General features: G+C 38.6%; 1 protein-coding gene and 1 pseudogene across 5 annotated transcripts; one reads left to right on the top strand and one right to left on the bottom strand.

The window, feature by feature from the left end:
- Nucleotides 1-33,912: 33,912 nt before the first annotated feature.
- On the bottom strand, nucleotides 33,913-123,022 carry KITLG (KIT ligand). 5 transcript variants are annotated; one of them, XM_061205007.1, is made up of 10 exons: nucleotides 122,834-123,022; nucleotides 86,241-86,354; nucleotides 74,338-74,400; nucleotides 58,788-58,958; nucleotides 57,354-57,513; nucleotides 56,833-56,916; nucleotides 47,960-48,069; nucleotides 47,191-47,258; nucleotides 46,062-46,138; nucleotides 38,162-38,242 (listed from the first exon to the last, which is right to left on the bottom strand). In XM_061205007.1, the coding sequence occupies exons 1-9, from the start codon at nucleotides 122,846-122,848 to the stop codon at nucleotides 46,099-46,101; spliced, it is 825 nt and encodes a 274-aa protein (XP_061060990.1). In that variant the 5' UTR covers nucleotides 122,849-123,022; the 3' UTR covers nucleotides 38,162-38,242; nucleotides 46,062-46,098. The 5 variants fall into 5 exon arrangements, with proteins under 5 accessions (XP_061060989.1, XP_061060992.1, XP_061060991.1 ...); XM_061205006.1 differs by lacking the exon at nucleotides 47,191-47,258 and having other exon boundaries at nucleotides 33,913-38,242; XM_061205010.1 differs by lacking the exon at nucleotides 56,833-56,916.
- Nucleotides 123,023-130,872: 7,850 nt separating this feature from the next.
- On the top strand, nucleotides 130,873-137,660 carry LOC133101641 (small ribosomal subunit protein uS2-like; annotated as a pseudogene).
- The last annotated feature ends 6,519 nt before the right edge of the window (nucleotides 137,661-144,179 follow it).

Below are 144,179 nucleotides of genomic sequence, written 5' to 3'. Positions count from 1 at the left end.
CACACCCTCTCCAGCATTTGTTGTTTGTAGATTTTCTGATGATTCCCATTTTAACTGGTATGAGGTGATACCTCATTGTAGTTTTGATTTACATTTCTCTAATACTTAGTGATGTTGAGCAGCTTTTTCATGTGCTTCTTGGCCATCTGTATGTCTTCTTTGGAGAAATGTCTGTTTAGGTCTTCTGCCCATTTTTGGATTGGGTTGTTTGTTTTTTTAATATTGAGCTGCATGAGCTGTTTATATATTTTGGAGATTAATCCTTTGTCCGTTGATTCGTTTGCAAATATTTTCTCCCATTCTGAGGGTTGCCTTTTTGTCTTGTTTATGGTTTCCTTTGCTGTGCAAAAACTTTGAAGTTTCATTAGGTCCCATTTGTTTATTTTTGTTCTTATTTCCATTACTCTAGGAGGTGGATCAAAAAAGATCTTGCTGTGATTTATGTCAAAGAGTGTTCTTCCTATGTTTTCCTCTAAGAGTTGTATACTGTCTGGTCTTACATTTAGGTCTGTAATCCATTTTGAGTTTATTTTTGTGTATGGTGCTAGGGAGTGTTCTAATTTCATTCTTTTACATGTAGCTGTCCAGTTTTCCCAGCACCACTTATTGAAGAGGCTGTCTTTTCTCCATTGTATATCCTTGCCTCCTTTGTCATAGATTAGTTGACCATAGGTGCGTGGGTTTATCTCTGAGCTTTCTATCTTGTTCCATTGATCTATGTTTCTGTTTCTGTGCCAGTACCATATTGTCTTGATTACTGTAGCTTTGTAGTATAGTCAGAAGTCAGAGAGTCTCATTCCTCCAGCTCCGTTTTTTTCCCTCAAGACTGCTTTGGCTATTCGGGACCTTTTGTGTCTCCATACAAATTTTAAGATGATTTGTTCTAGTTCCGTAAAAAATGCCATTGGTAGTTTGATACGGATTGCATTGAATCTGTAGATTGCTCTGGGTATTGTAGACATTTTCAGAATATTGATTCTTCCAATCCAAGAACATGGTATATCTCTCCATCTGTGGGTATCATCTTTAATTTCTTTCATCAGTGTCTTATAGTTTTCTGCATACAGGTCTTTTGTCTCCCTAGGTAGGTTTATTCCTAGGTATTTTATTCTTTTTGTTGCAATGGTAAACGGGAGTGTTTTCTTAATTTCACTTTCAGATTTTTCATCATTAGTATATAGGAATGCAAGAGATTTCTGTGCATTAATTTTGTATCCTGCAACTTTACCAAATTCATTGATTAGCTCTAGTAGCTTTCTGGTGGCATTTTTAGGATTCTCTGTGTATAGTATCATGTCATCTGCAAACAGTGACAGTTTTATTTCTTCTTTTCCAATTTGTATTCCTTTTATTTCTTTTTCTTCTCTGATTGCCATGGCTAGGACTTCCAAAACTATGCTGAATAATAGTGGCGAGAGTGGACATCCTTGTCTTGTTCCTGATCTTAGAGGAAGTGCTTTCAGTTTTTCACCATTGAGAATGATGTTTGCTGTGGGTTTGTCATATATGGCCTTTATTATGTTGAGGTAGGTTCCCTCTATGCCTACTTTCTGGAGAGTTTTTATCAAAAATGCGTGCTGAATTTTGTCCAAAGCTTTTTCTGCATCTATTGAGATGATCACATGGTTTTTATTCTTCAATTTGTTAATATGATGTATCACATTGATTGATTTGCATATACTGAAGAATCCTTGCATCCCTGGGATAAATCCCACTTGATCATGGTGTACTATCCTTTTAATGTGTTGTTGGATTCTGTTTGCTAGTATTTTGTTCAGGATTTTTGCATCTATATTCATCAGTGATATTGGTCTGTAATTTTCTTTTTTTGTAGTATCTTTGTCTGGTTTTGGTATCAAGGTGATGGTGGGCTTATAGAATGAGTTTGGGAGTTTTCTTTCCTCTGCAATTTTTTGGAAGAGTTTGAGAAGGATGGGTGTTAGCTCTTCTCTAAATGTTTGATAGAATTCACCTGTGAAGCCATCTGACCCTGGACTTTTGTTTGTTAGAAGATTTTTAATCACAGTTTCAATTTCATTACTTGTGATTGGCGTGTTCATATTTTCTGTTTCTTCCTGGTTCAGTCATGGAAGGTTATACCTTTCTAAGATTTTGTCCATTTCTTCCAGGTTGTCCATTTTATTGGCATAGAGTTGCTTGTAGTAGTTTCTTAGGATGCTTTGTACTTCTGCGGTGTCTTTTGTAACTTCTCCGTTTTCATTTCTAATTTTATTGATTTGAGTCCTCTCCCTCTTTTTCTTGATGAGTGTGGCTAATGGTTTATCAATTTTGTTTATCTTCTCAAAGAACCAGCTTTTAGTTTTATTGATCTTTGCAATTGTTTTCTTTGCTTCTATTTCATTGATTTCTGCTCTGATCTTTATGATTTCTTTCCTTCTGCTAACTTTGGGTTTTGTTTGTTCTTCTTTCTCTAGTTCCTTTAGGTGTAAGGTTAGATTGTTTATTTGAGATTTTTCTTGTTTCTTTAGGTAGGCTTGTATAGCTATAAAGTTCCCTCTTAGAACTGCTTTTGCTGCATCTCATAGGTTTTGGATCGTTGTGTTTTCATTGTCATTTTTCTCTAGGTGTTTTTTGATTTCCTCTTTGATTCTTCAGTGATCTCTTGGTTATTTAGTAACGTATTGTTTAGCCTCCATGTGTTTGTGTTTTTTACATTTTTTTTCCCTGTAATTCATTTCTAATCTCCTAGTGTTGTGGTCAGAAAAACACCTCTGTAGTCAGAGGTGAGTAGATCATGAGGGAGGTGATTAGATCACGAGGGCAGAGCCCTCAAGAATGAGATAAGTGCTCTCATAAAAAGAGACTCCACAATTTTCTTAAATTTACTGAGGCTTTATTTGTGACCCAAGATGTGATCTGTCCTGGAGAATGTTCCGTGCGCACTTGAGAAGAAAGTGTAATCTGCTGATTTTGGATGGAATGTCCTATAAATATCAATTAAATCTATCTGGTCTGTTGTGTCATTTAAAGCTTCTGTTTCCTTATTTGTTTTCATTTTGGATGATCTGTCCATTGGTGTAAGTGAGGTGTTAAAGTCCCCTGCTATTTTTGTGTTACACTCGATTTCCTCTTTTATAGCTGTTACCAGTTGCCTTATGTATTGAGGTGCTCCTATGTTGGGTGCCTATATATTTATAATTGTTATATCTTCTTCTTGGATTGATCCCCTGATCATTATGTGGTGTCCTTCCTTGTCTCTTTTAACATTCTTTATTTTAAAGTCTATTTTATCTGATATGAGTATTGCTACTCCAGCTTTCTTTTGATTTCCATTTGCATGGAATAACTTTTTCCATCCCCTCACTTTCAGTCTGAATGTGTCCCTAGGTCTGAAGTGGGTCTCTTGTAGACAGCATATAGATGGGTCTTGTTTTTGTATCCATTCAGCAAGCCTGTGTCTTTTGGTTGGAGCATTCAATCCATTCACGTTTAAGGTAATTATCGATATGTATGTTCCTATGACCATTTTCTTAATTGTTTGGGGTTTGTTTTTGTAGGTCCTTTTCTTCTCTTGTGTTTCCCATTTAGAGAAGTTCCTTTAGCGTTTGTTGTAGAGCTGGTTTGGTGGTGCTGAATTCTCTTAGCTTATGCTTGTCTGTAGAGCTTTTGATTTCTCCATCGAATCTGAATGAGATCCTTGCTGGGTAGAGTAATCTTGGTTGTAGGTTCTTCCCTTTCATCACTTTAAGTATATCTTGCCACTCCCTTCTGGCTTGTAGAGTTTCTGCTGTTAACCTTATGGGAGTTCCCTTGTATGTTATTTGTTGTTTTTCCATTGCTGCTTTCAATAATTTTTCTTTGTCTTTAATTTTTGCCAATTTGATTACTATGTTTCTCAGCGTGTTTCTACTTGGGTTTATCGTGTATGGGACTCTGCGCTTCCTGGACTTGGATGGCTATTTCCTTTCCCATGTTAGGGAAGTTTTTGACTATAATTTCTTCAGATATTTTCTCTGGTCCTTTCTCTCTCTCTTCTCCTTCTGGGACCCCTATAATGCGAATGTTGTTGCATTTAATGTTGTCCCAGAGGTCTCTCAGGCTGTCTTCATTTCTTTTCATTCTTTTTTCTTTACTGTGTTCTGCAGCAGTGAATTCCACCATTCTGTCTTCCAGGTCACTTATCCATTCTTCTGCCTCAGTTATTCTGCTATTGATTCATTCTAGTGCAGTTTCCATTTCAGTTATTGTATTGTTCATCTCTGTTTGTTTGTTCTTTAATTCTTCTAGGTCTTTGTTAAACACTTCTTGCATCTTCTTGATCTTTGCCTCCATTGTTTTTCCGAGGCCCTGGATCATCTTCACTGTCATTATTCTAAATTCTTTTTCTGGAAGGTTGCCTATCTCCACTTCATTTAGTTGTTTTTCTGGGGTTTTATCTTGTTCCTTCATCTGATATATAGCCCTCTGCCTTTTCATCTTGTCTATCTTTCTGTGAATGTGGTTTTTGTTTCACAGGCTGCAGGATTGCAGTTCTTCTTGCTTCTGCTGTCTGCCCTCTGGTGGATGAGGCTATCTAAGAGGGTTGATGGGAGGGACTGGTGGTGGGTAGAGCTGACTGTTGCTATGGTGGGCAGAGCTCAGTAAAATTTTTATCCACTTGACTGTTGATGGGTAGGGCTGAGTTCCCTCCCTGTTGGTTGTTTGGCCTGAGGCAACCCAACACTGGAGCCTACGTGGGCTCTTTGGTGGGGCTAATGACAGACTCTGGGAGGGCTCTTGCCAAGGAGTACTTCCCACATCTTCTGCTGCCAGTGTCCTTGTCCCCACGGTGAAACAGAGCCACCCCCACCTCTGCAGGGGACCCTCCAATACTAGCAGGAAGGTCTGGTTCAGTCTTCCCTGGGGTCACTGCTCCTTCCCCTGGATCCCGATGAGCACACTACTTTGTGTGTGCCCTCCAAGAGTGGAGTCTCTGTTTCCCCCAGTCCTGTCGAAGTCCTGCAATCAATTCCCACTAGGCTTCAAAATTTGATTCTCTAGGAATTCCTCCTCCCGTTGCCGGACCCCCAGGTTGGGAAGCCTGACGTGGGGCTCAGAACCTTCAGTCCTGTGGGTGGACTTCTGTGGTATAAGTGTTTGCCAGTCTGTGAGTCACCCACCCACCAGTTATGGGATTTGATTTTACTGTGATTGCACCCCTCCTACCGTCTCATTGTGGCCTCTCCTTTGTCTTTGGATGTGGGGTATCTTTTTTGGTGAGTTCCAGTGTCTTCCTGTCGATGATTGTCCAGCAGCTAGTTGTGATTCTGGTGTTCTCACAAGAGGGAGTGAGAGCACATCCTTCTACTCCGCCATCTTGGTTCCTCCTCCCTATAGTTTTGCATTTTAATTTAGCTCTGTGATCAATTTTGAGTTAATTTTTTGTGAAGAGTATAAGATCTGTGTCTAGATTCATTGTTTTTGCATGTGGATGTCCAGTTTTTCCAGCAGCATTTGTTATAAAAACTACCTTTGATCCATTGTATTGACTTTGCTTCTTTGTCAAAAATCACCTGACTCTATTTATGTGGGTCTATTTCTGAGCTGCCTATTCTATTCCATTGATCTATTTGCCTGTTCTTTCACCGATATCACATTGCTTCTATTACTGTAGCTTTATAGCAAGTCTTGAAGCTGGGTATTATCAGTCTTCCAACTTTGTTCTTCACCTTCAGTATCGAGTTGGCTATACTGGGTCTTTTGTCTCTCTATATAAATCTTAGAATCAACTTGTTGATATCCACAAGATTATTTACTGAGATTTTGATTGGGATTATATTGAATTTATATATCAAGTTGGGAGGAAATGACATCTTGACAGTATTGCATCTTCCTATCTATAAATATGGACTGTCTCTTCATTTATTTAGTTCTTTTATTTCTTTCATCAGAGTTTTGTAGTTTTTCTTATGTAGATCTTATACATATTTTGTTAGGCGTATACCAAAGTATTTCATTTTGGGGGATGCTAATGTAAATGTTATTGTGTTTTTTATTGTCAAATTCTACTTGATCATTGTTGGTACATAGAAAAGTGACTGACTTTTGTCTATCAATCTTGTGCAATAGACTGAATGTTTGTGTCCCTCAGAATTCATTTGTTGAAATCTAACTCCCAATGTAAGGGAATTAGGAGGTGGGGCTGTGAGGAGGCAATTAGGTCATGAGGGTAGAGCCCTCGTGAATGGGATTAATGCCCTTATAAAAGAGACCCCAGAGAGCTCTTATGCCCCTTTTTAAAATGCAAGAAGACGGCCATGTACAAACCAGGAAACGGTCGTCACCAGACACCAAATCTGCTGGTGCTTTGATCTTGGACTTTCCAGCCTCCAGAACTGTGAGAAGTAAATTCCTGTTGCGTATGAACCACCGGTTTATGGCATTTTGTTATGGCAGACTTAATGGACTAAGACACTTTATATCCTGTAATTTTGCTATTAGTGATCACTTATTAGTTCCAGGAGGTTAGTTTATTTTGGATATTGATCTGATCTACCTAGGCCAAGTAAGAAAAAAATAATAAATTAGAACTAATGTTTACTGAGTGTCTACTATGTGCATGGTGTAATCTAGGCCCTTGGGAATGGATTAATAAAACTAGACCAATTCTCTACCCTCATGGTGTTTACCTTCTAGTGAAGAAGATAGATAATATATAAATAAACCTGTAGTATCTGGTAGTGATATGTGTCATGAGAAGAAAAAAGCAGGAAAGGGATTGAATGAGGAGGCAGGTGTGCTCCTTTAGACAGGTTGATCATAGAAGGTTTTATGTGAGAATATGACATTTCAAGAGAGTTACAAATGAAGTGAGGGAGGTAGCTATCCAAATATCTGGGAAAGAGCATTCCAGGAAAAGGGAAGAGCAAGATCAAATAATAGGAGAGAAGAATGTTTTTGGAATGTTCTAGAAACAGCAAGGGGCTGGAACAGAGTGAGCTAGGGCAGGGATAGGGGTAGGGTGAGATGAAGTGGACTAGAGGAAATTACATTAATGATAGTCAGGATCAGATGAAGGGTGTCTTGTAGTACATGATACTTCCACTGTCATGCTTAATATGATGGGAAATCATTGGATGATTGAGAGTGATTTTATGTTTTCCTTTTTGAATTTCTACTCAATTCATAATAACCATTGAATTTACACTGTCAAGGAAAAAACTATGACTATAGTATACTATTTATACTACGACACAGATACTACAATAAGAAACAAAATGACTGAAAATATGGCCATAGGTTGAATGGGTTAGGTTTTAAAAAAAAAAAAAAGGAAAATGGGAAGAAAGTAAATTAGAAGACATTTTGAAAAATAGGAGTTTAAGGGAGAAAAGAAGTAGAAATTGGAAACCCAAAGATATTTAGATCCACTTGGTTAGATTTTTGTTTTAAGCTACCATTTTATGGGCACTGACTATGTGCTTAACGGCCCACTCACATCCTGGACACACCTAGTGAGGAAAAATTATTGGTCTTATTTTATATACATAGTTTAATTTCTGTAATGAGAAAGTATTATTAGCTATTTTAAAGATGATGAAACAGGCTCAGAGAGGTAAGGAACTTGATCGAGTTTACACAATTAAGTGGCAGAGCCAACATTTTAATCAAGATTTGTCTGATTTCAAAGTCCATGCTCTTTATTACTATGAATCATCTTAAAAATTATGTTTTACAAAGACGCTTCCCCTATGAAGAATCTGAATTATGTTCTCAAGAGGCTATTTATCCTTGTTCCAGGCATCACACCCAAGGCTCTTTTGCCCCTCAGGCAGCTGCTATGTCCAGCACCTTTGCTGCACCCATTATAGGGGCTTTTCTACCTCCTTGATGGCCATCTCACAGGCCAGGGAACTCAACGTTCTCCCCACTATCTCCTAAGCCTGTGGGTGAAACTTTTGATGATGAAACTGAAGCTGTAGAAGGAAGATGTCTATATAAGGGAGGCCTGGTTCTCACAATAATGATATGGGTCTCATATGAGCAGGGCAATCATTTCATTTCAAGAAGGCTGAGCCAAAGGTCAAGGAAAGGAAAGGAAAGTCAGAGTGAGAATAGACACAGTTACTACAAAACCAGGCTTCTTCCTAGTACAATTCTTTTGTAGTAGTCTATACTCTCTCCAGTTTCAATCATTTCCCCCTTGACTGTCATCTCTCAATCTGTCCCTTTATCATTGACTAGCCTGTCAGAAACTGTTTTCACCAAGGATGTTAACACTTTTTTCACACTTCCTTCTAATAACTTTCCAACAACCATAAATAATTTCCATGTTTATGACTTATTTAATACTGTAGGTCCATTGCCCTGATCTGTTTTACCTTAATAACTTTACCTCTAAGCACTCACTTGGCTGTCTATACCTCTAATATCTTGAACCCTGAGATTTCTCTCTCCAGATGAACCCTCCACCTCTTCTACTTCCTCAATTTTAGTAAGTTTACTTTTGCTTTCATCATTAGCTTCCCTTTCCCCAATTTATTTATTATTATCTTTCAGTTTATTAGGGTATAAGCTTCATTTCTGCTTATTAGAAGCACTTTCAACAAGCAGGTATACCTCTGTGCCTTGCTGCTATAAACATTCTCCAAGTTTGTTGGATCACACCATACTCCCATAGATATCCAAATTTATCACTAATTTTGACATTTATGGCATTTTATTACTCTCTGGGCTTACAGCATTTAGGATTATAATTATTTTCCCTCTTGGATCATAGACTGGGTTTTCCCTTGGTCTGTGCTGCCAATAGGCATCTGGATAAATATCCTTCCTGAAATTGTTTAATCCTGAATCCTATCCTTGCCACAGCCTTATAGGTGAAGCTGTTACTGATTTTACCCACTTCCATATATATGATCTAGATAGCTTCCTACCCAGGCAGAATCCCAGGGTTCATCATGTCAAGTGTATATCAGCCACTCATTCTCTTACTCCCTTGACTGTTAACTGGAGCGTATAGTCCATTAATTTCTAAATCTGGATCACTCTACTGATTTGCATTCTTTAATTCCATTCCAGGGTTTCTAAATACTATTTTTTTAAAATTTATTTATTTATTTTTGGCTGTGTTGGGTCTTCGTTGCTGCGTGCGGGCTTTCTTTAGTTGCGGTGAGTGGGGGCCACTCTTCGTTGCGGTGCGCAGGCTTCTCATTGTCGTGGCTTCTCTTGTTGTGGAGCACGGGCTCTAGGCATGCAGGCTTCAGTAGTTGTGGCACGTGGGCTCAGTAGTTTTGGCTTGCGGGCTCTAGAGCTCAGGCTCAGTAGTTGTGGCGCACGGGCTTAGTTGCTCCGCGGCATGTGGGATCTTCCCAGGCCAGGGCTCGAACCTGTGTCCCTTGCATTGGCAGGTGGATTCTTAACCACTGCGCCACCAGGGAAGCCCTCTAAATACTATTAAATAAAACTGCATAATTATGTTAGTTTGGCTCCATTAAAATTTTATGTTTTTCAGCCTCAGTAAGATAAGCAATCCTTTTAATCATTCTTAGTCCCTTTACACATTCCTTTCAGTAACAGTTAAAAAAAAGAAAAAAGAAAAAAAAAAAAAAAACCTTTATGGTTCTTCTCAAGCCCCTAATTCACAAAAATGATAGTCTAGTTTTTGTGTGACCTAGAATTTGTACATCTTACAAGAGCATCCTCAATTTTGCTGTTTACTCTAACATTATTCTTTCAGCATCTTTCTCTCTCCCTTCCGTATCAGCTAATGTTCTTTGACTAGGGTGACACAAATGGACTCTCCTGAAGAAAAAATGAATTTATCAGAAAGATATTGTGAGATCATAGTATTAAAAAGAAGCCTGGAGATGGGGACTTGGAAATTTACAGGAACCAAGGAAACCACAGAGGGAATTATAAAACAGTCTCTTTGACAGCAAAAACAGCTTGGTGTTCCGGCCTGACCTCTGGGGTGAATCCAGTTGTTTCTAGTCTCATTTCACTCTGCCCATTACTAAGCCTTCAGGAAGAGAGCATCCAAGTGACTTAGGCTTGGTTTACAGATGTTACTTCTTGGCTAAGTGGAAGCCCTCCACTTACACCCCATCAGACTGTAATCAACAGAGAAGCAATACTTCCCCCAAAGGGAATTAGGGTGCTATGAACAAGGGAAAATGAATGCTAGTGAAGCAATCAAAACACAACAAAAATCCAGTATACTTTCTGTCGCTCGGAAATAATTGGTTCTACTCTTCCCAGTTCTCCCACAGGGTTCTTGATTCAATCTTGTGTAGAATTTCTTCATAACTTTCCTCTCCAATATACTCCTTCTAATCCTGGGTCCTCTTTTTTTTTTTTTTTCTGTTGAGAGCCATTATACATACCAGTCCTCCAAATTATAGACCTCAGAGTCAGCTCTCTTTCCTCTTATTTATCATCTATTTTTGTATTGTTATTTTGTGAAAAATATCTCTCCAATTAAGCTTCTCTCCCTTTGTCTCACCTCAACCTGTGGTGGACTATTACGATAGCATCTTAGATGACTTTCCTTTCTGTAAATTTTTCCAATCTAGTTTTTAATATTGCTTGCAGAATTATTTTTCTAAAGTAGTTAAAATACCAAAGAAATAAACAACACTCTTATCATGACACTGTCTTGCTTTAAAAAACTTCAGTGGCTTTTTAGCAGCTCCATGATAAAGTCTAATCTTTATATCCAGTTCTGCAGGGCCCTGACTCATCTCACCTCAACTTAACCTTTCTAGAATCAACTCCCTCCATTCTTTTTTTTTCTTAGATTTATTTATTATTTACTTTATTAATTTTGTTTACTTTTGGCTGTGTCAGGTCTTAGTTGCAGCACGCAGGATCTTCGCTGAGGCATGCAGGATCTTTCGTTGCGGTGCACGGGCTCTTCGTTGCAGCGTATGGCCTTCTCTCTAGTTGTGGCGTGTGGGTTTTCTCTTCTCTAGTTGTGGTGCGCAGGCTCCAGGGTGCGTGGGCTCTGTAGATGTGTCGCGGGTTCCAGAACATGTGGACTCTGCGGTTCGTGGCACGCAGACTCTCTAGTTGAGGTGTGTGGGTTCAGTAGTTGTGGTGTGCAGGCTTAGTTGCTCTGCGGCATGTTGGATCTTAGTTCCTGACCAGGGATCAAACCCACATCCCCTGCATTGTAAGGCAGATTCTTTACCACTGGACCACCAGGGAAGTCCCTCAAATCCCTCTATTCTTTAAGCGTTCTTCTAAGAACACACAGTGTTATCCCAATATATTATGTTCGTACCTATTTATTATGGATATTATGATGGTTTTCCCAACAACCCTCTCAGCCATTGGATAGTAATCATGGACTTGGAGGGAAAATGACTCCACCTCCAGATCCAAGGGTGGCCGTGATTAATTTAATCCAAACATGGGAATCCATTTCCACTTATCTTTGTGATTGATTCATATAAACCAGGTGTAAATCACTTGGTCTATGGCATATCCATAGCCAAAGTGGCTGATTTAAGAATAGGCTTGGCATAAAAAGAAACGAAATTGAGTTATTTGTAGTGAGGTGGATGGACTTAGAGTCTGTCATACAGAGTGAAGTAAGTCAGAAAGAGAAAAACAAATGCCGTATGCTAACACATATATATGGAATCTAAAAAAACAAAAAACAAAAAAAAACGTCATGAAGAACCTAGGGGCAGGACGGGAATAAAGACTCAGACCTACTAGAGAATGGACTTGAGGACACAGGGAGGGGGAAGGGTAAGCTGGGACAAAGTGAGAGAGTGGCATGGACATATATACACTACCAAATGTAAAATAGATAGGTAGTGGGAAGCAGCTGCATAGCACAGGGAGATCAGCTCTGTGCTTTGTGACCACCTAGAGGGGTGGGATAGGGAGGGTGGGAGGGAGGGAGACGCAAGAGGGAAGAGATATGGGATATATGTATATGTATAGCTGATTCACTTTCTTATAAAGCAGAAACTAACACACCATCATAAAGCAATTGTACCCCAATAAAGATGTTAAAAAAAAAAAAAGAATAGGCTTGGGATCTGAGAAAGAAGGGTACCTACTGTTCTGAGAGCTTTCTCCTTTCCTTTGGGTATTGTAATGTGAGGGTTTGAATCTTGGAACCATTATAGCTGCTTTGCTCTGATGAGGGAAGCCAGCCTAAGACAAAGCCACTCCTGAAATGAGGTATCATAGAGAAAGAGAGCCAGAGCCCCTGGATGAAGCCAATCATGATGCCTACCTGACTTCAGGACCTCCAGTTACATGAGTCAATGCATTTTGTCATTGACTAGTCCATTCTGAGTCAGGTTTTCTATTACTAGCTATTCAAAGCATCCTGATACACTGTTCTCCATGATTACGATGTCCCCCCCACCCCATTTCTATAATTGGAAAATATTAATATCTACTCTTCTTTTAAAGCCAACCTAAATTGTTACAACCTCTGTGAAGCTTTCTTTATCCCATGAGCAACAATCATTTAGGTTTTTATTCTCTGTTCCATTGTACCTTGTTCTTATTTCAAATAGACATTCATTTATTCAACATATGTATTTATTGAGCATTTTGTATGTACCAGGTTCTTTTATAGGCACTGGAAACATAGAAATTAGCAAGTTGACAAAAATCTCAGCCCTCATAGAGCCTATATTCTAGAGGGCAAGACAGAAACTAACCACCAACAAAATGGTAAGATGTAAAGGGATATAAAATATTATGGAGATAAAAGTATTTGGGGGGCTTCCCTGGTGGTGCAGTGGTTAAGAATCTGCCTGCCAATGCAAGGGACACAGGTTCGAGCCCTGGCCCGGGAAGATCCCACATGCCACGGAGCAACTAAGCCCGTGCACCACAACTACGGAGCCTGTGCTCAAGAGCCCACAAGCCACAACTACTGAGCCCACATGCCACAACTACTGAAGCCTACACGCCTAGAGCCCGTGGCTCCGCAACAAGAGAAGCCACGACGATGAGAAGCCCACGCACCGCAACGAAGAGTAGCTCCCGCTCACCTCAACTAGAGAAAGCCTGTGCACAGCAACGAAGACCCAACACAGCCAAAAATAAAAAACAAACAAATAAATAAATAAATTTATTTAAAAAATTTTTTAAAGTATTTTGGAGATAAATTATGGATAAATAAATCTTGGAAAATGAGGGTAGAGGGTGCTGGGGAGAGACTGCAATAGGGTAGTCAGGGAAGATCTCACTAAAAAGGTGAAATTTGGGCTTCCCTGGTGGCGCAGTGGTTAAGAATCCTCCTGCCAGTGCAGGGGACACGGGTTCGAGTCCTGGTCTGGGAAGATCCCACATGCCGCAGAGCAACTAAGCCCGTGCGCCACAACTACTGAGCCTGAGCTCTAGAGCTCTCGAGCCACAAGCACTGAGCCTGCGTGCCACAACTACTGAAGCCCGCACACCTACAGCCCGTGCTCTGCAACAAGAGAAGCCACTACGATGAGAAGCCTGCGCACCACAACAAAGAGTAGCCCCTGCTCGCCGCAACTAGAGAAAGCCACGCACAGCAACGAAGAACTAAAGCAGCCAAAAATAAATAAATAAATTTATTAGGAAAAAAGCGGTGAATTTGGACAAAGATAAGAAAGTAAGTGGATGTCTGGGGGAAAAGTAAGGCAAGAGTATATGTATCATGTTCGATGTCAGCGTGCCACTGAAAAGCAAGTATATCAGTGTAGTAGAACAGGAGTGAGAGAGGTAGAAGAGTGGGCCAAACTGAAAATGGGGGCCAGATCATATAGGATTTGTAAACTATTGGCTCTGAATAGAGAGCTTGAGCAGAGAACGGGCAGGATCTGACTTCTCTTTTTAAGGGCTCATTCTGGTTGCTGGATTGAGAATAGACTTTAGGAAACATTTATCACACTATATGATTATTAGCTGTTTACTAATCTCTGGCATCTCTTCCCCCTTTGATTGAAAAAGCTGCAGCTTGTTTATCTAAATATCTTTGTGACTTACAAGTGTTTGAGAGACTTAATGGGGAATCATATATTTGTTGAATTAGTTTTATTCTCTTCATCAGGCATAAGAAAAATGTATTACCAAGTGCAATCTGAAAAGATTACATTAAGCTTAATTTCAAAGAAGAGCAATGCTAAATTGATGAAAGGCAGTAGAGTGTAGAAAGAAAGAAGTTAAACTTGCACATAGGTAAATAAATATAGGTTACAGTTTTAAAATAAAGAATAGGTTGTCCCTGGATTTTTAAATGAATTAAGATCTCAGGGAGGACAGAATTCTAGCTTAATCAAATGTGTCACTTACACATCTAAAATGACACTAACTATACTATAATGCTGTATGCCTCCATTAAAATGAAAGTATTGGTGAAACGTTGGAAAGTTAGTCATTTTCCAAATGGCTGAGTGGCAGCAGCATAGACAAATCATCAGATAAGTATCCCATAGTTAAATAAACTTGTTTCCTGCATCTAAATCAAATTATATATTTGAGGCATGTGTGTGACTTCCAAATACAAATTTGCAGCTTCATTGAATTTTCAGACAATTCATAGTTTTCGCCGAACTTATTCCTTTGCACCGTCATTTGTCTGGTATTTGAAAAGCTGTATTCACAGGTTCAGCTAGAAGATATTTATAAGCCCTATGGTGCCAGGCATTGGCAAAGGTCCTCCCTGGACATGTGCTGAAGGGAACAAGCCACACAACTGCTTCCCTCCCACATAATCCCTCTGGCTCATTGAAATTGGATGACCTTCCTGGGAACTCTTTACTGTGGCCTCTGTGCGTGCCAAAAGCCCAAGAAAGCTTGCTGGGTTGTTCTCATTCAAATACTGAGCTTGCTGGGTTCTCATTCAGGAATCTTTAGACACACTTCCTTCTTGCTCAGTGAAACTGCTAATTGGCACAGGAAACATCCCAGCTTTGTCCATTTTCTGTAGAAGCCGGAAATGCTTCTACCTGACTGTACCGGCAGAATTATGTTTTCAGTGGTATGAATGCCCCAGACATTTCAATGATAACCTCAGGGATAAAATAATACACATAATGCAGTTGGTTAGACAGTCTCTTATGCCACGGAATAAGTGGTTACAAACAAAGATCTTCTGAAATTGGGGGCTAAAAAAAAAATGTGTGCTTGGGATATAGTTATTTAAATTTGATAAAAATGGTACATAGTGCCTTTCTGTTCTTATGTTCTTTACCCTAACTGGTCCATTTGTACTATTATACGTTGAATCTGTTTGTTACTAGTTACAAGGAAGAGGGACTGTTGTGGTCGGTTTCCAAGGAAAATTTTTCCTTCAGCTCAGAAAAGCATGTTACATTGCCAAGAATGAGGGATACTGTCTCTGTATTTGTTGTTGACCAATAGCCCATGTCTCCCACGTGTATGAAGGAAAAAAACCCTCTCTAATCTGTATTTTTAGGTCTTGTCTGCTTCTAATGGACTTGTGTAGAGTGACAGGCAAAAAAGAAATAGAATTACTCATGAGAGCGCCTGGGCTGGGTGTTGAAATTGTTGAAATCTTTTTTAGCCAGTCTTGACGTTTTGAATGTTTATTTACGTCAAATTACCAAAAACTACCTTACTTTTTTACATATGTATATGCAAATGTGCATAAGTATCTCTTTTGAATTTAAGTAGATGCATAAAGGTTTTGTTGAGTCTTTAGAGGGTAATTATGCTCTTTAGCTGTTAGTTTCATGGTTTAGCAGTGATGTTTCTTATCAAGTATATTGATATGAGCAAAGTCCATTCAAAAATATCATTAAAAATAAGAGATTATTAATATTTTGCTTTGTGTTTCTAACTGCATATTGTGAGGTTTTGGAGTATTCACTGAGAGCAAGATAGAATTCATGACATCACTGTCCTTGTGTTAAAAATTTCATAACAGGATAACTAGGTTGCTGGTTGTGTACAGAAAAATCCAGTCGTTACTCATCTTTACTGTACTTCATGTATAAGAAGTTCATTCATGCTGCCCTGTTTCCAGTGTTAGAAGATATTTGATTCATTGAAATTCTATGTGCCCACAATATATCCGGAACTGTGATAAATGGTTGAATGGATAAAAAAGAAGTCTCCTAGAGAACTTTTGTTTAGGTCTTCTTTGAATTGTGATTTCTAATACTTGCCAAGTTGTTTTGTTGGAATTAACTTTTAAAGGATAGTTTCCAGGGTAATATTCTATGCCTCCCAAATTAAAAATCCATTAGTTTGTGACACAAAACTAAAAACAATTTTCAAGATCATAGTAAGTCAAAGAGGTTAGTGCTGAGAAGGAACAAAATGACAGCTGAAACAGAATCGACAGTTCTAGAAATAGAGCCAAAATACACATGGGAGATTTAGTGTGTGGAAAAGCTGTTATTTCAAAGCAGTGGGGAAAGATCAATTGTTTAATAGGCAGTGTTGAGACAGCTGGCTAGCCATTTGGATGAAGATCAAGCTGGATCTCTATCCTAGAGGTTAATAAATTCTTGGTAAAATAGTGGTTGAAAATAATAATAATAATAGAAAAACAAACCCTAATAAATTAGAAAAAAAATTGGACACAGTTTTATTTTTTTTCTTTATTTGGGATCATGCAATGGGCAAAATTTGTTTAAACATAAAATATCACCTATAGGCTATAAAGAAAAGGAAATGGCAGAATTGACTACATAAAGATTTAAGGTATCTATGCAGCAAAAAATATCATAAAAATGTCAAAAGCAAAAAGACAAACTGGGAAAATATTTCCTGAACATATAATCAGAAGGCTAATTTCCTAGATATACAAAAAATATTCACAGACCAATAAAAAGATAAACCTGAAAGAAAATTTGGCAAAAATATAAACAGAGAGTTCATAGACAAACATAAATGACCAATAATTATTTATGCTACAAATGTGCACTGAAAACCTACATATGCCAGGAATATTCACAGTGCTTGAAATATATCAGAGAACAAAATGGACACAAATTCTAGTGCTTCAGCACATTCTGTCATGAGGAATGGTAGTGGAAAAGACTAAATAATACAGCTAATAAATAATTATATAATAGGTCAGCACCAAGGTTCCCAAACTGTATGCCAAAGCATCTCTGTAATCCAGCAAAATGACAGGGACAATGGAGGTTATCTAAATTTTCAAGGGGAACACAGCACCATCTATCAGACAAGGTACACATTACTACAGCTTAAAATTTCATGAGTTCATGCCAAATTTCTTTTAGTGGCATCACATCTTCTCAGAGCCAGCATTTCAGTGGTTGCTACAATAGCAAACTAACACTTATCAAAAATCAAGGTGCATCAGGAAATGAGGGTGGTGTTGTCCATTATGTTTCCAAGTGTTGACAAACCATTCAAGGCCCAACAGGCACACACATCACATTAGTAAGTAAGAATAGTTAATTAAGAACAAAATATAAATATTATTTTCTTTTAACTTATACCTATTACTTTTTCAAATGACTATTAAGTTGTTTGGACTTAACTATTTAATAAATGGAATTGTTAGCTATTTCTTTTTTTTTTTTTTAAACATCTTTATTGAAGTATAATTGCTTTACAATGGTGTGTTAGCTTCCGCTTTATAACAAAGTGAATCAGTTATACATATACATATGTTCCCATATCTCTTCCCTCTTGCATCTCCCTCCCTCCCACCCTCCCTATCCCACCCCTCTAGGTGGTCACAAAGCACCGAGCTGATCTCCCTGTGCTATGCGGCTGCTTCCCACTAGCTATCTATTTTACATTTGGTAGTGTATATATGTCCATGACACTCTCTCACCCTGTCACATCTCACCCCTCCCCCTCCCCATATCCTCAAGTCCATTCTCTAGTAGGTCTGTGTCTTTATTCCCGTCTTGCCACTAGGTTCTTCATGACCTTTTTTTTTTTTTCCTTAGATTCCATATATATGTGTTAGCATACTGTATTTCTTTTTCTCTTTCTGACTTACTTCACTCTGTATGACAGACTCTAACTCCATCCACCTCATTACAAACACCTCCATTTCATTTCTTTTTATGGCTGAGTAATATTCCATTGTATATATGTGCCACATCTTCTTTATCCATTCATCCGATGATGGACACCTAGGTTGCTTCCATGTCCTGGCTATTGTAAACAGAGCTGCAATGAATATTTTGGTACATGACTCTTTCTGAATTATGGTTTTCTCAGGGTATATGCCCAGTAGTGGGATTGCTGGGTCATATGGTAGTTCTATTTTTAGTTTTTTAAGGAACCTCCATACTGTTCTCCATAGTGGCTGTATCAATTTACATTCCCACCAACAGTGCAAGAGTGTTCCCTTTTCTCCACACCCTCTCCAGCATTTATTGTTTCTAGATTTTTTGATGATGGCCATTCTGACCGGTGTGAGATGATACCTCATTGTAGTTTTGATTTGCATTTCTCTAATGATTAATGATGTTGAGCATTCTTTCATGTGTCTGTTGGCAATCTGTATATCTTCTTTGGAGAAATGTCTATTTAGGTCTTCTGCCCATTTTTGGATTGGGTTGTTTGTTTTTTTGTTATTGAGCTGCATGAGCTGCTTGTAAATCTTGGAGATTAATCCTTTGTCAGTTGCTTCATTTGCAAATATTTTCTCCCATTCTGAGGGTTGTCTTTTGGTCTTGTTTATGGTTTCCTTTGCTGTGCAAAAGCTTTGAAGTTTCATTAGGTCCCATTTGTTTATTTGTGTTTTTATTTCCATTTCTCTAGGAGCTGGGTGAAAAAGGATCTTGCTGTGATTTATGTCATAGAGTGTTCTGCCTATGTTTTCCTCTAAGAGTTTGATAGTGTCTGGCCTTACACTTAGGTCTTTAATCCATTTTGAGTTTATTTTTCTGTATGGTGTCAGGGAGTGTTCTAATTTCATACTTTTACATGTACCTGTCCAATTTTCCCAGCACCACTTATTGAAGAGGCTGTCTTTTCTCCACTGTATATGCTTGCTTCCTTTATCAAAGATAAGGTGACCATATGTGCGTGGGCTTATCGCTGGGCTTTCGATCCTGTTCCATTGATCTATATTTCTGTTTTTGTGCCAGTACCAAACTGTCTTGATTACTGTAGCTTTGTAATATAGTCTGAAGTCAGGGAGCCTGATTCCTCCAGCTCCATTTTTCGTTCTCAAGATTGCTTTGGCTATTCGGGGTCTTTTGTGTTTCCATACAAATTGTGAAATTTTTTGTTCTAGTTCTGTGAAAAATGCCAGTGGTAGTTTGATAGGGATTGCATTTAATCTGTAGATTGCTTTGGGTAGCAGAGTCATTTTCACAATGTTGATTCTTCCAATCCAAGAACATGGTATATCTCTCCATCTATTTGTATCATCTTTAATTTCTTTCATCAGTGTCCTATAATTTTCTGCATACAGGTCTTTTGTCTCCTTAGGTAGGTTTATTCCTAGATATTTTATTCTTTTTGTTGCAATGGTCAACAGGAGTGTTTTCTTAATTTCACTTTCAGATTTTTCGTCATTAGTGTATAGAAATGCAAGAGATTTCTGTGCATTAATTTTGTATCCTGCTACTTTACCAAATTCATTGATTAGCTCTAGTAGTTTTCTGGTAGCATCTTTAGGATTCTCTATGTATAGTATCATGTCATCTGCAAACAGTGACAGCTTTACTTCTTCTTTTCCGATTTGGATTCCTTTTATTTCTTTTTCTTCTCTGATTGCTGTGGCTAACACTTCCAAAACTATGTTGAATAATAGTGGTGAGAGTGGACATCCTTGTCTTGTTCCTGATCTTAGTGGAAATGGTTTCAGTTTTTCACCATTGAGGACAATGTTGGCTGTGGGTTTGTCATATACGGCCTTTATTATGTTGAGGAAAGTTCCCTCTATGCCTACTTTCTGCAGGACTTTTATCATAAATGGGTGTTGAATTTTGTCGAAAGCTTTCTCTGCATCTATTGAGATGATCATATGGTTTTTCTCCTTCAATTTGTTAATATGTATCACGTTGATTGATTTGCATATATTGAAGAATCCTTGCATTCCTGGAATAAACCCCACTTGATCATGGTGTATAATCCTTTTAATGTGCTGTTGGATTCTGTTTGCTAGTATTTTGTTGAGGATTTTTGCATCTATGTTCATCAGTGATATTGGCCTGTAGTTTTCTTTCTTTGTGACATCTTTGTCTGGTTTTGGTATCAGGGTGATGGTGGCCTCGTAGAATGAGTTGGGGAGTGTTCCTCCCTCTGCAATATTTTGGAAGAGTTTGAGAAGGATAGGTGTTAGCTCTTCTCTAAATGTTTGATAGAATTCGCCTGTGAAGCCATCTGGTCCTGGGCTTTTGTGTGTTGGAAGATTTTTAATCACAGTTTCAATTTCAGTGCTTGTGATTGGTCTGTTCATATTTTCTATTTCTTCCTGGTTCAGTCTCGGCAGGTTGTGCATTTCTAAGAATCTGTCCATTTCTTCCAGGTTGTCCATTTTATTGGCATAGAGTTGCTTGTAGTAATCTCTCATGATTGTTTGTATTTCTGCAGTGTCAGTGGTTACTTCTCCTTTTTCATTTCTAATTCTATTAATTTGAGTCTTCTCCCTTTTTCTCTTGATGAGTCTGGCTAATGGTTTATCAATTTTGTTTATCTTCTCAAAGAACCAGCTTTTAGTTTCATTGATTTTTGCTATTGTTTCCTTCATTTCTTTTTCATTTATTTCTGATCTGATCTTTATGATTTCTTTCCTTCTGCTAGCTTTGGGGTTTTTTTGTTCTTCTTTCTCTAATTGCTTTAGGTGCAAGGTTAGGTTGTTTATTCGAGATGTTTCCTGTTTCTTGATGTAGGCTTGTATTGCTATAAACTTCCCTCTTAGAACTGCTTTTGCTGCATCCCATAGGTTTTGGATCGTCGTGTCTCCATTGTCATTTGTTTCTAGGTATTTTTTGATTTCCCCTTTGATTTCTTCAGTGATCACTTCGTTATTAAGTAGTGTATTGTGTAGCCTCCACGTGTTTGTATTTTTTACAGATCTTTTCCTGTAATTGATATCTAGTCTCATAGCATTGTGGTCGGAAAAGATACTTGATACGATTTCAATTTTTTAAAATTTACCAAGGCTTGATTTGTGACCCAAGATATGATCTATCCTGGAGAATGTTCCATGAGCACTTGAGAAAAATGTGTATTCTGTTGTTTTTGGGTGGAATGTCCTATAAATATCAATTAAGTCCATCTTGTTTAATGTATCATTTAAAGCTTGTGTTTCCTTATTTATTTTCAGTTTGGATGATCTGTCCATTGGTGAAAGTGGGGTGTTAAAGTCCCCTACTATGATTGTGTTACTGTCGATTTCCCCTTTTATGGCTGTTAGTATTTGCCTTATGTATTGAGGTGCTCCTATGTTGGGTGCATAAATATTTACAATTGTTATGCCTTCTTCTTGGATCGATCCCTTGATCATTATATAGTGTCCTTCTTTGTCTCTTGTAATAGTCTTTATTTTAAAGTCTATTTTGTCTGATATGAGAATTGCTACTCCAGCTTTCTTTTGATTTCCATTTGCATGGAATATCTTTTTCCATCCCCTCACTTTCAGTCTGTATGTGTCTCTAGGTCTGAAGTGGGTCTCTTGTAGACAGCATATATGTGGGTCTTGTTTTTGTATCCATTCAGCCAGTCTGTGTCTTTTGGTGGGAGCATTTAATCCATTTACATTTAAGGTAATTATTGATATGTATGTTCCTATTCCCATTTTCTTAAATGTTTTGGGTTTGTTATTGTAGGTGTTTTCCTTCTCTTGTGTTTCTTGCCTAGAGAAGTTCCTTTAGCATTTGTTGTAAAGCTGGTTTGGTGGTGCTGAACTCTCTCAGCTTTTGCTTGTCTGTAAAGGTTTTAATTTCTCCATCAAATCTGAATGAGATCCTTGCTGGGTAGAGTAATCTTGGTTGTAGGTTTTTCTCCTTCATCACTTTAAGTATATCCTGCCACTCCCTTCTGGCTTGCAGAGTTTCTGCTGAAAGATCAGCTGTTAACCTTATGGGGATGCCCTTGTGTGTTATCTGTTGTTTTTCCCTTGCTGCTTTTAATATGTTTTCTTTATATTTAATTTTTGATAGTTTGATTAATATGTGTCTTGGTGTGTTTCTCCTTGGATTTATCCTGTATGGGACTCTCTGTGCTTCCAGGACTTGATTAACTATTTCCTTTCCCATATTAGGGAAGTTTTCAACTATAATCTCTTCAAATATTTTCTCAGTCCCTTTCTTTTTCTCTTCTTCTACTGGGACCCCTATAATTCGAATGTTGGTGCGTTTAATGTTGTCCCAGAGGTCTCTGAGACTGTCCTCAGTTCTTTTCATTCTTTTTTCTTTATTCTGCTCTGCAGTAGTTATTTCCACCATTTTATCTTCCAGGTCACTTATCCGTTCTTCTGCCTCAGTTATTCTGCTATTGATCCCATCTAGAGTATTTTTAATTTCATTTATTGTGCTTTTCATTGTTGCTTGGTTCCTCTTTAGTTCTTCTACGTCCTTGTTAAATGTTTCTTGCATTTTGTCTATTCTATTTCCAAGATTTTGGATCATCCTTACTATGATTATTCTGAATTCTTTTTCAGGTAGACTACCTATTTCCTCTTCATTTGTTAGGTCTGGTGTGTTTTGACCCTGCTCCTTCATCTGCTGTGTGTTTTTCTGTCTTCTCATTTTGCTTATCTTACTGTGTTTGGGGTCTCCTTTTCACAGGCTGCAGGTTCGTAGTTCCCGTTGTTTTTGGTATCTGTCCCCAGTGGCTAAGGTTGGTTCAGTGGGTTGTGTAGGTTTCCTGGTGGAGGGAACTAGTGCCTGTGTTCTGGTGGATGAGGCTGGATGTTGTCTTTCTGGTGGGCTCGTCCACGTCTGGTGGTGTGTTTTGGGGTGTCTGTGGCCTTATTATGATTTTAGGCAGCCTCTCTGTTAATGGATGGGGCTGTGTTCCTGTCTTGCTAGTTGTTTGGCATAGGGTGTCCAGCACTGTAGCTTGCTGGTCGTTGAGTGAAGCTGGGTCTTGATGTTGAGATGGAGATCTCTGAGAGATTTTCGCCATTTGGTATTACGTGGAGCTGGGAGGTCTCTTGTGGACCAGTGTCCTGAAGTTGGCTCTCCCACCTCAGAGGCCCAGCCCTGATGCCTGGCTGGAGCACCAAGAGCCTTTCATCCACACGGCTCAGAATAAAAGGGAGAAAAAATGGAAAGAAAGAAAGAAAGAGGATAAAATAAAATAAAATAAAGCAATTATAATAAAAAATAAGAAGAAAAAATTATTAAGAATAAATTTATTAAGAAAAAAATTTTTTTAAATTTTTAAATATAGATTTATTAATTTTCTATACTAAAAATAAGAAAAAAATTATTAAGAAAAAATTTATTAAGAAAAAAATTTTTTAATTTTTTAAAATAAAAAATATGAAAAAACTTATTAAAGAATTTTTTTAATTTTTTAAAAATAGAAAATAAGGAAAAAATTATTAAGAAACATTTATTAGGGAAAAAAAATTTTTAAGTAAAAAAAAACAAACAAAAAAAAAACGGACAGACCTAACCCTAGGAATAACGGTGAGAGCAAAGCTATACAGACAAAATCTCACCCAGAAGCATACACATATACACTCACAAAAAAAGGAAAAGGGGAAAAGTTAATATATCCTGCTCCCAAAGTCCACCTCCTAAATTTGGGATGATTCGTTGTCTATTCGGGTATTCAACAGATGCAGGCACATCAAGTTGTTTGTGGAGCTTTAATCCGCTGCTTCTGAGGCTGCTGGGAGAGATTTCCTTTTCTCTTCTTTGTTCGTACAGCTCCCGGGTTCAGCTTTGGATTTGGACCCGCCTCTGCATGTAGGTCCCCTGAGGGCGTCTGTTCCCCGCCCAGACAGAACGGGGTTAAAGGAGCAGCTGATTCGGGGGCTCTGGCTCAGTCAGGCCGGGGGGGGGGAAGCGGTACGGAGGAGGCGGGGCGAGCCTGCGGCGGCAGAAGCCGGCGTGACGTTGCAGCAGCCTGAGGCGCGCCGTGCGCTCTCCCGGGGAAGTTGTCCCCAGATTACGGGAGCCTGGCCGTGGCGGGCTGCACAGGCTCCCGGGAGGGGCGGTGTGGAGAGTGACCTGTGCTCGCCCACAGGCTTTTTGGTGGCGGCAGCAGCAGCCTTAGCGTCTCATGCCCGTCTCTGGGGTCCGCGCTGATAGCCGCGGCTCGCGCCTGTCTCTGGAGTTCGTTTAAGTGGCGCTCTGAATCCCCTCTCCTTGCACGCCGCGAAACAAAGAGGCAAGAAAAAGTCTCTTGCCTCTTCGGCAGCTGCAGACTTTTTCTCGGGCACTCTCCCGGCTAGTTGTGGTGCGCTAGCCCCTTCAGGCTGTGTTCACACAGCCAACCCCAGTCCTCTCCCTGCGATCCGACCGAAGCCCCGTGCCTCAGCTCCCAGCCCCCGCCCGCCCCGGCGGGTGAGCAGACAAGCCTCTCGGGCTGGTGAGTGCTGGTCGGCACCGCTCCTCTGTGTGGGAATCTCTCCGCTTTACCCTCCGCACCCCTGTGGCTGCGCTCTCCTCCGTGGCTCTGAAGCTTCCCCCCTCTGCTACCCGCAGTCTCTGCCCACGAAGGGGCTTCCTAGTGTGTGGAAACCTTTCCTCCTTCACAGCTCCCTCCCACTGGTGCAGGTCCCGTCCCTACTCTTTTGTCTCTGTTATTTCTTTTTTCTTTTGCCCTACCCAAGTACGTGGGGATTTTCTTGCCTTTTGGGAGGTCTGACGTCTTCTGCCAGCGTTCAGTGGGTGTTCTGTAGGAGCAGTTCCACGTGTAGATGTATTTCTCATGTATCTCCGGGCTGCGGGCGCAGGTGCCCGGTTCCGGGCGGCTCCCGACTCCCGGCGGCGGGGAGCTGCGAAGGCGAACCAGGAGGGCTGGCGGCCGGTCTGGGAATGGGGCGGCCGCGCAGGAACGGCCCCAGACCCTCACTTGCCGCTCCAGTGCAGCCGCGACCCGGGCCCGCACCCGCCACCCTCGGGTTCCGCCAGCAGCCGCCGGACGCGCCGCCGACCCGCCCGGCTCAGCGGAGCTGGGCTCAGGCGGCAGCCCTCGCGCTCCAACTAGCTCCCGACCAGGCACCTGTTAGCTATTTCTTTTGGCTAGAGGGACTGTGAAAAAAAATTATTAAGAGACTAAGGGCACCATGAACTGATAAAGCTTGGGAACCTCTTTGTTGGAGGGTGATAAGTGCTATGAAGAAAATGCAGAACACAATAACTGGCCTGAGCGCTGGCGGTAGAAAGGGGCAAGATTGCTATTTGAAATAGGGCTGATAGTTTGGCCTTCGCTGAGACATTTGGGCAAAGCCTAGAAGAGGTGAGGGAGTGAGCCACTGGGATCGGTACCTGAAGGGAGACTGTTCCAAGCCGAGGGCACAGCCAGTGCAAAAGCCCCAAGATGGGAATGTGCTAGGAACATCGGAGGAGTTCAATATAGCTAGAGCAGAGTGGGCCAAATGCAAAGTGGTAGGAGGTAAGGTCAAGTAAAGGTCAAGGAGGAAAGTTACAGGGGCCATTAAAGAACTTTGCTCTGAGAGAAATACAGAATCACTGCATTTTAAAATAAGTTTTAAATGTACTTATATTCCAAAAGGAATGAATAGTTTAGTGAAAAAACACTTACATTTGACTCTTGATATTTTAATAAGCTCTACAGCTGTTAAAGTTGAGATATAGAAAGTTTGAACTACTATTGTATATATTTCAATATTCATTTTTTAAATTAATAAATGTATCTACTTAGCTTTGTACCTTTGAAGGGAATCATTTAATGACATCATTGTTTAAAATGTAAAGCTGTCCTTGAGAGTATTACAGGCTACAAATCCTTTCCCCACCCCATTTTCTCCTACAAAAGAAATCCTTCCAGTAAGTAGTTAAGCACAGCAGTGCCCAATTTTCTATTTAAAAACAATTGTGCATAAAGAGTAGAAGAAGATAATTTATTTTACAGTAGTTTTCACCATCAAATATCTAAAGAGAGTGAGTTATTTTTAAACAGCAGTCTTTCAGGTTACATTATGTTCTGAAAGCTTTTAGAGGGAGTGTTATGCTGACACACTTGAAAATATTTTAGATGACAAATATTTTATATTATATGAATATTACATGATTATGTTTAATTATACACATGATTTCCTTTTGCCTGAGATTAAAATCTAGAGAGTCTTTATGACCCAATGTAAGTACCACACTTGAGTGAGTTCATCTCAGAATGAGAATTATTAGGGTTACTTACAGACAAATAGGTACTAAAATCACTGTTCATATACAAAAAAGAGCGATATACCTTTAGATGTACTTAAATCACAGCCAAATTGATATTAGTATAAAATTTATCCTGTTGGATAAATAATTTTTAACTGTAGCAAACAATACTAGTCATAGAATAATTTTCAATTAATAGAAGTATAAACCTAGGGTATAATTTTAATATTTCCAAGACTTTATTTGGATAATAGAAACAAAGAACTCCTTTTAAAAACATCAAGTTAAGCAGGGGTTTTTGTGTTTTTTCTTTAGTTTTTGTTTTTGTGGTAACATCAGAAGTTCAGTTTTGGACCTTAACTTTGAGATTACACTCAGATATCCAAGAGATGGATCTGGGCTGGATACATGAATTGGGTGTATTTGCTATATCTGTGTTACTTAAAGAAAGTAGATTGAATGAGATCATCAAGAAATGAGTGTATTCTGACAGAAGAGGGCCAAGGACTGAGCCATGGAGCACTCCAGCACTGACAGGACTGGAAGAATGACGAAGGAAGAGAAGGAGAAGGAGTGAAAAGGAAAGAAGACAAAATAAGACTGAAAATACGTACCAGGGAATCTACAGCAAATGAGGATTCTGAACTGACCAATGGAATTCACTGAATAGAAATCTTGATAAGAACAGTTTCACTGGAGTAATGGAAATGAAAATCTGATTGGGTTTAACAAAGAATGGAGGATTTCTACTCTAGTAATCCTATAGGTAAATTGGATCAACCCTCCAGATAAGGCAAACAAACTAGACAAAATAGTAAAAAAAAAAACAACCAAACAAGCAACCAAACAAAAAAAACCAAAAAACTTTTCCAGGGGACTGGTGAACTAAAAAAGAAAACTCAGAGAGATATGCAAAGCATTCAGGGGTGCCTTTTTCTCAGAGCTATCTACTGATAATGGAACTGCCAGCTAAAAGATTAAGAAGCAAAGTAGAACTTACAACAAATTCTCGGGGCTGGTGGACAAACATTGGACTCAGGGTTTGCCAGGGAGTATGAGCCCTGGTTTTAAAAAAAAAATCCCAGACATTGAGTTGGGATCCTGAAGATGATGGAGTGAATAGGAATAGATGGACCCTCCCAGGAATCCAAATTTAGTTTCAGAGGATCTCAGTTTCTCATTAAATTAAGGCCATCAGTGGGGAGGGGGCTGACTTTGCCCCTCAGCGGGTATTTGGCCATATCTGAGACATCTAGTGAGTAGAGATCACAGATGCTGCTAAACATCCTAAAATACACACAAAAGTATACAGTTAATGGCAATAGTGCTGAGTCGAGAAACTCTGGATTAAGGTGATCTGGAGTTGCTAGTGCCCCTAGCTGCCTCTGGACACTAATAAAATGTTCCTGGGATGAAAATAATGCTATTCTGGGACTCAGGCTATATGTACAATTGGTTGTATACAATGTCTAGTGAGAAGTCAGAAATAATCAGGTACATGAGGAGGTAAGACAATGAGATCATAATTAAAAGGAACATGTATGCAGACACAAAATGAAATTATCTCATGAATTTTATATTTTTAACTTTTTCATTATGGACCATTTCAAACATACACAAAAATAGAAAAAGTAGACATGAAAGAAAAATGAACACATGTATTTATCATCCAGGAATAACAATAAACATTAATTCATAAATACTCTTGTCTCATCCATCTCCAGCAACACTGAATTATTCCAAGAAATTTTCATAACATTTCAATTTTATGTATTTTAGCATATATCTCTCAAAGATAAAGAGTATTTTTTTTAATATGTGTTATGGACTAAATGTTTGTGTCCCTGCCCAAATTCATGTGTTGAAGCACCAACCTTAAACGTGATGGTATTTGAAGATCTGGCCTTTGGGAGGTGTTTAGGGTTGGATGAGGCCACGAGGGCGGGGATTCATGATGGGATTATCGCCCTGAGAAGAAGAGACATCAGAGAGCTTGTTCCCACTCTTTCTTTCCCCCCATGCGCTTGCACGCACGCACACACAAAGAGGTTATGTGAACATACAGCAAGATGGCAGCTGTCTTCAAGCCAGAAAAAGAGCCTTCTCCAGAATCCAACCATTGCTGGCACCCTGATCTCAGACTTCCAGCCTCCAGAAATGTGAGAAAATAAACTTCTGTCACTTAAGCCACACAGTCTATGGAATTTTGTTATGGCAACCAAAGCTGAAGAATCCAATATATAACAATAGTACCATTATCACTCCTTAAGAAAAAAAGAAAAAAACCTTTTAGTATAATTCATTATCCAGCAAGAGTTTTAATTTCCTGAATTGCTTCATAAACTGTTTCTAGTTGGATTGTGAGAATTAGGACCCAAACGTTGTTCTCAAGACAAATCTACAAAACAAACATTCGGAGAAGTTTAGCTTCTTGTTTTTTCCTTCCAGAGGAGGCAGTTATCTCCTTCTCCCACAGGTAATTATTTAATTTGTTTTATGATTTAACATTCTATATTTTAAATATAAGCAAAGATACAATTATATTCATAATACCTTCCCATTTCTAAGATAAATAATAGTATATTTATATTTTCTTTAACTGCTTTTGATGTGATACATTTTTCTGTTACAGTTTGCTTCTTAACCTCATAGTAATTTAAATTTATTTCCTCAATCATCTTTATGGACTTCGTTTCACATCTATTTAAGTAGTTTTTCAATTGTTTAATAAATAAATACAAAAATGACAGAAAGGGATCCTTTGTATCTATTTTACATGTTTGAATCAGGAGTTTATAATTTCTCAATTGTTTTTATGAACCATTCCAAAATATCTTTCCAAGTTGGAGTTAAATGATGTGTCTGAATTTTATCAATTTTTTTCTTCTCATGTGTTTTGACTTTTTGTTTTGAATCTTTAAAAAATATATGTTAGAAGTCTTTAAAATGTCATTATGTCCCAACAGCCTTACACTGGGGAGGACATCTTGTTACACAAAAACACATTAGAAGGTCCAAGTTTTCATGTGTTTAAAATACTCTATCTAAACAAGAGGACCCTGAAAAGAAAAAATATTAATAGTTGCAAAATACCAAAGTAATCAGCAATTTTAGGTACTGTGTAAACTGCTTTTACTCTGATGAGATTAAGGGAATGAATTGAACAGGATACATACTCTATGTTCTTACATGTGCTTTTTAAAAAATCCTTGCAGCTGCTCTGTAAAAGACACTGTTAAGTGAATGATAAGACAAGCCACAGACTGGTAGAAAATATGCACAGCAACACGTATTTGACAGAGGTCTTGCATCTAAAATATGCAAAGAAGTCTTAAAATTCAACAATAAGAAAATAACCCAATTTTAAAATGGACAAAAGATTTGAACAGACATCTCACCAAAGAAGATATACAGATGGCAAATAAGCATATGAAAAGATGCTCATTTGTCATCAGGGAACCGCAAATTAAAACAACAATAATATACAATTACTACCGATTAGGATAGCTAAAAAAAAACAAAAACTGACAGTAACAATGGCTGGCAAGGCTGTGGAGCATCAGGCCCTCTCACTCACAGCTGCTGGGAATGCTGAATGGTGCAGCCACTTTAGAAGACAGTTTGCATTTTCTCACAAACCTCAACAGTCTTACCATACAGTCCAGCAATTGCACTCCTTAATATTTACCCAACTGATTTGAAAAGTGATGTCCACAAAAAATTGAATGTTTATAGCTGCTTTATTCATAATCACCAAAAACTGGAAACAACTAAGATGTCCTTAATAGGTGAATGGATAAACAAACTATAATACATTCATACAATGGAATATTATTCAGTGACAAAAAGAAATGAGCTGTCAAGCCATGAAAGACGTAGATGAATCTTCAATGCATATTGCTAATTAAAAGAAGCCAGTCTGAAAAAGCTACATATTGTAGGATTTCAATTATATGACATTCTGGAAAAAGTAAAAACTATAAAGACAATTAAAAATCAGTGGTTTCCAGAGGTACAGGGGGAGGGGAAGGAAGACTGAATATGTGAAGCACAAGGGATTTTTTAGGGCAATGAAATAATTCTGCATAATAATATAATGTTGGATATACAATGCTATGCATTTGTCAGTGTCCTCACATACAGATTTTCTGGTTCTATAAACATGGCAATTTTGTTAAATTCTATTGTGTTTCCTCACCATTAAGAGAAAAAGAAAGTATGGTTTGTTTATAAATGTATACTCTGCCTTACTGAGTATTTTCTGGTAAGGAAAGCTACTGTTTTGGTGAGGCATTAATAAATCCTGATTCTTCCATTTACAATTTACAGGTGACTGTGACGATTGTGAGAATTTTCCAAAAACTGGCTTCTGGTTCCATTCATTTTAAACCTTGTTTCTCCTCCTTCACCCACATACTTCTGGGGCCAGGTCCATAGGACACATTCGCCAGGGCATCATGACACAGCCTCTGACCACACACCTTTGGGTCATGATGCCCTAGTGAATTGGCACAGTGGTCAGTGGGACAGTTGCTGGAAGCCATTGCCACACAGAACATCTACTAATACCTAAAAGATAAATGGAATAAAGATAAATGGATATATTTCTATGCGACTATATTGCTAGGCCCCCTGCTATGACTTATAAAAGACCTATGTAAGTGAGGACCAAGCATTTAAGCTTCTCCAGCTTCACAGAAAATCAGCTTCCAGGTGCTAGGAGTCTTTGGAAGTTCTCTTTAACTTTTTTCACTTTTCAAGGTGAAATAGCAATCGGGATCGCTAACAGTGAGAATGGGGAATGAGGTGGGTGGTTTGGGAGAGAAAATAATATATGAAATAGCTATGAGAATGGAAATAGACTAGGGAAATATAATTATTGAGCAGCATTAGGACCCACCTGAAGTTCATGGGAAGGAATTTATAGAGAAACCAGTAGGCAGGATGGTATACTGTACTGCAGCCATGTTTGGCCACACAAGTATTGACAAAGAGTGGGTGGAGAACTGGATTTGAGCAGGGGCATCATTTACCAAGCAAATATTAGGAAGTGAGGGGGATCAAGGGAGAGGAAGCTGTAGGCAAGAGAATGATTCTAATGCTGGATATGAATTTTAACCTGCATAAGGAGAGGGGAGGGGATATCAGAGGTTGACAGTGGATAATGGTAGAATCAATGGATTGACAGGCCTTGTGGATCAAAGGATCGTTGGAATTGAATCCATGAGGGGGTAAACTGGAAAGATACAAAGTGGTGGCAAGAAATGGGATGCATGGAATTGAGATATGGATGAGTTGCTGTTATTGGAAGTGACAAAGCCTACAGGGTGACCATCAGACTAAGTGGCTAGGGTGGTGTTGAGGACTGGCTCACTAAGAGAGACATTTCAAGGACCAGAAAGGACAGGGTGTTGAAAGGATCATTTATATGTGTATCAAAATCCCAAGAAATAAGACAGGAGTACAGATGAGTTGAGTGACAGTGAACTAGGTGCTCATACCATCAAGAAATGAAGGAGAAGAACCTGAGAGTTAGTACATGAAAGCAACAGTGCTAGAATAGCAGTGGGTATGTAATATGATATCATGAGATTCAAATCTGGGAGGGATTAGGGAGTGATGACCCAGAAGCAGCAATGAGAACCAGAGAACCCGCTGCCAGACCCAGTGACAGTTATGGAGGAAACACAGCCACCAACTAAGAGGGCTGAAGAGGCAGATATATCCTCGAAAGAGAGCCTCATTTTCATTTTGAAGGAAAAGTTCTAAAAGTACATTGGATTTTGCTAAGTATGGACTGGAATTCCAAAAGGCACACATTATAGTACAATTTCAATGTCCATCTGTAATTTCCTGGCTATGGTACTGGATAAAGGTTTATCTGGGCTGATGCAGAGTGTTACACAGTCTTCTAATAAATGGGAAAAGTAAGGTTAGAGAATAGTACTACATAAATATGTATGTACACATAGTTTTTCTGAGGGTAACAAGAAGTACCTGTTTTCCTCTGGAGGAACGAACTTTAATGTTGGAGGGAGAATTTTACCTTTATTTTATACTCTGCTGTAGTACAATATTGCAATGCATGATGATGTGAGACAAAATATGAATACTTATTGGGTCTTTGATATTAAGGAATTATTTTTAATTTTTCTTAGGTGTGACAAAGGTATTGATTATGTTTTAAAATTTGTAATTTAGAGATACACATATAAATATTTACAGATCAAATATTTGTAGGTATTAGCCTAAAAATAATATGAAAGGGGTGGTGGGTAAGGGGTATAATAGGTGATTTAGATAAAATAAGATCATTCAGCAGTTAAGACTGAAGCTAGGTTATGGTTACATGGAAGTTCATTACACTACTCTACTTTTGCATATATTTCAAATTGTCCATGATAAAAAGTTTTAGAAAATAACTTTTAACTTATTGAACATTGCAATACGTAATATCTATTCAGATCAAATTTTGTTTCAATTCCATGCTTTATTATTGCATTAAATTTGGGGAATGCAATGATATAAGTCTTCACGGTCCTAGTCCTCATGTTGTTTATAACTTAAAGGGGAAAACAAACAATTAGCAACCCCCTGCCCCCCCCAAAAAATTGTGAGATGTGTCGAGGAGGGCCTTATAAACCATGTTGAGTTTGGGTTTGGTCCTGAAAAATAATGAGAAGCCATTTCAGTGTTTTAATCAGAGAAAAGTATTATCAGTTGTCTCCATATTATTCACTCTAACATGAGGAACTGATTGAAAAAGGGCTAAATAGTTGAGGAGTGCGATCAGTTACAAGGCTATTATCGTCTAGGCTTATATTGATGGAAGTTTGTAATATAAAGCCTGAGCAGAGGAGGAAAAATCAGCAAAGAAACTGAAAAGAAATGGTGGGTGAATAAGTGTGATGTCATAAAGCTAGAGGATGTGGTCTCAGGAGTCCAATAGCAACCAGGGGTTAGGCAGGATGATTATTTATTGCCTAAACCACATAAGCCATAATGGTGTATGATCTTGCCATTCCATCCCTCTTCTCAGAAACACGCAATGGCTTCCCATGGCGCCTAAGAATAATCTGCCCTCCTTGTGGCACTCAAGGCTCTGGTCTCATCTCACTGTGTATCTCTTTATGCACTGTGTGCTCAGGACACACTGGTTGGATTTGATGGGATAAGTTGAGAAATTGTAAAACTTCTTGCTTTGGAAAACACTGCTCAGGCTGGGCATAATTATCCTTATCAAAATTTCTCATCCTTGTAAATCTTAGCCCAAACACCAACTCCCCCATGATCATCCCTAGTCTATCCATTTCTTCTTCCTGCGTGCCCCAAGTACATTAACTAGACCGCAGTTTTGCACTTAGGTAATTACTTCACTGGGGCTTTATGCAGTTGACAGTGGTTTTCCTATCTTCTCCCCAACTAAGTTAGAAACCTCTTGAGATCCAATAATGTATTAATTCAATTTTACCTTCTTTGATTACCTTACCTATCTTCCTTGATTACTTAACCAATACATATTTATTGGAATAAAATGATTTATCTCCTTTTGTGCATATTACAACAAAATGTAGATTAATGATAATGTTTCCATAGAAAAATTTGAGTTTAGCTTAAATGCTCAACCATGTTATGAACATGTGTGATAACTTTAAGATAATGACAGGGCAAATTTGAGTGCATAAAATTCTTTATTTAGAACAATAAAGTATGTGTATATATAATGTAATTTCAAATTCAAACCTGTATAAAAAAGGGTCAGGACATAAACCTATTTTAAAAAGTACACATACAGTACATACACATACACATCACATTTTACAACCTTTTTTATTTAATTAAACTTCAGTCATAATAAAACTATAGAATAATGTTGACATACATTTACATTACAATATGCAAACTCCAATCTATGACTGAACTAGCAATATATCTGTGCATCCATCTAAATGTCTGAATACTTTTAGTCCATTGATTTAAAAAATAGTGGCAAGTGGACACTATAATCACACATTAATCCTTAGAATATAGGAGAATAGGGTATTTTGATTGGAAATTTTTATTTAGTGAGTCATAGCTCAGAAATCAAATAACTGAAAATACCATGGTTTTTAGTTTAAACAATTTTATTTTAAAAAACAACATAATTAAGATGTAATTGGAGATGGCGGTTATAAATACATATACAATGCTTAGGAAACATTTTAGGATCAAGAATATCCATTTTAATATGGATTATTTCAAAACAGTATCTTGTTAGGAAATGAAAGTACCATTATTTTATCTTTACAAACAAAGGCATTTCCAGCAACACCATAAACTGTGTGATCAAACACCACAAATAAAGTGGTTGGAATTTCAATCTGAATGTTTATATTTTAATGCCAATTTCAGAATAATACGGTTTCAAAACAAGCTGGCTTTCTTTAAAATTCTTATCCCACTTTCCAATTCAACTGAAGTATATTCCAACTGAAATATAATTTATGGTTTACCCATCTCCAAATGGATTCTAAAGTATCTTTTTGCACTTAACAACTTTATAAGCATCTTACATTTTCTGCTCTTAGCTTTTAAGAAAATGAGAGCATTTAAATGCTTAATTTGGTATACTTCCAAATGTTACACACATCTTATCTTTTCCTGGGTAAAATGTACTCTTGGTTTTCATTCTTCAGAGGTGATCCAAAAATGTTTATTTAAGCAAAGGAAAAAGCCATCTCTTGTGTAAGTGGTTATCCGACTCACCCTACAGGAGACTGATGTTCACTTTTACGAATGGACCCTATTTACATTACAAACAAGAACAGCCATAGCTTTTTATGTTCAAATTGCTTATTCACAGAGATCAGAGTTGGATATTTTATATGTGATAGTTTCAGCTCTATTTTATCATCTTTGTCAGTCACATATCAATAGGTTTCTCTCATACCTGTGGTATGACCTGACTTCACCATATAGATAAATAAAAATTGAGAGCCAAAGAAGGGCAGTGATTTACCAATACCTGTTAATAGCAGAGTGGAAGCTCCTGACAATTTTTCCTAACATCCATCCCACTATGTCAAACTGCCTTCTTGAAAAATATATTTCTTAGTTAAATTAGAATAGGTAGGGAATGGCTAAAAGCCCCATACTGGAATTACATTTTGAAACCAGAACCTAGCTTCAGAAAAACATTAAGAAATATCCATGAATTCTGAATGGATTTTTCTATTAATTTAAAACTTCATTTGTATTAGAATACCAAAATATGCCACAAAGTTTCTCCAAAGTACTTTAATTCTTACTAAAAGCAGATATTTCATTGTGAACATACTTTATCATACATTGTCATTTTTCACATAGTTAATCCTTTTCAAAGAGAACAGGGTACTTGTTCTATTAAAGTATTGAAAAAAATAACTTGTTTCTGACTCATTAGAAACTGGCTGTGTGGTAAGCACATCAGATTATAATACAAAATCCAGCAACGCTTTGATATGACAGGGCAGGCACCGTTTATCAGTGCCAGTTTCTCTATAGATTTGGGTTCTACCACAGAGGTACAAAGCTTAATTATACTTTATACTAAAGTATAATTTAGACTCTGCAAACTTCTGAAACCATTTTAAAAGACAATTTTGAAACATTACAAAAGAGAATTATCAGATACATGGCGCCAATTTAAAAGGTGATTTTACAGTTTAAGATGTCAGTTGTGAGTTTTCCATGATTTATAAAGGATGTTCAGAACACATATTGGATAAAATAAAGCAAAGACATATATGTATATATATATTTTAATCTCCAAGTAGATATGACAGTTCATTCCCAAGCAACTACCAACCAAAGTAATGTTCAGCATTTTTCTATTGTTCGTGTATTTTACTGAATTTTAGTGTTTTAAAAATTGGTAATCCACACAACTCTCAATGAACCAATACATTTAATTAGGCAGAATACATCTCCCTTTGCCTATCATGCCAGATTTCATAACTTGCTGAATTTGTTTATTTAACTCTATCGATTAGGACCATGTCCTTGTGTGTTAAAACCCAGCTACCAGCTTTGAGAACAAAAGTACATCTATTATACTCTAAAGCTCATTAAGCAGCATTTTTACATACTTACAAAAACTGAAACCATTGCTGAAACAAACTATTAGATTGAGAAGTATCAATCTTCTCAATCGACACGTGACCTACACACATACTCATGTTAATCTATGTCTATTTTCTTCAAAACAATATCACACACTGAGACAGGTCCTTTCAGCCATTAAATTGATCTCTGGTTTTATTATATATAATCAGTTGTACCATGGGATATTTGAGGGACTGAATAAATTAATGCAGCTTCCCAAAGCATCTGGGTTGTATCTTAGAGACATGACTAGTGATTGAGGAACCACAGCACTTTAGAGAAGGGATCGTAGAAATCATCTGAGCTCTTTGGTATAAAAAAGAGCAAAGGCCACTTACTAGAGTTGTATTTGAATTAGCTTTGAACATAAGCTAAAATCCAACTCTACTAGAAATTCTTGGACTTTTGAAAACAAAGGAAAGATAGCAGTTTTTCATGCCCTTCTCTATCACTGCATTGAAAACAGTCATGTGACGGTGATAGACATGGCAATGATGTTATCACAAGGATCAAGTTAGAATGGAAAGCTTTGGATTCCTTTATGTGTACGTTTGTGATATATTAAAAGAACCTTGATCAAAATAAGCCAAAAGAAATCATTCTTTGACCTTAGTCAGATGTTCCTTTGAAATAAAAAAAAATTGAAGGGAAATTCACTTAATGTCTTACAAGTTCTGGTTTAAAAATGCAATGTCCATCTTGGGAATTCCTGTCAAGTTCACTCAATATGACAAAAACGCTGTCGCATATTTTAATAGCAAACTGACATGCGTAACTACATAAAGCTTTCTTTTTATTTTTAATTCATAAACCTTAATGAATACAGAGTGCCTGATTTTAAATAATGGATCCTTTAAACAGATAATGGTGATTATACTATAAATAACTAAAGTTTCCTGATTCCCTGCATTCTTGTAAAAGCCAAGTCACCTAGTTTTCAACACCCATATTAGCATGTGAGTGTGGTTATCTAACCATAGATACTAAATATCATAATTTATATTTACTCTCTCCCACAGCAGAAATTGAAAATGCGGCCTCCATACATTCAGTGATTTCTCCTAAGTCCCTTTACATAACTCTGTAATAGTTTTAGAATAGAAACATTTTGTAAGATAATTTGCAAGCACAATTTGTACACGCCATAGTGGTCAAGGGCAAAGGCTGACTTCACCAGGGGTGCCAGATGCCCTCCTCGGCAGACTGCTCTGCTGGAGTGTCCACAGCTTCTTCGTGTGATGACTCTTTCGGAGTCTCTCCTCTGCAAAGGCATCACTGTTGTAATTCAGTACTGGCTGCCCTGCATGACTAAAGTCAGACAACCATGTCCATTGGTCTAGTGGGATACGGTTGAGCACACTCTGTGTCAGAAAGAGACCAAGCTCAGACCCATATCATTCATTGATCAGCAGCTATAAGACTGACCTGCGCCTACTCCCACCCTCTTTTCCCACTGCTTTCTAAATGAACAGTGGCTGATGCTATTGAGTTTTTGTTTTTTGAATTTTTTCTAGATCCCTTTGATAAAAATGATGACCCCCCCACTATCCAGGCTGAAATCTACTTGCAGAGACCAAGATAACTATGAACTGCAGGTTGTAACTGTAAAATAAAGCTATGTGGTTTTTCAACAATTAGACGTTTCTGGAGGCATGCAAAACGGTACGTGCAGTCTGGGACACGTGCTTTCTCTCCCAACATCAGCTGCAAGTTCTAATTGAGACCACAGATCCCCCAGGTCCTTAAAATAGAGTCCTGCTCTGTGCAAGTTCTTCTTTACAGATGATTAATTCAGTGCCAGTTTCACAGTAAAACACTTTGTTCCAATTTCTGAATCATCCACATAGTCATGGGTAGCAAGAACAGATAAAGATGCGGTCTGTCACTCCAGACAGAATAGGAATTTGTTTAAAGCTGCTTCATTTATGAAGCAAACGTGAACTGTTACCCGCCTAGAGAAGAAAAAAGAGAGATTATAGCATATCTGCTTTCTGCCTTCTTTTCATTCTCAGTAGCTGAATTCATATGACTACAGAATGAGTAATAGATTTACAATGTATGCTTCACTTACACAGCCTAAAACAACTTGACAAATGTTTCCTAGATGCAGTGATCAGTCACTCACTGATCTCCCTAGTAACATTTCACATAATCTGAAATGACCTTACTGTTTACTGAGTGTCTCTTCCCATTAGAATGTAAGCCCCATGAGGACATAGAGCTTTTGTTTATCTTTTTCACTGCTGTACTCCAACACCTAGAACAGTGCCTGGTACAAAATAGGTACGGGTGTCCCTGCTTTTTCAAAGTTCCCTTTATACCACTTTGCTTTTACAAAAGACCTACTTTAGTACCTGTTTTTTTTTTTTTTAACATCTTTATTGGAGTATAATTGCTTTACAATGGTGTGTTAGTTTCTGCTTTGTAACTAGTACCTGTTTTCGACAAACGAAAGAAATCCAAAGAGGATTTTTGCTTTTATGAAAAAAGGCAAAAAGAGACCGTCGCATTCAGGGTTTGTTCTGCAGTGAGCCTACAGAGGCAGCGTGCACCGCCAGCAGTGAGAGTGGCACCGCCAAGTTCCTTCCCCGGAACTACACTTAATATCTCAGCATAAAGCCACCATAGCTTTGAATTGTGTCTATGAGCATCTGTGCTTTACATCGATTTATTTTATGCATCCCATTAGCAAGATGTATCCTAAGGTGATTGCTTCTTTGCTTTAAGCCATTTTGGTTTAAGACAGGTTTCATTGGAATGCTCTACTTTTGCATAGCGCTGGAGGGGGCCACTTGTACTCAACAAATATTTCTTGAACATAGAGTGGATGAATGAATACTCTGTGGCTTTCATACCCCCAGGCACACCACAGATTATCTCCATTTCTGATAAGAGGGTTATCAATCTATGTAGCCTTGAATTTCTCTAACAAGGCTACGAAGAGGTTGTAAACAGGTGGTGAGGGGAGAGGGTCTGAAGAACAATGGCGGTGTTCAGAGTGGAGAAGTGGAGATTGATGGAGTGGCATGAAAGAGATATCTGGGACAGGTGGAGAGGCTGATTGGAGGCCACCCACAAATGACAGCCTCCCAGCCACAGATCAGTGCCAGTATCTTGACTGCCTAGCCAGGTTCTAGCAATCACTTCTCCCAACTGAGGAAATAGCAGCAGTAAGATCTCCTTTAGTACTGTCAGCCAAAAAAAGAAAGATAGAAATCCTGGCACCACATCCTGACAAAGCCTCTGGGGAAGTTCATTTGGCCGCAGCACAGCTTACTGTACTTGATGAAGCATGAAAGCCAGACTCTGTTTTAGCTTTTCAGTGCTTGTGTTAAACCACTGAGCTATGGACTCAGCTTTCAGATTTTTCAACTTTCAAGTGAAGTATTTGTACTTCCTTACCTTTTTTTTCTTTTTTAAATTATAGGCAGCATTTGCATGCTATCTTCAATCACAACCCCTAAATAAATATGTATTTTGCATTTAGTTTCTTCCCTACTCTTTTCCTATTTTGTCCTTATTTATCAATCCCAGAACCAGAGATCACTGGTTTTAAAATGTTTGAGATCATTACATAGGCTATATATAAAACTTTATAGTATGAGTGATAAGAAGTAGTGTTTTTTTCCAGTAATATGCTAAATGTATATTACTCTAATGTAATATACAAAACGTATGCAATCATTAAATGTAGTATATTGAAAATGTAAATATATAAAATGTAACAATATACTAAAAAGCATATTACATGACAATTTACCAAACAGAGAACTCTACAAAATAGAAAACTTGTATTTAGGAAAGCAGAATTAAATACTGAAGGAAAAATTAACAGGCATTAAGAGCAAATTTCAGAAATGCAAATTACCTAGCAGATATTTTAAAAATAAAACTTGGTTAGAAAAGCAGAAGGAAGTCACAAAAAAGCAATATATATATATATATATTTTTAAAAAACTACAAATAACTTGAAACTCTAAACTTAAGCGTAGAGAAGCAAGATTGGAAATCTATTCTGATTATGTCTTTGGATCATTTAGCAAAGAAAACAAACTTAAAAGCCAACAACTGGTTTCCCATAGAACGGAACTACCATTTTTATAATACCATGGATTCTGGCAACAACCTCATGAAATAAATAGGGTGAGTGTTATTATCCCCTCATTACATTTGAAGAATCAGGGGTTAAAGACAACTGACTCATCCAGGAACCTACAGCTAGTTAAGGTGCAGATTAGACCCAAGTCTAATCCCTTCTAATCCTCTGCATCACAATGTATCTACAGAGAGCGAGCTCCAAACCAAAGCCTTCAAAGCTCTAGAAATTCTTAGGAAATATGTGGTAAAGAGTCAAAGATCTGGCCATTGGTAACCAACCATTATTGAGTCCTGTGCAATAAATGTCCCAGCATAACTTGCCCTCATCCCTATTCCAATTCTAGGATCGACTTTCTTCTTAGATCTACTGGAAACTTGCAGGTTGTGTTTCTTTAATGAATCTCTCCACCAGCCTAATTATAATAAGAATTACTTTCTAGGGACTTCCCTGGTGGCCCAGGGGTTAAGAATCCTCCTGCCAATGCAGGGGACACGGGTTCGAGCCCTAGTCCAGGAAGACCCCACATGCCACGGAGCAACTAAGTCCGTGTGCCACAACTACTGAGCCTGTGCTCTAGAGCCCACGAGCCACAACTACTGAGCCTGCATGCCACAACTACTGAAGCCCACGCGCCTAGAGCCCGTGCTCTGCAACAAGAGAAGCCACTGCAATGAGAAGCCCGTGCACCACAACGAAGACCCAACACAGCCAAAAATAAATAAATAAAATAAATTAAAAAAAAAAAAAAAAAAAAAAGAATTACTTTCTACACTTACCATGCTGGGATAAGTCCCTAAACATCGCCATCTCAGTATCTACAAACTCATGCTATTTACCGTCAACCAAACTGGGCCTTCTCCGTGATTACACGGTCCTTCTCCCAAGGTCTCAATTAAAATTCTTTGTGGATGACTTCCCAATCCCAAATCTATTATTTCCAGCCCTTACTGTATTCTGAATTTCCAGTGAAGCATATTTGGCCACTGGTTAATAACTACTAACGGCTCCTTCTCCCATTTTTTTCTAATGGCACTGCCATCTGGTTAGTCCCATAGGCTCCAAATCATCCCTGATTACTGCCTGTGATGTCAAGCCTCACATCCCATCAGGAACTAGGACTTATTGATTCTTTTACTGCAGTGACTCCAAAATGGCCTATGCTTTCCTATTTCCATGGCTGTGACCCTAGTTCAGGTTGTCATTCTCTCATATCTGTTTTGAAGATTAGCCTCCTAAGTGGACTCCTTGACTCCAGGTCACCACTCCCATCCATCTGGCCACGCCAACGTCTGATTACTTTCCTAAACCTCTGCTTTGATTGTATTACTCACGTCTTTTCTAAACCCTCCAACAACTCCTTATATTACTCAATAGAGTGTAAGCCCTGTACTTGGAATTCAGATCCTGTTTCAAACTGATGCCCATCCTTTCTCAGCATTTCAACCCTTTATGTGTACTTCTACTGGAGTCCAGCTGTACAAACTCTTGAACACAGTCTGTACTTTTGGCTCCCTGATTTAACTTATGCCATTTGCAGTATCTGGATTTACCCCTTCCCTATTGCCAGTAAAATTTTAGCAATCATCCAAGATCCAGTTCCATACAAATGCCACCTCCATCACCCATACAATAAAGCCTTTCTCCGAGTGATTTCTCTCCCCTGTTAAATAAGACAATTGTATATGGGTGGTACAATTCTATGGGATGCCATCTGTACCATTCATTATCTAGAGCTATGTTCAGGGCACATCCTGTACAACCATATGCAGTGGCTTTGCCTTTGATTCCTTATTGCATTTCTTTGTCAGCTCCTTTGGTTGTTTTTTAACCAAAAGCTCCTTTAGTCTGTTTTAAAATAGGTTATTATGCATATGTCTTATCTCCTTTTGTAGGCCATAAGCAATTTGAGGACAGAACTAGGTTATATTAAGCTTTGCATCCAACAATGCACCTACTAGAGCTTGTTGGTGTCACATTTGTGGTTAGAATGAAGAGTAAAATTGTGCTATGATCTACTCTATTTCTTAAACTGTGCTACACGCAACCCAATAAATGAAAAATTCTTCTGGGATGCCACATACGTATACTTGTCATCAGCTAGTTGACTAAGTACATTTTTAACTTTTCGCAGAGATAATTTCACGTTTGATGTCAAATAAACACAGCTTTCGTATATTTTCTCTTAGAGGCAACTTCTTTTGTTTCTGGTTCATTATCTACATTCCTTCCTTGTATTTAAAATATCAAATCCTCCTCTTCATTTTCCAATTATAGGTTGGAGAACTATTCCATATGTTTTCTATTCTAGTGTTCCAATATTTGTCCTGGTTTAATTTGTTTTAGTTTGTGAAACGTCTATTTCAGGGAGAAATCCTTGCCACAAACCTGAGTCATTCCTTATATTTCCCCCTTTTTTTGTTAAGCAAGAAAATGACTATAATCCAAATTATATCCAATTTTTAAAATATATAATTACAACTCCACATTTCATTTCTATCTTGGTACTTTTTACTACTGTTCTTCTTATTTCTTGGCATATTTCCTCTCCTACCATGTCATAGTCTGTTCTCCCAAGCCTTTCCCTCCACCACATCCCTTTCCCCGAATTATACTCAAATTTCCTTGGCAGGTTTTACCAAACCTCTGTTGGTACAAGGAACAGGCTTTCTCTATACAATGCGTACTCAATAAATGGTTACAAATGATACATATATATTTTGACTTCGGGGGTTGCAGATTCATGATAATAAGCTGCTTCTTTTTTCTTCCTTTTATCTATCTTGCCCTCAGTATTTGAATTCTTATTTACTTCTACCTACACACGTCTATTTTTGTTTTTACTCCATAAATTTTATTCTCGCATTACTGCAATTCTCTGAGGTATTCATCCATCTCTCCATTCATTTATTCAACAGATACATTCATCACTTGCATGTGCAAAGTGTAAACTATATAGTTTAATGGGATTCCAAAATGAAATTCAGAAACCAATCCTGTCCTCTAAGAGCTTATGGTTTAGAAGAGGACACAAAACGTCTACGTAAGTGGCTGTGAGTAAGTAATGTCTATGTAAGTAACGGTAACTAATACCATATTAATAGTGTATGAAATGTAATACAAAATATAGTTAGAGGGCCATAAAAGAGAGATGACTTTCATTTGGGAAGTCAGCTTTTTGGAGGTGGTGGCTCTGAGCTGAGCCTTGAGAGAGCTTTGCAGAGATGGTGAGGAATAAGGTCATCTATTTTACACCAACTCCTCAATGATATGTGATGAGTTTATTTCTAAACAATTTGGGGCTTCTTTAACCTGTCTAATTTCATTCGTTTAATTATATGAGTAATATTTCAGATTTTAAGAAAAATAATTTAGCCATTTCCCATATGACTGTATTCCCCCTTGCTGTACATACTTTGCTGTCCTACTGACCAAAATCAGCAAATTAAACACACACATACACATACAAGATAAAAATAAACCTTACTGCACTTTTTAAAAGATTGTTTTAAAACATTTTATTGCAGTAAGAACACTTAACACAAGAGCTACCCTCTGAACACAGTTTTAAATACACAATGTAGCTTTTTTTTTAACTCTAAGCATTATGTTGTAGAGCAGGTCTCTACAACGTATTCTCTTGCAAAACAAAAAGAACCTTTAAAAAAAAGGTCACTTCAGCAGAACTATCTTCCTTACCACTTGCTGAGATTTTCATTTAGGGTTTATTTATTCACTCAGTCACTTCTTCAACAGACATTTATTGAGCGCCTACAATGCTTAGGCAACAAGTGAGGTACTTGTGAGGAGATACAGCAAGAACCAGACAGCCTCAGTTCCTGTCCTTGTATGTTCCTTGACTAGTATGTGTAAGTTGCTTGACTACAGCTGCTTTAAAATGCCATCTTTCTTTCTCCTAGACAAGTGCCCTGGGCTTTTCCATCATAATCCATTTCCCAAATGTCACAGGACAAATGCCACAATTAAACACCACATCACCTATGTGCCAAAACAGGATGCCAGTGATGCCATCCAAAAGCAAACCACAAAGAACATTACTTGAGCCTTTAAGGTTCAATGAACCATTTAATGTGTAGTTGGTGGATGTCTGGCTTAAGGGAACTGAAACAGCAGACGGGGAAAAAACAGTAGGTTTGCACTGGGATTGGAGGTCAAAGAAATATGTTTCTTGGAATAACGATGATTTCAGCTTGGGGAATACTGCACCTGAAAATAAAAAGGGTCAAGGGAAGGGTTTATTCCTTTACAGTGTTTGACAGGAAACATGAGCCTAGAGAGAGCTAGGATGGGAGCAGAAGAAAGAGAGGGTGCTATTCGTGCTCCAGACGTGGTGATCAAGGGCATGATTCAAGGCAAAAATGAAGTCTGTGTAATAGCAGGGTTAAAGTGTTAGAGGCATATGCAACATAATTACTATTATTATACGATGTTATTTTGGGTTGTTGAAAAATGATGTTTGATAAAAGTGAGTTCCTGGAGGAGACAAGAGGCTCTGTGACCCAGTTTCCCTGGGGAAGGTTCAATCTAGAGAGAAATCTCTGAATCTGGGACAGAAGGGAAAGCTGGAAGGACAGTGACCTGTAAGGAAAAGGTGACGCTCACCAGAGACCATGTCTATAATAATCGGGCGAGTAAATGATCCTCTAACCACGAGGGAGTGCAGGGGAAGAACTGAAGATTTAGGAAGATGAAAGAACACTCACACACCACTGTAATAAATGGGGGTTCAGGAGCAGAAGAGAATTAACAGTGAGTTGGCAGAAGGACAAATGGGAAGAGCATGCATGACGTTGGATCAGGTTCGTGCCATTCAGGGTGCTCCCTGCACCGCGTCTGCAGCTTGGGAGTTGAGAAAGTAGACAGGAGAGGGGAGAGGAGGTACAAACATCAGCGCCCTCCGGTCATGTTTTCCTAGTCTCCCTTCTCCCCAGGCTTTTCACAGACCCACACAATCCCAACAGGTTATCTGTCCCTGGATTATATTCAGTGTGTCCTGGGCTCTGGCCTGTGATGAGGCACAAGTATTACCAGTCATGTGGCAGGTGGCACTTTACCTTGACAATTTCCCTCTCCTACTGTATGGGATTTTGACCTTTTCTCCTTTTCCTTAAAATAGCAGGGCAATGTTTTAGATTTTTGCTTGTTTCAGCATTTAACAAATGAGATACTTTCCCTATCATGTTATAGTAATCACACCTAATTGAAATTGATTTTATTTATTCTTCCTCTATTAATAATATTTTATTTTAGTCCTACTTTGCCCCTTGTCTAATTTATTTTCTGGCCTCAAAAATAGGAAACACTCAGAAATCCCCTGGTGGCCCAGTGGTTAGGACTCCATGCTTTCACTGAAGGCGCGGGTTCAACCCCTAGTTGGGGAACTAAGATCCCCCAAGTCCCAGTGGCGCAGCCAAAGAAGAAAAAAATTGGGAAACACTCAACTGTTAATGCTTTGTATATCTCCCATACAAGATGAATCCACTAAACTGGAATAATACTGCTTGCCTTTCAAAACTTGAGAATGCACAATTCAATTACATAACAGTTTCAGCTAACATACTGACCCCAGCTTGATAGAAGACTTAATAAATTTTGGTGCCTAGGATGCTGTATAGTTCTTGTTATATCTTTTAACTTGAATTCTTAAAACTTACCAATGTACGAAAGTAACAGTGTTGATACAAGCCACAATTACACTTCTTGAAACTCTCTCTCTTTTTCTTGCAACATACTGAAAAAGAATAAGAAACATGCTTATTTGCATTTAGACAGAGATTCTGAAGTAACAATGATCTGGGCATTGTAAAGGGCAGTTTTTATTTTTCTGTAAATACAGTAGCAAAAGATTGCAAAATTGAGTGGGAAGCTTACCTTCATAATATTACTGTAGGGAAGAGGGAAGACTTCATCTGCTTCCACATAGTCTCCCCAAGTAGTTAAAAAATTCTCTACGCATATGCAGGTACACATACGGAAAATGCTTATATGCACTTAATATGTGAATATGTACACATGCAGCATGATATAAGAGAAAATAACATGCCAAATGAAAACTATAACTGAATGGTAAAATCAAAGCATTGGTCCTGGAGCAGTATGGGATAGGGTAAAAAAGTGATCAGCGTCAGCTACCACAAGTGGCAAGGTCTCACAAAACAATTTTTGTATTTGGCTTTGAAGAAAATACTGAGTAGGTTGAGAAAAATTAAGGGCTCTGAAAGCCAGAGTGAGGTCAAATATATGAAGTATGCAAGAGAAAAATCACTGAAAGTATCTTGACTAGGAAGTGATATTAAGAATGGGGTTTACAGAAGAATGAGACAAAGGTGGAGTTTAGAAAGGCCGAGGAAAAGAAAGATTCTGTGGCAGCAACTCAGTCAAGACGTAATAAAGATATGGATGAAGATAATGACTATTGCCAAGAAAAAGCTAAGCATGTCTTGGCTATAGTGTGGAAAAGAGGAGAATAAGCAACCGTGCCTCCCGAGCTCCATGACCAGGAACGTGACCAAGATTCTGCTGTTTATAGAAATAAAGAGAGCAGAGATGATACCGTCAGAAGGGTCATGAAGACAATTATGTGAAGGTGTTTCCCAAGTAAATGGAGATGTAGGATTGAAGAGGCAATGAGAGATCAGAAATGTGGATAAAACTTGGAAGACATCAGTTGGGAGCTGCCATCATGAGAGTGAAACACTTCTTAAAGGTGTTATGAGCACATGCACGGGATGTGAAGTGGCGAGGTCAAGCTTACTTATGCACACATTTAGTAAAACAAAATACCTTATCTCATTATCCTCTTCATTAATCTGTATATTTTCAACTGCCCTTGTAAGATTTGGCTGTTTCTTCTGGGAAAAGAACAGTGATATATACATATATTGTAAAAATATCAATATATCATGTGCTATTTAAGAGGTAAACAGTCTCCACTTCTATGTTTTCATCAGCATGCAGCATATAAAAATACTTTTGCAATAAGAAATTATGAAAAATGCACGGTTTTATCAACTCAGCATTTTTAGGATGTTGGAGATGAAAGAATAGTAAAGAAACTGAAAGATTTAAATAGTAATCAAATCAAAAAGACATTTCAAAAAGCTGAGTTGCAATCATTTAGCACATTTAAAAATTTTAGACAGGCTTCAAGACAAAGAGAAGAAAAGAGTAGAAATACAAAATAGCAGATCATACAAATGGCATTTCTAGCTGGTTTTAATCAAATCATCATATGATTTTTCAGCCTATTTCTTCCTTTTTATATTTAGTTCAGGCTAATAAAACCAGTTTGCATTTTCTTATGTATGCATGCTCAGCTAGAGGGGTGGTCTTCAAAGGATAATGAGGAATGGGGGAACCTTTCTAAGATGCACGATCTGTGGAGGTTATGAATTAAAATATATCCCATCTTATTGTTTTCTTGGTAGGATCCTTTCTTAGAAAAGGTCAGTTTGTTAGCTAATCATTGATGTAATATAGTATGAACAAATAAATATATAAAGTTCAGAAATTTTGTGATCAAGGGGAAAAAAAAAAGAATAGCAACACTTACCTTCCAGTATAAGGCTCCAAAAGCAAACCCAATTACAAGAGAAAAGAATGCTGGCAATGCTACGGCTGCCCATTGTAGGTTGGAGTCTTCAATGGGATTTGAGGCCTTCCCTGTAATTTAAACAGTACAGTGGTGAACACAGTTTATCCATGCCAGAGGTTTTGCTCTCATCCTGTGGTTGTTCCCAACTGTTTCCGAAATGTACTCTTGACCTATCTGCTTAAAATATTTAAAACACTGATTTTCCTGCTTGCAATACAAGTCGATGTAGTCTCCAAAAGATACAAGTTGAAAAAAGAAAGAAACCCCACAGACAGAAGGCTATTTGACTTGGTTAATGCGGACCCATATGGAACACAGATGACATATACCTGCAAATGATTTATATCATCAAGCAAATCCATCTTCCATGCCTTGATCTTCTAATATCTTCTCACTTTCTCACACTTCACATCTTGCCAAGAAAGTTTAAAGAAGACATTTTGCAACCCGGATCAAGGTCTGGATGCATGCGTCAAGCTATGTTTGGCCTGCCTCAAATATTAAGTTAATACCTGTACCTTGTGGTTAGAGTACTTTTAGGGACCTCAAGTTTAGAATTATGGTGTCTCCTCATCACATCTTCAGCTGACATTTATTGGATGCCAGGTAGGGCCCAGAACTGTACTATGGAGTAAAGGTTTGAATTTTCAGGCTTTCTGTGTTCGAAAGTCTGAGACTACTGAACATGAAAGAATGGCTGGAAGTACCAGTGTCTCCTTAAGCTGACTCTAAATACGTAATTTAGTGAGAGAGAAGACACACACATGAGTTTAACTTGGGACACCTCCCTTCACCCTGCTTTGCTCTTCCATGAGAAGCAGAATGATTCAGGAATTAAACAACACATCTCCCCCAAGCGTCTCTTGCTCCCAACACAAAACTTAACATTTTGACAGATATTTCTGTCTATCCCCTTACAAGGAACAGCTTAGTTGTTTGAAAACATTGACACATATGTGTCAACTTGTAAGAGTTAAACTTTCAGTTTTCTTTTGAAGATGTAATACATTTAGAAATTGTACACTTTCAACAATTGTATGATCAAAATGTAAACCAATCCAAGGGAAAGTGACTGTTTTGGGCTATGATATTTTGCAATGATACTTGGGTACTGTGTCAGCCTATAGTCACCTATTTAACATATAAAGTACCTAAAGTACCTAATATAAAAGAACCAAACCACTGTATGTGTATCAGCATTTAAGATGGAAAAATAAACTCATAGATTTAACCGAAGAGGCAAGAAACAAATGTTATCTATTATAGTGAGAACAGGAATTGCCCATTTCCCTACCATTGGTAAACTCGGTACAGGAAATTCATTAATTCTATGATTCTTATGTTTCCAAAGAGGCTCTCAAAACAGTAAGTTTGTGTGTGTGTGCTGGGGTGGGGAATGGAGGGGGATGTAGTGAGTCATGGGTGTCCCTTATACTAAGGGACATTGGGTAAAGTGGAAACTTCCATTCACGTAACCATGAATCACTTCCTTAAGACTAGACTGACAGCTCTTTTGGCCCACCTCACATCCTACAGCCCCATGGGAAATATGTTTTAGGCATCTTAAATTAAAGCTCAACATGAATTCTATCACCAAATTAAGCCTTAGTTATAAAATGGGATTTGGTATAACTGAAGTAATACTGTTATTCCAATAATATAGTTATTTTAAGGGTTATATAAGATTATGTGTACTTGTCGGGGATTTTACTACCATTTATAAAGGTGTTTTCTATGAGGAAATGGATTTGGAGTTAACACGCAATTCTGACCATTTTAGAAATGCTTATATCATTATCTGTAAATAATTTGGCTGTTTGTGTTTATATTCCAGTGACATGTTTGAATTCTCCTTGATGGCCAGCCCACTATGGCCCACACTGTCTATTGGGATTGCTGGCATGTGATTATGATTTGGCCAGGTGACATACATAGACATATACAGAGAGAACAAAGAAAGCTATTAATATTTTGTCCCCAGCTCCAATGGAAAACTAATGAGCTAAGATGGTGCTATGGAGAACTCCATTACCTATGTTTGGACAGCCAGATGCCCCAGAATCAAGGCAGCTAAAACCCTGCTCTTCTTGTTCTATCCGAAAGCCAAATCTTGAATTGCATCGATCAGACCAGAAGAAAGGCCACACCCACCAGCAATAAGCAGAAGGAGCTTGCTACAGAGTGAGGTGCTCCGGGGCTCCCCCATCAAAATCCTTCTCAGGTAGGAGGACAGCCCCTGAAGGAGGTGTTTCTTTAGAGGCTAAAGAAAGCTCACCTCCCTCTACCAGAGCACTGTGACTTTTTAACCACTTTAAACTTCCACCCCTAGGACTATGGCCCTGAACAAAGTTCTGGAATCTAACACCCAGCAGCAGTCCTAATCTAACACCCAGCAGAGAGAGGGAGGGAGAAGGGAGGGGGTCAGACCCACAGGAACTGAGCTTCCCTCCCACAGAGGTGTCACCTCGCTTTCCTTATTTCTCTTGTTAATGCAAATGGCTTCACAGCCAGGCCTTGGGTTCTCTTCAGTGATCCTGCCATTCCTCTTCCAGGGAGAGAAAAATTGATGTTATCAGAAAAGGCTTGCTTACGCCTCCAGGGCATGACTCCCAATACTTACTACTGCTGCTATCCGCCAGGGATCAATGAGGCCAGGGATCAATGAGATCTGAATTATGTGCCTCAAGGCCCATATGAAGGGTATTAGGGCCAAAGCTTTTCTTTTATGAAAAGATTGCCCCAGAAAGTGTATGGGGTGGTGGAGCTCATCTGGACAGGATTTGAGTAATCCCAAATTCCTGGGTTGTTTTCATGTTAATTGTATCTCATTATTATGAAAGCTGTCCACAGTTCAAAATTTGGGAGAACTGATTTGTGTGGTTTGACTAATAACATCAGACATCTGTACAAACACAGAACACAAAAAACTGTGCTACAATTTTGCTGAACTCCTTTGTAGACTGAGTCTGCTTATGAGGACCATGCCTATGAACATGGCTCTCTCCTTGGTCCTTAAAAAGTATGCAACTCAGTATTCTCCCTTGATTCAGATTCAAAGCTCACCACAGGCTTGCCGGCACTTCAAAGCTCACCACTGACCCCGCCTCGGTGCTAGATCTCATTGTTCTAATAATTAATGATGAACATGTACTATACATCAAGCACAGCTCCAAGTATACATGTGCTAACTCATTTAAAACTCACAGAAAACCTGTGAAGGAGAGATTATCAACCTCCATTTGATTGAGGAGTCCAGAGAGATTAAGACAGTTGCCCAAGGTCACGTAGCTAGCCAAGGTCTAGAGCTGGGATATAAACCCAGGCAGTCTGACTGAAGACTGTCTAGAAGATGAGTAAGTTAATGCCAAAGTAAGGAGTTTCTTCCCTATCATTTAAATATACTATCTGTAAGAATCTCAATCATTTTAAAAACATCCTTTTAGCTTGGTACAAAGGATATTACTGTAACTTTGAAAACACAGTTCCCTTTGGATAACTTATACACTTTTACATTATCCCATGATTTTCCCTGATAAGCTACAGAGAGGGCACTTTCACCTCTAGATTCCTGCTTCATATGCACTGGTCCTCTGGCCAGCATGGCCACATTTAGTGTCTGTCTTATCCCTGAAAACTAGCATGCTTTCTTCAAATTTCCCTGACCCTACTCCTGAAAAAGTCTTACCTCCTTTATGCTACAACTAAAAGCTTTTACATACTTCTATTATACATATTATATTATAATAAATATAAATAATATATATTATAAAATACTATGACTATTTTTATTTGTGTCTGTTTCTCCTATGAGAATGTACACTACATAAGAGCTAGTCTTGTGCATGGGTATCTAAGTGCCGTATTCATTCATGAGTGACAACACCTGGCCAAAAGCTGATTATGCAAGACCCATATTTTTTACAAAAAGGAAAAAAAAAGAAAGGAAAACAAAAAAGAAGACTGGTCATTCATGTTGCAATTTAAAAAGTACCTATAAACTCAGAGGTACAGGACCAAATAGGTGTTTTATATTCAGTTTGTCTTTTAAAGTAAGTAGAAAAGACTTTTTCTTCCAACCATGATGAGAGCAGATTAGCCTTCCCAACTTAAATAATTATTATACTAAACAAATTATATGAGGCAACTGTTTTCAGACATCAGCCAAAAGGCAGTCCAAGAGTGTAATCCCCGAGAGAGGAAAAAACACACGTGGTAAGGCTCACGATTGTCCTGATTTTCTGGCTGGGAGGCACCTTCAGACTTAGTAGTCTCACTGAGGTAGGGAATCAGAGAATGAAGTTCAGGGTTGCTGCCCTAGCTGGAGTCTGTGAGGCAGGGTTATTTGTGGGAAAGGAGCTGTGCAGAACAGGAGAGGTAGAAGTCTCTGGAGGAGTCTCCTTAGGTCGTTGGTTGACTAATAAGCTGTACATGCACAGGGAAAGTCTTCACAAAACCTGGCAATAAACAATGCCCGGGAAGCTATGGCTTTAACAGAGACCCTAGCAGTCAATTCAGAGACGAAGGAGTTCTGACAAGCAAGAATGGAGAGATTTTCCAGGTACTCAAGAAACATCTCAGAAACTCCATGCCTTAGAAATAAAGCTACTCTCTCGCCTCCCTCTAAGAAAGCTTAAAAACAAGACTGGGAAGGAAAATAAAGCTGATCTGCTAGGAATTGAACTGCCTACCAGAACAAAACTCACAAGTCTCTGAAGGAAGGCTACAAAATCCAGATATTCAACAACATAATATCCATAATATCCAGCATATGTTCAAAAATTACTAGCCATCTAAAGGGAAATGTGACCCATAATCAGGGAGAAAAAAAATCAGTAATAGAAACCAAGCTGGGATGACCTACATGTTGAAATTAGGAGACAAGAACTTTAGAGCAGCTGTTATAACTATATCCAAGGGCCAAAAAAGAAAATATTGTTATAATGAATATGCAGATGAAAAATCTCAGCAGAAAAATATAAAATATAAAAAGAATTGAATGGAAATTCTAGAATACAAAGTACAAACTTAGAAATGAAAAGATACACTGGAATCAAACCTGCAGACTGTATACCACCAAGAGTGAACCCTTATGTAAACTATGGACTTCGGGTGATTATGACATGTCCATGTAGATTCATCGACTGTAACAACTGGACCACTCTAGTGGAGGATGTTGATAATGGGGGAGGCTATGGGTATGTGATGGTAGGGGGTATGTAAGAAAATCTCTGCACCTTCCCCTCAGTTTTGCTGTGAACCTTAAACTGCTCTAAAACAATAAAGTCTTAATAAAAAAAAATTTAATGGCAAATGAAAATTTACTGGAAGAAAAATTTAGCAGATTAGAGACGCCAGAAACGCCGGGGAACTTGAAAACAGATAGGTTGAAATTATTCACTTTCAAGACTAGAGAGAAGAGAGGTTGGGAAAAAAAAAACTGAACAAAACCTCCATGATCTGTGAGACTGATATTATCAAATTGCCTAACATATGTGGGATTGGTATATGTGTGATTATACATATGTGTGATTCCTCTGAAAAGGAGCTGAGAATGAAGAATAAAATGTTTGCAAAAATTATGGCCAAATTTCCCCCAAATTTGAGGAAAATAAGCTTACGTATCCAAGAAGCTTGACAAACAACAAGAAAACCACTCCTAGGTGCATCTTTTTTAAACTCCTAAACAGAAGAAAATTTTGAAAGGCAGAGGGGAAAAATGATCCAGTACATGCAAGGAAAAACATCATACCAATGCTGCCTGCCTTTTTGTCAGAAACAATAGAAGCAGGAAGACAATGGAGTGACGTCTTTAAAGGACTCAGAAAAAAAAATTCTGTTAACCCAGAATTCCATATCTAGTAAAAAGTACCTGCAATACTGAAGACAAAGACATTTTTCAATTAAAAGAAAAAAAAATTGTTTTGGTGGCAACAGATCTGCACTACAAGAAATGCTAAAGGAAGCTCTTCAGCCAGAAAGGAATTAACACTAGACAGAAATTTGGATTTACAAGAGGGAATGAGGAGTAACAAGAAATAATAAATATGTGGGTAAATATAAAAGATTTTTTTTCCCTTCTCTTACTTTCTTTAAAAGACATATGATGGTTTAAAGCAATAATTTTAAGACTGCATTGTGGGGTTTATAACCAAGTAGATATATATGTCAACACAGCACAAAAGATGGTTGTGGGCAAGTGGAACTATCCTGCTTCAAGGTTCTTATATTGTTTCTGGATGTGCTACAACATTAACTCTAAGTAGAATGTTACAAGTGAAGATGTATGTGGTAATTCCTAAAGCAACCACAAAATGACGTCAAGAGGTGCTGTTGAAAAGCCAACAGAGTAATTAAAATAGAACACTAAAAAAAAAAAAAAAAATCAACACAAAAGAGGTCTGTAAAGGAGGAACAGAGTATCAGTAAACAAATGCGGCCAATAACAAAATGGTAGACCCACATCCAACCATACCAATAACTGTACTAAATATAAACAGATAAAACACTGTAATTAAAAGTAAAGTACTAGATAAAATAGCAAGGCCCAAAGAGATGTACTTTTAAAATAAAGACAATATGTTGAAAATGAAAGGAAGAAAAACGATATACATGAAAACAGTAAGCATAAGAAAGGCTGGCTCTACTAATGTCAGACAAAATCCACTTCAAGACAAGAGCTCTACCAGAGTTAATATGGGATACTGCAGTAAGATATAAAGGTCAATTAATCAGGGAAGACATAACAATGATAAATGTATAAGCACCTAATAGTAGAGCTGCAAAACAGATGAAGCAAAAAACTCGGAACCAAAAGGAGAAATAACCAAATCCACAACCATTTTTAATATCCCCCTCTCAGTAGGTAATAAAAAATTAGAAAAAAAACTTAATAAGGATATAGAAGATCTAAACAACACTATCAACTACGTGGATTAAATTTGAGAATGCTACACCCAAGACTTGAATAATACTTATAAAATGTCTCAATAAATTTCAAAAGATTACAGTGTATGTTCTCTGACAATAGTGGAGTTAATAATAAGATATCTAGAAAAAACACATATTTTTAGATAACAACCCACTTTTATATTACCCATGAATCAAAGAAGAAATCACAAGAATTAAAAGAAGTATTTTAAAGGTATGATAATGGACACACAACATATCAGAATGTGTAGAATATAGCTAAAGCTGCTTTTAATGAAATTTATACCTTTAAGTGCTTATATTAGAAAAGAAGAATGGTTTAGAGTCAATGATCTACTTTTTCTACCTTAAGAACTTAAGAAGTTTGGGGGCTTCCCTGGTGGCGCAGTGGTTGAGAGTCCGCCTGCCGATGCAGGGGACACGGGTTCGAGCCCTGGTCTGGGAGGATCCCACATGCCGCGGAGTAGCTGGGCCCGTGAGCCACAATTACTGAGCCTGCGCGTCTGGAGCCTGTGCTCCGCAACAAGAGAGGCCGCGATAGTGAGAGGCCCACGCACCGCGATGAAGAGTGGCCCCCGCTTGACGCAACTGGAGAAAGCCCTCGCGCAGAAACGAAGACCCAACACAGCCATAAATAAATAAACAAATACTTTAAAAAAAAAAAGAACTTAAGAAGTTAGAACTAATTGAGCAAATTAAACCCAAAGTAGAAGTAGGGAAATAATAAACATAAGATTAGAAATCAATGAAATACAAACAGAATTTAAGAAGACAAAATTTCTTCTTTGGAAAGATTAATAATATTCATAGTTAGTAGGAAAGACCTTAACTGACTAACACACAAAGAGTCTCTTCAAAACTTTTCAGATCCAATGTGTTATGTGATTCAGAATTTTAGATCTTAGAAGGTTCGGTCCTGTAAATATTGTATATTATATAATATCTTCAATGAGGTCTGGGTAGCACCCTATAATCAAACACATTAATATTTCCTAGTGAAATGCATAGATATTCACTTTCAGAAAGATAAATATTATAAATAGCCTCATCACAATTCAGGTCAGGTTTTGTTGGCAAAAATTCCAAAACAATTTGGATTTTAGAGCTTTTTCTTTTAATTTCTGAATTGTAGCATTGCTGTTGTGGATTTGTATTAAATTGATTACTCCTTTTTACAGATAGGTCTTTGATGTCCTTGAACATATGAGAGTGCCCCATTACTAAGTCTTAAGGGATGACTTTCTTAGCTAAGATCAAAGGATGAATTTTTTTCCTCCTACAGTTGCCATGAGGCTAGAGGATCAGGATATTTAGTAAATCCAATGACCTTTATAGTGACCTTTGCCTACATTTGAAAAAAAGACATTAGACTTCCAGGTAACTGGGTTCTTCTTCACCACTGAGGACAGAAATTTCAGAGAAAGAATATTCTCCCCCAACATGTAATTTTATAGTAAAATAACAAAAATCATCAAATTTCCAAACACACAATAGTAAATAGTGATATACACAACAAAACAGAAAATATCCTTGGAATTTTATACAACCAGCACTTGTATTTTCCATTTTAAAATTCCATTTTTGTCAGGCAAATTCCACGTGAAATATATTTTAAGTCAACAATGAAAAAAGTTTATAAATCATACATCTAAAAGTAATTTCATGCCTTATTTAAAATAATCTTAGCAGAAAATTTATTACCCCGATTAAACATTATCCCTAGCTATAGGGAAATCCAATTGTACAAACCTAATATTTAATTCTCAGGAAGATCATAACAGGAAGAATAGCAACAGAACAGCGTTAATAGTAATGATTGTAGAAATTTCCTTTAAAGCCCATGCAATACTCCTACAGATGCTAATTGGAGCCATGCATGCATTAAGTCAGATACGTGTACTTACTATTACTGCTACTGCTGTCATTCCTAAGGGAACTGGCTGCAACAGGGGGTAACATAAATGGTTTTGTGACACTGACTCTGGAATCTAAATAGAAAGCAATAATGTGTCAGTGTTGCATGGTGATTTACATAAATTACAGAGTCCTCAAAAGGTGAAGTGCAATATCAGAGTACTTTCCAGCTCTGCTTCCCAAATCTAGATTATTCAGATTTGAGAAGGGGACATTAAGAAGACTGGAGGTGAAGAATAATATAATTGTACATTACTAGCAAATATCAGATAAAAATATGACTATCTCATATATTGTTTACTCATGCACAGTAAGTGTTGTTTTGGCTTGAACACCAACAAATCTACAACTGTTTGTTTCTTTCATGCCACTGATATTTGCTTTTATATTAGACATACACACATCTTTCCCTAGCTACACATATATTTGAGTCAAAGGTAGATTCTTACCTATACATATAAGATTCAAACTTGCTTTTTATACTTATATTAGAAATGCTTATATGTCTTACCTTTTTCAGGACTTGATGTTGAAGACATCACACATTCACTAGTTTTAGAAGCCACCATCTTCAAGTCCTTGAAGGCATCAATGGATTTATTAAAAATTCCAAAGAATTTTTCAGGAGTAAACAGCCTAGGTTCTGGGCTCTTAGATGATTTTTTTACATTCTAGAAGAAGAAAAAAAATAGGATTATATTTATCAAATAGTCTATAGATTTAACTGATGTCAAGGTAATAGACTATAAATGTGTCCTTGAAAGATTCAAGTGAAACAGACACTTTTAGACAACTGTTTTAACACATATGATTCAAATTGGTACTGCAGGGTAAATGATCCCATCCAGTTCAGTCTGGGGCTCAACTCCAGATAAAAGGAAGAGGGTGGTGGTGAGGGTGAGAAAGGTGAATACAACATCATAACAATGAAATAATCCTAACAACAAATTACAGACACTGTTCTTTAGAGATGCTCATTAAAATTATTACTCCTCATTAAAAAAAAATACCCCTCCATAATACATGCTCCAAATAGCCAATAATTTAAAAGTCTGATGATACTAAGTACTGGCGAGGACATGGAGCAGAGGGGTCTCTTATAAATCACTGGAATGACATAAATTGGCACATTTGATATTATCTAGTAAAGTTGGACATGCGCCCATCCTGTGACCCAGAAATTCCACTTCTAGGTAAATACTCTGAGGAAGCTCTTGCACAACTGCACCAAGAGGCATATAAGAAAGTTCTTCCCAGCAGTGTTTATAAACCCTTACACCAATAAACAGGAGAGTGGTTTAATAAACAGTGGTATATTGAATCAATGGAATGCTCTATAAACAGTAAAAAAAAAAAAAAAAAAATTAACTACAGCTTTATGCATCAATGTGGATATATCTTATAAACATAACTCAGAGTGAAAGAAGCAAGTCTCAGAAGAATAAAAAGAGTATGATTTTCTATAAAATCCTCCAAACAAGTCAAAGCTCTATTTTAGGAATTCATAAATACATGATTATCTATAAATAAAAGGTAATAATAAGAGTTAACACCTATGTAGCACTTACTATGTACTACTCTATGATTAGTAAATGGACATTCTCTGGTATTTGGAATGCTCTTCCAGAGATTGCCATTTACTGACCACCTAACTCATCTTTCAGGCCCCAGTGCGTATGTTATTTCCTTCATGACACCTCGTCTGATATACCCTACTTTTTGTGACCTCTACTTCTTATCAATGCCATTAGCACACTATTTGTACTGATATGATTGATATAAAAAGAGATGTTAACTCTAAGAGATGTGCTCATCTTAAAAATTTTTTTAATTAAAAATTTATAAATTAGAAATCTCACAAATATGCCCCCATCCCTGCCATGACCAATCAGCACAGGTTTTAGAGAAGAGTAATAAAAAGCAATCCCAATGAATACAAAGTTACCTCAAATGAGTGTTCTTCCATGCACTCCACAAGGTCATCGACTATTTTCACAAGTTTGTCTATGATAGAGTAATTACTCAGGCCTTCAGAAATATTTGAAAACTTGTCCAGAAGATCAGTCAAGCTGACTGACAATTGTTCCACCATCTCGCTTATCCAACAATGACTAGGCTGTAAGAAATTGAAAGAAAAGAAGATAAAGCACCTATTTTAAGTACAGTAACCTTGGATTACCCTTCAAAGCCATCAATGTTTCAGTCATGGACTCCTGGACAAAGGATTTCCTTATATCAACACAGGTTAGTTCTTATGTTTTATTTAACTCATACCTAACATCTGTTTCAAAATTTACAAATGCATAAAGATCAGAGGAAACTGTTGATGGTAAAGATTTTGCTCTTCCATGGAAGTAAAATTAAGACAAGAAGAGCCAAGACAGAGCCCTTGACAAGGTTCAGATACTAATGGAATTTAATTCTATTGAAAGATATTTATTTCTTACTTACTGTATTCTAAAAAGAACTTCAGGCCCAGAGGAAACTACAAAAAAATTATTGTGGGAGAGAGTCCTAGTCTTCAAGGAACTTCCAGTCTTTTGGTGAATTGGAAAATGAATCAGTGGATTAATAATAACTTATTTTTCTAAAGACCTTGATAGATTTCAAGGCTTCTTCATAGATGAATTCCCATGCGTGTTTAAAAAAAAAAAAGTAGCCCTGGCAGAATGTGGTCTGAGAGAGAAGCACGTTTGCCTTAGTGGCAGGACCAGCTACATAATTTGTGGGGCCAATGGCAAAATGGAAATGTATGTATTGTTCAAAAACATGTTCAAAAAAATGATTAAGAGTTTCAAGATGGCGACAGAGCATGAAACCAAGCATGGAGCCCCCTGCCCACGAAGCCAGCCCTGCCCACTGGTTAGAAGCTCAAGCTTTGGAGTCAGGCATAACTGGGTTCAGTTCTGACTGAGAGACTCCAGACAAGCTACATAAATTCTCTGAACCTCACTTTGCCTCTCTATAGAATGGGAATAATGGAAACAAGGTAGTTTTGAGGAGATGAGGTACATAATTTGAATGTAAGTTTCATGAAGGCAGTATTTTTATAAAACCTTGTTCTCTACAGTGTCTCCTGGGGCCTAGAACAGTGTCTGTCATATGGGAGTTGCTCAGAAACTACCTGCTGAACTGATGTAGGTGTGATTAAAAAATGAATGAGAGGGGCTTACCTGATGGCGCAGTGGTTAAGAATCCGCTTACCAATGCAGGGGACACGGACCTGGTGGTGCAGTGGTTAAGAATCCGCCTGCCAATGCAGGGGACACGGGTTCGAGCCCTGGTCCGGGAAGATCCCACCGGCCGCGGAACAACTAAGCCCGTGAGCCACAACTACTGAGCCTGTGCTCTAGAGCCCGTGAGCCACAACTACTGAGCTTGTGTGCCACAACTACTGAAGCCCACGTGCCTAGAGCCTGTGCTCTGCAAGAAGAGAAGCCACCGCAATGAGAAGCCCACACAATGAAGAGTGGCCGCCGCTCACGGCAACTAGAGAAAGCCCGCGCACAGCAACGAAGACCCAAAGCAGCCAAATATAAAAAATAAATTAAAAAATAAAAATGAATGAGAAAAAATACTCCATCACAGGGGTCCATGTTTTTCTGGAAAGGGCTAGATGGTAAATATTTTAGGCTGTCTATGCCAAGAGGCAAAAATCAAGGATATTGTGTAGGTCCATTTATACAAGAGAAAATAAATTTCCACAAATTTTTTTATTACAAAGTTTAACAGGTAATGATTTTACTTGAATATAATTTCTTTTGCGTAATAATTGAATTTAGGGCTTCCCTGGTGGCGCGGTGGTTAAGAATCCCCCTGCCAATGCAGGGAACATGGGTTCGAGCCCTGGTCTGGGAAGATCCCACATGCCGCGGAGCAACTAAGCCCGTGCACCACAACTACTGAGCCTGAGCTCTAGAGCCTGCGATCCACAACTACTGAAGCCTGCGTGCCTAGAGCCCGTGCTCTGCAACAAGAGAAGCCACCGCAATGAGAAGCCTGCGCACTGCAACAAAGAGTAGACCCCGCTCTCAGCAACTAGAGAAAACCCTTTCTGCATGCAGCAGCGAAGACCCAGTGCAGCCAAAAATTAAATAAATAAATTTTAAAAAATTGAATTTAATTTCTTTCGTAATACAGGTCTACCAGTAAGAAGAATGGAATGCTTTATTTTGGGTCAACATTTTGCTTGGGGTTAAAAGCATTCTCTATCATCAAATAGACTGTAAATGTTTCTCTGTAAAAAACAAACTCAGCTGCCTGTCCATATAAAAGCAGGCAGCAGACTGGATCTGGCCTATAGGGTATAGTTTGCCAACCCCTGCTATAAATGGCTGTGGATCAGTAAAGGTTTAGATTATTAGAAAAAACTTCTTAGTATGTTAGAATGGATTATAATTTTTTTTAATTAATGTAACATCACTTAAAATATAATAATTGGTCATAAATTCACATACTTGGTATACTGTAACGTTATCTTCTCTCTTATAAAGATCTTTTAAGTAAAGGTCCTGATTTATTTTTTTAACTCTGTTAAAATGTTATAGTGAGAAAAATAAGATAATTATTGGCAAAGATAAAATGGTCTTGGCTTATTAAGATCCTAAATAATTTAAAATGACTCCTATTGTAATGAAAATGTTGTAATCAGAGAGAGTAACTGATGCCATGTAAAACGAATAAAACCACTAAACTTTATTTCTTTACCTACCAGCAGAATATCTCTGTGGGGGAAGGTCAAGTAATTTATGTATTCTAAATTATACAAGGGGGCCATTTTATATTTATTTAACAGAACAGTTTTAATTAATATGATTCAGCTGAAAGGGAAACTGTCTTATCTACAGATAGGTCAGCTGCAATTTCTGGAAGCATTAAATGCCATTCAAAAATTTTAGGGATTGTTGGCTCTGGCTTCAGATAAGTAGAATAAACAAACCTCTAAATGGGAATTAGTTCAATTAGGCCATTTCATTTGACTCATCAACCAAGCTCTTAAAGACTGTGTTTCCAAAACATGTTGAGAATGAACTCTTTGTTTTGTAAAATTAACGCTTATCTCAAGCATATGCAAGTTCATATTTGCATCGTTAACAAGTCTCTTTACAAGCTGTCAGTCTTTCTTTTGGGGCTGACTGCTCTCCAAGTTTCCCTCTGTTTAGACAGTGATAATTCCTTTTAGATAGTCAGCCCTATCAGCAAGGGGCAGATTTCCTAGGATATAGGAAACACCACATTCTGTAAATACTGCCTTAATAGTACTTACTCGGTAGAACAGCCTTCACCAATTCGTTCATTCCTTTGAAATTGTGCAAATTTTTCCACAGCAAGCAGATCTCATGTATTAATCTTTTCAAACTCTGTCCTTGCTCCACTTTGTGAATAAGCTTGCCTGTCCTTCTCTCATATCCTCTGACGTGTAGGAACCAAAATCAAATTCCCTTGTTCTGAACTAAGGTACTCCTTTTGTTTCTGTGGTCTTTGCCTTAAATGAACAGGTTGGTTTTGTTGTTGTTGTTTCTTTTTGGTTTTGTTTGGTTTTTGTTGCTTATTTTGTGGTTAAAGCAGAAAAGAGTTTGTTTATGTTTCTTATTTTATTTTATTTTTTTTAGATTGATTGATTGATTGATTGATTGCTATGTTGGGTCTTCGCTTCTGTGCTAGGGCTTTCTGTAGTTGCGGCAAGCGGGGGCCACTCTTCATCGCGGTGCGCGGGCCTCTCACTATTGTGGCCTCTCTTGTTGCGGAGCACAGGCTCCAGACGCGCAGGCTCAGTAGTTGTGGCTCATGGGCCTAGTTGCTCCGCGGCATGTGGCATCCTCCGAGACCAGGGCGCGAACCCGCATCCCCTGCATTAGCAGGCAGATTCTCAACCACTGCGCCACCAGGGAAGCCCCTATGTTTCTTATTTTTAACTGGGAACTCTGGGGTGCTTACTGCTACTTCTGTTTGTCTCTATTTTCAAATGAACTCTATGTTTACATTCCATTTTCAAGTTCTTATTTAACTATGACTACTCGCCCCATGGCCACCCACCCTTGTTTTCACAGACCTAATCAACAGTCCAAGCAATCAACTTTTCCCAGTAACATTTTCAACCCTAAACCTCTAATTTCTTAGTTAAATCCTGGAAATCCCACAGTCTAATCCTAGCCCAATATCTGCCCTTTTAGAGTCATGAAAAATTCATTGATATTTGATATAAACTTCTGGACTACACTGCTGAGAAATATATTTCTAAACGTCTTTAACTGTATTTCATTCATTATTCATTCTTGGAAAAGACTAATCAATTCAAAGTTCTTTCTTTTCACTAAATTTGTTTAAACAGTTATATTTTAGCTTTTAAAGATTATTGGATTTATTAAAGATAAAACTGAGGTAAACAATATTAAATATTAGCCAGTTTTAACTTGTCTGCCTGCAAGAAAGGAAACCAGTTTTGACAAGAATATCAAGCAGTTTCGCATTTTCTTTTTAATTAAATAGTCAATGATTTGCAGAGAGAACAAAACTCAGTGAACTAAATATTTCATTTGTGAGATGATAGGAAGTCTCTCTGTTTTTCACCTCTTCCAAGATTATGATTAGGAAATAGATAATTAAAAGTTTGAGGGTCACAAATTTAATTTTTTCCTTTACCTTAATAACAGGCATTATTGTCACTCTTTATCTTTCAGAGACCATTTTAAACAAATAGTTTTATATAAATATTTACTCACAACATATATCAGAAGAATGTAAGATATACATAATGTTCTTTATTTCACTAGAAGAATGTGAAGAATTAATAAAGTTGATAAAGTCACACAGGATGTCAAAGAGGTGATGTAAGGAGTACCTTTCAAATTCCTGAAGTACACATAATTTAATGTTTTATTCACCCATACACATACAAAAAGAAATATAGTTTTTGCTTTGAAAAACTCCAAACTTCTTAACTCCATACTCTTAATTTCTTACCTTCTTTCTTGGTAGCCTCTGTCTTACATTTTCTGGGTCAATTATAGCAGCTCTATTTAGGACTACTGGAGCAACACATGCTTTCTATTCATCTTTTTATGTGTGTGTATATATAAATTATATATACATATATATATATATATATACACACACATATAACATGTATCATTCTAGAATGCTAACTGAATCAATGATATTGACTCAATGTCCTTGACCTGCTAGCATGCCACCACAGAAGATTTGGGTAAAAACTGTGAACTTCCTCAGGGATTTTAAAATACCATAAGCACCAAATTAATGATTTAACTAAACAATTAAAGATATAAAAACTACTACAATTGAAAGCATTCTAAACATAACCAGGAATATGACCGCTTCCAAAAACCAACAATGAAAATTTAAAATAGATGATATATGAATTTCATAAGATGTATGACATAATACCTCTGTGGACCCAGAACTGGTAAATTTGAGTCGCTGGCTGAAATAAAAACATCCTGGGGACTTGCTAAATCTGGCCTGCTTTCTCCTCTCCATCCCCTGCTTCATTTAAGAAACTGTTCTGGTTTAATAGTTGAAAACATTTGACACACTCTTCCACATCAGTCTTAGATGAAGAGAGAGTCTCTAAGAGCAGTCACCATAAGCCTTTTGGAATTAGAATCTGAAAGTGGACAAAACATACTCTAACATTTCTTCATGGATGCACTTGGCACTATTTTTCCATTTGGTAACTGTCTTAGATACGTGTCTGCTTCCTTAGTTGGCCTCAAGTAGTTGTCTGCACTGTGAGGGACTTCTCCACAAAGGAGCTGGGGTAAAATATCCATTAGAGACTCCGAGGGAGGAAAGGCCTGGCTCATAAACTATGAGGCTTCTGAGGAATAGTCACAGTGAGTCTTCACCCCATCTTCTAATCCAACCAATCTAATTACCAGCATTACCACCCAGTTTGATTGCTTTTGTTTTGTTTTCTTTAATGAGTGTCAACCCTCAATCTTGCCAGAATTAGAGGTATGGATGCCCAGGGCACAAAAGCATTCCTTTCTTCCCTCTTGTGCTTCTAGCATTTACCTCCTGGCTGGGCAGACAAAAGAATCTAGAGCCGTGCCACTGGAATCACAATGGTTTAGATCTGGAAGAAATGCTGAAAGCCATCTGGTCCAGTCCCACCAATTTCATAAATGAGAAAACCAAGGCCTAAAGCAGTGAAGTGGCTTGCCAAGATTACACAACAAACTTAGAACAAATATTAGAAACCAAGACTCCCAAGCACTCGTCTAGTTCTTTAATCAGTGAATACAGTCAAAGCACATACAGCTGCAGTATTTTCTGCTGGGTTCTCCATGACTCATGTGGTCTCACATCTGGACGAGGCACACTGGTCCTTAACCTCAATTAAGAGATTTCTTAAGAATTGGAAATGGCTCTGTCTCATTTCAGTGAATCCAGAGTTATACCACGGAAAGCAAACTTCTCCCAGCAATCGTTGCAACCAAAGAGCAAATGCTAATCGCCTTTAGCGAACTCTCTCTGGTTTTTACTCTTAGGGCTAGAAAGCTGACACTCCCTGCCACTCTCAAACATTCCACGGGCAGGCAGATTTAAAACATTCCTACAATAACACTTTGTAAAATATTGTGTGCTCACATTACTACTGTAGAGTCTCCAAAATCTTAACTCCCTTTTAGAGGAGCTGGGTTTTGTCGTTATTTATTTTAGTCTTCTGTCTAAACAATTAATTTGGGTTTTCAGTGTTCACTGTAGACATCTAACTTTGCATTTTCTTGTTTGAATTAAAGTGATGTAGAAACCTCAATCTGATTAAGATGGTAATCGGTCAAAACACTATAAATATGTGATGTTTCCCAGGGCAGGCCTATAAATGGCCTCTGAAGCAGACACAAAATAGCACCATGAGGAAAGATCAGCATGGGGAGGTGAGGGCAGCAATGATGAACTAGAGGCTGTGTCTAATTCTAACTCCGTTAACACACTTTGTGATTTTAGGCAAGTCACTTATTCAGAGCTTCAGTTTCTCTATAAAATACAGGGGTCTAATCTGTGCTAGCTGACAGGGGGTCCGTTAACCACCTTCAGCTACTTATCACTCAAAATGTGGCCAGTGTGACTGAGGAACTAAAATATTAGTTTTGCTTAACTAATTCAATCTGTTGAAAGTTAAAAAATCAATACTTGATTTGGTGACTGGAAAACTTTTAAGTATGTTTGGAAAAGCTTAGGTATGGGAATATGCATTTTCAACTGTAAATTTTATAAAAAGCGAAATGAGTAAATATTTCTGATGAACATTTAATGTCTAACTGGAGTGTACTGTAGGTATGAAATACACAGTGGATTCTGAATAAATATAAAAAAATGAAAACTATCCCACTGATAATTTTATATTGATTGTAAGGTACAATGATAACATTTTGAATATATTGGACTAAATAAAATTTAATATACTTAATTTTTCCTGTTCCTTTTTATTTTTTAAAATGTAGCTACCAGACAATTTAACATTACATATGCGGCTTCTATCAGATAGTAATGGTCTAGATGTTCTGAAAGTATCTTAATATAATCACTTATGTATTAAGATGGGCACTGTAGTTTGAGAATACAAAAGAGCCACTTAAAAATCATATTTAATGTTATATTTTATTCATTTACCTAACATTTTACACTTACTCCTTTGAAATAAATATTATATGAGAGATAGAAGTAGTTAAGTACAGTGTCTACTTGACTGACGTCTATTTCTATAGGGAGCACATCAAATCATAGGGGTGGATTCTGAGGATCCACACTTACAAATAGTGAACTTGCCCTGCGGCCACAGCTGGTTGAACAATAGTGCCCTCCTGAGCCAGATGGGTCAATCAGAAAGTCCCTCCCCAAAACTGGTAGTAATGATAGGAACTGAGAACGAGTCTCTGAGCAGGGTCAAAACTAATATGTAAATGTGGGAGCTCTGGGGCAGCGATATGCCCCCCAGGTGACTGGAACAGAGAAAAATTCTGCACAGGCAAAACAGAATGAGGCAGAGATGCAGAGATGGGGAAAGGAAAACCTGGTAGCTTTCCAATCCTGGCTCCAGGCCCTTCATGAGGCCTGGCTGCATCCCTATCCTTGACTGGAATGCTATTCTTCAGTCTCCTTATAATAATGGGACTTTTTTGTTTTGTTTTGTTGGTAAAGCTTGAGTTCATTACTGTTAGTGAGAACCAAAGGAATATAAACAAATAAGATGGGCTCCTCAAGGTTTGGAAATCACGCATTTTTTGCCAACAGTTAAATGTTTACTGGTAAGTAGTTTTTGAGTAGCTACTACCTGCTTAAATGGTAAGGAAATACAAAGGAGTAAAAGATTGGATCCCTAATCTTTAGATAAATACAGCAAAAAGAGAAAATATAACAACAAAATAATTGTGATGACATAGGACAATCACTGTACGTATACTATATCTTGGGTTTTTCGTATCTTAATTATTTCTCACCACAGTACTTTGAGACAAGTCCATAACGCATACGATTTTAAACAGCTATGTAAGCAATATATGATCAAGTACCCCAAATGATTAGTTTCTGGACAAGTTCTATAGAAATTCAGAGATAATAAACTAAAAGGTAAGGTCCACAGAGCAGATACCACCTCAGTGTTGCTGACTACTTGTCCCCCACAAGCACCAAGCAGACGCACAAAATAGGGGTGATGTCAATTTTTACTGGCCAAATGATACAGGGAAGAGAGCATGGTCTGGAACAGTAGGAAATGGTCTTATGAGAAAGAGGGATCTTAAGTTGACCTTGGAGGCGGATGACCACTAAGATGCTTTTAGCCCCAGGGTATTGTGTAATTCTGTGGGTAGAATTTGGATGAGAGGATGGGAGAAAAGAACATTCCTAGCAAAGGGAAGTAGTACTAGGCAGCCTTGGAATTGAGAATAAACAAGGTGATTCTAGGAGGCAGGGATGCATCTGGCTGGAGGGGCGAGTTTGTGTTGGGGAAGAATGGGTATTAAGATGAGGTGGTTGAGGTGGGGCAAGATTAGGGAAGGTCAAGAACATCAGATTCAGGAATTTGGCTTTCAGCCTTCAATCACCGAGAACAATAAGAAGGTTCTTGATTAAGGAAATGACTCAATAAAAGTAGCCTAACAGAAGGCTCACGGAAACCATGATTCCTCAAAATTGCATGATACAGCTCTTAGACCTAAGAGTTTTTACACAATGCACACATATCTAAAAGAAGATAACAGTATGACATTGAGGTGCAGATAATGTGTGATGAGTTACAGTCATTCGCCTCATCATCAAAATCTTGTAGATTCTATTCAATTGGTGCCTCAGGGAAATTACAAGTGATTACATGTTAGGGCACTTTCCTCCTTCCTTCCTTCTTCATTTTCTTTCAGCAGATAATTTATTAAGTGCCTATCATATGTTGGACACTGAGGATAGAAGAGCAAAATTATACAATTCCTGCCCTCAGGAAGTTTACAGGTAAATGGAAGATTATCAACTAAATAATTCCACAAATAAACGAAAGCATTACTACTCTGAGGAGTGCTATGAAAAGAGTTTCTAATAGGAGGATATGGCTTCCTCAAGGAGCGGGAAGGCTTCCTTAAAGAAGTGAAATTGAAAATGAAGGAGTCAGACAAATAACAAATGCTGGAGAGGGTGTGGAGAAAAGGGAACCCTCTTACACTCTTGGTGGGAGTGTAAGTTGGTGCAGCCTCTATGGAGAACAGCATGGAGCTTCCTCAGGAAACTAAAAATAGAGCTACCATAGGATCCAGCAATCCCACTTCTGGGCATATACCCGGACAAAACTACAATTCAAAAAGATACATGCACCCCTCTGTTCAGAGCAGCACTATTCACAATAGCCAAGACATGGAAACAACCTAAATGTCCATCGACAGATGAATGGATAAAGAAGAAGTGGTACATATATACGATGGAATATTACTCAGCCAGAAAAAGGAATGAAATAATGCCATTTGCAGCAACATGGATACAGCTAGAGATTATCATACTAAGTGATGTAAGTCAGAAAGAGAAAGACAAATACCATATGATATCCTTACATGTGGAATCTAAAATATGGCACAGGGCTTCCCTGGTGGCGCAGTGGTTGAGAATCTGCCTGCCAATGCAGGGGACGCGGGTTCGAGCCCTGCTCTGGGAGGATCCCACATGCCGCGGAGCAACTAGGCCCGTGAGCCACAACTACTGAGCCTGCGCGTCTGGAGCCTGTGCTCCGCAACAAGAGAGGCCGCGATAGTGAGAGGCCCGCGCATCGCGATGAAGAGTGGCCCCCGCTTGCCGCAACTAGAGAAAGCCCTCACACAGAAACGAAGACCCAACACAGCCAAAAAAATAAATAATAAATAAATAACAAATAAATTTAAAAAAAAAAAATAAATAAATAAAATAAAATAAAATAAAATATGGCACAAATGAACCTATCTACAAAACAGAAACAGACTCACAGACATAGAGATCAGACTTGTGGTTGCCAAGGGGGAGGGGGGGAGGGAATTTGGGGTTGGTAGATGCAAACTATTACATTTAGAACGGATAAACAATAATGTCCTACTGTATAGCACAGGGAACTATATCCAATCTCCTGGGATAAACCATAATGGAAAAGAATATGAAAAAAAGGAATGTCTATATGTGTATAACTGAGTCACTTTGCTGTACAGCATAGACTGGCACAGCATTGTAAATCAACTATACTTCAATTAAAAAAGAAAAAAAAAAAAAGAAAACCATAGAAGGAAAAAAGAAAAAGAAAATGAAAGATTCAGGAGTTACCTAAACAAAAGGATTGACCAGCACTCTAGGTACAGAGAAAGGCGTGCAGGAAAGGAACAGTGGCAGCAAGGAACACGTGAGGTTGAGGGACTGAACAAGAATTTGGAAAGGTGCCAGATCACGAGAGCCTTGGAGGCCTCGTTTAAGGAGCTCCTTTTCCTAAGAACAACCATTCAAAGCATATGAAGAGGAGGGGTAAAATGATCAGGTGTATTTGTTTTGTTTTGTTTTTTTAAAGAAGAACCACCCTGTCTTCTAAAGAAGAGTTGAAACCTCACATAATAAATCCTGGAATGGCGAGGGAGATGAGATGAGCCCAGAGGGAGCAGACCAGGCAAAAGAAGGTGGGGAGAGTTGAGATAGTGAAATCCGTGCAGACGGGAGGAAGGGTGCTACAGAGGGAAGATGGCTGGGAGGCATATTGTTAAAATAACATTATGTATGGCCAATGGCTTATTTGTTTAACCTTGTCTTTAAAAGAATAACGATTAAAAACTGACATGACAGTAAAGACTGGTTCAGGTAAAAATTATCAATAGATGCTAAATCCACGAGAGAAATTTTGATGAAGAACTGTACGTGGTCTTCAAGTATCTCCCCAAAGATTGCTTCTTAGTTGTTAATGAGTAAATACACAGAAATGGTGGAACACCTGAACCAGGAGATCAAAACATGCAGCACTATGGAGAGAAGATGGACATTGTGTGCCTTTGGATGTGATAACCTGAGGACATGTCATCACTTAATGTAGCATCACGGCTTGGAATGCTTATTCTGAATATAATCATTAAAAAACATCAATTGTTTCAAAGAGAAATATTTTATCAAAAGGGGAGGGCTGTATAACTCAAAAACTTCATTGTCATAAAGACAAAGAAAGGTTGGGAAGTCTTAAAGTAAGACCAAAGAGACACGATGCATTAGTTTCCATGAACTTAGTGGGCTTAAAACAGCACAGATTTATTATTTTTTAGTTCTTGAGGTCAAAGTCCAAAATGGGTCTTCCTAGGCTCAAATCAAGGTGATCACAGGGGCTGTGTTTCTTCTAGTGGCTCTACAGAAGAATCCCTTTCCGCGCCTTTTCTAGCTTTTAGAGATCTCCTGCATTCCTTGGCTTGTGGCCCCTTCATCTTCAAAGCCAGTAGTGTAACATCTTCTCTCTGGTCCCTAAACTCCTGCCTCCCTCTCATAAGGATTCATGTGATCAGACTGGGCCCACCTGGATACTCCAGAATACTCTCCCCATCCCCAAATCCTTAATTACATCTGCAAAGACCCTTTTGCCATGGAAGGTAATATAGTCACAGCATGAGACATCTTTGGGGGACCATTATTCTGCCGATCATGGATGATATTAAAATGCAAATCATGATTCTAGATTAGATCTCGTACTAGAGGGAAAAAAATGCAAAAAAAAAATTGATAAAATTGAAATACAGCCAATAGATTGAAGTATTTTAGTTACTGCTAAATTTATTGAAGCGGACAACCATACTGTGGTTATGTAAGAGAAAATCCTTAGGAAACACACACTGAAGTATTTTAGGGGTTAGACAGCCATTTTGTATACAACTTACTCAATGGGTTTAGAAAAATAACACATGTGCAACACAGAAAGTAAGCATTTAGTAAAGCAAATGAGGCAAAATGTTAAAAATAGATGAATCTGTATTAAAAGGTATATGGGTGTTCTTTAAATATTCTTACAACTTTTCTGGAAATTTGAAAGTATTTTCAAATAAAAAGTTAGAAGAAAACTGATAAATATGTAATTTAACTACAAATGGATGAATTTTTTTACTCAAATACCACAAGCAACTCATAGTTTATATCATTTTAGAGAGGTCAGAATGACAGCAGATGTGTGGCCCAAATTCAGGAACTCAGTTTTTGTTCTTTCTATAACAACATTACTAGTAAGTGGAAAGGGTCAGAAACGTTTAGGATTTTTTAGTTTAGGAACTTAAAGGAAATCCTAACAGTCTGACAGTATTATAGTTTCAAAGAGTTTAAAATAAAATTGGTAATTATTGTTAGATTTAAATACCAACCAGCGGATCACACCCTGCTATTTCTGAGAGACAATGTGCTGGGTAATTTTCTTAAAAGACCCTTAGAAAAGTAACCTCCCCTTTTCAGGAGTATTTAGCTTATTTTTAAAACAAAAGCAAAAAATAAAGTGTATTCTATCCTATTGCTTTCTTCTGCCTAGTGCCTCTGGCAGAATTTTACTGCTTTGGCCCCAGAGAATCTTTCTGGTACCCATACTGGTTCCCACTCTACCCTCTGTTGTTTAAAGACAAAAGATACAGCAGCTGGGGCTCTGACCACTGACAAATAATCAGGGGCCTCTCCACTGGGAAACTCCTCTGGTCTTGGCAGAAACTAACATTTTAAAATGAAGGTAAAACAAAGCATAAGACCCTCTATTTCTACCCAAAGGCCTATGCACGGGCTTGTTTTTCTTGCCAACTGCGGTAGCCAAGAACAGAGTTTCTCCAGTTGTGCCAGGACAGTGTGCCAAGACCAAATAATAGCGGACTTTTCTCAATTACAGAAACAAGAAAAAAAAATAGGTGGAATGAATCAGCTTTATTTTTACAAGTTTAGCTCTTGTTATCACTAGCCGATACTGAAAGCTGTGATTTAGCACAATCTATGATTATACTAGCACAATCTATGATTTATACCAGCACAAAATAATCTATTTTGCTATTTTCAGTTTAACATATTGTTTATCAAAGAGTTGCATGATTTCTTTGAGAGAGTTTGGCAATCCCAGGCCTAAGTGCTTCTATAGTCAGGAGCAGGATGCATCTTTATTACTTAGATGCCTCACTTAGAACACTTTCCCTTGCTATTATAATTATTTAGATACCCACATTTAGGGTTAAGAGTCAGATGACCTAGGGTTTCTTTTTAAGGCTCTATCACACTTTCTAGTTGTTTAACTTTGGGCAAAATGCTTCTGGGTTGTAAAGCTCAGGGTGTCATTTGTAAAATAGGAATCACAGTAGCTATCCTGCTTTCCTCACAGGGTTTTTCTGATCATCCAAGGAGATTAAAAACATGAAATCATTTTGAGAATAGAAAAGCATTATGAAAAGGCCAGCTACTCCCCCCACCCATTATTATTAAAGTTTTTGAACATAAGGCTAATTGACGTATATTTGTTTCTTAAAGTGTCTCATAAAGTGCTAGCTCCATAGTGTTTCCTAAACGGACACTTGCTGAGTGAGTAAGCAAATGATTAAGTTTCAGGCTGCTATAATGTTACATTATTATTTCCAGAGAACTCTCCTAATTCAATAGGACAGACATTGACCTAGACTTGCTAGGTCAACAAAGAGGATAACTTGTTCAACAAGAAGGTACATGTTCTAAGGAATTCTAAGGAACGTGGTAGATAGTAAATATTTTAGCATAAACTAGTGAAAAGAAATATGCCTTTCAAGAGAATGCTCTTGAAATGACAACCTTATAGTCTTTGAAAGACGTTTTAAACACAGCACTGAGTGACGTGCTTAACATACTTGAACTGGTAATAATTTTGATGGACTCGTCCACAGAAAGGACTCAAAGTTTAAGACAACTTGCACAAAGTCGATGTGTAATAAGTATTTTTGGTAAGTTATGGAAAGATGTCAAGTTGCAGAGCAGAGAGTAACCCAAATGATTTTAAATTAACTCAAAGGAACAATACAGTAGTGAAAATGAATCAACATGGAACATGTTATACGTCAAAGGCATGTTGCAAAATATAAGCAAGTTGCAAAGTGACACATGCAGTATAATGGCATTAACATAAAATATGCAAAAAAATTGGTATCTTATGAATGGATGTACAGTTTGCAATCAAAGTATTAGAGCAGGGCTACTGGGGGCTGTTGCACTCAACACAGCTCCAAGGGGATGGTATCTTCAGGTCAAGCCTTGAAAACATGCATTGGAATGAAAAATTCCAGCTCAGAATACTTATTCCTAAGAGAAAAAGTGAGCACTAATGGGTATAGGAAAGGGGCATATATGGGGCTTTAGTTATATTTATCATGATTCACTATTAAAAAATACATTTGAAGCAAATACTGTACAATGGTACCATTTGACAAGCTATGTGATGAGTACACAGGCATTACATTATTCCCTATGCTCGAAATATTTCTTCATGTATGAATACTGACACTATGTAATGAGAAAAACAAAATTGCTTAGTTACAGTAATAAAGGAGTACCTATAATCATAGCCACATATTTTTATTGTAAGGTTTTAAGAATCAATCACATTGCAAATAAATTCAGAGATAAAACATTTTGGGTTCTCAAATTAACTCAAATTAAATAGGAGACTTATATAGGACCTTTTCAGGTATGAAAAGAATTTACATAATTTTACACTCAAGCCTTTTTTGGGGGAAGACTGAAGGAAAAAGAGAAATCAGTGGCTAGCTCTAAGGAAGGTGATCTTATTTACTTTGGGAGTACAGGTGTAAGACACATGTGCTGAAATGCTCATCCAAAACTAAAGTTTAGCAGTTGCCTGAGGAAAAAAAAATATGTAAGTCAAATTCCAAAGATACCTTCTTCAAATTCTGACAATTAGCAAACTCCTAAATGGCAGATAATTTCCTATCTCAATATGAATGATCCCGTCTCTTTTGTCAGCTACCAAAATGAAACCCAGAAATGTACAGTTTACATACCAAAACGTCCATCCCGGGGACATATTTGAGGGTTATCTTATAGTCTTTTGGAAGATTTGCCACCTACAGAGACCAAAAAAAAAAAAAAAAAAAAAGGAAAAAAATATCTGTAAGAAAATCCATACATATCAGTCATATTGTTTTTAGTGGTTTGGAGAAAAACACCTACAAACCTATTATACTTTTAGTTACTACTGAATTTCAATATTTACATACATAGTGATTTTTCATTCTTGATTTCCCTTTCCAATCAAAGGCACTCTCCAGAAATAAAGTGATAATACAAATCTTTTTTACTCCAAATTCTGTTATGGGTGGCTAAGTATAATCTACTGAGTTTTGGAAACATGATTTGAATTTCAATTTCCATCTGTGGTCTTGGAATTTCCCTCTAGGATTATATTTCTATTTGTTCCTCCAAAGGATGCATAACACAGTATATTTTTCTTGTAAGTGGTTTACCAAGTGATATGTCAACATCACCAGGGAATCTGTAGAAACGCAGTCGCGGGCCACACCAGACCTACTGAATCTTATGTAACAAGTCCTCCAGGTGACTCTGATGTACACTCAAGTTGGAGAACTACTGTTCTACGTTGATCCTAGAAAAAAATGTCTGTGAAATTTCAAAAGATCAATGATACTTATGAGTGGCAAATGCTTTATCACTTAATTAATTTAGAAAGATTCAGTTCTGTGATATAACTTAATCCACTTAGCTGGTGCTGAACGTTTGAGATGCCTCAAGTGTTTACCTAGCTTCTTTTAAAGGCTTTCAAAGACTATCTAACCCATTTCCACCAGTCACTGTGGCATAAGTGGAACAAGCACCTGATTTAGAACCAGGGAATTTGGAAGAAATCTAAACTGTACTTTGGTTTCTCTCATCTGTAAAGTGGAGATAAAAGTACCCATGTCTGAGAGTCAATTTATGAGCTGAGATGAGTGAATGTGCCAATCAATCCATATTCTTCACTGAGAGCTATACTGGCAACTGACTTCCAAGGCACACATCTTCGTAACTTAAAGAGTTCTAGGTTCACTTGTCTCCTTTTCTACATATAGTACCACCTCTTACATCTCACCCTTCTAGCACGGATAAAATTTCCATCTGTATCATATGGCCCGTTTATAATATGTATAAACTGACTTAGCCCATTGAGTCTTAAAACAATATACAATGTAAAAAAAGTGGTTTTGCTTTATTATATCCTCAATGGGTCTATCTTGCCTTGGTGGACTCATTTTCCCCTTTACCCTGTCTCTAAAATCATTACTATTCCCCATAGTAAGCTGGGATCTTGTGCATGTTTGCCAGACTAGGTCATCTCTGACAAGTCTCCCAGAACACAATCCATATGGTTTCTTCTTGGCTTTGCCAATAGCTTCTGGAATCTGAGAACAGTTTGGTGAGAAAAGAATCTAGTTAAAGGCATAAGCAGTCAGAGGAGAGCCAAGGAAGTAGCTGATCCCACTGTGCATGCTACAATTCTACTTCCAATGGTACCATCTCCCATGCATCTCAGCCTCCAGCCTAACACTTACCAAACATTTATGATGTGCTGGCACTGTGCTTATCAAGGGCTTATGTTGCATGATCACATCCAAGCCTCAGAATCCCTTTCACATAGTGTCTCTATTTAATGAATGAAGAACTTAAGGCTCAAAGAGGTCAAGAAACTTGACTAAGGTCACACGATGACTATGTGTTAAGTCTGTACTAGAACTCAGGTCTCTGACAGCAGAGCCTCCCTTGCCTCTTAGCTCAACTACATATTTTCATCTATCTACTCTCTGCACACTTGTCCTAGGTATTTTCCACTTGTGAGGCTCACCATCAACCCTCCTCATGCCACCCCCAATAAAACAGTAAAGTCCTTGCTGCTTACTGAAAACACATCTGGGCTGCCACAGAAGGTGGCATTTTTTTTATCTTTAATTTCGGGGTGACTCTCTTACTCTTTACATTTAACTTTCTTCCTCTTGGTCAAACTTCCCACCATGCTTCCCTAATTTCTTTTGTCTTGTGGATCTTCATCCCCATTTTTGAAAAGCAAAAGGACCTTGTTATTTTATGTAAGCCCCAGTGGAAGACGTAGCTGACCTAAAAGCTGGAATCAAAATGAGCAGCAACATTCTGTTTTGTTATGAACCAACCATGTAAATGAAAGTCATTCCAGATGGAGAAACATGGCAATAAGTGGCAGGTGTTCTGAACACAAGCTGCTTGACAATCTAGCCGTCCTTAAGCACAATTAACATTATCAGAAAACAAATATAGAATTGACCGAACTGGTATTCAGATAACTTAGGATCTGAGTATGTACCGAAAGGGCAGAAAAAATGTAAGCGATATGCTGGCCAATTCTGTTTTATTAGTAATCTATACATAAAAATTGGTGCAAAGAAGTCAAAGAAACCTTACAAGAAGTTCTCTGACCAACACACTGAAATCTCCACACCTTACCACTTGGGGAGTATATAATAATAAGTTCTGCATTAAACTGATTTACTGATATTTAATTTCTGATGGAACTGAAAAGTAATACTATTTTTGAAAAATGCTTTACAATTTAAATAAGTTTTCATACACAGTCTCTATCACAACCCCAGAGATATGTGTTATTAAGCCTATTTCACAAAAGAAAACACAGAGGCTCAGAGAGGTTAACTGGCATCCCAAGGTCACAGTCATCAGGAGTACCTATTGGAGGTAAGGATACAAATCTTGGCTCTGTGTGCTGGTCTCAGCACAGTTATCTACAGATCACTCTCCGCATTATTACTTTCTTGGCTTGCATTGGTTTGTTTCCAGTTACATTTGGAAGAGAAATTAGGAAGTCAAGTTATATATTTTTATGGCTGCTTCATGAATTATTATATTACTTTCCAAACATTTATAGTATGTAAAATAGCATTCAGAAAGCACAGATAACCTTGTGATAAATTTGGTTTCTCTTATGTATATTGAGCACTGTGGAAATTTGATAAGAGTAGAGGGAGCCTTTGACCTAGAACTAGGAAGATAAGCTGTTCCTTCGAGGCAGTTAGTTTGATGTAGGACTCATAGCACAGGTCCCGGGGACACACTGCTCAGGTTGGATCCATGTCCTGCCACGTGCTAACTCAGAGATCTTGGGCAAACTACTTAATCTTCTTTAGCCTCAATTTCCACATGTGTAAAATGGGAATCATAGAATCGAGCTAGTGGATTTATTAAGACTAAAAAAGGATTACATAACTTGTTTAAAATACTTAGTGCTTGAGCGTGGTGTGTGAATGAGTACGAGTGTTTATTATTAATTGCAAGGGAATGGGACATTCTAGGTATAGGGTTATATGCAAAGACAAGGACATGGGAGACCAGGGACAGATCATTCAGGCTCTAGCAGGTAGGAGGTAAGAAATAGCCCGGGAGGGGCTTCCCTCGTGGTGCAGTGGTTGAGAATCTGCCTGCCAATGCAGGGGACACGGGTTCGAGCCCTGGTCTGGGAAGATCCCACATGCCACGGAGCAACTGGGCCCGTGAGCCACAATTACTGAGCCTGCGCGTCTGGAGCCTGTGCTCCGCAACAAGAGAGGCCGCGACAGTGAGAGGCCCGCGCACCGCGATGAAGAGTGGCCCCCACTTGCCACAACTAGAGAAAGCCCTTGCACAGAAACGAAGACGCAACATAGCCATAAATAAAAATAAATAAATAAATTTAAATAGCACTTGGCAAACAAAGAGAGGGAAGAAAAAAAAAAGAAAAAGAAATACCCCGGGAAAGCCATTATTAGTGAGGGACCTGAATGTCAGGCCAAGGAGGCCAAGAGGGAGGCAGTGAGGTTCCCCGGGACCAGTGCCACCACCAGAACCCCACAGCAAGTCACTCCTGCCTCAGGCACACCGCTTCTTCCCCGTGGAACCTCTACTCCTCGTCTGTAAGATGAAGAGGGTGAAGTAGGTAACTATGAAAAATTCAGTCTGATTTACCTTTCTCATGGACTTAAGCAGTGGTGCTACACTGCAGGTGTTTAAGCTGGAAGGGAACATGACCGTCAATTTAGGAAGGTTAGTCTGGAGGGATGGATTGGAGCAAGGAGAGAATAGAGACTGGGGGCAGTTTAGAACACCACTAGGAAAGTACTGAACATGCATTAAATATTTATACAGAGACCGGAAGCTGAAAAAGCAGAGACGTGGTTTAGATTCCAGGGAAGCATACTGTTGGTAGGGTGAAATGGATACATAACCAAGGCTACAGATTTTGAAAAAACCAATCTATTCTAGTAAAATATGTTCAGGGCAAAAAATAAAGTAAAATAGAACCTAACTGGTGGAAAATTTACCAAAGGTCCAATTATTCCAATGAACTTTGTGGTTTGGAGTGTGAGGATGTAAATACTGTGCCAGATCATTAAATGCATAAAACTGCAAAAACAAGTCACTTTGTGATGGGCTCACTCTACTACTAGATGGGCCCATTTGCTATCTTTTTTTGGATGTCTTAAGGACTGACCATACTCAGTGACATGAGGAGGTAAAATGCATACGAGAATGGCATGCAGAAATGCTGGAAACTCAGCCAAGAAAAAGTCTTTGCAAGCCAAACAGGCACTGGCTGTCTACCATACCCTGCAGGTATTTGGACTCAGGAGAAAAAGAACTCAAAGTCAGAACATTTAACACCCTCTCTAGATCACTTATCTAAAATCTTTGAATTTCATGATTCAAATGTCATTGAGGTCTCTAAGTCTCATGAAATCAGTGGCTTCCTGGACATCTTTAGTGAGACACACTTGTCTCAGTTGTTTCTCCCAAGTTCTAGATAAGAATCAAAATGCAGTAGTAATAACTCATGATTCCCTTGACACTACATAAAATGTTGCACATATGTGAACCTTTCTGAGGAAAGAGTCCAGTTTTCAGAGTGTTGGGAGACCCAGAGAAGTTTAAGAATCACTGCTGTAGAGCGAAAAACCTTCTACGCTTGTATTTTAAATATCCCAGTTCACTCCTGCAGCAGCTTAGTGTAATGCTGGTTGTTCAGTCTTCAGAAATAACACAGGGCAAAGATTTTTGCCTTTTTTAAAAAAAAATTTATTTATTTATTTGGCTGCGTTGGGTCTTCATTGCTCCACGCATGCTTTCTCTAGTTGCGGCGAGCAGGGGCTACTCTTCATTGCGGTGCGCGGGCTTCTCACTGTGGTGGCTTCTCTTGCTGTGGAGCATCGGCTCTAGGCATGCGGGCTTCAGTAGTTGTGGCTCACGGGCTCTAGAGTGCAGGCTCAGTAGTTGTGGTGCATGGGCTTAGTTGCTCCGTGGCATGTGGGATCTTCCCGGACCAGGTCTCAAACCCGTGTCCCCTGCATTGGCAGGCGAGTTCTTAAGCACTGCACCATCAGGGAAGTCCCAGCTGTTTGTCTTTTTATTTCTCCTTATAAGCCATCTCTTGTTAATATTGACTAAAAATCTAACTAACCAGGTTAATTACCTTTTTTTTCCTTTAATAACAACTCAATTAGTGATTTAGAAAAAATTAACAGGACAACTCATAAAGACTTTTCTGGGTCATATTTTCTCAGTGAAGAATATCTAAATGAAGTTAGATGACCCTCATTCTCCTTTCAGATAGAAGAGATTAAAAACATTTTTGGTTTATTTCATAGACACACCTTATAATGTGGATTCCAATTAAGTAGTACTAATTGAACTTCTATAATATGACTGCTTCCTAATCATAAGATAAGGTGACTACTACCCAGGAAATAAAATTCAAGAGGATAGAATGCTAATTCTTAAATTGCAGTTGATATTGACATCTTAAGTTAAAACATCATAAATTATGAACTGGGTTCTTATGCTCTAGAGATGGGCAGTTAGGGGTTCAAACCTCTATTCAGCTCCCTATTTCCAGGTGAGGATTGTCAGGTTACTAACCATCACCAGGCCTCAGCTTCCTAATCAATAAGCTGTTGGTAAAAATAATTACCTCCAGGCTTCCCTGGTGGCGCAGTGGTTGAGAATCTGCCTGCCAATGCAGGGGACACGGGTTCGAGCCCTGGTCCGGGAAGATCCCACATGCCGCGGAGCAACTGGGCCCGTGAGCCACAATTACTGAGCCTGCGCGTCTGGAGCCTGTGCTCCGCAACAAGAGAGGCCGCGATAGTGAGAGGCCCGCGCACCGCGATGAAGAGTGGCCCCCGCTTGCCACAACTAGAGAAAGCCCTCGCACAGAAACGGGGATCCAACACAGCCATAAATAAATAAATAAATAAATTTTTAAAAAAAGAATAATAATTACCTCCTAGGGTTGTGATGACTAAAAGAGAGAATCCATACAAAGTGCTTTGCATGGTACCTGGATACTCACACAATAATGATTACTTTAAAAAGTCAAGGAGCAGGAGATTTTGTACCTAAGTGGTTTATCTTATAAAGGAAGAACAATTTTTTCTTTATGATAAGATTGACATGCTTGGTAACATAGCCCGCTACTTGTCAGTTTTTACGAATATTATTTCTAATACGCTTCTGTCCTTTCTTTGCATACTATAAGTCCTAAATTTAGCTTTAAACAGAGAAAAAAATTTTCTACTGACCACAGGAGCAGAAATTTAAATGCTAAATATTGCAAACTAATCAAAATAAACTTTAAAAACTCTCCAGCTATCAAACCATTGTTCTTCAAGGGTCAAACAAAATTATGTGAGACCTCTGCTTTTAAAGAGAAGATATGCTTAATAAAGCTCAGAGTTCACCTAGAAATGGGAAGTCTCAGAGACTCCAATCTTCCGTTTTAAGGCAGTGGTAATTCTATCCAAAGAACATCGTATTTGAAGAAGAATAAAAATTCCGCATCATTCAAAACTGTCCATTCAAAGTGTGAAATTTGTTATCTAAGTATATTTTTATAATCTTCCATTATTTTAAACTCTAAGAGTCATGTATTAATATAATCTACTTAAAATAAGTGCTACTTCAAGACCTGGAAAACCACGAATTCTTGACTTTTAATTCTACTCTACTGATTTGTAGACTGACCTTGAAAAGACAGAGTAATTTCACCTTTACAAGATGGGGCTGGGACAGCAACCTGCCTTAAATATTTTGAGGAAGACAAATAATTACTCAATAGATAGTTAAAGATAAAAAGGTTTTTAAAAAAGCAACAAAGTCATATTCAATTAAATTCCCCCAAATGAAGGAAAAAATATCACAAATGAAAGGAACAGCAGGAAGTACAAAAGGAAAAATTAATTTGAACTATTTCAATATTTGGATTCCTCCTTATATTAACACTTAACAATCATTAAAAGCTACAGCTGAACCATCCCATAGATACAAGTTTTTAGAGTTTCATTCATCCCCTTCCCAGATACTTGACCCTTTCTTTAGGTAGGTCTGAGTTTGCCATTTAAAACAAGTCCTGCAACATTTTTTGGAAACAAAGCAAAATGTTCTGTAAACAGATGAACTATTATGCTGAGTAAACATGCCAGAAGGATTTCAAATGAAAACCATGGGGATTGCAGGGGCAGTACAAAGTGTCCAATAAGAAATTTAAAAGAAAATGACAGTAAGGTCATAAATCGTGTGCTTCTGTGACATGAGAATCACCCCAAGCAAACAAACTCAATGTTTGTGGGCACAGTGCAAGGTGCCACCTAAAGCAAAGGAGGAACTGGCCGAACGGGCAAAGGAATGATTTCAGCTGAAGAAATTACTGTGAAAAACAAGGCAAAAAGGTACTCTCAACCCACTTTCTTTTTCTCAAATAAAATGTACCCAAGTTATGTCTGCAAAGAAACCAGATCCTCTTGTTCGATATAACCTCCTTTAGTCAAGGCATAACTGAATCTTTCCAAAAGGTACAACCTAAAAAAGTATTGCCATGGAATAAAAGAATCTCAGAGCTAAAAAGGGTCTCCCAAGTTATTGGATTTAGTAGTTCTTATCTTTTTGGGTGTCACAGACGTCTCTGGGAAGCAGATGAAAGTTATACATGCTCTTCTTAGAAACACACATAAGGCACACGTAGGCATAATTTAGAGCTCCATTTGCAAGAATTTCAAAGTTTATGAATCCTAGATTAAGAACTAAGTATTGATCATGTCCTAGTTCCTCATTTTCAAAACCAGAAGTTGAATCCCAGAAAGGTCCAGGGACTTATTTGTCCAAGGTCACACAGCTGGGTAATAGCAGAGATAGTATTCAAAAACACCCCGGTAAGCCTGACCTACTTGAAGATGCTTTTTTGCCCCACTGTTCTCTAGAGAGAGGCTGTGATTATCTATATCCATAAAACTCAAAAGTAACTCATGTTGCTGCTAGAATTAGTGAAATTAATGAGTTCTAGGCTAAGGATGGGAGCACAGCTTTTTTTCAGACATGGAAACAACCCAATATTGTAAGTATTATGGCCTAAGCGGTCCTGCCACTTCTATACAAATAACTACCACCTGGCATATTAGTCAGAAACATTAACGTTCCTACATCTCATCTCCACAAGCTGTGATTCCGTATTTCTGAGGCAGGGCCCTGATAGCTATACTTTTAACACGTACCCTAAGAGATTGTGACTGGATGGTTCTCAAATGATATCCCACAAACGCTGATTTAAAGCAGTGGCTCGCAGACATTTTTTCATAAGCTCAATTGTTGTTTCAAGCCAAGTCTTATTTAGAAACCCAGACACATAAATAATAAAAGCAGAGAGGCTAGGTGGGCTCTTGAAGCCAGTTTGAAAACCACTGTCCTAGAAGATACAGCACAGGTAATGGGACCAGGAGCTGGTCTTCACCACTATTGGGTCTCAGTTTTCCTATTTCCGAAGTACTTTGTCTAGATTGTCTCTAAATTCCCTTCCGACTCCAGTATCCTATGACCCCACAAATGCCACTACTACCATTACTGACAGACAGTATTTAGCAGGCACTTGCTATGTTCCTAGCACTGTTCTATTCACTTATTTAATCTTTAAAGTTACTCTATGAGGTTAAGTACAGTTGACCCTTGAACAACATGGGTTTGAACTGCATGGGTCTACTCATACTCATTTTTTTTTTTTTTTTTAACAGTTAAGTACGGCAGTACTACATGATCCATGGTTGGTTGAATCTGCGGATGCAGAACCACAGCTAGGGAGGAAGCTTGTATACAGAGGGCCAACTACAAGCTGTGAGAAGGATGTTCCACTGCTAACCCCCATGTTCTTCAAAGGTCAATTGTACTGTTAATCTATTACACTGATGAGGAAACTGAGGCACAGAGAGGTTGTGATAATAACTGTGGTAAAATATTTATATATACATTCTCTTATTTAATCTACACTACAAAATGGGAAGTAAGAACTGAGATTTAGAAACATAGTTACTTATCTAAGGTCAAAGAGCAGGTGTGCCAGATTCTAAAATCCATTCTTTTAACCAATAAATTAGCATAGGTTGGGTCCCACGCTACACCAGAAAATCTTTCAAATGGTATCCATTTACGTGTGGTTATTGTGGACTGAGTGATATGCACTCATATATTCATAGAGATGGGTTAGCTCCCAAACTAGATTATAAACACTCTGAGACCAGGCATTATTTTATATCTTTCAATGTCCTACTCTATGAAATACTGGCTGGGCATTAAGTAGGTCTTTATTCAGTTAGAAGTGATCTTCTAAGTCCTTTTTTGTTACTAACTTGATTTTTTTCCCCAATAAGCCAAAGTAAACACACTAATTTCATTTAGATCAACTCTTGAAATTAAAAAGTTCCCCTCTGAGTCAGGTGCTCGAGGGGTGACAGAAAGACTTTTTTCAGTTTAATGATTTTTTACATTTGCCCTTGGGGGAAGGAATTATATTTTAGTGTTAATAAGTATCTCTTTCCAGGCACTTCTTTCTCCATGCTTCCTGCCATTTTTCACTGTACCAACTGATAGGTAACAGAGTGAAAATAAGCAGATGGTCAAAGACAAGAGTGGAAAGTCTTGGAAGGTGCTTATAATACCTACTTATGCCACTTGAAAGTATCGGTTTGACATTTCACAGGAAGTGGTGCTCATTAAGTAGTATTCCTCAAACAGCAAAAAATAATGACTATAAGTAATTTTTCTTAAATACCATTTTAATTTTGGACATGCTCAGCGTGTGGTCAGATACACCATCACCTTCCGTCTATGACTCCTTGCCCACATATTTGAAATTGGACACCTAGGACCACTTCGGACCTCCCCGCTCATCTTAGCTCCATGGTTCTACCAGCAGCCCCATGAGAGCTGTAATTTCCCAGTTGTGGCCTACTTTAAGCATATTTTGGAGACTCGTATTAATCTAACGTTTATATAAATCCATACAACATAGATAAAACTACTCATAATAAGAAATGAGATTAAATCAAGGTCACAATATTTTGGTCTCTAAACTGTGACAGAATAGACCATCTAGAGCACTGGTTCTTAAACCTCCTTTAAGGAATGTCTTTAAATGTAGATGCCTTCAGACCTACTGAATCAGTGGGGCCCAGACACCTATGATTTTCATAAGCGCCACAGGTGATTATGATGCTGCACAGTGGTACACATCCTTACTTCATCGAACAAACATTTCATGAGTGCCTTCTATTGATACCAAATTTTGAATATAAACATTTTCTTTTTAATATAGTTTCTTGGGTCACAAACTAACATGCACCTTGAGGGAAAGGATCATGATACATGTTTTGAAAAAAGTACTTCATCACCCCACCCCCATTCTTATACCTAGCTGGGCATATAGTAGGCAAATGTTGCATTGCTTTGGTCACCAGCTCCTCAAATAAAACATGGTGATACATCTTCAGGCACTGCACCAGAGAATTTTTTTTAAACCTGGACTTTGTAAGTATCCAAAGAAATCTGCATTGTGTGTGTGTGTGTGTATTCTTAATTCTGCATTGAGACTAAGCCAGCAAGACTCAGATGGTAGCATTAAACTTCTGTTTTGAAGTTTGGCTATGAACCCAAAATAAAACATATAAACCAGGAAATGCATATCAAAATAGGGAAGATAAATATCTCAAAAAATATACTTTTCTTTCTTTCTACTTACTACAATCCTCATTTCTTTCCTATTCTCACATCACGTCCGTTCCCTAGACAATATTCAAATAACTGAGTGCCATTTGGCTCTTTTGAACCAGGAACTTAGAAAACTGCTTCTCAAACTTTGTTCATCCTGAAAGCACACACTGTAGCTCAAGTGAGCATGTACAATCACCACTAGATTGTGAGAGTTGGGAGGAAGGCATTTCAGATGCTATGTTATGCTCTCCCTCTCTGTGGTTTGCATCTTAAGAGAAGCATGGCACGAAGCCGGCAGTGACCAAGGGGCACCAGTGTAAAACGGCTTTTCCTGAGGGAAGAGTTCCAATGTGATGGACGTGGGAGATGAATCTGGTCAACATTTGGGCAACAAATGACTCCAACTGTGTTTACTGAGGGAGCAAACACCCACCCGCATGTGACAGGGTCTTCAAGCTGTTGGAAAGGGGGAGAAAGACCATCTCAGATCTTTTGTTAGGCTCGTTAGAGAAGAGTAGGAAGGCATGTGGAAGGGAAATAAAACACTTTTAAGAGATAATGGGGAACAAGCTAGTGCTGGCACATCAGCACAGAGAACTCGCCAGTGTCCTTCACTGCCTGTGAAGGAGATGAAAAGACCAGCAAAGAAACAAAGCCACTTCCGTGGGGTGCAACAGGCCAACTTTACCAACAAGATGCTCCATGACCTTAAATATCTCCCTACCTGCTCTCTACAAACTCTTTAGAATAACTCAGTGACTTCTCTCCTGGTCTTCGAAAAATACTAATTTGGGGCAAGAAAAAAGGAAATCTTTTTCAAAAAGTACAAGAAAAAGAGTCACAGCAATTGAAAGCATTCCTTACTTACCAATTTTGTAACGTCTTTCACATCATCAGTCACACGGTTCCTGCAGATCCCTTGAGTTTTGACGAGAGGATTAAATAGGAGCAGTTGAAGATAAATGCAAGTGATAATCCAAGTCTAGATGAAAACAGAAAACATGCTGGTGATCATCCGTGAAAATCCGTAGTCACTAAAACTATTAACAATTAACATCTTCTGCCTTAATGTGAAAAAGGGAATCCACCTGTTTGTTTGTTTTTTTTTAACGCTCCTGGCTTAAATACAATTAGATGCAATTAGATGCTGAGTTTTCAAACTATGCTGACCAAATTTTTAAAAAATTTTCTGTTAAAATATGGTTTGGATTTTTCATTTCAATGACAGTATTGTTAACTTTTGTCAAAAGCTTTCTACGGGCAATTCCCCAATGGCAATTAGGAGTGAACTTGTAGCAACATGTGAAGGATTTATCACTTAAGGTGTTTTCTAAAAACTAGGGAATGCATAAAATTCATACCTTAAGGCACCAAAAGAAATTTTCTCTACTTTAAATGTAGACTGTTTGGCAAGTAGCAGCAAAACCCTGAGAAGTGCTTTAATCCGATAAGCTAATAGTATAACCCAGTCAAAGTGAGCGGGAGAGAGAGAGACTTAGATATAGGACAGAATTTAACCTAATTTGTGAGACATCAAAAGAATCATTGTTTTGAATCACAGCTTTTCAGCCATTTATTGGCAGACCATAACCAATATGTCAATTAATAAGGAAAAATATTTTCTTAGTCAATGGGAAGACATTCTTGAATCCTAGCATGAACCCACACTCACACGCCCCACAAAACACCTCTCTTTGAAAATAACTCTTTCAGATATGTAAAATAGCTACCTTTGTGCATGGCTTATTTTTTCTTATTACACTATATTTTATGTTTTTAAAAATCTGGGCATCTCTTTTTTTTCTTCAGTATCTTTACAACACATAGCAGAACCTTGAATATAAAAAGCTCTTAATAAATATTTGCTGGATGAATCAGTGACCAAGGTAAAAAAAAAAAAAAAAGAGTGTAATGCTTCAAATTTGATACCTGTTTATTGAGCTTGTATTATGAGACAGAGACTGAGCCAGTCACTAGAGAAACAAAGGTGATAAGACACCCTTGAAATGCAGATGCAGGTAAGTAGGTGACACCCACACCCCGTGATAAATGCTTTGGGAACTCAGAGGAGGAAAAAATTAATCAGTTGACCTTAAGGGAGACAACTCGTAGCAGAAAGACAGTGCCAAGAAAAGCCAGAGAGAAAATGTGACTCTGGCTGGATTTTAGAGGACAAAAGAAGAGTTTGCAAGAGTTGACAAGGAAGGGACAAGTATTCCAGGAAAAATAAACAGCATGAGCAAAACATGGAGATGTGAAGATATTTTAAAATGTGGGAGTTCTTTTAAGAGTTAACATTCATCTATGGCATCTTAAAATTACACAAAGGCCCATCTGCACATGGCTAGAAATCTTTCCTATTTATTATGTAACCAGCCATGTATTATATGGAACTGGATTATTATTTTCAATTAATATCTGCAAGCTAAATAGACATTACACTGGACCAAATTATAATTATCATTTACTAAAATTTCTAAGACTACAATGCTACCTACATAGATAATAGTGGCTTCAAAACAAAACTAAAACCCTTTTATTGTTTTACCACTGTAATCTACGTATTTTAGCAGTAATCCTGCTTAATGTTGTTTAAGGCTACTTTGAGCATGGTGGGGTCCCACTCTTCATAGCATCATCTCCCTTCGACCAAAATGAAGACTGAATTGTGTAAATGATTTGTTTGGGGGATTCTTCTTTTTGGACAATCCCAACACATAAAATATCCTCTAATATCCCTTCATGTACGTAAGTATAATTGCTTAAACTCAAGCTTTCTTTTATACTGTCATTGCTAAGACCTAACCCTCCCTTGAAATATATTTCTCCAAGATCCTCTTCCATGATATGATTTTGGAATCTTCCCTAAGGACCTCTGTAAATGGCCAATCTCACTAATAACCATATTCATATTCTAGGCTCTAAGAAATATAAAGGCATGGGGTGGGGGAGGGGGAACTGGAGGAAGGTGGTCAAAAGGTACAAACTTCCAGTCATAAGATAAATAAGTACTAGGGACGTAATGTACAACATGATCAATATAATTCACACTGCTGTACGTTACATAAGAAAGTTAAGAGAGTATATCCTAAGAGTTCTCATCACAAGGAAAAACATTTCTATTTCTTTTGTATTTATATAGATTTTGTATCTATATGAGATGGCAGATGTTCTTAATATGGTAGTCACTGAATGATGACAAATAATTATGCTGTACACCTTAAACTTATACAGTGTATATGTCAATTATATCTCAATAAGACTAGACGAAAGAAAAGAAATACAAGGGCAGAAATTCTGTTGACTTCTCTTTGCCATGTCTTATGCCTGACACTGAAGAAACTACACAAACATTTGTTCACTCATTCATTCATTCAGCAAATATTTATTAAGCACCTAGTGCTACTGTGTGCCAGGCACTGTTCTAGATGCTGGGGATACATTAGTTAAAAAAAAAAAAAAAAAAAAGCAAAAATTCCTGCCATCATAAGCTTAGCTTCTAGTGAGGGAAGGCAGACCATAACCAATAAACATAATAAATAACCAGATTATATAGTAGGTCAAAGGTGTGCTGTGAAAAAAGAAAAATTAGATCACATTAAAGGGGATTAGAATTATAATGCCTACTCTGCTCTACTAGCAGCATGGTCTTAGGTTCAAGGTGACAATCACACTCATGAGGCATCAGAGGCTTCACGCAGCACCAAGTGTACTACTGAGCTGATATCTGATGGGGCCTCATTGGGAAGGCAATGTTTTATCAAAGATTAGATGGAGCTAAGGGAGTTATCCAAGCAGATGTCTGTGGGAGAGTATTATAGACAGAGAGGCTAGTGCAAAGGCCCTAAGGTCTATTTTGTGTTGTTGTTGTTTTCAACTGAATCTTTCAAGATATTTTATTATAAAAGTAATATATTATCATTATCAAACATTTGGAGAAGAAAAAAAACTTAGTTGGAATGTCACTACCCTGACAAGTTTTAGAAAGTATATCTTTTTTCCCCATTATTATAAAATAAATGCATACTCATTGATTTAAGGAATCTGCTTTATTTAAGGAACAGCAAGAATAAACCAGGGGGGCAGTGAAGATGATGATGTCAGAGAGAATGGAGAGGCCAGATCATGTAGGGTCTTGTATACCCACCTGGACTTTTGACTTTTACTGTGAACGAAAAGGGATTCATTGCAGGATTTTGAGTATAGGAGAGATACAACATATTTAAAACTTTTTAAAAAGAGACTGTTTGGAAGTTTCTTACAAAACTGAACATATTCTTACCATATGATCCAGCAATCATGCTCCTTGGTTCTATCCTAAAGAGCTGAAAATGTGTGTCTATACAAAAACCTGCACACTGATTTTTATAGCAGCTTATTCAAAATTGCCAAAATTTGGAAGCAACCAGGATGTCCTTCAGCAGGTGAATAGTTAAATAAACTGTGGTATATCTGGGGAATGGACTTTTACTCAGCACTAAAAAGAAATGAGCTATGAAGCCATAAAAAGACATAGAGGAAAAAATGCATATTACTAAGTGAAGAAGCCAATCTGAAAAGGCTATACACTGTTTTGATTCCAACTACTATGACATTCTAGAAAAGGCAAAACTATGGAAACAGTAAAAAGATCAGTGGTTGCCGGGGGTTGGAGGGGAAGGGATGAATAGAGCACAGAGGATTTTTAGGGCAGTGAAAGTACTCTATATGATACTATAATTCTGAATACATGTAATTATACATTTGTCTAAACTCATAGAATGTTCAACACCAAGAGTAAACCCTAGTGTAGACTATGGGCTCTGGGTGATTAAGATGTGTCAAGGTAGGTTCCTCAGTTGCAACAAATGCACCACTCTGGTGGGGGTGTTGATAACGGGGGAGGCCATGCATGTGTGGGGGGCAGGGGGCACTGGGGAAATCTCTGTACCTTCCTCTCAATTTTGCTATGAACTGCTCTAAAAATATAAATTATTTCCAAAAAAAAAGAGATCACTTTAATTGCTGTGACTTTAGGCTAACAATAGGTAGAAACAGAGTGACCAATTTGGGGCTATTGCTATAATCCAAGCAAGAAAGGGTCGTAGCAGTGCATTGCCCAGAGGTGGTTAGATTCTGGATGCCTCCTGAAGATTGAGCCGATAGGATTTCCTGACAGCTGGAGAGTGCTTTGAGAGAGAGTCAAAGACAACTCCAAGGATTCTGGTCTGAGCAACTGGAAGGATGGTGTTGCCATCAAATGATATGGGGAAGGCTGAGGGGTAGAGAAGGTTTGGGGGGCAGATCTGGAGTTAAGTTTTGAGTGTGCTCAGTTTGAGATGTGTTTTGAGACATCCTAGTGATGAAACTAGGTCAGGATATTTCAATCTGGATTGAGGAGGGAAGTTTGGGCTGGATATATAAATATGACAGCTTTTGATATATAAATGGAATTTTAAGCAAAAGAGTGGATGAGACCATCAAGGGAGTGAGTACAAACAGAAAAAAGAACAAAGAACTGGGTCCTATGGTGCTCTAACCTTAAGAGGTCTGGCAAAAGATTTAGAACACACAAAGGAGCCTGAGAGAGGAGCCAGAGGAGGAGGAAGAACCCAAGTTAAAAAAAAAGAAAAAAAGAAAAAGTAAAAGTACCTTAAGGAGAAGGTTAAACTATGAAACTACGTCAAATACTCGCAATAGGTCAAGTAAGATGAGGACTGAGAACTGATCATTGGATTTAGCAGCATAGTCACTGGTGACATTAACAAGAGCATTTTTATTGAAGCAGTTTGGGAAAGGCCAGGCAGGAGTGGATTTAATAGAGCATGAGAGGTGAGTGATTAAAACCAGTGCATATAGACAGCTCTTTTAAAGCGGTGTCCTTCAAAGGAGAGCAAATAAATAAATGAACAAAGAAATAAGTAAAAACAAAGTGAGATGGGAGTTGGTGAGGAATTAGGTTGGGGGGAGGGGAGAGTCTTATTTATAAGACGGCAAAAATACCAGGATGTCTGTATGCCTATGGGGATGGTCCAGTAGGAGGTGCAATTGGCACAGTGGGTCAGAACAGAGAGACATCAGATGTCCTTGAGAAGACAGGAAGGGGTGAGATCCTGTCTCAAGCAGAGGGCCTGGCTTTAAATAGAGTACATACTGTAGTTCATCAGTACCAGCAGGCAGGATGTCTGAATGTGTATGCAGCTGCTTGTGCTTTCTGAACAATACAGTGAATAACAGTTTCCACTTACTGAACATTTACTATGTACCAAACATTTTGTCTAGCTTACCACAAACAAAATTTAAGTTTCATCTATCCTAATTCTGAAGATGAAGAAACTGAGGTAGAGAGACATTCAGTGACTTCTAAGTGGTGAGATCAGGACGAAAACTCAGGTCTGTCCAATTCGAAATCCTGTCCTCTTCACCACCTCATACTGTCACAGCACTTCAAGAAAGCTGTTACATCACTGGTGAGGACTCTGACGCCATCTCTCCAAGACTTTAATAATTTTTCAAATATCACGCATATGGAGACAAGTTTGTTCCCTATTCCAAGCCAAAGCTGAATATTGTACATTTTTCAGAACTTTTAATTTTATAATTTTTATATATGTTCTTTGATAGTTTAAAAATATATATTAATACAGACTTCTATAATAATTGCACAATAATTTCACCAGGGCAGCATTTTTTTTTGGATCAGTTATATACAAACATCTGTATGGATGATTTTGCTCAATTTATTGGAGTCTATTTGGTTAGGACTAAACTTAAATCTGTTAATACGTTCAAATATCCCTGAGAGAATATAAATTGGTGCAGTCACTATGGAAAACAGTATGGAGGTTCCTCAAAAAACTAAATATAGAGTTGCCATATGATCCTGCAATCCCACCCCTGGACATATATCAGGAGAAAACTGTAATTCAAAAAGATACATGCACCCCAATGTTCACTGCAGCACTATTTACAATAGCCAAGACATGAAGACAACCTAAATGTCCATCAACAGATGAATGGATAAAGAAGATGTGACACATATATACAATGGAATACTACTCAGCCATAAAATAGAATGAAATAATGCCATTTGCAGCAACATGGATAGACGTAGAGATTACCATACTAAGTGAAGTAAGTCAGACAGAGAAAGACAAACACAATATGATATCACTTATATCTGGTATCTAAAATATGACACATGAACTTATCTACGAAACAGAAACAGACTCACAGACATAGAGAACAGACTTGTGGTTGCCAAGGGGGAGGGAGGTGGGGGTGGGATGCAGATGCAAACTGCTATATATAGAATGGTTAAACAACAAGGTCCTACTGTATAGCACAGAGAATTATATTCAACATCCTGTGATAAACCATAATGGAAAAGAATATGAAAAAGAATGTATTTGTGTGTATGTGTGTGTGTGTGTGTATATATATATATATATATATATATATATATATGTATGTATAACTGAATCACTTTGCTGTACACCTGAAATTAACACACTGTAAATCAACTATACTTCAATAAAATAAATTAAAAATAAATTAAAAATAAAAACCAAATATCCCTGAGAAACTTATATTTCATGAGGCATTTTATTTTAAAGCTATTAAGTAAACTGATATTTTAATTTAATTTTGTATATACAGTTGACCCTTGAGCAATGCAGGAGTCATCCATGTATAATTTATAGTCAGCCTTCCCTATCCCTGGTTCCTCAGCATCCGGGGATTCAACCAACCTGGGACCATGTAGTACTGCAAGTATTTACTATTGAAAAATATCCACATATAAGTGGACCCATGCAGTTTCAAACGCATGTTGTTCAAGGATCAAGTACTTTGCTACTGATGAGTATTCACCTTTCATAAAATTCAATCATTCACTCAGGCATAACTAAACATTAGGATGGGGGAGCAGTCAAGGCAGAAATGTACTGACAATTCTGCACAGCAGTAGTAATACCTCCCTATCAGTATTCTTGGGAGAGGGCCGAAATGAGGAGCTTACTTCTTTAAATGGAAAAGTATTTTTTCCATATTATTCTATGCAGAAATTTTTCTAATATATAGTACACACATTTCCCTGATTTCCTAAACAGTGGCTAGAAATATTAAACTTTGCTTCTCTTTGATGATTCATTTTCATCAAATAAAGGGAAGACTAAATGAAATAAGCCGGACACAGAAAGACAAATATCGTATGATCTCACTTATATGTGGAATCCAAAAAAAGAAAAGTCGAACTCATAGTAACAAAGAGTAGAACAGAAAGGTGGGTGCCAGAGGCTAGGGGGTAGAGGAAAATGGGGAGATATTGATTAAAGGGTACAAACTTTCAGTTATAAGATGAGTAAGTTCTGAAGACCTAATGTACAGCATTTTGACTACAGCTAATACTACTATATTGTTTACTTGAAATTTCCTAAGAGAGTAGATCCCAAGTGTTTTCACCACACACAGAAAAAAGGGTAACAGGATAGTTTGACTGTGGTCATCATTTCACAATGTATCCATATATCAAAACATCCCATTGTGCACCTTAAATATATACAATTTTATTTGTCAGTCACACCTCAATAAAGCTGGGGGGAAAAATCATTTTGGTCATGTAGTTGTGACTGCCCACCTCCAAGGAGCTCCAAATTTTACTGTACTTGTTTGAACGACTGCTTTTACAATTTTATTTTCATTTTTGTTGGTTTGTTTCTTAGTTTACCTATTTCTCCCATACTGTCAGGTCATTATTTGCAACATATTTTTACTGTTAACGTGCCCATCTCTGGCCTCCTGTAGTCCCGGAGGCAAACACAACACATGGCCCATGGGGGGTGCTTATAGTAGGCAGAATAATAGCAAAAAGACGGCCACGTCTTAATTTTCTTGGAATTTGTGACTATATTGACTTATATGGCAAAATGGACTTTGCAGATGTGATTAAGCGAAGGACCTTGATGTGGAGAGATTATCCTGGATTCTCTGAGTCCCATCTAATCACACAGGTCCTTACAAACTGAGAACGCTTCCAGCTCTGGTCAGAGAGATGCAGTGATGGGAGAAGGGTCAGAAAGATGTGACACGATAAGGACTTGACTTGCCATTGCTGGCACTGAAGATGGAGGAAAGGGGCCAGGAGTCAAGAAATGCAAGTGGCTTCTAGAAGCTGAAATAAGGCAAGGAAACAGTCTCCCTTAGAGCCTTCAGGAAGGCACAGTGTCATCGACACCTTGCTTTTAGCCCAATAAGCCCCATTTTGGACTTCTGAATCTCTAAAACCACAATATCATAAATCTGTATTGTTTTAGGTCACTAAATTGGTGGTGATTTATTCCAACAGCAATAGAAAAATAAATCAGAGCTCAATAAACTTACTTTCTGGGTGAATTACTGAATGAATGGAGCAGTGTACAATGTTCAAGCTGTTCCTGGTAAGGAAAACATACTGCCCCGCCAGTATTCTGGGCCCCCAACGCCTGCTTTAAGCAAAGCAGCTCAGTTTTTTTTCTGTTCTATTTGTTCATGCTTCTGGGTAAAATTTTGTTCGAACAAAGGTTTCCAAGGGCAAAAAAGAAAAAAAGTTCACACTTTTAAAAACCGGTAGTGTGATGGCAGGGTACAGAAGATGGATCCAGAAAACCTCTGAGCCCCACCATGTGACCTCAAACAAGCCAGTGAATCCTTCTGAGTATCTGTTTCTCAGTCTCTAAAATGAGAATCGTTTTTGCCTTACCCGTTCATGGAGTGGTGGTGAGAATCTTTTCAAACCACAGGTGTTGTGCAATGATTTGCTGTGTGGATTATAGGTTTTGGATTGTCTAGAAATCAGGGAAACAAGTGCTTAAAAACCATACAAATAAGAGAGTCCGGGAAAGGACTTCATAGAATCAATCTTGCATGAACAAAGAGTCTGACCTTTAGTACATGGGTATGTTGAGGCTGATTTGGGGGTCAGATGCATTTTTCAATTTATTTCTTAGTTCTCAACTGTGCTGAGAGTAGCTTCGGTTAATAGACATTTGACTTCCAATGGAGTTTTCTCTCTCTTTCTCTTTCTCTAACTTCTGGAGACTCCAACAAGGGTATTCGGGTGCCTGAACATGTGGGCAGGTGCGCACACACACACCGTATTAGATAGAAAGCTGAAGCAAAATGTCCCTGCGTTTGTGACTTCTGCTCTAAAATGTATCATTTCCATTTGGGTAATCATCTCTTGCTGTTTTTTCTGTAACACTCTCTGCTTCTGCATATGACATTTTTCTTTGGCTACTTTGTTTTTAGCATCGTACAACTCTTCTCTCTAGGTCACGCTTGTTGTGTGATAACCTCTCATTTCACGATAACCTCTCACTGCACGGTCACATTAAACTAATCTTATTGTCGGCAGTTCTAGATTTTTTTAAATTTAGAGGCATGCGTCAAAAGTGTCCCCCATGTACTCTGCACAACACACAAAATTCCAATAACCCTTTCATTGCTAAAAGTTGCCTTCAATTTATTTACATGATGAAAAAACTAATGAGAAATCCTTATGCACTGTTAGAACTAAAATATGCAGTAGAAACAGTCGTGGCGGAGGGAAGAAATAGTGACTAAAATACACACTCAATTGTGAATGACAGATATAGCAGGTCTCTTTCTGGGAGCAGGTTTTAACAGTGGCAGATGGTACTGAAAAGGAACTTTGAAAGGGAAAATTTACAGGAAGACAAGGCTGGAGACTCTGAAGGCAAAGGTCTTCCTTAAATCTCATTTTTGTTGAGAACCAATCCCAACAGACCCCAGTGGAATATTCACCCATTCATCAATTCTTCCTGAGCATAACAGCCTTCCTTACAATAAAAAGTCACATGCCAGAGAAAAGAACTGCAAAGCCCCCTTAAAGCAAACTATTTACTTGATCTGAACATGTGTTATTACACAGAAGTCAGGTTGCAGACTCCTTTCCTTCAGTAGAAACTAACATGCATGCAGCCCAAGAACATCAGGGCAACATATGCTGTTCAGGAAACCAGAAGATTCCAATCTTCTAAACTTGGGGAAAAAAACAAACTTTTCTATGACCATGAGAAGTGGTTTTAAAATATTCATTGCCAGGATCCACGTTACAGACTTTCCAAAGTCGAAAAGGTAAGTGGGGCATCTGTGTAGCTCGTTTTCTTTATGCAGAGAACTACAAAATAGTACTAGGGCTGCCCCGAACAAAACAGCAGCTGCTGCCAGAAACAACATTCATCTCTTCTTTAATCTCGTCTGCCAGCTAGCCAAGCAGGCAGTTCCCTTGCAGCCCAAATGTGCTTTGGAAGAGAGCCAACTGGCTCAGCTACCCAGAGCCAGGAAAGCAAGTTACCAAGATACAGGTATAGGAATTAGTCCTGAGTTCAGATTTTCTGCGGTCATAGGAACCATACCCTCCCAAAATAATCTTAACCTAAAGCAACAACAGACTGTTGGTCAGTGAATAACGGTTTAATTCTATATGACTTCTTCCTTTTTTATTGCTCAACAAGATTTTACCATTCAACATTATGAAGGAAATACCTAAGCAACCTACACTGACTCAAATTCTTCTCTACTGACTGTCCAGTAATCTCGAAGGGTCAAAGGAAACCGCAGATTGGTCGTTTTTAGTGCTATGAGGAAAGGAGACATTAACAGGCCAATTAAGTGAAACTCAAACCAGCTTGAAGTCCAAGTTGGTCCACTAAAATCCTGTAAAGTTACTCACCCTTCTGCCTCTCTCAATGCAGATCTTTTTGTGAAGTAGAATATTTGGAAATATGGGTAAGTATGCTCTTATAACAAAATCTGAACATCCTAGAAGTGAATTGCTTAATAGAAAAAGGCAGACAATGGCTTTAAGGTAAAAAGAGAACTTAAGGATTTCAAGGTATTCAATCTACAGGAAAAAATGGGGAGACGGGGAGAATCACCCTGTGACAGTTCATCCTTACTCTATATTTAAATGCTACTTAAAGGGGGAAATGACTCACATATATTGACTCCTACTAAGGGCCACACATAGCAGTTTGCAGACATTATTTCGTATGATATTCCCATCAACCAGGTAGATTATTTTTATCCCATTTTGTAGGTGAGTAACACATGATTCAATGAGATTAAGTAACTTGTTTATGGCTACACTGCTAGTAAATCCCTGGACCAAGTTTATTCTTTTAATTTTATTGAAGTACAGTTGATTTACAGTGTTTTAGGTGTACAGCAAAGTAATTCAGTTGAATATATATATTCTTTTCCATTCTTAGGTTATTACAAGATATTGAATATAGTTCCCTGTGCTATACAGTAGGTCCTTGTAGTTTATCTATTTTATATATAGTAATGTGCATCTGTTAATCCCAAATTCCTAATTTATCCCTCCCTCCCTTTCCCCTTTGGTAACCATAAGTTTGTTTTCTATGTCTGTGAGTCTATTTCTGTTTTGTAAATAAGTTCCCTTGTTTCTTTCTTTCTTTCTTTTTTTTTTTTTTTTAAAGATTCCACATATCAGTGATCTCATATGATGTTTGTCTTTCTCTGTCTGACTTACTTCACTTAGTATGATAATCTTTAGGTCCATCCATGTTGCTGCAAATGGCATTATTTCATTCTTTTTTATGGCTAAGTGACATTGCATTGTGTATATGTATCACATCTTCTTTATCCATTCATCTGTTGATGGACATTTAGGTTGTTTCCATGTCTGGGCTCTTGTAAATAGTGCCATAATGAACATTGGGGTGCATGTATCTTTTTGAATTACAGTTTCCTCTGGATATATGCCGAGGAGTGGGATTGCAGGATCACATGGCAACTCTACCTTTGGTTTTTTAAGGAACCTCCATACTGTTTCTCCATAGTGGCTGTACCAATTTACATTCCCACCAAGAGTGTAGGAGGGTTCTCTTTTCTCCATACCCTCTCCAGCATTTATTATTTGTTGACTTTTTGATGATGGCCATTCTGACTGGTGTGAGGTGATACCTCATTGTAGTTTTGATTTTCATTTCCCTAATAACTAGTGATGTGGAGCATCTTTTCATGTGCCCATTGGCCATCTGTATGCCTGGACCAAGTTTAAATCAAGACTAGAAAGAAAAACACTGGGCCAATCAGATAATAAAACTGACTTCATTTATATCTAATGAACAATTAAGTTTCATTTACAATGCCTATGCTGTGGACAGCATATAGGTCTCTTTAACTGCATTAGTTTCTAACTGAAACAACAATGTCAAATTATGACCAGGCTGGATAAACAAGTAGTGCATGTAAATCAGGTTATACTTGCGGTAGCTTTAAAAAAAATGCATAGCTAGAGGGAGAGGAGAGCTCAAAAAAAGTGATAAGTTGTTCTTTCTGATAAAAACAAAATTGAGTGCTTTCAGACTTCTAAGAAGAGCTATTTATTCATTCAACAGACACATATGGAGTACCTGATAATTACAGAAGGTAAAGATACAGAAGATATGGTCACGGCCTCAGGAAGCTCAAGCTCTTGGCGAACACAGCAGGTGGAGTATCTAAGAAGGGAAGGGCCCAGAGGGACAGCTAAACCTGACTTTGGGGTGGGGGAGGGAGACTGAGGGAGGGGCTCAGAGATAGCTTCTGGGAGGAGACAGCTTTTCCAAAGGTGGGTGGAAGGTAGCCAGGTCAAAGGGAGCTGGGGCGAAGACCCCTGACAGAGAAAGTAAAGAAGCAGGTGCCCACAGAAGTGAGGGAAGGAGACAAAACTGAAAAATGAGTTTCAAGGAATAAGCAACAATAGATGAGGCTAGAAAGATATGCAGAGGTCCTCCCAATTTTGCTAATTGATTTGGATTTTATCTTAAAGGCACTGGGGAGCTCCTGGCAGACTTTAAGCAGAGGAGTATCAAGATCTGATTTATTTTTGAAAAGTTTATCAGTCATCAGAATGAAGGATACATGGGGTGGAGGGGGGCAGCCAAAAAGCCTGGGGGCAGGAGGTCAGTTAGGAGGTCAATGAAGTTATCCAGAGGCCACATGAGGAGGGCCTTAACTAGCAAATGGCAGTGGGAATGGAGAGAGACAAGTTTAAGAGGATGTAGAAGTAAAAAGGAAGAACTTGGGTGACTGACAGAAAGCGTGTAGGGTATCAGGGGGAGAGTCACAAATGACTTCCGTGCTCCAGTTTGGGTGACTGAGGCAGAAGTGGTGCTATTCCCTGAGCCAGGATATGTAGCAGAAGAGGCAGCTGGGGATTGCAAGTTATCACCCCAAACCCTGGAGAACACCATTATATAAGAAGAAGAAAGAATTATCTGCACAGGAGACAAGAGAATGAGAAGCCAAATACATGAGAGGCAAATCAGTTGATTTGGGGGTACTGTGGCCAATAGGAAAAAAAAGTACCAAAGGGAGAGTATAATCAATAAAATAAGCACTAAAAAGATATCAACCGGTTGGTTGTTGAAGAGGGCCTAATGGAGCTGACCTTGATGAGGACAGTTTCCATGGAGTAAGACCATGGAGGATGAACCACAGGGGTCAGTGAGAGTGAGGGAATTTCAAGGGCATACTACAACAGAGTGGTAATGTCTGGAAGGGCTAGAAAGTTCAGTTCAGTCTTGGTAGATGAGAAGAGACATCTCTGAAAGAATGGGGCTAAAATGATAAACCAAGCCTTCTTCCTCCTTAAATAGCCTGTGCATGGGGGAACTCACCTGTGGTTAAGGAGAACCAGGTTAGCTCAGAGACTTTGCCCCTGTGTGAAAATACCTACAAAGGACTTCTACCTCAGGCTAGAATCTAGGGTCTAGGTATTCAAGTTTTATTATTTTTAATAGAGGCATAACGTGATAGAATAAGTATTTGTGCCAGCAGTATAGATTTCATCAGAAACAATGGTAATAGATAGGTCATTAGCTATTCATAAATATAGGTCTTCAGCAGTTTTATAAATGCAGAGGGAAAGGATGTATTTTACAGAGATGAGAGTTGATGACTAATTCTAATCAATATTATGAGAAGATGACATGTAACAAACCAAACTGGTCTAGAAAACTGGTGGGTGCGAGTTCACCATTGAACCTAGATTTACATATCTGTTACCAATTCTTTTTGCTATAAGTGTTTATTTTCAAAAAAATAAGAGCGACGCCCTCAACATTGGCAAGTACAGGAATATCGCCAGAAAAAAAAAATGACAGTTCTGAAATCCACATACCCAAATTCAGCACTTCGTGGGCACTGATTCTTTGGGGATGGCATTGTTCACTATTATGTCAATTGGTTGCTCTTAAAACTGAACCACGATGACATGTAATCTGAGGGTTGTAGCTTTCCAAAAACTGCTACAAAAACCTAAATCATAATTTGTATTCTTCCAACTATGTGACTCTCTTCTGAAATTGTGATCCCCTGTAAATCAAAAGTTCTGCAAAATCTGTACAATCTTTTGAACTCCAAACAACTGAGAGATGGAAAATGAGCGTGGGCTCCACTTGCTATCTGACTCCATGCACTGAATTTGGACTGAATGCCTAAACTTCCTAGAACTTCTTGTGTTTTTTTCCCCTATGGCTGTAATTAAATGTGCTCAGATGTTTTGTCAGATCAGCTACTGGGAGTCTGACAAGTTCGGTCTCACAGGCCCTTTTAATTTTTAAGAAGACTCAGTCTGAGGAAGCAGCTCAGGAAATCTCCAACAAAAGTTTTTGTTTGTTTCCCACCTGGGTTTTTGGACTACAAATAAACTAAATCTTTATACTCTGCTGGAACTGTTCCAAGTAGCATCAAAACAAGGGGGTCGAAGGCCTGAGCTCAAAGAACACTCACAATCTTGATCATTTTCTCCATCACATCAGATGACAAGCCAGATTTGCAAAGGTCACTGTATGAGCTTCCCTGATTATGCGACGTGTGCTGGACATACCAAGTGCCTCTGGTTGAACTGAAAAAACTGTTGAAATGTTCCCCTTCATGGAAGGTGCCCCAACTGAAACAAGGGGAGTTGCTGTCTTATGTTTAGATCAAAGTGTAATCATCTGGGGGTGTTTATTTAGAATGCAGATTCCTGGGCATCATGTGGAATCCAAAATTCTGAGGGTCCATCTCAGGAATGTGTACTTTTAACGAGATTCTTAGGTACTCTCTGAAGTCTTAGACATACTGTTTTAGGCTGTACTAGCTCATGGGTGCTATATCATTAGAGAAAACAAAAATGTCTGAAAAGGTAAATGAGGTTGCATTTGGTTCAAGGACTACATATTAGATACTCCTGATTTAGAGGAACTTGGAAAAAGAAAAGTTAAGTAGTGAGTGTAGAAGATACTGTGAGTTGACTCAATTCCCATTCCCGCTCTCTCTGAGCATATTCTTCTATACTGTAGTGGCTGCAAAATTAATATCTTGGACTCCATTGCAGTTAGCTAAAGTTGCAGGTACGACTTAGGTTTCAGCAGTCAGGCACAACTCTGCAAGATTCAATATGGAAAGAAAATCCTGGAGAAGAGAAGCTGGATGGATGCCGGGCAGGCATTTTGCTGGGTGGTAGTGAGGCAGCGAGACCCTGCCGTCAGCAGTGGTCCTGGCTGTACAGCACTTGTTGTTATGTAGCTGCTTTACAGATTGCCTTGGACTTAACTGTGTTCTGGGTTATGGGAGTGTTATGAAATCTCAACCTGTTGTTCTAGCCCTTCCAGTGGTTTTATAACCCATTAAATCAACTTCAATATATCCCTTTATGTTTAAACTAGCTAGAGTAGATTATATTGTCTGCAACTAAACCCTAAGCACTAGGAGAGAAAAATCCAAGTTACTGAGCATTTATTTCTCATAAAGGTCAGTCTAAACTTTCCTTAGGAATTTTCCATTAGTATTTCAAAATTCAAATTGTAAAATAACAATCACTTAAATTTTATCTTTAAAAGGCAGTTTTAAAAAAAATGTATTTATTTATGTCTGCCTTGGGTCTTTGTTGCTGCGCGTGGGCTTTCTCTAGTTGCGGCGAGCGGGGGCTACTCTTCACTGTGGTACGTGGGCTTCTCATTGCGGTGGCTTCTCTTGTTGCGGAGCACAGGCTCTAGGTGTGTGGGCTTCAGTAGTTGTGGCTCGCGGGCTCTAGAGCACAGGCTCAGTAGTTGTGGCGCACGGGCTTAGTTGCTCTGCGGCCTGTGGGATCTCCCCGGACCAGGGCTCAAACCCATGTCCCCTGCATTGGCAGGTGGATTCTTAACCACTGCGCCACTGGGGAAGTCCTAAAAAGGCAGTTTTTGATTGACAATCCCTGAGAATGTTAATGCAATTCTACCACTTGAAGCCCAGCAAAGCATCTGCCTTTGATGTGCTCAGGACATGTTCCTCTGATAACAATACACTTCAACTGCAGGTTCATTGCTTATGAAAGAGATGAGATGATGTTTAGAGAAGAAGAACATCAGCAAAGTAAGATGTAGATTCAAATCCTGATTCTGTCACTTACATGCTGCAACCTTCAACAAATTATGGAACCTCTCTGAGCCTCGGTTTTCTCATGGTGATAACATTTCTTTGGAGTTTTGAAAAGATTAATAAATAAGACAATGTTATAGTAGACCATGACATGACTGTTAATGTTATACTGGTATACCTTGGAGATACTGAGGGTTCAGCTCTAGACCACCACAATAAAGAGAATATTGCAATAAAGCAAGCAAGTCACACTAATTTTTTGGTTTCCCATTGCGTATAAAAGTTGTATTTACACTAATGCCATCATCTATTAAGCGTGCAATAGCATTACAACTTAAACAATGTACATATCTTAATTAGAAAATACTTTATTGTTAAAAAATGCTGACCATCATCTGAGCTTCAGCAAGTCTTAGTAGTCACATCAAACATCACTGATCACAAATCACCATGTTATAATAATGAAAAAGTTTGAAATACTGTGAAAATTTGTGATACAGAGACACAAAGTGAGCAAATGCTGGTGCAAAAGTGGCGCTGATAGACTTGGTCCAGGTAGGGTTGCCACAAACATTCAATTTGTAAAAAAAAAAAAAACAACAACAAAAAACAGAACCGTAATATCTGGGAAGCACAATAAAGTGAAGCGCAATAAAACAAGGTAGGCCTGTAGTTATTATTTTATCACTACTACTAATTTTTTAAATGTTGACTTTTAAATTAAAAGCTATGCTAACAGTGGATGTCACAATCCCATTTATGTTCTGCTTCCCCCATAGATTAAAGATCAGCACAGCAAGGTGATAAAAAGAGGTTGTGAAACTGACCCTTGGGCTTGGATTTGGGATCAGCTCTCCCAAAGCGGGCAGGCCCATCTCTACCTGGAGCAAAAGTGAGACTGAATTGTTTGGGCAATGGGTGAATGTTAACCTGAATAGTAGAGTTTCAAAAGTCAACTTTAGCTTCAGTAATAATCCAAGATGGCTTAAGAAAACAAAGTGTGTTTACTCAAGCACAGAGAACGGTATAGAGTGGGGGGCTGGGAGGCGGTGATTCTAGAATCAGGCTGCCCTAGCTTTAATCTCTACTCTGCCACTGACTAACCTTGTGGCCTTTGGAAAGTTATTTCATCTTTCTGTGCTTCAGCTTCCTCACCTGTATTATGGGCCTAATAATAGAACTTACTTCACAAACTTCGCGCAAAGGTATATACGCACTTGGTATATAGTATCTGACAGCCAGCTCACCCTCATAAATGTCCATGATGGTTAGTATCACTGCTGTCTTTTCAACCACACCTGGAACAAGCATCCCCAGTAATGTCATTTCCAAAATTGAAGACTGGTGGGTTCAAGCCACAACTCTGAGCACCATCCTTGATCCTTCCCATCTCCCTAGTTCCATATCCACTCTGTCAAGTGCTATTAGTTCTACCAGCAAAATACATCCTGAAACAACACTTCCCTCCATCTCATCTTGTGCCGAGCTTCCCTACTCCTGCCTGGAAGACTGCAAGGACCCTCTAAATAGCCTTCTTTGCTTTCATGCTTGCTACTCACAAGATTGTGGTCTTCAGGGAATGCAAAACATCACCACCAGCTTACAACCTCTGAATGATTTTCCATCACGTTTACGATAAAATACAAACTCCTGCTCAAGGTATACAAGGCCCTATTGAACGTAGACTTGCCCACCTCCATGCTCATTCTCACCATGCCCTCTTCCCACACCATACTCCAGCTACACTGGCCTCCTTTCTGTTCCTGAAACACCGGGAATGTATTCCTGCCTTAAGCCCTTTGCACTTACTGTTACAAGCTTTCTCCCTCCTGGGCTCTGAAAGAGGCAAGTCGTTCTGATCATTCAGGCTTCAGTTCAGATATCACCTTCTAGGAGAAACCTTCTCAGGTGACCTACCTTAAGCAGCTCCAGCACTCTCAGATCAATTTTATTTCCACCGAAGCACTTTTCATCAGAAATAAGAAACTGATGATAACCCAATTCATTTACTCTCATCACCTGTTCCTTCTGACAAGTGTGCAAATGGGGTGAGGACGAGAATTATACTATTCTTGTTCATCATTCTTATCTCTAGCACCTTGAAGTGCTCAAATACTCCTACCATCAAATTCTCTTTTATATGGTACTGACCATTGTGGTAGCACTCTCTGTCTGAATAGAGAATAAATTCAGGTATGTGAAATGGGGCACAGATGAAGTCAGGACAGTGTGTGATTCACTCCTTAGCAGATGGTGGCCCTATCACACAATGGAATTGCAACATTACCCACCAGCTGTGCTTGTTACCTGTCTCCTGCTGGAGTTTGAGTCCCATAAGGCAAGTACTTTCCGTCCCTCACTGTTTTGTCCAAAGTGGGTAGAGCAGTGCTGAGTACAGACAAGCCTTTCATAAATATTTGTTGAATGAATGAATGAAGGATAAACAGAAGAGTTTTGCTCATCCATTGGGCATAAACCATTGTCCTCCTTCCTATTCTTGGGTCCAATAACTGCTAAACCTTAATGATAACAAGGGTGAGTAATGTTGCAACATTCTCTTAATTATCCAAAATGTGACATTAGCTAAATGCTTCTCAGTTTGAACTTTTAAACTTTTTCTTTGCACCTTTAAATACTTCTCTAGCCCCATGAAAATGGAAAATTAGGATATAAAACCAGGGATAGACTGTAAGCCCCATGAAGAGCAGGAATAATGTGTTTTGCTCACTGCTGTAGCTTTAGCCTCTAGCACAGAGCTCTGCTTGTAGTAAATGCTAAATAAACTATTTTTAATGAACAACCAGTGGAAAATGCCTTCACTGGCAGATGTGGCCAAAATGTGATAATAACCCAAAGTGCAGACCCGCCTGTAAAATCCCCAGATTCCCTTTCTAAAGGAACTAGATGAGTATCATGTGTAGTTACTTTCCTTTACTGACTCAACGGGGGCAAAACAAAACAAAACAAAACAAAACAGAAAAACAAAAAAAAAAACCCACAGACCTGGAATGCAGACACTTTCCTACAGTAAGTTCAGTGGAAGTCTCTGAGAGGTCTACAATTCTGCACTTTATTTAGAATTCAGTATAAGATGCATCTATAAATTTCTTCCTCTCTCCCAATGAGCTGCAATCCATCAAAATTTCTAAAGCAGCCATGCATAAAAAATTATTCATGGTGATTCTGCACTGGGGAACACATGCAAGGAATATGATTTCACTTGGGAGCAGGCGTGTTCAGAAGTGATGACATAGGTTAAGCTTTTAAATGCTAATCTTATCTCTTCTCAAAGCACTGGATGACACTTATCTGTCATCCCTGCCAGAGAAGGCAAAAGAAAAAAAAAAAAAAGCTCACACTCACAGAACTAAATTATTTTTTTTTTTACGTCATCCAGACCCATTCCTAGTTTGACTAAAGAATAAAATCAACTACCTTTGCTTCAGAGTAACACAGGCATAATATCACTGTTCCCCTCTGACAAGACTTGTTTGCAAGAAACAGAAAGTTGCATGCCAGACTACTCAGGAGTGGACTCAAATGACACTCCCCCTCACCACCCCCCCTCCAAAATAGGCTTTATTATTGCATTTTCATGCTAATAAGCATGATTAAGTGGCAAACTCTTTTATTCCGATTTTTCACCATGACATCATGGAGTTGTGCTGAGCATTCTCCATAATATCACTATGTAGGAAGAGACTCCAAATTCAGCAGAGAAAGGAAGATGCAGGACAGAAATAAAAAAGACGACTTTTTACAATGTATCAGGATGTGAGTAGTGGCATCACACAGTTTATTATTACTATTTTTTAAAAGGTTCTGAGTTAACAATCTTCAAAGTAAATGTCAACTATTTTGTGTTCTGAAATTCTTCCTCAAAGATGACCTGGGAAGATTATCAATTAAGCTTCCTTGTTTAATAAAACAAAAGAAGAATATGGAAAATGTACTTTAAACCCTCAAGTCCTAACTCTAAATAATGCTAGGGGAAAACAAAAAGGAACTTTCTCCTTGGGTCAGGAAAGAAGATGAGTGAGTATCCATTGCAAGATTATCCTTTGGGCTTTTTTCAAAGCAGCTGCTTTGCTGTGGAATCAAAAGTGGCTGGAGGAATACATGTAAACAGGAAGACTGCTTGGAAAGCAAAGAGATTCTCTCACCATATAGGAGAGAATGGGAATCTCAGGAAATGAAGACAGGGCCGTGTATCCAGCTAAATGAAATTTAAAAGATATGCTTCAGCTGCTGTATGATTCAAGTGCCAAATCTGCACAAGCCATTTTGCACATCCACTTCATTGTTTAATTTTTGTGTGTCATCTCCTCTTCTCATTTACGGTCCTTTTTGGAGATTTTGTTTGTAAATTGAGACAGGAGGTAGATTTCGCTACTTGTAATGTGATTATTATCCAAAACTTGAAAAAGTTTTATGGGTTTCAGAAATGATAACCTTTCAGTTTACACACAAAACCAAGCAGCTTACCTGATTTAAAAAACAGAAAAAAAGAAAAGGTAAAATAGGCCATGCTGTAAGGTTGCATAACTTTAACAACTTCAGAACTTTTGAAAACTTGGCATCAAAATATTGGGTTGGCCAAAAAGTTCATTTGGGTTTTTCCGTAAGATGTTATGAAAAAACCCAAACGAACTTTTTGGCCAACCCGATAGTTTTGTGAATGTTTTATAGTACACAAATCTAAAAAATGTTAACTTTAGAGCACTGAATTGTAAAGCAGTTGTATCATTGCCTCGGGTCACTAAGATGGTGGCTTCTAATCACAGATGAAATTTGAAAACATCACTTCTTATTAAATCCTTCTCCAACTTTCTTCCTCCACACTTAAATACGTCTTTGATCTTGAGTAATGAAACATCACTTTTGCTAAATTCCTTAATCACATCAGTCTTAAATCCACAAGTATCATTTAAAATGAACCATCTAAATTTCTCATATTGTCTATTGTCTCATATTTCTTTCATCAATTTCTTGCTAGAGATTATACACATCAGAATCTAAAACTACACAACATCCTTTCCTTGTCTATTGCACTGGCTAACCATTAACCAACACAAACTGTGGAAAGAAAATATGAAAGGAAGCTTCTTGAACGTGGGTGAGCTGGAAAGAAGAATTCATTTACTCTACTTATAACAGTCTTATTCATTATTATGTATCAAGACAAACATCTTACCTAGGCAAAAAGAGAAGATGTCAGCAATACTAATACTAAGCAAACAGACTGGGTTTAAGACTAACTAGTTGTAAGATGCTGAGCGACTTGCACAACCTTCCTTAGCCCACATTCCTCTTCTGTAAATGGAAGGATGATATAACCACCCTCATAGGTGGAGAGAATCAGGGGAGATAAAAGTACGTAACACACTTAGCTCAGGACCTGGCACATGGCATGAGCATCAGAATCATCGTTTTCTTCATCATCAGCAGCAGCAGTATTATGTACTAAAATCCTTTCTGGCTCTTACAGCCTCTATAATCTTGAATTAGCAAGCACCATCTGGCACCTGCTATTCAACCTACTGTGTTATTTCCTTAAAAATGGCCAGCAACTTCCCCCCCCCACTTCCTCTTTTTTTAATCCATGGTCTCTACCCTCTTCTACAACCCCAAGTGGCCCACTTCTCTCTCCAAACAGAATTATGGTTGAACAACGTATGTTTGTGCCAGGTGGTACTGCATGCACAGTTATATGCGTTTCCTATGTATGACATCAATGCGTGATAGTAATGTTCCTCCTACCTTCCAAATCACCCTCCTTGGTGCCAACCCATGTGTCAATTAAGGTCAGCAGGCATAAAACTGATAAGTACTCAGATCCATGCTTAGAATGCTATAGTCAAAGATTCAGTCAAAGATACATCTGACGTGATTCATTGACTCATAGTTTGGTTCCAAAAACCTTTACTAAGATTTTGGTGTTGTACCACTAGCTGGGGATACCAACATGAGGCGATTTAGCCAGGTAGACAGGTAAATAAGAAGATAATTTCATTGTATTGTTTTCAATATATGATTTTTTTTTAATGCTATAGAAGCACAGGGTAAGATCACTAAACACAAGGAAAGTGGGGGCAGGGAAGAAGGGCAAACAGCCTTCAGGGAGGACTTCCGAGAGGAGGAACCATCTCAGCTAGACCAGCTGGACGATGAAGAGGGGCTATCAGGGCTTTCAGGACCAAATGCAGTGTGGAATATGTCACTATTTCACTGTACTTCGTTAAGTGATGCCAGCATGAAATTTACCACTCAGGGAGCAGTAGAGATAAGCAACAGCCAATCACAGAGAATCTTGTACAGTGTGTTGAGGGTTTGGACTTTATCCTGAAGGCAATGTAAAGTCAATGGAGGATTTTAACCAAGGCAGTCACATGGTCAGACTTCCATTAATAATCTAGATTGTGTGCCTTAGAGAGAATCTTTAAAATTACAGAATTCACTCTCCATTTTGTTGGATAACAAAATGGATGCCCTCCGAGGGATGAACCCCATATCAACACCACATAGTTGAATTTAGGATGTTGATCTCCTATACAGTCAGAAAGTGGTTGTTCTGACTTTCCTGCCTTGCCCCCCCCCCCCCCCCAAGTGCCAGGACACACATTTTCAAGGAAAGATGCAAAACTAAGTCCCTTTATAATCCAGCTCTCCTAAGTGACTTATAAAAACCAATGATTCTGTCCCATTCTCCTTTGGGCCTTAAAAGAATGGACGTAGACTTTGTCCTTTTTCAACATTTAAAAGAGATTTTTGCTTTTTGGTTTCACTTGAGTCTTGGCTCAAATTGTTGTGTCAGATCCTACTCTAAACTGAACCCAAAGTTACTTCACACTTGTCTGGGTTGATAACTTTTTATCTGGGTTGATAATTTTTGAGGTAGTGATAGTCAAAGATTCAGTCAAGAAACCGCTAGAAAGAGCGTTCAGATTATACACTGTCAGAAAACAGGAGCTGTGTTCTGTCTTTCACAAGCGCTTTGAACAAGTCCATCAAAAGGAACATAACAGTTTAATGTTCTGTACAAGAATGGAATGCTTGTTTACCTGAAGTAATGGACTGATAAAAGTAACATGCATCTGTCTTGATTGATACAAAACTTACTTGAAGATTAACCTGGACAATCAAGCCCTTAAACTCTAAATACCATCACCCACAAGAAAATAAAACCTGAATTCATAACGCAAACATTCCCAAACTGTTGATCCTACACCTTTGCTAAATTCAACACATGCAAAGAAAAAAAAAAACAAAAACAACAACAGCAAAAAAAAAACACAACCAACTTTGAATGCAAAAATGAATTTTTCTTGAAAGCAGCTAGCATTTACCTAGGTTTTCTGGGTACCTGGTATGAAATAGCCCTTCTCATGTACTGGCTCATTTAATCCTCAAAACCACGTGAGAAGTTAAACACTGTTATAAATGTCATTTTAGAAATGAGAAAATCAGAATGTTAGAAGAATTAAATGATTCAAAGTCATCCAATTTGAAGAGGCGACTCCAGATCTATGCGTCTCCAAAGCTATTAATACAGACTATATAAAGTAGTGTGAGGCTCATTTTGGAAGACATTAATAAACTCAAAGCTTTCATGTGTTTAGAAAGTTTGAATTTTTCATTACTCAAGGCTTAGAATAATAAGTATGGCCATAGGCCTCTGAATGGAACAACACACACAATAACTGGTGACGTAGCCAAGACATGTATCAGCATTCTTGGTTACAAAGGGGGATGCTGACCCAGATCCAGACCCTTACTAATCTCAGTTCACAGTCACACAATCCAATTTCCCATAATCACCCATAATCTCTCTCTGCTTTTCAATGACAACAGGTTTAAATAAATTATAGCCATCACACAAGTGGAGCAAACGGACAGAGTACACTGATCCATACTGATCTGTTAGCTGGCATAATCCAGTCCCTAAAGATTAGAGATACTACTTATTGAACATCAGTGCTGGGTCAGCCAATTTCTATATATTATCTCATTTAATCTTTGTATTCTTCCAACCATGTAATATTATCCTTACCACCCCACTATACATATGAGGACATTGAGAAAGAAAGTAAATAACATGCACGTGGGTCTTGGTGAATAACAGAGCTAAGGACTTAAGCCTCATTCTAACTCCAAAGTCCATGCTCCTTTGAGTGTCTGCATGAGGCCAATGAGTCAAACATTTGTACAAACACAACTTAGTTCTTAATAGTATAGCAGGAAAACGTGTTGAGTCTGAAAAGTACTTTTTTATAATAGTACAATTCTGTGAGTGACAATCACAAAGCAGGTATGCAACATCCTATTTCCAGGTTAAAAATCTACAAAGTATTATTATTCCATTTTACAGAAGAGGAAATTCAGTTTAAGAGAAGGTTAAGCAAAGTTAAATAATGCTTAAGATCCCTTGGCAAGCTAGAGCCAGACGTAAAACCTTGGTGCTTTTGACACAAAAGCCATGCTCTTTCCTTTCTCCCTTGACAAGTGGCTATATTTCTGTTGATGCAGAAAATGACTTCTCCTCCCAGATAGGGAAAAGTAGATCACTCACCAATTCATGGGAAGGACTCATGTTCTGTCCCCCCAATTCCAAGTATAACATAGAGTTTAGGAATGTAGGCCCTAGTTCCAGACCGCCTGGTTCATAAGCCAGCTCCACCACGTATTAGCTCTGTGACCTTGGGCACAGGATAGAAAGAAGTAACTTTGCTCTAGGTAAACTATCTTGCGATTATAATTATACACATTTAGCTCTTTTTCAGTTTTTGGTTAAAGTAGGGAATGAAAACAATTATTCAGGACTAAAGTGAATTCCAAGCCTGAGGTATTTGGATAAATTGCTTGAACTTTCCCTTTCATTCTGACAATGGAGACTTTGTAATTAAAGTCACTTTCTTAAGAAAGGAGTCACCACTGTTGATAAGCTTACCATTTGTTTAATGCTGTTAGGATTTCCTAGGTGCCTGGCACTGGACTAAGGGTTTTTTGTGGATTATTTCATTTAATCTTCACAACCACCTTTGAGAAATGTACTCCTGCTCTCCCTCTTTGGCAGATGGGAAAACTGAGGCTCAGAGGATTAGTCAACCAAAGTGGGTCGTCTAACTGCAGTCTATTTGGTTCATCACACCTCTGTTCTGTTGTTTCCTTCACCTGTGTTCAAATGATTCCAGGACCTTTTAGCGAACAACTTCATTTCCGCTAAACTGATAAATTACATAGCGATGCTGCCGCTAAGGGTGCTCCAACAGTCAATTGTTTCAAAAAATCATAACGTCAATGCAGAAAATGAATTTTTACTATTCATGCAGTTGGATTGACAAGAAATTACAAAGAAAAGGTCACAACTTTAATGGCTGGTAGCTTTAACAAACAGACATAAGCATAAAGACATTATTAAGTAGTTTTCTAAAAATGATCACCGCCACTTAAAATTGTGTTTGGGGCTTCCCTGGTGGCGCAGTGGTTGGGAATCTGCCTGCCAACGCAGGGGACACGGGTTCGAGCCCTGGTCTGGGAAGATCCCACATGCCACGGAGCAAATGGGCCCGTGAGCCACAACTACTGAGCCTGCGCGTCTGGAGCCTGTGCTCCGCAACAAGAGGCCCGCGCACCGCGATGAAGAGTGGCCCCCTCTTGCCACAACTAGAGAAAGCCCTCGCACAGAAACGAAGACCCAACACACCCAAAAATAAATAAATAAATAATTAAATTAAAAAATAATAAAATAAAATTGTGTTTGGAAACAGCATGAAAATAGAGCAAACTGACTAAAGTAATCCCCGAAGCATCTTTTATCCCCCAAGAAGTTATTTTGCAACACAATTTTCAAATATTTAAAAACCTCCCCTCTGCCAAGAAAAGTACCATTTTATTTTGAAAGACACCAAGGTTTCGGCAGTAATTCTTAATTCCATAAATTAAAATGGCATTTTTCCAGTTTATAAGGACCTCCCACACAACAGGTCAGCTGAGGCAGGCATTCGATGGCTAAGGAGACTGAGGTGGGAGAGGCTGGGGACCAAGCCCTGGCTCCCTGACTTGGGGGAGTGCTGCTGCTCTGCACAGCCATTTACCCTCCTGGGTGGTCCTGAGGAGCTCAATCAGAAGCAACCCCTCACTCTCCCCAGGAACCCTGCTTTGCCTGCTCTCAGCCTTCCCCTTATAGGATTAAAAAACCATCATCTTCACACGCAAATTTTTTTTAAAAAAAGGCTTGAGGGGGCTTCCCTGGTGGCGCAGTGGTTGAGAGTCTGCCTGCTAATGCAGGGGACACGGGTTCGAGCCCTGGTCTGGGAAGATCCCACATGCCGCGGAGCAACTGGGCCCGTGAGCCACAACTGCTGAGCCTGCGCGTCTGGAGCCTGTGCTCCGCAACAAGAGAGGCCGCGATAGTGACAGGCCCGCGCACCGCGATGAAGAGTGGCCCCCGCTCGCCGCAGCTGGAGGGGGCCCTCGCACAGACGTGAAGACCCAACACAGCTAAAAAAATAAATAAATAAATAAACATTAAAAAAAAAATTCAATGTTGTAATTCTTGAATTTCTCTCTAATTTAAAAAAAAAAAAAAAAAGTGGCCCCCGCTTGCAACTGGAGAAAGCCCTCGCACAGAAACGAAGACCCAACACAGCCATAAATAAATAAATAAATAAATATAAAACAAACAAACAAAAAAAGGCTTGAGTCTTACAGATTGTATGTATATGTATATTTAAATATGGGTTCATTCCATTGACGTGGTTCAATGGAATCTAGTTTTTAGAATTAAACAGGCTTGGCTCCAAATCCAAGCTCTTCCACTTACTTGCAAATTTTTTCCCTTTTAATCTTGGGCAAGTGTTCTTAATCTCTCTGAACTTTAGTTAACTTATTTGTTAAAAAAAAATGATATAATAATATCTGCTTCATAACTTTTTTTTTTTTTTTGCTAGAATCAAATGAGATATTCCTGTGCAGTTCGTGGCCTGGTGCCTCATCTATTGTGAGTAATCAACGGATATTAACTTATTAACTAGTCTTATTACTTCATTCTTTCTCTTATTTTTTTTTTTGGCCATGCCCCGTGGCATGTGGGATCTTAGTTCCCGGACCAGGGATCAAACCCATGCCCCGTGCATTGGAAGTGCGGAGTCTTAGCCACTGGACTGCCAGGGAAGTCCCCTATCCTTTCTCTTCTTAAGCAGCTTGTCTTTTGGCCTATTTTGTATAACTGTTGCCTTTCATAGAAAGGGGAGAAAGATAAAGGGGGTAAAATTGGAGGAAAATTTTGTTTAGTTTGCTAAGAGTGCTTGAGAGTGTTAAAGAAGGTAGATTGTGTATAAATAAGGCAGTTAAGGTATTAAGTTCTATTATTTTAATTCATTTATTCATGCAAGCCCTATAGCCAAAGGCAGGAACTGTGAACAATGAATTTATGTCTTACAGCATGTGGATTTGCTGAAAGGTTCCATGATTCGCTCTTCTTGCAGAGAAGGAACTGATTATTTACTAAGAGCAAGTCCCTGTGCCCTTACACAGCCTATCTCACTTAATCATGACATCAGTACTACCAATAGATAGTTATTTCTGCACCCATTTTAAAGATTGGGAAGGAGAAGTTCAGAGAGAAACACTTACTGAAGGGCACATTGCTAGTAAGCGGCCGAACCACTACTACATTTGATTCAGTCCAATGTTTTCTGTATTCTCACATGCCCACCAGTTTCACTTAGTAAATAATAGTGCACATTCACTGAAAATTAATACTGTAAATGGGGAACAAAGTAGCCTTTCTAATCATCAACCAGACACATCTGTGTATAACAGAGCCAGGACAGTAGTTAAAATTTGCCTTCTGTTAAAAAAAAAAAGAAAAAGGCTTCTAAAAAAGGTTATTGGCACTTAACAACCTGAAATCAGGCATTTATTTATTCAACAACATTCCATCTGTGTTCACTGAACCTCTAGTATGAGCCACTCTGCTAGGTAACTGGAATCACAAAATTTTTGTTGCCAACTATTACAGGCAACTGTTTTTAATATCTGAATTGTGTTTGCTTTTGATTTAATGTTCCTATAAGCAAAACATGTATCTTTGAGGTTCTAAATAGGCCGCACTAATACACTGTGGTAGTGCCAGCTAAATTTCTTCGGGTGTTAATCATGACCATAAAACACCTGGAGTTGGCAAGTTAAAGACCTTTTCCTCTTCTGTGAATTGGGGTTTAAAAAAACAGTACCTACCTCCCAGAAGAAAAGTTCTTTGAATTCATCTTGGAACTGTTTTCTACTAAGTGCCATTTTGGCATGATCTTATTATCAGGGTGATTTGATTTTACAAAACAATCATGAAAGTATTTAAAATGGATACACATTTAAATGTCAAATGCTTGACACAGACTGTAGTAAATTTCATTCCTTCAAGCTGAATCATTTATGTGTGACATTTATACAGAAATGCAAACAATAAATGGTCAAATCGATAAAAGTCTATGGAATTGTTTAAGAATAAGAAAGATCCAAATTTCAAACGGGGAACTATTTTTTATAGTCCACTATTTTCTAGTACCGTTAAGATGTAGAGTACCATTATGGCCATAGTACATTATAAACAAACGTGTCCTAAACTTTTAAAGTATTTTCCTGGGCAGGGGTTAAGAATTAGAAAAAACAAAACTGTTACAATTTGTTACGTAACAATGGAAGGATTATATAAACCCTATTTTGTCGTTGGATGCTTTTCTACATAGAATTAATTTCATCCAGTACTAAAAACATTATACTAATATCCTCCTTTTGATTCTTCATGAACGTTTTCTAACTACTTTATTATCCCTGCATTTTAGCAACCCCTTTGCACCACCTGGAAGCAGAAAGCACCAGCCCAGCTCCTTTACTGTGATAATTTATCTTTCTAACAAACAGTAGAATGACCTGTGTTAGTTCTCCACCTAACAGAACACATCAGAGATCTCTGGGTAGGGCCGGCTGAAGATAGCAGCTTTCTAAAATCGCCAGAGATCCAAACTAAAGTAATCACAGAGGTTTTAGTCGGTCATCAAAAATGGAAATCCCTAACGTGTTGACTATTTCAGAAGTGTCAAACTGTAGGTTTAACACAGAACCATAAATAACGATGTGTGACTGCTGGGGTTTGTTTTGCAATCCTTGGGTTTTCTAGATCACATTAGAAACCATTTTATATGAAGCACCTCTACCCTGCCTCCCTCCTCCCATCTGAAGTTCTGCAGTGAATGTAAATTTTAACAGCCATCCATGTGGACAACGCATCCCAGGAAGGGTGCAAGGCCTTTATAAACACAACCTACTTTCTTTGCAACACTCTTCTTGGAAATCAAGGAATCTGTGTTTTCACAAGGCAGCCGTCTAGGAAGGCTTTGCGAAAGGGACCCCAAGTAAACAGTGGAAAACTCGGCACAACGGGGTTCCTCACAATAGACAACCACTATTAAGCTGTAATTTTTAGAGGCGACCTGGTTTACTACCACTCAAACACTGGCATTTAGAAGAAACAGGCCAATTACAAGATGTGATTCAGCCCTGGACTTTAGTGAAGGCACTTAAATGGAAAGGTCCTTGGCTTCAGAGATTTCAAGTCAAGGGGAAAAAGAGGCAAAAGTGCTAAGCACCCACAGGGCTTTTAAACAAAAGATGAACTTCCGCTCCTGAAAGGGCAACAGAGTATGTGTATGCAAGACAAACAACAGCCCCCTTCAGGCTGTGCTCTGTCCTCCCTGGTCTCCGGTGGGGGCACAGTATGCAGTCAGGGTACATTATACAGTGGGGATGCCCTTTCTGCAAAGGTGAAGAAGGCTGGGGCTTACTTTTCCAAGTGAGCACTGACGATGGCTTTGCTCTCGCTCTCTCGTCTTGTGCGCCCTTTTGCATGGTCACCCTAGAGAGCAAAGGCATTCTTTGCAAGGCCACTGTCAGATTTTTGAGCCGCTGTCTGTGCACCAGGAACACAGAAAAGGCACCCTAACTGCCCCCTTAGAGACTACATTCTAATCAGCAGCACTCCAAGCCCCAAGGCAACAGCTACACCTGAAAAGTCAAGTGCTGAATTCCTTCATCCAGATAAATGAAAGATAGCCACTGCTGCTTTTTTTAAGTGTCTGGATCATTGCCTCAATTCTGAACATGGTTTTAGCAGGAAGTTCACTAGATTTTGCTGGTGCTTAGAGCAGAAGAGCATTATCATCATTGTCACAGCTCTATTTTCTGCGGAATCCGTGGTCTCTTGCCTGGAGGAGGGGGTTCAGACCCGCAAAAAGTCAGGGCAAAGAGAGACTGAGACTCGGCAACATGCCATCCACAGAAACCGTCTTTCCCGGAGGCAGAAGGGCTGCTCCCTCCTTTTTCAGCCTCTGTGTCTCCAGCTGCAGACCTCTCCCCTTCACTCTTCTTCTCAGGGTTAACTCTAGGGCACAATATTACTGAGGCTCAGTGACTTGCCCAAGACTTGCCCAAGACTACAAAGATCCAGTGACCGGCCCTGGAGCCAGAGCCAAGTGCAGGGTTCGTACCTCTGATTCCCTCCACGAAAGTTCTTTCCACTACAGGATCAAATTCTCTCCATTTTTACTTCACGCACACAGCTATTGGAGACCGCAGGGGTAGAAACAATAAGCAAATATGGGGAGGCAGACATTCATTAGTTATGTAAGATGACCTCCTCTGGCTGTCTGACTTTGCCTTATGATTCTTCTTCACTCAGAGGATTTAAAGATTGGAAGAGAGAAAGTAAAGAGCCCCTTCAACTATGGATATTGCCAAAATAGCAAGTGCAAATACCATTCTTGTTATAGAGAAATATCAAGTAGCAGGTGAAAAGGCTAAAAGTACAACAGTCTAAGTTGAAATCTCCTTCATTTCTCCCCATTGGCTGCTTTATTATCATAAAACAATGGTTAAAATTTCTATTCACACCAAAGCAATGACTACATGAATCTCAGAACCAAAGGAAGCTAAAATGCCATCTGGTTCAAACATCTATTTTACTAGTACCTTAGAGATAGAGAATTTTAGAACTGGAAGGCACTTAGAAATCACCTAGTCCTACTCTCTCATTTTACAGCGGAGGAAACTGAGGTCCAGAGATTCAAATGCCTTCCCGAAGTCATACAACATAGTATCTGCGCTAATAAATGAATTCCATCCCCTAATAACCAAGTCAATGTGGCAGCCTAGAAAAAATAGTAAAATGTAGTCAAAAGACAAAGAGAGTTACGTAACGGACAGTCTTCCTTTAGATGACACACACTGCAATTTTAGAAAAAGATCCATGAGGCCTAATTATAAGAAAATTACCCCCTATCACCTCCATTTTTCTGGACAGAAGGAAATAGGTAGAGATGGGATAATGACAATTCTCTCCAACTCCCAGCCCCTGTAAACAGTTTTTAGCATGCCCATAATTAAGCGAAAAGGCAAAAACACCTCACCGCATCTATAAATCAGTAAGGCTATAGTCAATGGTTTTTATGAGACAAAGTCTAAACAAAATAACCCTGAAAACAGCATATATTATAAAAGCATCCTGGAAAAAAAAAAAAAAAAGCATCCTGGTGTTCCTTCAATTTGTTTTATAAATTGTTCTGACTACACAGGTGACTAACACCAAAAAAGAGAGTCTCCTGCAGCTGTTCATGATTCATGTACTAGAAAACAAAGATAAAAGATCACTCCTGACAGATTTATATCCAAATGCCTTACCCTAATTTATGAAAGGGAACATTAAGGTAACTGAGAAAAGAAAAAAAAAATCTCCCAAACTTGCATAATGAAAAAAATTAAAATGTCACCACATGTTGTCAGGTAAAGACCATAAAGGCACCCTGCAGACCTGAATGCTTGTCCTCACTCTGAAGAGCAAGTTCAAGAACACCAAGGACAGGAAACTGACCCAGTCTCTTTAGTCTAAAATGAAATAAAATAAACCCTCAGAGTCAGACAAAGGGAACTTAGAAAGCAAGAGTATGGAAATACGGAAGTGAATCGGAGATGGTGATTATATTCCCATTTTCTATTCCAATTTTCAATTTTAACTCTCTTATTTTCACTTTTTAAGAAAAACTTTAAAGCATTTATCATCTCTCCTGCCACAGATAGCCTTTCTTTTCACATTCCTGATTTGATAGTACAAACAGGTATCGGTTTATAAGGCTGAATGAGAGATCCAGATTTATGAAAATTTGGTCTCTGTGCTTTGATGGTTAAGCATCATTTACCTGCAAAAGCTAGTTTTTTTTTCTGGCTTTTAAGTTAGTCGGCAGGCAATTCTCTTCTCAGGGATAATAAATTCAGGCTGTAACTACAGTGAGCCACTGTGCTGGGATACAGACATATATAAAATCTCATTTAATCCTTACAGATCTTTATAACTATTTTATAATCATTGTACAGATTGCAAAATGGAAATCCCAAGAAGTTAAACCAAGTGCCTAAAGTCATTTGTCTTCCCAGTGGTAAAACAGGAATTAGAATCAAAGTCTTGAAAAGCTGGAACCTAAGATCTCTCCACTATATCTCAGGTGTTCCCTAGACATGGATGGGGAAGGGCACACGCAGTGGGGCTCGCCGGACCATGCAAGAAACCTCCAGTTTCAGACTAGCTATTTGGGGAGAATTTTTTTTTTAATGTTACTGATGGTGATGGAAAGATTTCAATAACCCTATCATTATAGAATAAATGTGATTCATAATTTGCTATCTCCAAATCAGCAGTTAGATATAAATAAAATTTGGCGATTTTAATTGGTTTGGCTCAGGCCTTCAGACTTCCATATGGTTATTTTCCTTGTTTTATGTTACATGTAATCGACTTAGCACTGGAGTTTTAAAGTCTTGGCAGAATCTATCAATTAAAAGCTACAAAAATTAAGATTGTTCAAAGCACACATTCCAAATGGAGTGATTTTAAGGACAAAATTAAAAAATGCTCTTTTCATAAATGTTAAATTTTTCTATAAACTTGCATCATCACCCAGATGACAAACTTCATACAGACAAAAGAGGGATATTTTCTCTGGAAAAACAAAAGCTAATAAACATTCTATTTGCTTCTTCTGAGAACTAATGTGTGCCCAAAATGGCCTTTTCTACACCGTTTGCCAGATGAATTTTTCCTATCTTCATATTTCTAAAACTGACAGCAGTCGTGAAAACTCTCACAGACCATCTCAAAACTAAAATGTAAGTAGAACATCAATAAACATGGCGCCAGCCCTGTTAAACTGATAGCACTTTTCTAATTGGTCTTGCAAATTAAGATGTCCAATTGTTATTTAATATACCAGTTTATCAGAGTATTACACTGAAAAAGAAATGATTATACATTGAAATAGATGTTCTTTCTAAGCCAGAGACACAATTCCCTTCAGAAAATGTAAAACCACACAATATGGATAAAATACATTCAGAAATCTGAAAAATGCAAAATGCTTTCATTTCTGTAGACTTGTGACTAAACTTATTGTTAAAATTGCTCCTCATGACTACTGCCCGTGTAATTATTTCCCATATGCTAAAAGTTCATCACACGTGCTAAATAAATTAAAGAATCATTTATCAAACCTCAAGTGGTCGTTGGTGAATTTCCACATTTATTTAGCTTGACTGAGAGTCCAGAATGCCTGGTGTCCCTGTGATTCTTGGAGAGCTGCACAATTCAAGTGTATTTTTAAAATTATCATTAAATTCTCATTTTATATCTTGGGTAATGGAAGGGTACACAACTCTTTGTTTTATAACAGAACTCTGGAATTGATGCCATCTTTATAAATGATTATTTAAACTACTGAATGTTAATAGATATTCCTCCCTGGCAAGTATAACATTAGATTCAGTAGAACAATCTTACGTCTTAATGTCAGATTTCCTTATACTACTCTCCATCCATCCAGAGTTGCACCGGAAATTTCTTTGTAACTTTTGGATTAGAAAATTTAACAATATGAATGAGGATCTAAGCACCCTCCCCCATTTCCACTGATTATTTCATTGATTTCATGCTATTTCCAGGGTCCCCTTTTTCAGTGGCAAGAATGTGGAATTGCTAGAAGTATCTTTAAAGGAAACCTTGAAGGTCAGTAGATCCCAAGCAATGAATGCCTTCATTCACCAAGGGCACTGCCCTCCTTTGCCTTCAGTCCTTTAACAGCAGCAAGTTCCCCCAAAGGGCTTGCACTTTTACTTGGCCTGAGCAGGTCACATTTCTAAAATACTTAGCTGTCTGCAGTGTCTCTGGTCAGCAGTACTGAGTCACTAACACCAAGGAGTTTCAGGCTAGTTTGACCTCTTTCTAGTTTTCAATGGAATTATCCCATGTAATCCAATTTACACAGCCATTTAATCAAAGTGAGAAAGGAGATTACAGAGCTCACATTTGTTTTGCAAAGCAAGGGTGCAAGGATCATCAATCCTACTGACTCTCAAAGTGACTTGATAGTACATCGCCCCCCTTTGGATTGTTGGTCATTAACCTGATCTGTCTCCAGTGATCTTGTTTAAATAGGAAGGTTTAGGCTCTTTTCCTGAACTAGAAGGTAGCGGTTTCTCCACCCACATCTCACCACTACCATTCACGTGAGCAGATGCTACTATAACAAAGAATTGGTTCCCCGTCCGCCCATGCTTATTATTCCACAAAGCAGAAAGCATGTACGAATCAAGTAATTACATTAAAACTTCTCTTCTGTTGCCAGTCTTTAACATTTGCATTTCAACAGCCCACTGTGGTGATCCCAGGTGCTTTGCCTATAAACTAACCTGCTTGCAGGAGAGGAACCTGCGCTCTGCTCCTCTCCTCGGTCTTGGGCAGCTGCCCTAGAGACTACACAAACCTTTCTGCCAGGCCATGTCCCTCCCTCCTGCCCTTTTCCACACGGGTGCAATGGGCTCGAGTCTTCCTACTCCCCTCTGAATGTGTACCCTTCCCAGGTCTAGACACCTATTTAAAATATGACACTAAGTATGTCATGAAATAAAGCATTTTCAGCACATTCTAAACTGAAGATCTGTACAAACCTTTTCCCCACCACTTCCACCCCTTCGACACACTTCAGGAATTGCAATCTCCGACAGCACCTCTGGGGGGGGTGAAAGGGCAGCCTTACCCAACCCGCGGCAGATAACAGAAAAATTCCTAAGGGGAGAAGTAAGTAGAGGTAAGACCTGCAGTGGCAAAAAGAACTGTGCATGGGAGTACAGTGGCGACCCTTTCTAAACGACAATCCAGATATCTGCTGCAAGAAAAAAAAACAAAAACAAAACTAATTGTACCCCTTGACGGTGCTGTACCACTGTGCTTCTGTATAATGCACAATTTTGCAGCACTGGGAATTACCTCAATAACTACCATCAGAGGTGCCCATTAAAACACACACACACAACTTCTTCTCTTCTGTAATGGAAGAAAGTGCGTGCAATGTGGAGGTATTACCCCCTCTAGAGCTCTCTTGCCTAGAGCCGCAAACCTGGCAGACGCCGCGGGAGTCAAGTTTCCCGGGGCTGGCCAGGCAGGTTCTCCGCCCAGCCGAACGCTGCCACTAAGGAACTCTGGGTTGGCTAAGTTCCAGCGGCTGCACCCGCGTCCGCACGAGCCAGGTACCCACCCAGGGTCTGCACAAAAATCTGGGTGCGCGAGTGAGCGTGGCGCGTGGGGAGCTGTTGTGTAATGTCCCCGAAATCCACGGGAAAATGCCTCCGGTGCAAAGACATGCCTTTCAGTAGTCACTTAAACTCTCCGGCCAAAGAACAGATCCTTCCATCTTACAGGAACTGCGGCTCCCAACTGACAGCTCGCAACTTAAGGGCTGCAGCTCCAAACTTGACACGGGCTCCCTCTCATCACTCCCACTCCTCCTCTCCCAGGCTCACCCGGGCCGGGCGGCTGGGGCTCGCACGCCACGCAGGCCTCCCCAGCGCCCTCCAGGCTCTTCCGGCAGGCACAGCCCCGAACGCCCCGGCACTTGGGGCCGGGACGCGCCGGCCTCCAGGCGCGATTTTCTTGGAGAGCCGGCGAGCTCCCGGGCGCGCCCTACTCACTTGTGTCTTCTTCATAAGGAAAGGCAGCGCTGTGATCCAGCCCAGGCAGCGGTGTGGCAACTCCTTTTAGCTGTTCTGGAGCTCCAGCATATTGCATGAGCAGCGGCTGCAGATAGTCCACGCATTGGGTAGCCCGAGCGCAACGCCCTCTCCACTGTCCGTGCTTCGCGCAGCGCTCCCGGTCCCGGCGAGAGGCGGCGAGTGAAGCCCGGGCCGGGGAACCGCCAGCACTTTTATACAGCTCCCTCCCGCCTACTCCGGACACGCCTCCTTCCCTTCCGGAGCTCCGGGGAAGCGAGACTGGGCTGGGGCACGGGAGGGAGACCTGGGAGGGCGGCCGGAGCCCCGCGAATACACCAGAGTTGGACAAATCAAGCCAAGCGCGTCCCCTCGCCGGGGGGCCCGTGTGCGCACGGCCGGGAGGCCACCAGGGCGCGGGGGCGCCGAGGGTGAAGCTGGACACCATGCAGCCACCGCTCGCGCTGCACGCGGGTAGTGGAGAGTCCCTGCTCGGCCTCTCAGCTCCGCCGGGGCTCACCTGGCACCGCCGGGGGAAGGAAGGAGTACCTCGCGCGCTGGCAAGGGCCCGGAGCTCCCTCTTTTCTGTAGAGGCGGTGCGGGAGAGGTCCCTGGGGGCCTAGCAAACAATTCTCCCCGTCCTGCTTTATGGAAATGTTTTTAAAGCTTAATTAGGATCTATATAGTTAGGCCATTGTCTTACCCTTGTTTTTTTTAAACAGTTACTTTAGTGAATGAATATTTAATCATTGAAATAATTGTTGACTCAGGATTGAATACTGCTAAGGGAGATGCTGTTTCCAGAATGGTTTACTGCTGCTGCTTTAGAAATTAAGATTGAAAGAGAAGCGATAGGTTATTAAACGCGGAGATCACCAACCCAGCCAGAGTTTTGAAAACTGTACTTTTTTGCTGGAGAAGGTTTTGGAGTCGGAAAGATGATGCAACAACAATAATAGTAGATAAAACCATTATATGATGCACTTAATTACATACCAGGCGCCATGCTAAGTACTTTACAGAGATTATCTCGTCAAATCTTTTCCATAAATCTATTGTAGAGGTCCTGTCATTTTTATTCCCAGTTTATAGTTGATGAAACAGTCTTAGGTCAATTTTCCCAAACCACAGCTAGGAAATGGCAGAACTTAATTTGAATCCAGAGCCCTGGCTATACAGCTTTTTGTTTATTTGTTTTGGGCCGCCTTGGGTCTTCGCTGCTGCGTATGGGCTTTCTCTAGTTGCCCGATCGGGGGGCTACTCTTGGTTGCGGTGCTCGGGCTTCACATTGCGGTGGCTTCTCTTGTGGCGCAGCACGGGCTCTAGGCCTGCAGGGCTTCAATAGTTGTGCCTCGGGGGCTCTAGAGCGCAGGCTCAGCGAGCCATGTGAGATCTTCTCGGACCAGAGATCAAACTCGTGTCCTCTGCATTGGCAGGCGGATTCTTAGCCACTGCGCCACCAGGGAAGTCCCCTATAAAGCTTTTAAAAAATACTTAAAACAAATATTAACTCTCCAAACCCCGACGCCCCCCACCCCCCCGCTTTTTTTTTTTAGTCTGTGTCTTCATCGCCGCAGGCGGGCTCCAAAACCCTTTTATATTTGTTCTTATAACTGGAGAACACTAAAAAGCATTTTATTAATTTTTTTAAAGAAAATATTTACTAGACATTAACATCAATAATCTATGAAATAAGAATAATGTGTAAACTTAGGAATTAGGTATTTTAATAAGAGAGTAAGATTCCAAATTTGCCTTAATTAGTTCAGTGTGCCTTTTTTAAGAACGAATATGCCAAACCTATAACCATGAGAAACAAGAAACTAGGTAAAATTTGAAGCTCGCTGTGTTAATTTTCTATCACTGCTGTAACAAATAACCAGAACTTAATCACTTTAAACAACACAAATTTATTATCTTACAGTTTGGAGGTGAGAAGTCCAAAATGGATCTCCCTGGGCTAAATGTTGGCAGGGCTGTGTTCCTTATAGAAGCTCTAGAGAGTTCCTTTTCTTGCCTTTCCAGGCTTCTAGAAGCTATTCAGATTTTTTGGCTCATAGCCTCCTTCCTCTTCAAAGTCAGTTGTGGTGAGTTGAGTCCTCACATCACCCACTCTGCCTTTCCCTTCTGCCTCCTTCCACTTCTAAGGACCTTGTGATTACCTTGGGCCCACCTGGATAATCCAGGCTATACTCCCTAAATCAGCTGATTAACATCATTAATGCCATCTGCAATCTTAATTCCCCTCTGCTATTTAGCATAGCCTATTGACAGGTTCTGGGGATTAGGACATTGACATCTTTGGGCGTGGCAGGGGTGTATTCTTCTCTCCACCACACTCAATAGAGAACAAATTCAGGGAGAACATGGAGTGGAAATGTGGGCTTGTTATGTCACTATGCATCCTTCATCAAGTGCTTCACTCCAAGTGGCTACAGAGCTCTGACTAGGAGACTACCTCCCCCTCCATGGTTACGAAAATAAATGTGTGAAAAAAGACTGCAACCGAAGTTCAGAGTATTAAATAATTACTTTTACTTTCAATCAAAACAGTGCTACAAACCATTTTAAGCAGAAGTGGAAAGAAGTCTGAAAACAGAAGCAAATGCGACGGTATAGGAAAATCATCTAACTAATGACTCCTCTCTGCCAATCCCAATCTTAACACAGCCAGCCTTTAGGAGTAATTTTGGTCTGCCAGAATCTTCCAAAGAGTTGCATATATATTATGCACAAAGGAGTTAACACTCCTGAAATATATCATTATGGTATAATGGAAAGGGAAACGAGTTTGAGAAAGGTTGATTCTATTTCAGACTCTGTTGCAGGCTCTATGACCTTGCCACCAATCAGGGGTTTAGCAGTGTGGCATGCATAACTGCAAAGGTTCCCCAGGTGACTGTAGGTGCTGCACTGATGAACATCGTTGTTTATTTTATCAAATGAGTATAAATTAAAATGTGTAGTTTTAAAATGTATACTAATATATACATGTATAACACACATATATCATATCAAACAGATGATTCCAAGTTGATTATTGCTTAGACAAAAGAAATTTGAAGGGTCAATTTAAAAGCAGTTTAATGTATAACGTTAAATAAATATAACTGGTAGTAAAGGAAGGTGTATATCGACAAAAATCATGACATTGGTAGAATTACTGAAGCTTGGCAAACATCAATCTAACTGTACTAATTTTATGAAACCAGTAAGAAGGAATAGCCTAATAGGTTAGAACAGTTTTAAAGAAACTGGGGAGTAGACCTAGCAGAAATTCAACCCAATTTCTTTTCAATCAACTGGATAATTGATCTCAGGACTCAATATACTAATCTCCTAGAGTGACTCACTCTCTTCGCTTCCCTTCCTCCCTCCTTCCCTTCTTCTCCCTCTCAGTTCTTTCTCCTCCTCCCACCTCCACAGCTCAATGGCTTTCTAGCTACACTAATATCATCACTGACTTTCTCATCCATAACTCTGTATCTGTTGTTTCCTTCATACTGATGCACTAAAGTTATGCTGTATAATCATGGTACTTGAAATCAAATGAAGAGAATATGAAAGCAGATACCAAAGAGGTTAGAAGAGCTAGCACGCAAATCAAAGACTGTGGGCAAGCTCATCAGGAGGTCAGAAAGACAAAGATCTTTCTTCAGTGTAGGCCTTTGAGAGGAGACAAAGGCCAGCGTCCAGTCCCTTAGCAGAAGAAAACCAGGAGCTACTTAAAAGTGAACAAGAGGCAGGGCTATGCCCCAAATGGATAGGACGCATCAGGAATTTTTTCTCATAAAAAAGTAGGCTCCTGTTATAGGGTGCAGGGGGTTCAACATTTGATACATTGGGAAGAAAGTCTATCCATGATTATCTAGTCTTTACTTGCATACTTTCAATGCTAGTTGGTCCACTTGTCTTGTGCGTATGAAACATCTCTTGTTTGTTCACCCATTCTGGCTGCCCTCTGTTAGACACATCACTCTTGGATCACAAAACTTCCTCTGCTGGGAACTCTGGTGGCTTGCCATTGCTCTTGGAATGAAGAAAAGCAAAGAATTTAAGGCTTCCTGGGTCTGGCCCCTCCCTGCCTCTCCAAAGTCAATTTGTGCTGTGCTCCCTGCTCCAGAGGCAGGAAACCTTTTCTGTTCCTCAGAGTTCCCTCCCATTTCAGAGCCTTTGGTTATACTCTTCCTTCTGCTCCTGCAGAGACCACTTTGCTCAACTCTCCTCTTTACCCAGTAAATATTTTCTTATTCTTTAGATCTCAACTCAATATTCCCTATATTCTCTTCCTCAGGCAGGTTTTCCCTAACCTCTGACTTGATCAACTTCCCTCTTATTATAAACTCAAGTATGAATTCCCTCTTTCGTAGCATTTATGAAACATTTGTTTGTGTGATTATTTGATTAAAGTCACTGACTATGACTGTCCTCACTCATTAGTTTATCTTCAGTGTTTAGTACAGTAAGCAGAACACAGTGAATCTCTTAAATATTTTTTGAATTAGTTTACTGATGCCAGGCAGGAGGCAGGAATTGGACAAGGCCCAGAGCTTATACGATGTCAACAATTTCTCACAACAATCATGTAAGGGAGATAATTTTTCTGTTTGATAAATAAGGAAGCTAAGGACCAATAAGGTTAAGTAATTTATTCAAGATCCCTCGGCTGGTAAGTGGAAAAGGCATGTGGACAACGGTTAGGATATTTATCTGCTCAGCACCTCTCCTATTCTTCTTCCTCTGCTACTAGCATCCCACTTTCTTTTGTAGAAATCACGCAAGATGATCCCATGTCTCTCAGGAGGGATTGTCATTCACAAGCCTTTGCCTCCCCTTCCCCCTTCACTGTAGGGGTGGGTTTAGGATCCGGGTCTGGCCAATCCCCTGATTGGTGAGGTATGGGTATATCACCTGAGGTGGGCTAATCAGAATCCACTGAGGTATTTTCCTGCTAAAGTTAATTGGAAAGGTTACCTCCTTCCTATGGAGTTGCCACAAGCTACAAAAATGTGAAGCTTCCTTTATCCTGTTGGTGTCTGGTTTGACCAGCCTTAAAAATGATGAAAGATATCCGTTCACAGACTATTCTTTGAAAAACCCCAAATTTCTTATATTCAGGGAATACCATCAAACTCATTTGTTTAGTTTTTTCTTGATTATAGAATAAAGATTAGAAAATATTGCCAAGGATAGTAAATACTTAAATTATTGATAGTCGGCCTTCTTTTCCCTTTACACTATGCTTAAAAATTAATCACAGGTCCAATTTATAAACAAAAGTAAATAATTACATTCCTGAAAAAAAGTTGAGCCTGTATGATATCAAATCAGAGATATTTTTTTACTCTTTTATGAAATCTAGAGATGTTTACAATATTAACTCAGAATGTTCAATTTAGTGTTGTTAATAAATATTGATCACATATCAAAAGGAATTTGGTTGACAAAAAGAAAGGAGTGTTTCCTGAAGATAATTATAATATACAAAGATCATTATCCTCCATGGATATCAAATAATCTAGAAGTTATTAGACATCATGACTTACTGAAAAAGTGAGATTATCAAGAAATTCTAAAGGAATAAACTTATTTAAACATTCTAGTAGAAACCTGAGTAAAAAGGAATCCAATGGATCTTAGAGAAAAAATTTCCTGGTACACTTAAAACTATTAATTCAACTTTGCAGAAATAACTCATATTATTTATTCATTAATTAATTCATTTGACAAATATTTTAATACTTCCAGTAATTATAACAAATAATTTTTAATTACCTCCAATAATCTCCTCTAAAACGTATCATTCATTTCTGTTATCACTGCCTCACTTCAGAGCTGATGAATCTCATTTAAACTATTGCAGTGTATTCACCAAATGTCATCCTGTCCTGTCCACTTCACCAAATATCTTCTTCCCATCCACTTCGTCATCACTGCCAACATTACTGTAGCGTCTATAAAAATCTAAGCACAGCACCTCACTGTCTATAAATGTATTCTGATTCTCCATACCTAGAGAATAAAATCCGAGGCTCCCCACAATTTGGCCACAACATTTGTAGCTCCCTAGACTCATTAACTGTACTAGCCACTTCCTTCCAACTAGCCATATTGGACTTCTCAACATTTTCTCTTTGACACCTTTGTTCCTGTGTTCACATTGTTCTTTTAGCACGGAGTAGTAGCTTGTTCTCTATTTTCTGCCTGAAATCTCCTCTTCATCATTCAAATCCTGGTTCAAATAACACCTCCTCTTTGAAGCAGAGTGGTTGCTCATTCCTTACAAACTTCATTAGGCTTACAATTAATGGGAAAATTATTTTGTAATCCATGAGCCCTCATTCAGTGAAGGAGAGAAGGATACTTCTCAAAATGTGCTGAGTGAAAGAATAAAATGAGCTGTGGAAATTTGATGGGAACATTCTAGGGAGAGAATATGCATATGGGGGCTTGGTAAATGTTAACTATGTCTTCATGTTATTTTTTTGCTACTAAAAGTTTAACAAGTATTTTTTGACTCAAAATTTATTCTTTAATAAGTATAATTATTTCATTTAACTTATATAAATGTTTTTGTTTGTCTTTTTCTAATCCTTAAAGATTTCAGAAACTGAGTTATTTCACAAACACGTAGCTTTTAAAACTAGAAGAGAATTTTGATAAAATGTGGTTTACCCAGTTAATCTACATATGAAGAATTGATGCTACAGAGAGGCTTATTTGAACGAGGAGTAGAACACTTGTCTCCAGAATTGACTTATGAAACACTTTCTGGCTAGTCCGGAAATACTACTTCCAAGGAATCAAGATCAAAGAGTAAATATTCTACCCTTGTTTATAGTAAAGAGTGTTTATTAATAAGACAGTGATTTTAAGATTATTTAGAGGAGAATTTCTAGAGAAGAGAAGAAGGTAGAATTGATTTTCTAAATAATGTGTGTATTCTGGGAATATGCTTTTCTATAGTCTATATTCCCAGAATATAGGAGAATGTTGAGTATATATATATATATTAGACAATCAAATACCATGAACTGTTACAACTTTTATATATTTTACTACAGGTCCCTCTTCTCCATGACATTTAAAAATATATTAAACTCTATGTTTTTGCATAATTTTCCTGGATATTAAGACTTTCATATACGTCTCATAACTTTTATGTGTATTAGATAAATTAATTTAGGTTGATGTTTTTGTCAGTGATGTTATCCTCTCCACTTATCTGATTTTAAAAGAGATTTGTGACTTCAACTGTGGCAGTGTTCTTTTGTACATTGTACTTTTGAAATGTGTCCTCTAATGAATCATTTAAATGAGAAGTTTCTAGAGTATGGCTTATTTCCTAATTGACAAGTTTGTTCTATACAACTCTTGAATGGCACAGTTAATAAAGAGTGTAGAGACATAGACAAATGCACTAGTACTTTGTAAAGCTCTAATGATATAATATGACTCCCCTAGTTATCTCTTCCTTTAAAAATTATAAATAGGCAATAACAGAGAAGCTGTCATGTATTTGGAAATTTCTTCTTTCTTTCTTCTTCTGCAAGGTGGTGGGTGAAAAGAATTTGACATTAAGGCAGCTAGGGAACAGATAAACTTTACCATTGTGGGTTCCAAAGTCTGAAATAAGCATTGTGGATACTTTTTTTTTTTTTAGTGGACGTTCAACTTGCTTGGACAAGTAGCAGATTTTTCATGTCTCCCTCCAGCGTCATCAGACCACTTATCAAGTTTGGATAAAAGACATTTGTTAACAATGTACTTTATTGTCTATGTTCCCCCTCAGCTAGAAACTATTTGCAATGACCCCATCTTCAGAGGTTATGGGGATCTTGACCAGTTTTCAACCTAGTCTGAAGAGGCCTTGAGGGAAGAGATGGCTTTCAGAATTGAGATCCAAGCTTAGAATGGCTAGTAAGCCCTAGACATTGTCATCTTAGCCACATACACTGGCCACCCTCACCCACCTTCCTTTAAAAAAAATTTTTTTCCATTCAAATCTGTCATTCCATACTATGGAGGCTCCCATGGCAAATCCCCGTTACCAGCTTTCTTATTCTGAAGACTATACCCAAGGTGAGACAGTAGATAAAAATAAGATGAGCTGATTATTGTCATAATCATTGATTTTTAAATATATGTTTTATTTTTCATTTATAAAGAACGCATGCTTAAATTGGATTGATTATTGCTTAAAATATGCAGTGTGGTATTGTGTGTGTGTTATTTGACTGAGGGTACATCCCAGGTGCTGGAAACATTCTATTCAAGAATTTCAGTCCAGGGCCAACCAGCTAGCTTTCAAACTAGAAGTTACATGCTCTAGAGGTTACTAATGCAAGCACTTCTATTATTCATATCTATGCTATCAAAATCTAGCTTATTTCAGCATAGATTTTGGAAATAAGTTAGAAATAAGAATGTTTGATATTATTCATAAACAGCATACTATATGGCAAATAATTTTTCAGAGGTGAAAATGGTGGCTTATTGACCAGCATCATTAATGTAAGAAGACCATCTCATCGGCGAAAATTAAAGCTCTTCAGGATATCTGGACTGGCTAAAATTGTTCTAGAAGCAGTCATGAACAGGGTATAATAATTCAAGGAGACCTGAAGCTTTTAGCAGTAGAAATAATGCTTTTAAGACCTGAGCCCTAAACAGACTGGTTCCAGCCATTGGTGTGAGAGGATTTCTAGTAATGTGTTTGTTTTGAGAAAATATTTCATGTAAGATGCTAATGGAACACTTGACTGTATCAAGAGCTGGGACTTTATCAAGCTATAAAGAATATTTTGTGTGACCTGATTCATGTCTATTTGTCAATATATTGGTCTATATGTGTTGCAGAACTGGGTCTGTGATTTGCTTTCAAAAATGATCTGGTGGCCACATAATATACCATAAAGAACCTAAGACTTTTGCATATTGAATTGGCTTGAGGTCTGTTCATAATTGTTTATGGAACACTTACCAAGTGATAAGTACTTTGCAAATATTATTTAACCTTTATCTATATCTATTGTAATCTATACAATAATCCTCACAATACTCCTAGCACAACTGTATTGATTGTTTGGTTTTGGTAAACCATCTATGCATAGGGTGATGCTAATCATTGTCATTATCTAGAGGAAGAGAAACAAGATGATCAAATCCACCTATAAGGTGGGCACAATTACTTGTTTTACAGATGAGAAAACTGTAGCCACAGGGTAGTTAAGTGACTACTCAAGGTCACACAGATGGAAAGTGCCCAATCTTGGATTTAACCTGTACCTGAATGACTCTAAAAGCCCATCCTTCTAACCATGATATTTTACTGCATCCCTTAATGATTTTTTCTTATTAATAGAAGAATTTATGGGTTAAGAAGTGAGTTAAATATTTCTGATAGTACAGTATTTACACTGCAGAGTTTTCTCATGGGGTCTAATGATAGAAAATAATTTATCAAGTCTAGGGCATGCTGGGTAGCTATCAGGACTATAAGATAATTAGACACTTTTCAAAGCAGGATTCTCAGCGTGGAAAATGTCCTTAAGGATTTTGATTCAAATGACTGATTTCATGACAATGAACAGCTCCAAACGCAAAGAAATGTTCTTTTATGTAGAGCAAAGGAAATAGGCTAGCACTGAGTCTTTTCAGGGCAAACTTTGGAAGTTTAAGATTATCTGTGCTGATTTTTCCCCTAATCCACCTTATTGGGTTTCTGGTTACCCGACCTTAATATAGCTTGTACAATATCATCTCTGTAACCCTTGTGTTTGTCGGCTTATCTTGATCAACTATCAGTGCAAAGTGAGAAGCTGCCTTTCATCTGGTTTCCAATGGTGCTAACTAGGAAAAGAGAAACCAAAAAGTTTGCACTGAGCAGAAATAAAGTAGTAAAGGTATTAAAGCACTGAGAGTGAACCTAAAGAAGGTATTTGAAGAAGGAAGGCTTCCTAGGGAGAAGGTTCACTAAAGAATATCAACACCATAGGATGTTGTGAACAAAGAGGGTTGGCTAAAATCTTGATTATTTGCAGTGGTACAAAGTTTTCCTATTTGAACTTCAATAAAGAGTTTTTGTCAATCCATCCTTACGCTGAAGCTGTTCTCCTAAATCTAATGCATCAAAGATCTGGCATTGTTAAGGAAGATAGTCCTTGAACTCTCAGCAATATAAGCAGAACTGGCAAGAAAAAAAGAAAGTATGATGCTATATAAACCTTTCTCTCTGAAAAGAAAATAGAACAGGTTTGACTTTTGGAGACCAGCTAAATCAGGCAGAAGAGCAGAGAGAGGCTTTGTAGTCAAGGAGCGAGGGAAAAGTGAACAAGGAAGTTGTAAAATGCAAAATGATTAATTGTACAACTGTGTATTAAATAAAAGGAGGAGGTATATTTTGTGTATCTAACATGCTTCCTTTTACACTGTGTGGTAGTGAAAAGAACATTGGCTTTGCAGTCAACAGACCTGGGATTAAATCCTGGCTTCAGCACTTTCTGCCTGGGAAATTTAGGGCAGCTTCTTAAACCTCTCTGAGCCTCAGTCTCCCCATAGGTTAAAGGGAGCTCCCAGTACCCATCTCCCAGAAGTGTTGGAGCCTATATCTGTCACTAACCTTCTGTTTGACTTTGGGCAACTCAACCTCTCTGAGCCTCAGAAGCTCCATCTATAAAATAGGAATAGTCATGCTTTCTGGCTCCAATCTAGGACATTTTTCCCGCACATGTGGACAAAACATACAGGACTGATGCTCTTGATGGCTTTTGCTCTGTCAAATCAGAATAAAAATGACTACCTAGTAGTTGCCTTCTAAAGATTAGACAGTAATACATTTCAAGTCCCTAGTTCATAGTAGCCAGGCAATAAGTGGTACACAATTGACATGCAGTAAATGTTCAGAGTACATTGTTAAATTCTCATAAGATCTATTGGTGGCATTGGCTTACTCAATACTCATTTTCATAGAGAAAAATATATGCCATAGCAGACAACATATGAGACAAAAATTTCCCTTATTTAAATCGTGTTCTCCATTTTTCAAAGCATAATCATATTCTCATGGAGAAGGATACACACATCATACTCCCTATTTTCCAGAAAAGAAGGCTGAGATCCAGAGAAATTTAGTGATATTCACCAGAAATGGTGTGATTTATCAGGATCAGGGCTGGAATCTGGACTCCTGAATTCTGTCCCCATGATCCTTCCATCACCCAACAGTCTCACTGTCCTATGGTTCTGGTATACCTTTCCAGAAATCCTCTGTTAGGGTAAATTTTTTTTTTTTTAAATAAAGTAATACTAGCTTTTTAAAATTTATTTATTTTTAATTAATTTATTTATTTTTTAATTTATTTATTTATTTATTTATGACTGTGTTGGGTCTTTGTTTCTGTGCGAGGGCTTTCTCTAGTTGCGGCAAGTGGGGGCCACTCTTCATCGTGGTGCGCGGGCCTGTCACTATCGCGGCCTCTTGTTGCGGAGCACAGGCTCCAGACGCGCAAGCTCAGTAATTGTGGCTCACGGGCCTAGTTGCTCCGCGGCATGTGGGATCTTCCCAGACCAGGGCTCGAACCCGTGTCCCCTGCATTGGCAGGCAGATTCTCAACCACTGCGCCGCCAGGGAAGCCCTAGGGTAAATTGTAAGAGCAAGAAATCAGCAATCAAGATAGGCTTTCCTCTTGCGAGTTCATGATGTGTTGATATCCTTGGCTTATTGTTTCAGTTTTTTAAGTGTAAAAAAGGTAATGAATTCTCTGTAACATTTAGAGAGGAACAGAGAACTCACTTTTGCTAAATTGAGTGGACTTGTGCCACTATCAGCTTTGAGCCTTGAACTGATTTCAGACCCTTGGAAGTTGAAAAATAGCAAAATGTTTTGCTTTTTTTCAGGAAAAAAACAAGATTAAAGTTTTTAAGATCAGAAATCAAATTAATCAACTCTAAATAGCAAAGGAAAAATTACATTTTTGATCAATAAAGCAAATTGGAATACCAACAAAATTATTAAATTTTCTTTGAAACGGAAGTCTTCTTATCATACATGGTAAATGACTACATATTGTTTAAAAGCATTGGGTTTATAAGAATCAAGCCCAAACTAACTTCGATTTCTTAAAATAGTTTATTTTCCTCAGTTAACTGCTTTAACATTTGATAAAATTTTTTTCTTTGCAATATTAAAATACTTTTAGAAAGTAACAGAAGTATAAGACGTGTAAATGTAATATAATATATATTTTGGTTCAGCCCAACAGACAATAATTTAGTTCAACCTACAGTACTCATAGGGAACCTATTCTCTAGGGCATGATGCTGGCCCTAAGATAACGGAGGTCTCTGTCTTCGAGGAATTCAGCATCTGAGCTTTATGGTAATAAAAACTTATAGTTGCCAACTTTTGATTGATCTCTTGTTATGTATTAGCCACTTTGCCAATAGTTTTGCATATGTTTTCTTATTTAATCCTCCCACCTCAATCTTTTAGAGAGTTTTATTTGCCCCATTTTATAGATGAGGGGACAGTGTTTTTTTTGTTTTTGTTTTGTTTTAGATTTAGGAATTTATCCTAGGACACAGAGTTCATAAATGGTTTAATCTATTGAATTAATATGCTAACACAAATATACAGACACAAACCAACAAACTTACATAAGTAAACACAAGTACTTGCAACTTCTATTTTTTTAAAAAAACTATGAATATATTTTTCCCTTTTTAAATGAGACAAAGGTGTTTGTTGTTGTTGTTTCTCCTGTCAGCTTATGCTTAAATAATGATTGTACAGTCATAGCATCATCCTTGTGTAGAAAGGACAATGCATTTATAATCACACGGAGGAGTGCATAAGTCTCTCATGGCTATCAAGTCTCAAATGCTCTGACCCTGACACTGCATTTTGTTCATTTTTTTAAAAACATCAATTAAAACCAAAAGGTTATTTAAACATAGGTTGATTTCATAATAGAACTTCTAATCTTAAACAATATTTGTGTTTTTCCTGGGGAATTGTGGTAAAAACATGCTTTGAATATACTCAGAACTCTTTTATAAAAGGATCCCAAACACACAAGGCCAGAGGACCTTAAACGTGAGTGCTCAGGGGCACAAGTGTAGGAGGGAAATTTAGGGAAACATGAGGCTTTACAAAGGATAGACTTCCTAAAATTTTATTTAAAGTTTTTGGGTAGAAAATTCTTCACAGAATATTTAGAAAAATATTGAAAGATATCTAATTCTGTTTATACATTCAAATAGTAGATTGAGTGACTATGTTAGGTTACTAGGCTGCTACAATGAACTACCACAGACTGGGTAGCTTACACAACAGAAATGTATTTTGTCACAGTGCTGGAGGCTAAAAGTCCACGATCACAGCTGTCAGTGGCATTGGTTTCTTCTGAAGCCTCTCTTTAACTTGCAGATTGTAACGCTCTTGCTGTGTCCTCACATGGTTGTCCCTCTGTGCATTTGTGCCTGGGTATCTCTGTGTGTTCAAATCTCTTTTTGTTATAAGGACAGCAGTCAGATTAGATTAGGGTCCACCCTATTGGCCTCATTTTAAGTTAATCACCTCTTTACAGGTCCTCTTTCCAAATACAGTTACATTCTAGGTATTGGGGGTTAGGGCTTCAACATATAAATTTTGAGGGGACACAATTCAGCTCATAACAGTGACCTTTAGCTGCAAAGAGCTGAGAGTTCTTCCAGATCTAGAATGTCATGCATTTTCTTCAAAATTTTCACTGCATATAAACTGACCACAATTTAATTTGCTAATATAATGCTTTTATTTATTTATTTATTAAAAGTGACATTCCTGCTTTTCTGCGTTACCCAGAGAGGGGTCCATAAGGCATTGTTCTGGGTTCCCCTCAGAGGTTATAGGGAAACGTTCACAAAGTCCGGAGCCCTTGATGTCCTGCAAATGAAGGAGGAGAATTTCCTCCAGTTCCTTGGATCAGGAACCCACTTAGGTGGCACCAACCTTGACTACCAATTGGAACAGTACATCTACAGAAGGAAAAGTGATGACATCACCTCATACGCTTAAAGAGAACCTGGGAGAAGCCTCCCCTGGCGGCTCGCGCCGTTGTTGCCATTGGAAACGGGGCTGATGTCAGTGTCATATCCTCTAGGAATATTGGCCAGCGAGCTGTGCTGATGTTTGCTGCTGCCAGGAGCCACTCCTATTGCCAGACACTTCTCTTCTGGAAACTTCCCTAACCAGGTCCAGGCCGCCTTCCCAGAGCCACGACTTTCAGTGATTACTGATCCAGGCTGATCTTGGAGGCGTTTTATGTTAACCCGCCTGCCATCACTGTGTCACAGTCTCTCCTCTGCGCTGTGTGGACATCGCCATCCCCAGCAACAACAAGGGAGCTCCCAAGGTGGGTCCGCGGTGGTGGATGCGGGGTGGGGTAGGGTGGGGGCCGCAGGAAGTTCTGCGCATGCGTGACACCAGCTCCCGTGAGCACCCGCGGGAGGTCAGCGTGATCTTTACTCAGCAGAGATTCCGAGAGGGCCGCTCCTGGAAAGGCTGTGACCCAGGAGGAAGTTCAGGGTGAATGGACTGCTCCAGCTCCCGAATTTACTGCTACTGGACCTGAGGTTGCAGATGGGTCTGCAGGCGCCCTTTGTGCCCAACCAGCGGTTCCCTACTGAAGACTGCAGCGCTCAGCCCACCACTGCGGACTAGACTGCAGCTGCCACTGCTCAGGCCACTGAACAGGTAGGAATGACCACTGAGTGGTCTCAGCTTGTTCTTCCACAGACTCTTAAACAGAAAATGGAAATAGATTAGTGGAGAATAAAGTTTCTTAAAAAAAAAAAAATGACCTTGCTGAATTAGCTTTAGTAGGACACTATATATACGTGTGTGTGTGTGTGTGTTATATATATATACATACACATACCTATATATGATGTATCCCCACATATATATGAATGTGTTTAGGTAGTAGAGAAATAGACAGCTGTGTTTACATCTACCTTTTAACGCATACATTTACAACCAAAAGTATATACCTATTTATTGACCAGTTACATATGACCAAATGAATAACCACAATCATATATTTTCACCATGCTAAAAGCATTCTGTTTAAAAATGCATTTGAAAAGTTTCTCTTTTAGATTAACCTATAGTTTCATGCTACATTCAGCCTGGTTTTTGGATATGTTTGTATAGACTAAAATAAATTATGTGGGGTTGTACTATGAGTTAAGTCATCCCAAGTATGTTCAGTAAGAACCCCATGGTTGTGGACTGTATTTTCCAAAAATGGCTGCAAGAACATTTCCAGTCCCATAGACCGTGGCAATTTCCTAGTCCAGAGGTGGAGTCTATGTCTCTCCCCACTGCAACCCTCCTCTTTAAAACTTGGTGGGTCTTTATGACTGTCTCAATAAATAGAATGCAGCAGAAAAGATACTATGGGACTTCTGAAAACAGGTCATAAAAAGTAACATGGCAGTTTTTTTTTATTAGCTTAGTTAACTATTTTTAGGCATGTTTTTAAAATATATGTTTGATTTTTTTAATGATTCATATAGTTCAAAAAGTACTTAATTTCTTGAAAATGATTCATATAATCAGTATTGATGCTGTCATGTAATATATTTGTTTGCCATTCCATAAAGGATAGTTCTCTGTTTTTATTGTGGAGATAATATCTTATAAATCTTGAATTATTCTGTCTACTGCCTTAAACTATGACATAGTGAAAAGTTAATTAATAGTCTCAGGTTGGCTGTTATTAACCATCAATATTTTACTTCTCCAGACCAGTTACCTCATTTATTAAAAAATAGGAGATTATACCACACCAGTATTTTCCAGATTGTATGACCACGAAATTACCTAAGGCTTTTGTTATAATAACGTTCCAAGTCTCTCCTTGTGGAGATTCAGTAGGTCTGCTCAGGATCCTTTTCTTAACAAGACCCTGACATGACTCTTATGGTTAAGCAAGTTTTGGAGTAATTTCTAGTTGTCCAATTCTTTAATATAGGAAGATAAACTAAGTAGAATTACATTTAATTCATAATCATCATAAATAATGAGAGCAGGATGTTAATAATTCAAAGGAGTGTATAATCCCCAGATTTTGTACTTTTGAATTCCAAGTGAGTTTTGCATTATTTTTTCTATTGTTATATAGTCCTAATTATTCTTTCTCATTGAGATATAAAAATTAGTATTAATTGCAAGAGCCTTATCAACCATATACACTTCCATCAAAAAATTTTACGTCACAATAAGATCCGTATTTTAGGAAAATAATACGGCAGCAGGATTTAGGAGAAATTGAAGGAAAGAGAAAAAATATATATGTTTTCTGCTCCAAGTAGTTTTTCCTTTCTGAAATGGTCACCTATGTTGCCAAAATATGCTTTCTTTTTTTTAATACGACTTGAAGATTTTATATTTAATTAGTATGCGTCTTCACTTCTAAGACTTTCTTGGGGCCACATTTTAGCACTCTAAAATTGGGCTGTGCACATTGGGATGCCACAGAAGGGCAGTTAGTTATTAGATATAAGATAGGTGGTTGAAGAGCTAATGACTGTACAATCCACCTGTAGACTCAGGTTAACTTATACTCTGAAGCCAGATCATACTCTGGACGAGAGGGATATCTATCTCCCCTGCTGAGGTAGCTTTTGGCAGAATATATTCCCACTCTAAGACATGGGCAGCGGCAGGATAGGGTAAGTTAGAAGGGGTGGGACTAAGAACCCACAGACAGAAAGGATCAGGTGGGCATGATGTTACGTCCATGGAAATTAGATAAAGCAGGGATCTGCATGCAAGTTCTGCCAGTTAAACAGGCAGTGGGTTGGTAGCAGTCATGGGGGTTGAGGGAGTCGGGGAGGAGAAGAGAATCTGTAGCTTGTGCCAGTTTCCCTGGTGTGAATACTCCTACCATGATCACTTTCAGTCTACCAAAGTGAGATAAATGGGCTTGCAAAAATTTTTGAAATTTTAACAATTCATTCTTATGAGCTAGTTTGGGCCAGCTCCAGCACACTACCAGTACTGCCACAGAGGTTTATAACTCAGGCAGGTATAATGGACCGGGGGTCAGTGACTAGGCAAAGAGATTGGGTGAGAAGTTGCCTGAATCCAGGCAGATCATCTGAGTGATATGTACCAGTATCATCAGCAAGAAAAAGCTAGCTATGTCATTGAAAATCGTCTGAACCATGGTCTGCTTAGATTCATTTTTTTTTAATTTTCTGTGGGCGTAGGTTAGAGGCAGGTGGAAGCAAGTTGGAGTATCTGCCAGAGTAGGGAGCAAAAGCCTAAGAGGCACCATATGGCAGTCCCTACCTTCTTTCTCCCGGGTAGATATGCTGGGTTTCTGGGTTATTAGTGTTACCGAGTCCAAAGTCCAAGCTTGTACTGCTCGCCTCACGACAGGCCAGTAAATCGAGAGACGAATTGTTGGGGCAAAGAATAGCAACTTTATTCAGAAAGCTAGCAGATGGAGAAGATGGTGGACTCGTGTCCCAAAGAACCATCTTGCCTGCGTTAGAATTTAGGCTTCTTGGGGGCTTCCTTGGTGGCGCAGTGGTTAAGGATCCGCCTGCCAATGCAGGGGACATGGGTTTGAGCCCTGGTCTGGGAGGATCCCACATGCCACGGAGCAACTGGGCCCGTGAGCCACAACTACCGAGCCTGCGCGTTTGGAGCCTGTGCTCCGCAACAAGAGAGGCCGCGACAGTGAGAGAGGCCCGCGCACCGCGATGAAGAGTGGCCCCCGCTCGCCGCAACTAGAGAAAGCCCTCGCACAGAAACGAAGACCCAACACAGCCAAAAATAAATAAATAAATAAGAATTTAGGCTTCTTTTATACTAAAAGGGGAGGGAGTAAAGTCACACATTTCCTGGTTCTGGTCAGTCTCCGGAGGGGATGTGCTAATTTCTTCCTTCCTGCAGTCATTCACAGTTGGGCCTGGTCAGGATGTTTCCTGTGAGCTAAACAAAAGTATTTTAGCTTAATGCTCATTACCTGGGAGGCAGGTTTCCCAGAGATGCACCATTTATGTATAATTTATGTTATAGGCAACATCCCTTTAGTGATTAACTTGTAATAGAATACAAAGGTTCTTGCCTATTACCTTAGTAATGCCTTGGCTCCTGCCTTTGATTAGATGCTTCATTCTCAAGCCTACAGCATGAGAGGTATGAAATAGGTAAGACAGTCACTGAAGGAAAGGATTTCTCTGTCTGGTAGTGAGTTGCTTGTTTCTAATCAGCTTCAGGAATGAAATAAACGGGATAATTTGTACAAAAATCTTCCAGCTTCTCTCTCTTTCCTTTATAAATGTTCTGCCTTGTTTGAAGCAATCTATCTTCCAAGTGATGCCATTCTCAAATTTGGTATTTCAAGAATATTCTTTAGCTCACATGCTAGGATGAGAGTTTTCAGTGTTTAAATCTGTGAATTTATATCATTTTATTTCCAGAAGAAAATTTTTATTTCCAGAAGAAATTTACAACCTAAATAATGGTAAAAGAAATTCCAAGCGATATGATGACAGTAGTTTTCATAACTTACTAAATTCTTTAAAAATAGCCATCCTTAATGTGTCAATTTTTTTTAAATGAATCTGACTTTTGGGTACAGTTTTAGTCACAGTACTCTCATTGATAATTTCTGCCATTTAGTTATAAGGTAAGAGAAGCCCAGAGAAGCCTTCTAAAATGTCAATAAAACAATTAAATATGGCATTTAAAGGATCCATATTTGATTAGAGAATGAAACTCTAATATTTCTTCATTAGAATATTCCCTTTTTTTCCAAATGATATTTGTTAGTTGTAACGAAATATCATTATGAAAATAATTCTGGAAATAGTGTTTTCTGAAGTACACATCAGCCTTATATCATAAAAATTGTTGACACCATTTAAAAATATGGTGTATATAAATTTAATTATGTAAAATCATCGGAAGTCATGGAATTGGAAATAGTTTGTCATTGGGTTCTATACCTGCTGTGAAGGGGAAAAAGAGATAAATAAACATAAATTTAAAAGGCACCCTGCTCAAGCCTACTGCCCATTTCATTTCTCATTCCATGACTCTTAACCCTGGGCTACTCCTGCTTTTCCATGCTACCAAGCCTGCCTCGACCTGACTGTAGAGTTCAGGTCCAAGCCTGTCTCTGATAAAGTGCCTGAGCCTCTTCTCCAAAGCTCCCTGCAAGGCCCTAGTGCTTCAAACTTTTTCTCTCTTACAAAGTCCATAGGATCTCCCAAATATGAACTTATAACTCTAGGCCCAGGCTGATAACACTTCTGTCCTGCTCATTATAAATCCATATCACATGGTTGTGTGTTGGGGCCTCATTGTCCCTCCCACCCCCCTTTTTTTTTCCTGAGAAGGAACTGGGAAAGTAGGTTTGGTATCCTATTTTCTTGGCTTTTGTGAGAAGCCATCCCTGGAGTACAAATTAGAATCATGCTTCCCTAAGCCATTTCTTGACCTCCCTATTTAGAATTAACCCCCTCAAAACTTTAATCATACTCGCAGCACTCTATCTCCTTTTCAGCTTTATTTTCCTCCCTAATATTCATCACTGACTAGAATGCAAAATATTCTACTTCTATATTTGTCTATAGTTTGTATTTTTTCCACTAGAATGTAAATTGCAGGAGATCAGGGCTTTTGTCTGTCTCGTTCATTGCTGTCTCCCTGACACCTTGAGACATGGTACACCATAGGTACTAAACAGTTATTGAATACCTGAATACGTAAAAGATCGAATGAACAAATTCTGGAGGACAGGGTTCAGACCTGGTAATAGGGTTCAAATCTGTGGCTTTCTAGCGGCTGGCTTCATGAGAAATAAGATGAAGGTCATTTCCATGCATGGCTGTTATTTATGTTCCATTCATTTATCCATTCATTTAACGACAAATGTTTGTTGAGAACTTTTTGTATATAAGGCACTTTTCTATATGTTGGAAGTGGGTGCAGAGTTCCAGGTTAGCAGGTTTATTAGGGTCAGTAGGGTTTAGAAATGATATTACTATACACTGTTATGAATGCTTACTTACATGCTGGCTGAATATGTGAATGAATGCTAGAGAAAGTGTCCTGTTAGAGGTAGGTGCAGAGTGGGAGCGCAGAGAAAGATGTGAGTGCCTTGAAGGAGGTTATGGACAGGTGTTGCTGGGTATAGATTTACAGAGGAGAAAGCATTTATTTTACAGACTGCGGAGTTCTTGGTAGACTTCACTCTGGGTTGAAAGAACTGAATGCCCAAAACATAGATGAGGAAGCTTGTCATTTGGGGGGAATTGCTGAGTTATTTGTGACCAGGGATAAGACTGGGAATGTAGGTTGGGGCAGGATTAGAAAGTATGTTAAGAATTTTAAGTTTATATCCTGTAGGTTATGGGAAACCACTTAAGGTTATTAAGTGGGGAGTGACATATATGTTATATGTTGCAGAAACGTGAACATTTTTTGGTGCAAAATATTTGGAATTGGAGGAGGAAAGAAATTCCATATAGGAATGCCTGCTAGGGAGCCATGACTTTGGTCCAAGTGGAGATGATGAGGACTAGGGTAGTAGCTATGGGAGCAGAGTGGAGATGATAGAGTACATAGATATTTTGGAGGTGGAATCCATAGGATTTGATGAGAAGAATAAAGTAAAGGGAGGAATGAGGAATGTTGATGGAGTTTCTGATTCGGGAATTGATATATTATTTTATCCTTAACTTATATGAGTAATACATGGGGTAGAGGGAATAGGTTGGTGGAAAGATGGAGAGGGAGACACCAATTTGCTGTTAGACATGCCACATTTGAGTTGCAGATGCTCTTAAGAAGGTGAGCCCTGAGCTCAGTGTAAAATGGGGCTGTAGATGACGATCTGGGTATCATTGCTGAGGCTATGAGCTCCATCAGACAGAGGAGACAGAGCCAGAATAAAAGCAATCCTAGGATGGGATGCTGAGGTATGTGAATATTTAAGAGAAACTGGTAAAGATGGACAGTGAATACTCAGTTTCACCAGAACCAAAGGAGATATAAGGGAGGAGGAATCTTTGCAGAAGGAAGAAATGGTTAAATAAAAAATGCTGCAGAAGGTAAGAATGAGGTTCAGCAGTTAGGGGTCTTGGGTGACCTTAACAAGAGCCATTTCAGTTGGGTGCTGAAGGTGACAGCTGGATTGTGGGGTTTAGAAGGTAGGAAAGCAGGACAAATGCTCTACATTTTGTATGAATGCATGGCAGCACCCCCTTTATGCCCTTGGCCTTACCCCATGCAACCCTTCTCACAGAAACACATCCTCAATCA

This window comes from Eubalaena glacialis, chromosome 11, assembly GCF_028564815.1.
Source record: "Eubalaena glacialis isolate mEubGla1 chromosome 11, mEubGla1.1.hap2.+ XY, whole genome shotgun sequence".
Classification (NCBI taxonomy): domain Eukaryota; kingdom Metazoa; phylum Chordata; class Mammalia; order Artiodactyla; family Balaenidae; genus Eubalaena; species Eubalaena glacialis.
Note: the sequence above shows the minus strand (reverse complement) of the source record. Positions and strands in the feature narration are given on the sequence as shown.

What these genes read in the sequence shown, in the direction of transcription:
- KITLG (XM_061205006.1), bottom strand. An exon ending in TGAAAGACGTTACAAAATTG is followed by an intron (nt 74,401 to 86,240) that starts GTAAGTAAGGAA and finishes TGGTCTCTGTAG; the next exon opens with GTGGCAAATCTTCCAAAAGA. An exon ending in TTGGAGCCTTATACTGGAAG is followed by an intron (nt 46,139 to 47,959) that starts GTAAGTGTTGCT and finishes ATTCTTTTTCAG; the next exon opens with TATGTTGCAAGAAAAAGAGA.